Source organism: Phacochoerus africanus, chromosome 8 (genome assembly GCF_016906955.1).
Source record: "Phacochoerus africanus isolate WHEZ1 chromosome 8, ROS_Pafr_v1, whole genome shotgun sequence".
Classification (NCBI taxonomy): Eukaryota; Metazoa; Chordata; class Mammalia; order Artiodactyla; family Suidae; genus Phacochoerus; species Phacochoerus africanus.
This window is the reverse complement of record NC_062551.1, coordinates 81,369,937-81,510,762: the sequence shown is the minus strand read 5'-3', so window position 1 is coordinate 81,510,762 and position 140,826 is coordinate 81,369,937. Positions and strand designations below refer to the sequence as shown.

The 140,826-nt window shown below is 51.0% G+C and overlaps 3 protein-coding genes across 4 annotated transcripts; all 3 read left to right on the top strand.

Annotated features, from left to right (window-relative positions):
- Nucleotides 1–24,749: 24,749 nt before the first annotated feature.
- IFNLR1 (interferon lambda receptor 1) lies at nucleotides 24,750–42,771 on the top strand. Of its 2 annotated transcripts, XM_047792554.1 has the most exons (7): nucleotides 24,750–24,854; nucleotides 29,078–29,201; nucleotides 34,565–34,749; nucleotides 36,122–36,264; nucleotides 38,397–38,556; nucleotides 38,858–38,991; nucleotides 40,303–42,771. In XM_047792554.1, exons 1-7 carry the CDS (start codon nucleotides 24,797–24,799, stop codon nucleotides 41,074–41,076), a joined length of 1,578 nt encoding a protein of 525 aa, XP_047648510.1. In that variant the 5' UTR covers nucleotides 24,750–24,796; the 3' UTR covers nucleotides 41,077–42,771. The 2 variants fall into 2 exon arrangements, with proteins under 2 accessions (XP_047648510.1, XP_047648511.1); XM_047792555.1 differs by lacking the exon at nucleotides 24,750–24,854 and having other exon boundaries at nucleotides 29,139–29,201; nucleotides 34,442–34,749.
- Nucleotides 42,772–53,557: 10,786 nt separating this feature from the next.
- Nucleotides 53,558–70,293, top strand: IL22RA1 (interleukin 22 receptor subunit alpha 1). The gene is made up of 7 exons (XM_047790814.1): nucleotides 53,558–53,641; nucleotides 58,772–58,904; nucleotides 60,021–60,199; nucleotides 61,916–62,091; nucleotides 64,775–64,913; nucleotides 67,053–67,174; nucleotides 68,352–70,293. The coding sequence occupies exons 1-7, from the start codon at nucleotides 53,575–53,577 to the stop codon at nucleotides 69,300–69,302; spliced, it is 1,767 nt and encodes a 588-aa protein (XP_047646770.1). The 5' UTR covers nucleotides 53,558–53,574; the 3' UTR covers nucleotides 69,303–70,293.
- A 9,039-nt stretch (nucleotides 70,294–79,332) lies between these two features.
- MYOM3 (myomesin 3) lies at nucleotides 79,333–133,413 on the top strand. The gene is made up of 37 exons (XM_047792552.1): nucleotides 79,333–79,482; nucleotides 81,779–81,957; nucleotides 82,174–82,254; nucleotides 82,968–83,127; nucleotides 83,800–83,957; nucleotides 88,165–88,260; nucleotides 90,874–90,962; nucleotides 92,900–92,944; nucleotides 93,420–93,560; nucleotides 94,963–95,124; nucleotides 96,798–96,939; nucleotides 98,051–98,250; nucleotides 98,938–98,991; nucleotides 99,337–99,464; nucleotides 101,444–101,627; nucleotides 104,316–104,490; nucleotides 107,132–107,253; nucleotides 107,641–107,828; nucleotides 108,028–108,154; nucleotides 109,493–109,671; nucleotides 114,385–114,499; nucleotides 115,448–115,604; nucleotides 116,443–116,552; nucleotides 118,343–118,387; nucleotides 119,131–119,267; nucleotides 121,225–121,369; nucleotides 121,558–121,617; nucleotides 122,021–122,088; nucleotides 123,073–123,183; nucleotides 125,108–125,195; nucleotides 125,712–125,750; nucleotides 126,023–126,131; nucleotides 127,230–127,393; nucleotides 127,621–127,657; nucleotides 127,830–127,852; nucleotides 129,638–129,693; nucleotides 131,920–133,413. The coding sequence occupies exons 2-37, from the start codon at nucleotides 81,797–81,799 to the stop codon at nucleotides 132,178–132,180; spliced, it is 4,317 nt and encodes a 1,438-aa protein (XP_047648508.1). The 5' UTR covers nucleotides 79,333–79,482; nucleotides 81,779–81,796; the 3' UTR covers nucleotides 132,181–133,413.
- The last annotated feature ends 7,413 nt before the right edge of the window (nucleotides 133,414–140,826 follow it).

Below are 140,826 nucleotides of genomic sequence, written 5' to 3'. Positions count from 1 at the left end.
TGGGGTGGGGGAAGGTGCTATGGGTGGGGAGTCAGGCAAGGCCTCCAGAGGGCCTTGGAGGGGAGGGGGTGGGATTGGCGGGAAGGTACCAGCCAGGTGAGTGCCGAGGCCCCCATCCCAGGCAGGGTGACCAAGGCCGTGGGGAGACAGCAGTGGTCACAATTCTGTCTGAGGAACAGGAACGGGCCAGTGAGGATGGTGCCGGCTGGGCGAGGCAGAGAGAAGCTGGGCCAAGGCAGCGAGGGTTTGTTGTAGGAAGAACCCCTGCCATGTGGACAGTGGATTCGATGGCGTGAAATCAGGAGCCCGGTGGGAGCTGCTGTGATGCACACCTGGAGAGTTGGGGTGAGAGGGGTGGAAGTCTGGAGAAGGGCTGGCTCGGGGCTGGGTTTGGAGGGGCCAGAAGCATTTGCTGGCGGAGGGATGTGGGCTGTAGAAATCAGGAAAGACTCCAGAGTTTGGGGCCTGGCTCTGCTGGGCAGAGGGAGAAGGGTGGCACTTCCTGAAATGAGGAAACAGGGAGGACAAATTTAGTCTGAGCAGATGGCATTGTTGTCACATGAATTTTAGCTGCGGTTTTTCAAGCATCTATCACAGGAACCTTGCAACAACAATGGTTTTTAAATGTTATCTGGAGTTCCCTGGTGGCCTAGTGGTTAAAGGATCCAGGCATGGTCGCTGCTGTGGCTGGGGTTGCTGCTGTGGTGTGGGTTGGATCCCTGGCCTGGGGACTTCTGTATGGCATTAGTGTAGCCAAAAGAGAAATGTTTGTGAGACAGGCTTTCCGGGGCCACTTTGCAGCCAAGCAAACCAAGGCTGGGGTAGGTCCTGCCCAGTCCCCCTCATAGCAGGAGCAAAGCAGGGCGTGAACACAAGGTCTAGCCAACGCCAAGCCCCTTGCTGTATGTTATACACCAGTGGGTCTCAGCCCACCTGGCCCAGGGGACACTGGGCAATGTCTGGAGACGTGATGGGCTGTCACACCGGAAGAGTGGCAATGGTCTGCTAGTGGGTAGGATCCAGGGGGCTGCACGTCACAGGACATATCCTGCACATCGTAGGATCGTCTCCCCAACCAAGAATTATCCTGTCCCAAGTGTCGGCAGTGCTGAGGCTCAGAAACCGTCACAGAGACCATTTAAGAGGAGCAAAGAACAATGTGAGGGGTGGGAATGGGAAGATGGGGCTGGGATTTGAGGGATAGGACTCGAATGAGCAAAGACACAGGGGCCTGAAGGCCCAAGTTGTGGATGAGAAGCCATCCAGGTTGGCCAAGGGGTCGTGTGGGACATGCAGAGTGAGCGGTGGATGGGGAACAGATCCTGACAGAGCTTGCGGGTGAAGTCCAGGAACTCCCTTTAGGGACAACAGGAGGGCCTGAGGGCCAAGCCCAGGGGAGGGGCATGATGGGAGAGCATGCTTTTTCTTCCCGTATCCCTCTCAGGAAAAGGGCTAATAAATATCCTCACACTAAGGAATAAATGACTGAAAACTGAACTGGTGACCCTTTTCTGGGCTATCTGTATTTTAATGATGGCAAAGTGTTAAGCCAAAGAAATGAAGCAGTAATGGTGGAATTTCAGGCATCATGAGGATGAGTCTGGGCAGAAGAGCCTGCCAGTGAGTGATTCTCAGCCTGGGCTAAAAAGGTCAAAGGCCTGAGCCACATTTAGGAAGCCCAGGTAAGGAAGTGCACTGATTTCTCCATCAAGTCAACATCCACAGGGCACTCAGGGCTCCGTGTCAGGCATTGGTAAGAGCTCCAACCTGCATCACTTGTACAAGCCCCCCGCACCCTATGAGGGTGTTTTTGTTCTAGATAAGACCTGAGGCACTCGGGTTAAGCGATAAGTCATGGAGCTGTGTCCCTCTGGGACTTGTGTTCTTTTTTTTTTTTTTTTGTCTGTCTTTTTAGGACTGCACCCACAGCATATGGAAGTTCCCAGGCTAGGGGTTGAATCTGAGTTGTAGATGCTGGCCCACACCACAGCCACCACGATACCATATCTGAGCCACATCTGCGAGTTACACCACAGCTCATGGCAACAGCAGATCCTTAACCCACTGAGTGAGGCCAGGGATCGAACCTACATCCTCATGGATGCTCAGTTTCTGCTGAGCCCAAGGGGAACTCCTGGGGCTTGTGTTCTTTATCTTGACATAGCGCAGAGACATCATAATCATCACCGTTTACATATATTAACTCATGCCTCACGACCAACCTACCCACGTAGTACAGTTATCCCCATCTTATGGATTAGAGGTCTGAGGCACAGAGAGGAAAGTACCTTGCTGAAGGTCACACAGCTGCTATGTAAGACTGAAATCCAGGCAGTCCCGCTCCAGAGCCCACACTCCTTCCCACCATTCTGCTGGCAGCCCAGGGCTTTGTGGGAGGGAAGAGGAGGGCCCAGGCCAGCTGTGTACCTCCGAGCCATCTCTGAGAATTCCCACCCTTGCGATGAGAGATTAACACTCTGGGAACTGCAGACACCAAGGGATGGGGTGGGCGGTGGGAAGGGACCAAAGAAGAAAAAACAGGACACATTCTTGGCTTGAGGCCAGTGGAGAACGTGAAAGAAAAGACCAAGAAAACTCTCCTTTGGGGGCCTGGTGCTATTTTGCAAGGTCTTGCCTTTCTCCTCGGCTCTATTTGCTTTGCCAAACTGGAACGCTTTTCTGAAATACAGCAGCCTAGGAGGCCCAGGGCTGTTTGCCAAAGGAACGGGGCCAGGGAAGGTGGGGAAAACGGAGGGCAGGGCTCTGCATCGCCCCGGAGGCCCCCCTCGCCCACCTGTTTCTAGGAGGCTCTGCCAGAGACCTGAGAGAGCAAGAAAGGGCCAGACAGCGAGAGAAACGGGGGAAAGAGCACTGGGCCAAGAGGCAGGTGACCTCCCTGGTCCCGTCGCGAAGCTGATGATTCCCAAGTGTATTCCTCCTCAGGCCCCCGCCCCAGGCTGAATTCAGATCCACCTGCCCCCCTCTGCTGGGCCCCTGGGATGTCCCCTTAACATCTCAAACTTTACACATCCCTGAACCAAACTCTGATCACCACCCCGTCCTTGCTCATTCTCCAGGCTCTGCAGCCCAGGAAAAGATGATCAGGGTGCGAGAGAGCTGGAGGAGGCCCCCACTCAGATTAGGGAGAGGGTAAGCAAGGATGGCTTCCTAGAGGAGGTGGTCTGACTACTTCTGGCCATCCCCACCACCCCAGTCTGTACTGTCAGTAGTTTCTGATGTGCTGTCCTATCTGCCCTTGCCCCTCCACAGTCCATTGGCACGTGGTGGCCAGAGTGGTATTTTAAGACTCTAAATCAGATTATCTGACTCGGCTGCTCAGAACTTCCCACTGGCTTCCCATCGCACTAGGAATAAAAGTCACTCTTGTCACCATGACCTCAAGATCCTGTTCTGACCTGGTCCCTGCTCACCTCTCCTTCCCGTCACCCTGCTTCACAGGGCGCTGAGCCTGTACGACAGCTGTCTGCATTGTCTCCTCTCCCTGGAATGCTCTCCCCCTAGAACTTCCCGTGGCTCCCGCCTTCCCATCATTTATGACTCATCGCCTCAGTGAGACCCTCAGCAACCCCTGTGGACAATCACTCCCTGTCCCCTACCCTTTTTTTTTTTCTGTAAAAAATTTTTTTATAAAACATCATATTCTGAAGTTATCAGGTTTCCTTCTTGTCTTTCCCCTGCCGAGTGTCAGTAACCTGAGATCAATGACAGAGCCTCTCCTACTCCCTGCTGTGTCCTCAGCATGGATGCCCAGCATGGGCTCAGTGTGTTTGTTCACTGGGTGAAGGAAGAAGCGCTGCAGGGGTCCCTGCAAACCTGTCGCAGGTACCGTCTGTACCCTGCTTCTGCTGTCAGTAAAATGAGGCACCGAGCCTCACCCACAAGGCCCCTTCACCTCTTACATGGGCTCTGACTCTCTTATGGCTCCGAACCAAAGAAGGCCAGATGAAAGATTAGCCGCAGGTGCAAAAGGAAAAAAATAATAATAAAGAGGTAATTTTCTGCAGATAGTAAAGGAAGGGTTGGAAGTCCCAGAAGAGTCGAAGAGTGAGGCGTGTCAGTAGGAAACCTGGGTTCGAGTCCTGCTCCCGAGCCCTTTACCTACTAAGGAATCTTAGCCAAAGCAGCTTGCTCTTCAAAGCCTCAGTTTCCTCCTCCGTCAAATGGTTACAATACTCCAAACCCTGCTGACTTTGCAAGGTCACGGGGAGTGTCAGACAAGAACACATCGTACAGGTTAGGGTTTATGCACAACAACAAAAAATCCAACAAGCCTTTACTGAATGACTCGGAGCCAGACATTGTGCTGGGGTTTGGGGAGCGGCTCTGGCCTTCAAGGAGGATAATCACATAGACAGATGTGTGCTCCCCAGTAGCAAGGGGTGTGCTAAGTCGGGGGTGGAATGTCCCCGGTCTGGGGGTGCATCAAGGAGGGCTTCCATGAGGAAGCACCATTTGGGCTGAGAGATGAAAGATGAGCAGGAGTAAAAGAGGTGAAGGGGTGGAATGAGGGCTGGAAAGGCTGTTCCAGGCAGAGGATACAGCCTGTGCAAAGGCCCTGGGGTGGGAAAGACACAGGATTCAGGGCACTCAAAGAGAAGCCGTGTGGCTGCAGAGATTGAGGGGACCGTGCCTCACAAAGAGCTGGTGAGGTGAGTAGGGGGCAGATCCCGCAGGGCCTTGTATGGCTGGGGAAGGATTCTGTCTTTTTTTTTTTTTTTTTCTTTTTTGGTTTTGTCTTTTTAGGGCCACACCCACAGCATATGGAGGTTCCCAGGCTAGGGGTCGAATGGGAGCTGTAGCTGCCAACCTATACCACAGCCACAGCAACGCAGGATCCGAGCTGGGTCTTCGACCTACACCACAGCTCACAGCAATGTCTGATCCTTAGCCCACTGAGCAAGCCAGGGATTGAACTTGCGTCCTCATGGATGCTAGTCAGATTCGTTTCCACTAAGGCACGATGGGAATTCCCAGGATTCTGTCTTTAACCTGAGGGCAATGTGACCTCAAACAGGCTTTGGGGGGGCAGGTGATGGTTAATGACAAGGTCAGATTTGTATTTTCTCTCTCTCTCTCTCTTTTTCGGCTGCCCTGCAGCATATGGTGTTCCTGGGCCCAGGACTGAACCTTTGTCCTGGCGCTACAGAGATGCTGCCCACCCCACTGCACCACAGTGGGAACTCCCAGATTTGTATTTTGAAAAGGCAGCTCTGGCCATTGTGAGGAGAAAAACTAGAGGGGAGCAGGGTGGATGTGGAAAGACCTTGAGAGGCCAGTACACACATATCCTTGCCCCAGCCGATGAAGCTAAGATGGGGGCAGGGACTTGCATGTACCATGTTCTGGAGGGTAGTTTCTGAGGGGCCAACTGGCAATCTGAGGCAAAATAGTCAAGTAGCTCTGCTTTGGAGTTCCTGTCGTGGTGCAGAGAAAACGAATCCAACTAGGAACCATGAGGTCGCAGGTTCGATTCCTGGCCTCACTCCATGGGTTAAGGATCTGGTGTTGCCATGAGCTATGGTGTAGGTCGCAGACGCAGCTCGGATCTTGTGTTGCTGTGGCTGTGATGTAGGCCTGCAGCTGTAGCTCCGATTGGACCCCCAGCCTGGAAACTTCCACATGCCACCGAAGTTCAGGAACTCCTGAACACAGACTTTAGAACCATCCTGTCCGATAGAAATATAAGCCACATAATTTAAAATTTTCTGTTAGTCAAGAGGTAACAAGAAAGAGTGAAATTAATTTTAATAATCTATTTTAAACTACTACATCTAAAATATCATTTCACCACGTAATCAAGGCAAAAAAACATGTTATCAAGATCTTTTACTTCCTTTACATCATCCTGTGCCTTCAAAACCTGCTGTGCATTGATGCTTACAGCGCGTCTCAGTTCAGACCCAACAGATTTCCAGGCCTCGATAGCTACCTACGGCTGGAGGCCCCACATTAGTCGGCACAGGCTGACAGCCACACTACCTAGGTATGTATCCAAGCTGCAACACACCCTGTCTGCTTGTCTGTGGGCAGGTTACTTAACCACTCTGGACTCACTTTCCCCATCTGTGAATTGGGAATAAGAGCAGAGGTGTTGTTGTGAGGTTGTTTGTTTGTTTTTGTTTTTTGTTTTGTTTTGTTTTGTCTTTTTAGGGCTGCACCCGAGGCATGTGGAAGTTCCAGGCTAGGGGTCTAATCAGAGCTACAGCTGCCAGCCTACACCACAACCACAGCAACACAGAATCCGAGCCACATCCCCAACCTACATCACAGCTCACAGCAATGCTGGATCCTTAACCCATTGAGCCAGGCCAGGGCTTGAACCCGCAACCCCATGGTTCCCAGTCAGAGTCACTTCCACTGCGCCACAATGGGAACTGCTGTTGTGAGGATTAAAGGCGTGAACATCCAAACAAGGTTTACTCTGGTGCCTGGCACATAGGCCGTGCTATAGCTGTAGCTAATCTTCCAGAAACCTGGAGAAAGCTCAGAGACTCTGGCTCCACATATGGGGACCAGATGCATAAGGGCTGATGTAACCAGAGGGGCTTTAGACTCCATGGAGAAAGCAATTTAGTCGGACCTTGCAGCTTGGGTGTCATTTGCTCAGGAGAAGGGACGTGGAGAGGGCTTTGCGGAGAGAAGGGAGAAGGGTCATGGCGGACACAGGCCAGAGTCCGGTTAAGAGAGAGGGTGTTGGTTGAGGGGCAGAGGAAGGATCTGGGCAGAGCCTGACAATGAGGGCAGAACCCAAAAGCAGGCTGAGGGACCCTGGCAATCTCGTCTCCAGCCTCCTCATCAGACAGATGGGAACACTGAGGCTAATCTTCCAGAAACTTCCAAGAAAAGTGACTTATCCAGGGAGGCCTGCAGGCCCAGCTGGGGCTCAGTTACATGTGTTGCACATCGTGCACTTCCCTGCGCACCCTGTCCATCCACACCTCTGCCTCTGAAGCGGAATCACACCTCAAGCCAGCTGAGATGGGCAGGTGCTGCTTCTCTTCTCAATGTGCCAAGGACACCAAAATACGGTTGGGCAGTGACCAATGTTCTCCTTTTTCTGAGTGGGCAGGAAGGATGTTTGTTGTGGATCAGACTGGGCCTACACTCAGTGTGGGCGAGTCCACAAAGTTGTCAAAATAGTGAAACACTTCCAAACTCATTGGTAAACAGCTGCTGTCCCAAGCCCCCCAAGGGGCTCCCACCACCCTCAACACTGCAGAGATCCTAGCTCCTACCCTCGAATCTTCCAGGTCTGCCCACAATCCTATGAGTAAAGGACTCATGCCAGTCTACCCGGGGGCCTCAATATATATGTTGGAATCTCCAATATATTGGCCAGTGCCATGTGGGTTGGTAAATATTTTGAATATCACTGCAGATAATGCAGAATCCATGGCTTGGGAGATCGTCATGAATTAACCCACCAAACGACCTAGATACCCCTCCTTCCAGAATAATACTCATCTCACCAGTTGTTTTGACAATTTGCTGAGACCTATCAGATAAAGTCTTAGCATAGAGTAAGCCCTCAGTTCATGGAAGTATGTAGTGTTGTTGATAAAAGCTGTCACTCAGCTGGGTCTGCCCTTTCTAGAACATACTATATTGCAGCCTTTCCCAAAGGGTGCTTACTAGCACTCTAGGCCCAGGAGATGCTCCACTCTAAAAGAAATTCTGAGGTCAAGTAAATTTAGAAAACTGTAGATACTTGGAAATTCACAAAGTGCACCACTTATTAAAGGATCTGAGAAGGCCTGCAGTACAGAAATTGGATTAGCATTGTTGGGGGGGGGTTGTTTATTTTTTAATTGTAATCTATTCTTATTTCCCCAATACATTTTTTTCCTACTGTACAGCATGGTGACCCAGTTACACATACACGTATACATTCTTTCTTCTCACATTATCAGGCTCCATCGCAAGTGACTAGACAGAGTTCCCAGAGCTGCACAGCAGGATCTCATTGCTAGGATTCGCATTGTTTAACCCCTAAATCTCAAAGTTCCAAATCTGGAAGTTCCCTTGTGGTTCAGCAGGTTAAGGATCTGGGGTTGCCTCAGATATGGCACAGGCTGCAACTGCAGCATGAGTTCCATCCCTGTTGCAGGTGCAGCAAAAAAAAAAAAAAGGTAAAAACCAAAGCACCAAATCCATCTGACCATAGGACTCCCTAGTTCTGCTGGGGGAGTCTGGTGGGTGGGTAACAACATTGATGGGCATCCTGTAGAGTTTGCTTTGGAAAGGTTTGCTGTTCCTGGCCAAAAAATCAGATAGAACAATCAAGGAATGATAACACGATAGATGTGTTTGTGTGTGTGCATGCATGTGTCTGTAGGTGTGTGCATGCGTGCATGCGTGTTTCATCTACTCACTGGTTCTGAGGGCCATTTTCAAAGAGGGACCCAACATTTGTGCTTGAGATGGAGGGTGGGCCAAGCCTCTTGAGACATATAAGCTCCCGGTTGGAGTATGAGTTTACAACCACTCTGGGTCCCAGTCTCACTTCCTTCCCTCACAGAGGATGCAAAGCGATGCCAGGTAGTGTGAGGCAGGGCCAACCCAGGAAGGCTTCCTGGAGGAAGGGAGTGTTGAGTCAGCTCTTTAGGAGGGGTGGGGCCCAGATGGGCAGGGAGGAGGGTGGAGGTGAAAATGGCACTCTCCTTGAATGCTTGGCACCTTCCACACCGTGCAGAACCCTGTCAAAGCCCATTGTTGGCACTCCACCCTGGCTTCCAGCCCTCCTTCCTTCTCCTCCTCTCCTCCCAGGTCTAGAACCATCTCCTGAGTCAGCTCTGGGCTTCCTGCTTGGGGGGCGGAGGGGGGGATGTAGTCAGACCCTTTCCTGCTCCAGGAAGAGAGGGCAGCTTTAGGACTCCTGGGGCACCCTCCCCTCCTCTGGGGCAGGGACAATGCACAGCCCGAGAGGAACAGAGAGTGCGAGGCTCCTCCGAGTCTGTTCCCTCCACCAAGGGAAGTATGACCTCAGCCTTAGGCTCAACCCTTCGCCCCAAGCTCTCTTCCAAGGGCAAGTGCAGGATTGAGGGAGGGAGCCCTGGGAGCGGGACCCAGGCTGGAGGTAGGACCAGAGGGCTTGGGCCCCACCAGAGGCCCCAGAGCCAGGCCTGGGAGTGAGAGGCGAGCCGGGAGCGGCAGGAGTGGGAGAGGCCCAGTGAGCATAGGCGCCGGCAGGGCTCCTCCACCCCAAGCCCAGGGGAGCGGTCTGGATCCCTCCCTCGCTCTCAGCTGACAGGGCAGGGCCAGCGAGCGTGCAGGGACCTGGCACCCGAAACTCAGCAGGGAGTACTCACCCCAGGGACCCTCGCCCAGGCAGAACCCCAGGAAGCCCTGAACTACCCTGAGCTGGCTCTGCCTGGGGTCATGCTTCCCAGAAAGTGGGCTGATGGGGGAATCACATAGCTCGGGCAGAGGCAGAGGCTCGGGGGCAGCCAGAGAGACATGTTCTTAGAGAATCATTTAGTTTTTAGTCCCTGAGCTCTATTCCAGGAATACAGTGGGAACCTAAACCAGACCTGGCTTCTTACAGACTGTGTGGCCTTGGCCAAGTCACTCAACCTCTCTGAGCCTCAGTTGCCTCTTCTGTAACAAGGGGTTCCTAACCCACCCCCTACCCCGGCTGCCTTAGCTGCTGAGATTAACTCACTTAAACCTTGTGCTGTGAGGTTCAGGACACCCTGCAAAGAGTAGGTGCTCAAAAAAGGGGCTGTATTGACCAGCCCGAGCCTGCCCTCCAACTGTCTCTAGATCAGAAGCCCAGTGCTCTCCGCATGCCCTCACCCCCACCCCACCCCAGCAGGACCCGCCTTACACTTCTCTGGTCCTCAGTTCCTTCCCCTCTGAAATGGGGTCACAGCATATGTGCTGGCTTCTTCCTAGGATCAAACGAGAAAAGATCCTGAACCCATTAAAAAGTCCTTCCCTGGGGCAGAGAAGGAACGGTCTATAAGCCATGATTTTCAAACTACAGATCATGACCCATTATGAGCCTTGAATGCAATGTAGTGGCTGCAGCCAGGAGTTTGCACCTAATGGACTAGAAGAAACAATATTGGGAGCATCTCACGTAGGACAGGCAGACTTTTAGCTCCTGAAATTTGTATTCCAGTTAAATATCGATATACATGTTTACTGAGTCACGATGTAAATTCTATGTCTTGCAGTGGGTAAGGAGACACTGGAAAGCTACTGGGAATAGTTGAGAACACAGGCTCTGGGACCGAAGGGATCTGGGTTTGTATCTCGACTCCACAGCTGACTCGGGATGACATCGGGAAAGTTCCTCTGGCTCTCCTCGCCTGTCAGCGGGAGAGAAATAACCCGGACCTTGTTAGGACTGTTGAGCGGATTAAATGCAGGGCTTAGAATGACCTGGCATGTGGCGCAGTGAATATGAGGGATTGTCGTCGGCCTCAGAACAAGGAGGAAGCGTGGCCTCTGTAAATGGAGGAAGGTCCTTGGGGGCCCACTCCCCCTTTCTCACGTGAACCAGGGAAAAGATGAGCTGAACCTGGCCTCCCGCCTCCCAGGCCAGGCCTCTGCCTGTCTCTTAACTGCCTCTTCGGGTCAAAAGAGCCCTTGACTCTGGCTTCCTCATCTGTAAAATGGGGACAGTGAATAATCAACCTTGGAACTCTGCGTGCGAAGCGCTTCCACGGTGCCCAACCCCAAGTCAGTCTCCATAAGCGTGCTTGATATTTGAAAAAGGCAGGTTCTAAAATAATATATACGGTAAGAGTTCATTGTGTAAAGGAGAGAAGGAAAAAAGAAAGGCGTGTGGCCTGTGTGCAGGGCCCAGGGGTGGCTGGTTTCTACATGGTGGGTGACCCACATGCCTCGGCTTTTTGTCTGTTGCATCTAAAAGGTCTACTTCCTAATTTTTCTAACTAGTGTGTATCTCTTTTTGTGAAGAAATAAAGAGATTATTTTTATTACTCTATATAAGAACTGCTATGCACCCCAACTGATTGACGTGGCGTCCCCACCCAGCACGTGGGCTGACCCCATGCTGCCTACCACCAAAAGCCACCAGCTGTGTCATTATGGTCTGGGGCACCAGAACTCCAAGAAACTGCCCACTTTTTGGTTTCCTTTTTTCATTTGTTCATCAAGACAGATGATGACCTCCTGGTGGCATTCTGTGTAATAAGCACATGCCAGAGACTGCAGATTTCCTGTACGGGAGGGAGGACGGGTGGGCGGGCGGCAGAGGCACGCTGTAGTTCATCAGGTCATAAGTCCTGGCATCTCCTGTGGACGAACGGGGGTTGCCAGGGGAGAGGGAAAAGGGTGGGGACAGGTGCTCTCCAGGCCTTGGATGCCACACCCTGGAGGGGACCCATGGATGGGGGTGCTGGGCAGTGAAGCAGGAGGGGTGAGGGACAAAGGAGGAGGTTCAGAAGCCGCCTCCCAGTGGGCTGGCCCTCTTCCAGGGCCTTCCCATGAGGTCATCTTACTCTAAGCAGCTGTGTGTGTGTGTGTGTGTGTGTGTGTTGGGGATGCTGGGGGTGCTGAGGGCAGCAGGGAAGAGGTGATGTTTGGCCAGGAAAGGGATATGGAGAGCGAGGAGGAGTCCATTTCGGCTGCTGAGTGTGGACCTTTTAAAATAGGAGGTCCTATTGCGGCTCAGCAGGTTACAAACCCGACTAGCATCCATGAGGCCTCGATCAGTGGGTTAAGGACCTTGGCATTGCCGTGGGCTGTGGTGTAGGTCACAGACGCAGCTCAGCTCCCAAGTTGTAGTGGCTGCGGTTGAGGCCGGCAGCTGTAGCTCCAATTTGACCCCTAGCCTGGGAACTTCCATGTGCTGCAGGTGCGGCCATAAAAAAGCAAAATAAATAAATAAATAAATAGGTAAGTAAGTAAGTAAATAAAAATAAAATAAAATAGACGCACACTTCAGTGAGGCTGTGGTTTGGAGGGTTACCACAGGCATCCAGAAATTACCCCCTGACCAGCACCCTGGTGGCCCATCCTTCCATTAGAGCACATTTGCTCTGCACTCTCATTGCCCACTGGAGCGCTGTGCACCCCACCTGCCCCCAGAGCTGGGACAGGGTCTTCCTCCATCTCCGTCTGGTCCAGTGCCGGGCACCGGGCTTGGCAAATCAAGCACAGTGCATGAGAGCCTGAAGATGAATGCGGCCTGAGTGGCGAGTGACTCACTCAGGCCTGAGGCTGGGGAGACCCGGGTTCTGGTTTCTCCTTGCGCTCACCCGTGACCCGAGACTGGGCGGTTCATGGACCATGTGCCTGGCTCCTGCCTGTCTGCACAGTGGGGTGGGTAGATCCTACCTCCATCTCTTTCCTGATCAGAAGAGGAGGAATTGGGGAAAGGGCTCCTAAGGAGCTGAGGGGAAGAGAGAAGATGCGAGACGCATTCCAGAGGGACACAACACGTAAAGGGAAGGCCACCGGCACATGACCAGTCACCTTGGGGAAATTAGCTAAAGCTGGGAGGCTGGACAGTGGGAGAAGCAGGCTGGGGCCTGAGATACGCGTGGCTTGAGTCCAGAAGCAGGAGGAGCCTGGGAAACATACATGAGAACACAGGACCAGACCTGGTGAAGACACTGTCGTTGGGGAGGAGCCAAGAGCTCGGTTTATTGCACCAGGAAAAAAGGGTCTAAGTGGCTACCAGGACAGGCAATGGGGGGACTATCCTCCAGAGAAAATTCCTCCCCACTTCCTGAATCTCCGTGGGCAACAGAGATGTAAATGTCAACAGCATCTCCTGCTGGAAAACCCCAGCATTGCACATCTCTATCCTGGAGGTCAGAGAGGAGGGGGGGTGTTCTAGAACATTCGAGTTGGAATAATGCCCTTCAACAACTATTCCTGCTGTTGCTGTCTTTGTGGATTAAGAGCTGACTGTATCCCAGGCACTGTGCTAAGTGTGCCTCTTATATTATCTCATTTAAATTTCACAGCAAATCGATGAGATAGAAATTACTATCAACCCCATCGTTCAAAAAAATTAACCCTTCATTTTTCAAATGTGGAAATCGAGGCAGAAAGGATATATATATATATATATTTTTTCCCCCCCTGAGGTCTCAGGTTAACTTGTAGCAAGAGTGTCTTACCAGACCAGGCTTCTCTGACTCAAAACCCCATGGTTTTAATTACATTCCTGGGCCTCCCATCAAGTCCAAAGATGATGGAGCGCTTTCCGCTTGGTTAGTAAAATTCGGCACTGAGAAGGATGGAGAGTGTGATGATGAGTTAATGATGGCTGCCGGGGTGCTGGAAGGGACCTGGCAGAGTGGATGGCAGGTATGTTTTCACCTCTGACCTAGTCTACCCTACTGTGTGGTGTGATTGTTTCCAGCACCCCAAGAAAGGGATTCAGCCTCAAGCTTCTGACCTCTGTCTTCCCTCATTCACTCAGTGACCGGCATCTCAAATGTATCATGTCCAAATACGAACTCTTGACGTGCACCTCCAAAGCCATCCTCTCACCACCTTCCCCATCTAAGGATTAGGGACCACTGGTCTCTGTTCACTCAACCCAAAAGATTTGGGATCACCCTTGACCCCTCTTCTTCTCACATCCCATATCCAATCTCTCAGCAAACTCATTGCTTCTACCTCTGAAGTATGTATAGAAGCCAGCTGCTGCTCATCACCTCCTCAGCTCCCAGCAGCACATCTTCCCTGGACCAGTGCAGCAGCCAGCTCAGCAGTCCTGCTACCTGCACCCTTACCATCTACACTCTAGTCTGCACCACAGACAGAATCTGTAGGCCTTCTTGGTTTTCCAGTTATATTTTTCCCCTGGGAGAGCTTGACTTAATCAAGGAGGCTTTTTTCTTTGATTTTTTTTAATGGCATATGAAAGTTCCTAGGCCAGGGATTGAATCTGAGCCATAGCTGTGGCAATGCTAGATCCTTTAACACACTGCACCGGGCTGAGGCTCAAAGCCACACATTCACAGCAACCCAAGGCACTACCTTTGGATTCTTAACATACTGCACCACAGAGGGTACTTAAAATTAATTTTTAATTGAATTATAGTTGATTTACAAGGTTGTATGAGTTTCAGATGTACAGAAAAGTGATTCGGTTAAAAATAGATATATATTCAGTTAAACATATATATTTTTTCAGATTCTTTTTCCCTTATAGGTTATCACAAAATATTTAGTCCCCTGTGCTATACAGTGGGTTCTTGTTAGTTATTACAAAGTACCTTTTCCTAAGCTATACACACACACAGTGAAAAAGGGCAGGGAATTGTCACTCTCAATTTTTTTTTTTTTTAAGGACCGCTCCTGCAGCATATGGAAGGTCCTGGGCTATGGGTCTAATCAGAGTTGCAGCTGCCACCCTACACCACAGCCACAACCATGCTGGATCCAAGCCTCATCTGCGACCTACACCACAGCTTGCAGCAACACCGAATCCTTAACCCACTGAGCGAGGCTAAGGATCAAACCTGCATCCTCATGGATACTAGTCGGCTTCATTACCTCTGATCCACAATGGGAACTCCCTGAAAGCTTTTAAGGAAAGGCATTTTGGGGGGATTCTGATGTCTGCCCATCTTTCCTGACCTAGTTCAAGTCTCACCTCCTCAAATAAAATTTAAAAAAAACCTCCTGAGCCACCACAGGAACTCTTCTCACTCTCATTTGACAGATGAGAAAAACCGAGGCTCAGAACAGTAGTGTCATTGGCCCAAAGACATACAACGGAGAAGCTACAGGCCAAGGCTCTTAGCAGGATCCTGTACACCGCCTTGGGGCTCACCAACATGCCACTCCAACTCCCAGGGCTTCCTATGGGCACAGCTGAGAGTAACCCTTTCCAGAGGCTGCAGGAGGTCCAGTAAGGAGGATGTCAAGGGAGTCGGGAGAGGTGGCCTTCCTTCTGCCTTGGAGCGTCCCCAGAAAGCTCTTGGTCCAATACAACCTCGCGCAATCAAGGTCACTTTCCTTTGGTGTGTGGTGCCCCCTGGTGCTCACTCTTGTGAAATGCAGCTGATTTTCCAAGAAAGCTTTTGGAGGACAGCGTGAGCTTGAAGGATGGAGTCGTACCTGGGTTCCTCTGAGCACCCTCTCAGAGAAGCTCTCTCCCAGGTAGAGTCTTCCATTCCTTAGAAACCAGACAGAGTGTTCAGGTGGGTGAAGGCCATGCTGCTCCTTTCAAAGCGTATCTGTCCCACACCTCCTCATGGGAACCCAAATTGGTACAACTTTTCTGAAACTAGTTATTTAAAAAAAAAAGGATTTCAAAAAAAAAGTTGAAATTACACACTCATCACATCATGCTAAGTAAAAAATTCGTGCCGAAATGTGTATAAAAATACAATCTGTGTACGCATCAATCAAAGACAGACGTACAAATGGCATCAATGTGTCTCTTTGGGGAAGAAGGTTACGTTCTTTACTTTTTCCTTATAAATTTTTACTCTGAGCACATTTAAATTTTCTAAAGTAAATTTTAAAAAGGAAACATTAATAAAGCCCTTTCTATCTCGAGTCCTGCCCCTGATGCCTGTTGTAGGCTGATCAGCGTTCAGTGGGTAAGTTTCCCACCAGTCCACTGGTGGGAACATGGGCGCATTGCAAGGGGAGCTTCTAGACACCATGTCTGTCTGTGCATTTCTGAGTCCTGGCAGGGAGGGGAGGGGAAGAAAGGGGCTCCCTAAGTACCAAGAAGCATTAGAAACCAGAGACAAAGAGATAGGAAACCCAAAAGAAACCTGATGACCAAGATTCTCAGGCAGGCAGAGAAATTCAGGTTTGCAGAGAGATCAGAGGTCGGGTATATGATCATGCCCTGGACCAGAGAGGTTACTGGTTATGCCCAAGGTCACACAGAGTCTGGATGGCGACAGAGCGGGCTAGTATTCAGGCTGCCTAACCCCAGTTCTTGAATTCTCCCCCGCCCCATTAGCAGCCCGGAACTTTCAGAAAACGCCTGTGGAAATGCAAATTAGTGCAATATTAAGATAAAAACTATTAGCACAAAAAAAAAACAAAAAACAAAAAAAAAAACCACTGTGTGATGAGATCAAAGGTTGAAAAGATGTTGGGGAAGGGATGAGCACGTGTATACTGCCGGTAGGAAGTGGATTGGTTCAGCCGCTGTGACGAGCAAGTTGCACCATCTGTTAAATTTTAAAATGCACACACCCTTCGATCTTCATCTGTGTGTTATCTACCCCAGAGAACACCTGCCCAAGCACACATGGTGTACAAAGGTGACCATCCTGGCCTCTTGCCATAGTGAAAAATTAACAACAGTCTTTATATCTATCAACTGGAGAATGGTTAGATAAAATATGGCACATCCAAACAGTGAAATACTTTGAGCAGTGAGAAAAAAAATGGTCTCTATATACCGATGTGGAAAGTTCCCCATGAAATTGTGTTGAGTGAAAGAGGCCAGAAACAGGAGTTCCCGCTTTGGGCAGTGGATTAAGAACCTGACGGCAGCAGCTGAGGTGGCTGTGGAGGCCTGGGTTTGTCCTGCCCCCCTCCCCACCGGGGCAGTAAGTTAAAGGACCCAGCCCTGGGAACTTCCATATGCCATGGGTGAAACCATTAAAAAAAAAAAAACAGAAATAGGTTGCAAAATAATAGAGAATGACTGTTTGTATAAAACAGTTTATGTAAAAACCACACACAGAGGCACATAACATATATTTTCTGTGGGTTCATGAAAAACCATCCCCAAACTGATAAGAGCAGTTACTCTGGGTGTGTGGCCATGGGGTGGGGAGGAGCAACGACAGAGGATTACATATGAAAAAGAAAACATATCCATCTATTGTGTGAAATTCATTATTGAAAACAAAGAGAGGTAGTTGTGCTTGTGGCTCAGCAGCTTAAGAACACAACTAGTCTCCTTGAGGATGCAGGTGGGTTTGATTCCCCAGCCTCACTGCTCAGAGGTTGCAAATGCAGCTGGGATTCAGTGTGGCTGTGGCTGTGGTATAGCCCGGCAGCTGCAGCTTCACCCCTAGCCCAGGAAATTCCACATCCTGCAGGAGAGAGAGAGAGGGAAAATAAAAGGAAAGGAGGGATGGAGGAATTAAGGAAGAGGGGGAAGGAGTAGTCCCCCAGGAGAATGTACACACAGTAGGGCCACAAGGACAGGTGACCAGGGAGGAGGCCCACAGGAATGGAAGCAGTTGTGGGAGCAGAGGCTGCGGCAGACGCACAAATGCTCAGACCCCAGCAGCAGGTGCCTGCCTGGCCTGGCCGCCTCCACTTTCCCAGAAGTAACGGGCGGGCCTCTGAGTCTCAGCAGGCACAGCCCAGGTCCCTGCACGCCCAGTGGCCAGCACACCTGGGAACCACTGTCGAGCGCCTGGGGGCCTTCTCAGGTCTGGAAGGAGCAGATAAAGGCAGGTTTGGAACAAGCCTAGCCGTTCTTACGGGAAAGGGAAGAGAGAGGGGGTTCTCAGAAGAGAGCAGCCCCCCTGCACTCCATCCCACCCCCTCTGCGCCCCCTGCCCCAGAGCCCAACCCATCGGGTGGCACCACACCTGGAGTCCTCTCACCTAGCACCTGGAGGAGTCCCACCCCCTCAACCCAGGGGAGGTTGAAGTCAGAAGGGAAGAAGGAAAGGCCTTACCTACAATCAAGGGTTGAGCCAAGATGGGTAACCATGGGCTCTTTCCAGGCTTTCGTATGCTCCTGAGTTCAAATCCCAGCTCCACTTTTCTTCACTGTGTACCCTTAGGAACCCTGTCTGCCTCTTTGAGATATAATTTACCTACACAAAATTCACCCGTTTAAAGTGCACAAAGTTTTAATATACTCACAAAGCCATTGCAACCCTCACCACTAATTCCAGAACGTTTTTCACCACCTGAAAAAGAAACTCCATACCCAAGAACAAAGTCATTCCTCCATGTTCCTCCCTTCCCCAGCCCCTGGCAACCACGAGCGTACTTAATGCCTCTATAGATTTGTCTATTCTGGCCATTTCATGTCAGTGAAATATACATGTGGAACCACATGCAAACTCTCCTGTTGAGCTTCTTCACTTAGCATAACTGTTCCAAAACTCCACTCATGGAGTATGTATCTGTACCTAATTCCTTTTCTTACTGGATAGTATTCCATGATATGGATATATCATGTTTTGTTTACCCGTTCCTCAGCTGATTGAAAGCTGGACTGCTTCCACTTTGGGGCTACTACAAATAATGCTGTTATAAACATTCACGTACAGTTTTCGAGTGGACAGGGTTTCAGTTCTCTTAGGTACATACCTTAAAGTGGCATTGCTGAGTCATATCATAACTCTGTATGTGACTTTCTGAGGAACAACCAGAATGTGTCCTCCAGCAGCTGTACCTATGACATTCCTGTAAACTCAGCTTCTTAACCTCCCTGAACCTCAGTTTCCCAATGGCAAAGCATCAGTACTGATACTCACCTTATAGACTGGCTATAGAGTTCCTGTCGTGGCGCGGTGGTTAACAAATCCGACTAGGAATCATGAGGCTCAGATCTGGCTTTGCTGTGGCTCTGGCGTAGGCTGGCGGCTACAGCTCCAATTCGACCCCTAGCCTGGGAACCTCCATATGCAGCGGGTGCGGCCCTAGAAAAGACAAAAAAGACCAAAAAAAAAAAAAAGAATTAGGTAAGATAGGCCTTCCCATTGTGGCTCTGAGGTAACGGATCCAACTAGTATCCATCAGGACACAGGTTCAATTCCGGGCCTCAGTGGGTTAAGGATCAGGTGTTACTGTGAGCTATGGTGTAGTTCTCAGACACAGCTCAGATCTGGTGTTGCTGTAGCTGTGGTGTAGGCCAGCAGTTACAACTCTGATTAGACCCCCTAGCCTGGGAACTACCATATGCTGCAGGTGTGGCCCTAAAAAAAAAAAAAAATAGAAGAGGAAGAATTAGATGAGATAAAGTAGCAAAAGCAGTTAGCACATAGTAGGTGTTCAATTATGTGGAATTATTGTAATTAGAAAATTTATAAGATTCTGAGCCTGTTCCTTTTGATTCCCTCTAAATCTGACACTGGGCAGCTACTCCGAATTATTCCCATTTGTTTACCCACATTTTTTTTTTTTTTTGGTCTTTTAAGGGCCCCACCTGTGGCATATGGAAGTTCCCAGGCTAGGGGTCTAACTGGAGCTTCAGCTGCCAGCCTGCAGCACAGCCACAGCAAAGCCAGATCCAAGCTGTGTCTGCAACCTACACCGTAGCTTATATGGATCCTTAAGCTGCTGAGCAAGGCCAGGGATCGAACCTGTGTCCTCATGGATACTAGTTGGTTTCTTTACTGCTGAGCCATAACAGGAATGCCCAACACAATGAATTTTGGGTCTAATCATCTGTAAAATGGGAACAGTGAGCCCCTGCTCTCAGGGTGGCCACTATTCTCAGTAAAGGCAGAATGAGGGGTTGGAGTTCAGGCCTCCTGATCTCCAGGGTGGTGCTTTTGCTCCCAGGAAACTGGCCATCACCCCGACACCACCGATAAGAAGGATCCAGAGGCCTTAACATTTGAAAGGCTGACATGGAGAGAAGGGCTTTGTTTTATTTTGAGAGGTCTGGAAAGGAAGAGCTAGATGACTGGGGAAAAGTAAAAGAAGGTAGATAAATTTAAGGGAGAAGTTCCTAACTGGAAATGTTCAGAAACAGAACTGGCAGCCCTAAAGTGTACTGAGAATTCATCTTGTAGGATTCCAAGCACTATCCGGATGCCTGTCCGTCCAGAGTGTGAAGTTGGTATGGATGATCTCTGAGGTCTCCTCATATGTAACCCTCTGCAGTATCCGGATATGTGCTGTTTGTCTCCTCCACATCTATTCTATAGGGAGCAGACTTTCTTCCACTCCAGTGGTTGGAGGGGATGTCAATCAGGGTCCTCCATTCACCCCCCACCCCAGAGGAGGGCACACTACCCAGACTAGCCAATTACACTCTCATCCTCCCTGCCCACACTGATTGGCTGAGGAAATGGCATGTGGCCCAAGCCAAGCCAATCAGAATCTTTTTCTGCCAGAGCCTTCCTAAACTCCATCCATTCTTCAGTTTCCCAATCTAGTGAGACGGCAGAATTCCTTTCTGGCTTAAGCCAATTTGAGGTTTCTGTCCCTACCGCTGATAAAGTCTTAAGTAATACTACCATATAAAAATGGGCTTTTTTGTTCTTGTACTGGGCCTACTTCCCCCTTGCATTGCATTAAAATAAGGACAGCAAGAAAAACAACAGTCAAAACAACAATAGTTTCAAGCCATTTAAAATCTTTAGTCTGGGGAGGAGGGGACAGGGAGCCAAAAAGGATTCCAGTCCTAGCACAGAACCAAAAGTTTTAAAATCCATTTTCTCCACCTCTTGCTTTAACTCACAGTCACAGCAGCCAGCTCCTCAACTTGCTTCCTTCTTCCCCGAATACCCAAGCCCCAGTTGGCTCTTAACTATTTCCTCCTCACCCGCCTTTTCCTCACACGCCTTAACCTTGCTGGACCCTTTGCTGACACAGGAAGGAGAGGGGGAAGCTGCAGCCCCTCATTCAGATATGTGGGTTTTTCTTTTTCTTTTTTAGGGCCACACTTGTGGCAAACGAAAGTTCCCAGGCTAAGGGTCAAATCAGAGCTGCAGCTACTGGCCTACACTGCAGCCACAGCAATGCCAGATCCTTAACCCACTAAGCAAGGCCAAGAATCGAACTCACATCTTCGTGGATACTGGTCAGGTTCTTAACCCATTGAGCCACAGTGGGAACTCCCAGTAATGTGGTTTTTATACACTTTATTCTAGAGGTCAGCAGAATAGGTATGATCGTAAAACCCCATCGATGGAGGGAGACATGATTGTGAAGTCATACTTTCAGGAGAGATATCGAAGTCTTTCGAGGATGAGTCATATGCCAAGTTAAGCTCAGTAAACTTTCAGTGAGTGCCTACCATGTGCCAGCTAAAAGCTGGGAGTGGGGCTGAGTGGTCTTGGGCATCTGGAAATATGCTGATTGAGTCCCAGACATTTTGCAAGTCTGTTACTCACTCTTCATTGAACACCTACTATGCGCCAGGCCCTGAGGATATATCCAGGAGGAGAGACAATAAAGGCAAGAAATGATTTCTAAGGGCATTCCTACTGTGGCACAGCAGGTTGAAAATCCAACTGCAGTGGCTTGGGTCGCTACAGAGGTGCAGGTTCAATCTCCAGCCCACTGCAGTGGGTTGAAGGATCCGGCATTAACACAGCTGTGGCATAGATGGCAGCTGTGGCTCAGATGCAATCCCTGGCCAGGTAACTTCCATATGCTATGGGTTCGGCCATTAAAAAAAGATAAGAAATGATTTCCACAGAATGATGATTAAGTACTGCCAAAGGGGACATATATGGGGATTGGGAACGAATTAAAGTCAGGAGTTAAGGAATGTTCCCTGAGAAAGTGACTCATGAGCTGAGACGGGAAGCAAGCATAGGAGCTGGCAAAAAGACTAGAAGACTTGGGGGAAGATAAGCCTGGGAAAGGAATTTTGGACAGGGTGTTTGAAAAATGAGAGAGAGACAAAGAGCGGGAGAGAGGGGAACCAGGAGGACTCTCCAGAGAGCTGAAGGGAGCTTCAAGAGGTAGGTGGAGGCCCTGTTGTAAAAGCCTTTGACCCTCATGTACGAGATTATGAACCTCAGAGACTTCCATATATCCCATATGCCACTTAGGGCTTAGGATGTGATTTGTTCTAAATGTGGAAACACTCCGTTTTGGTTCCTCCACGCTATGCTGTGCTGAAGCAGGCTCATGCATACTCAGGAGGGCCAATCAGTACGTACTTCTTCCCAACTCTGTGTTCAGTGACCTCAAATTGAAGTTGACCATGGCGGAGGTATTTATACCACAGAAATTGGTTTTTCCCCTGCCCCATAAGACCCAATCATTAAGCACTGCTTCCACCAAAGAGGAAGCTGGAACACCAGCACTGGTGAGAGTTTAATGCTATGATCTTTGCAAATCGGGAAGTATTCTAGACGAGAACATTTTATTTTGTCTGCCCTTCACCGTCTGGAGGCTGAGTAGCAGAAGTTTTAAACCCGCAGGCTTTGAGGCCAGCTAGTCTGAAGTCCAAATTCCAGCCCTGACATTAACCAGCTGTGTGACCTTGGGCAAGCAATGTAACCGCTTGGAGTTTCATCTCTTAAAAGAGATATTAATACCCACCTCATTGGGGTCTTGTGTGTGTTAAATACTATATGTAAAAAAATACATACATACATACTCTATGTAAACTATAGTGCCTGTGCATAACAAGGACTTAAATAAACATTAATGCTATTGAATGCTGTTTTAAGGAGATCTCAGTAGAGAGATACCCATTTTATTCCTGAATGGCCTTATCATCAGTATTTGAGACACCAGAAAGAAACCAAAGCCACACACTGAAGACCTGTGTAGAGGCTGGGTTGTGACAACTGGCTGAGATTTTTCTGACTTGAGTCCGTGATAACATCTTTTAACATTTTGAGAGATGCAATTTACCCAACCTTTGTGGGCACAAAATGTCTTTGCATACGGCTTCAGAAGGCATCTAGACACAAACTTTCCTAACTTGAAATAACAGGGTGGAAGGAAAGGGAGCAAGAGAGAGAAAACATGTGGCAGGTTTTGCCAAAAAGAACAAGGGCCAGATTCAAAGGAGCCAAGAGTGTCGAGCCAGTGGCAAAGGAAGACACTTCCATGCCCCCTGCCAAACTGCTTCCAGTTCAGTGAGATTCCGGGTCTGAAAGAGCTGCAGTTGGCAGATGACATCAGGGTCAGAGGAGATTCAAAGATACTTAAGTGTGTCTCCACCTGAGACACACCTCCTCCTTGCGTCTGAGGTCTAAACATGGCCTCTTGTGAGCCCCTGTTCAGAAGTACGGATTGAACTGAGAGCATGATGCAAAGCCCAAAATCATCCTGACATTTCTGAATGTCTGCACCCACAGCCAAACACAGGGCAACCGAGTCCTGTGAAAGTGCATTCTCTCCCAAGAACTGCTAGGACCCAAACTGAGAGCCAGCATCCAACCAGAGATCACCCCCAGGAGTCTCTCTGCCATGTGTCTTGTTCATGGGCTTGGTCGCCCCTGACCAACCATCACCCGGCCTGTCACTGAGACCAGGAGAGTGAACAAAGCAGCGAACCCAAAGGCCATGGGGTGCGACAGGCCTGGGACTGAATCCAGAATCCAGCACCTGCACAAGCTCTCTGGGTTTTCAGAATGACAGTTTCCTCATCTGAAAAGAGGAAGCAATACCTCCTTTGAGAGCTGTGGAAGGACAGAAAATAGTATATGTTAATAAAGGAGAGGGATGATTATTTTTAGAGTAAAAGTGACTTTTCGTGTTGGAAAAGCAGTACATATTAATTAGAAGTTAATTCAGGATTAATGTAATTAAGTAGCAATTCAAGTACTTAAATTTAGAAATTAAACATAAACAGAAAGAAGAGAACTTAAAATCCTCACCAGAGAAAGAAGCCCCACTAACATATTGGCATACATCCTTCTGAAGCTGTCCAGGTCGATAGGCACACATTTTTGGTTTAATCAGACTGTTTCGGTACTTGCTTTTCTGCTACTGAGTATATTAGAAATATCCCTTAGTCACTACATGCGCCTCGGCAATATCTTTTTTATTTTATTTATTTTTTTAAGTTTTTTTGTCTTTTTAGGGCCGCACCTGCCTCATACAGAGGTTCCCAGGCTAGGGGTCCAGTCGGAACTGTAGCTGCCAGTCTACACCACAGCCACAGCAACTTGGGATCTGAGCCTTGTCTGGGACCTACACCACGGCTCATGGCAACACCAGATCCTTAACCCACTGAGCAAGCCAAGGATGGAACCCTTGTCCTCATGGATGTTAGTCCAGTTGGTTAACCGCTGAGCCACGACGGGAACTCCCGGCAATATCTGTTTTAATGACTGTAGATGGTTCTGAGGTGAGGCTGGTTGCATTATTTGAAAGCGGTTACTGTTCAGGTGACCAGTAACACACTGGCATCAGAGGGACCAGTTATACCTGGAACAAGCCCACTAAGTTCTGGAGGCTGCCACGCCCCGCGTGAAGGATATAGAGAATAACAAGACAGACCCACCGGATTCTCCAGGAAATTAATGTCGATAATGTGGGAAAGTGCATGGCTTGGAACCTGGCACTTAGAAGAGGCTCGGATAGAGCCAGTGGTGTCTGAGACTCAGTTCATAAACTGGCCCTGAACTCCTCTGCCCTCTTAAAAGTCCCTTATTGGAATTCCTAGCCATGATTATTAATAATGAACAGTTTTCGGGAGTTCCCGTCGTGGCTCAGCGGTTAACCAACCCGACTAGCATCCACGAGAACTCGGGTTCAATCCCTGGCCTCACTCAGTGGGTTAAGTTTCTGGCATTGCGGTGAGCTGTGGTGTAAGTTGCAGACGCGGCTCAGATCCCGCGTTGCTGTGGCTCTGGTGTAGGCCTGCAGCTACGATCGACCCCTAGCCTGAGAACCTCCATATCCCGCGGGTGCGGCCAAAAAAAAAAAAAAAAAAAAAAAAACAGTTTTCTTCCACTCGCCTCACTCTGTACACGCATTCACCCCCACCCCTATCCCTCAGAACGAAACGAAGTAGAGGCAGAACGAACTGCTGAGGACTTAGGGGCGGCCCCAGGGGAAGCCCGGGTGGAGTCCCGTCCCGGAGGGGCGGGTCCGCGGCTTGGCCTCTCATTGGCTGCCATTCGCGTCACCTGCAGTCGGTGGGAAGGGAGGCGGGAGGTGGCAACCGGTCCCACCCTGGCCGCGGGACGGCCGGCATGTCGGGGGCTGGCCGGTGGGCCTCTCTACTCCTATGCCTGCTGCAGTCCGCTCCAGGTAAGGGCGCGGGGTGGGCGCGGGGCCGTGGGGCGGGCGCGGGGCCGCGGGGAGCGCCATCCGGGCGGCATCCGCCTTCGGACCCAAAGCTCGGGAGACAGTGCCTTAGGCAGGGGTCTGTGCGCAGCAACCTGAGTCGTGCGGATCGGCAGAGGCCACCTCCCACCCGCGTTCTTCCGAGGACTAAGCAGACTCTTGTCTAGTCTTTTCCGGGAAAAAACTGATCAAGTTTCCTAATGCCAGCTCAGCTTCAGGTAATCAGGAAACAAGACGATGGTTCTAAAGTCAGCTGTATTTATTTATAAAGTGTTTTTTTAAGGTTTCCTAAAGGCTCTGATCCCTTCATTAATACCGTACTTGGAGTTCCCGTTGTGGCGCAGCGGAACCAATCCGACTAGGAACCATAAGGTTGCGGGTTCGATCCCTGGCCTTGCTCAGTGGGTTAAGGATCTGGTGTTGCTGTGGCTGTGGTGTAGGCTGGCAGCTGTAGCTCTGATTAGCCCCCTAGCCTGGAACCTCCATAGGTGTGGCCCTAAAAAGACAAAAAGACCAAAAATAAAAATAAAAAATACCGCACTTGACCCTTGCTAGTAGGGAAATTCAAACAGAAGTGCCCTGCCCTCGCAGGGTGTGCATTAGTGTGTGTGTGTGTGTGTGTGTGTGTGTGTGTGTGTGTCCCCTTTCTCCCGGCTGGGTGTAGGAAGTTCCATCCAGCCCCCACCCCCCTTTTTTTTCTGAGCTGCCACCGGTAAGTTTACAGGGTACAAAATACCTTGGAATAGGACACAACTGCCAAACCCCAGCAAAATTGTTCCCAGGATATCTCCCTAGTCTTAGCCTAATAATTTAAAAACACGAAGAGTTCTTGTACATAATCTAATACTAATGTTAAAAGCCAACATTTTGGAGTTCCCATTGTGGCTCAGCTTTAACGAACCCAACCAGTATCCATGAGAACCCGGGTTCAATCCCTGGCCTTGCTCAGTGGGTTAAGGATCCAGTGTTGCCCTGAACTGCGGTGTAGGTCACAGTTTTGGCTTGGATCTGGCTTTGCTGTGGCTTGACATAGGTGGGCAACTGCAGCTCCATTTGGACCCCTAGCCTGGGAACTTCCATATGCTTCAGGTGCAGCGAAAGGAAGGAAGGAAGGAAGGAAGGAAGGAAGGAAGGAAGGAAGGAAGGAAGGAAGGAAGGTAGGAAGGAAGGAAGAAAGAAAGGAAGAAAGAAAGAAAGAAAGAAAGAAAGAAAGAAAGAAAGAAAGAAAGAAAGAAAGAAAGAAAGAAAGAAAGAAAGAAGGAAAGAAAGAAGGAAAGAAAGAAAGAGCGAGCCAGCATTTATTTGAGCAACTTCTTTGTACTGGGCACCACACAGTTCTAGTTAAGCATCAACGCAATCGTCCTGCGAAGTAGGTATTATTTTCTCCCTTTTCAGATGGAGAAACTCAGATGGAGACTTTGCGCAATTAAGGGAATTACCTAAGAAGGAAGGCATGGGTGAGGCACCCAGAACAGAGAAGACTGAGGCTGAAGCGAGCATGGCCAGCTTTGGCCTTGGGGTGGGCAGCTGGCACAGGATGGTCCATCCACCCAGGTCAGCTCAGGGATGCGCCAGCCCCTGGTACCTTCACAGCAGTATTACTACAGCCATTGAGGAACAGCATATACCTGCGTGGGTTACCGTCTTTTCAAACTCAATAGTTTTCCTGTCTGGACCTAGCTATACTTGCAGCTGAGGAATATATGATGTATATAATACAAACTGTGGTGCAAAAGTTTAGGCTGAAGCACAGGTGGATCCTGGTGTCTATACTTACTGGCTGTGTAGCCTCAGGCAAGTTATTTACCATCTCTCTCTGAGCCTAGTGCCACCATGGAAGGGGAATGACGCCTCTCCCAGGGTGGTTTGTTCTGAGGATTGAATGGGGTTTTGTGTATAAAGTGCCATGCCGGTGCTTGGCACCCTTCAAAGGCTCAATAGGGGGTAACTATGCTAGTTGCTATTTCTCCACTGTGGCCAAGCTCAGATTTATGCCCATAAGCCACTTGTAGACAGATGTTTGGCTTCCTGCCGGCCACCTGCTAGAAAGTCCAGAAGCTGGGAGCACTGTCAGCATCTGCATCCTAGTGACCTGGGTCCTGCTAGAGGACACAGGATGAGGTGGAAGCAGGCACCCATATTTGGGTCTCAGAGGCCAGGGATGTGGAGCCAAACTGAGAGCCATCAGCAGAACTGGCCCCTCCCTCTCTGATACCGCTCTGTAACCTGTATGGGTTTCCACTGTGGCCCATGTGACACTTCAGGGCACTGATTTCTCCATGGGAACTTGAGCTCCTAAAGGGCAGGAGCGGAGTTGTGGTCCTTTTTGAAACCTCTGGCACACAGTGATCAGTAGATGTCCTTCGCCAATAGTGATCTATAGATATTGGAAGAATAGGGATGAACAGGCCCCATGAGAACCCGGGGAAGGAAGTGTGATCGAGAGCTCTGACAGTGGGGTTGCCAGAGCCTGGATTTTCTGACTCTACAAGTGATTAGCTGGGAGGGCCTCAGTTTCCTCATCAGTAATGTGATGATCATATTTAGTACCTACCTCCTAGTGATGCGGGAAGGATTGAAAGAGAAAATGCGGAGTTCCCGTCATGGCTCAGCGGTTAACGAACCCACCTAGTATCCATGAGGACACAGGTTCAATCCCTGGCCGTGCTCAGTGGATTAAGGGTCCGGTGTTGCCACGAGCTGTGGTGTAGGTTGTACAGACACGGCTCGGATCCCATGTTGCCGTGGCTGTGGTGTAGGCCGGCAGCTCCAGCTCCGTCTGGACCCCTAGCCTGGGAACCTCCATATGTCAAGGGTGCAGCCCTAAAAAAAAAAAAGAGAGAGAGAGAGAAAATGCAGGTAATGACAGTGACACACAAAGGAATGCAGTTGTTTGAAAGGAAGATAAGCTGCAGCCTGGAATCCAGTCGGGGAGCTGTAAGGAAGAGGTCGACCAGATGACCCAGTCAAGCCAAGCAGGGCAGGACCTCACATACCGTGATAAGGCGCACGGACTTTATTCTGAGGACAAGGGAAGGGTGGAAACCGGGTAGCTGTGTAATCAGATGCATATTCCAGAAGACGAGGGTTAGCAGTGAGAAGGAGGAGGTGCTAAGAAGTAGGAGGGGAAGTAGGAGTCATTTTGAGGTGGCCAGGGTAAGTGTCACTGGGACCGTGACAACGGAACAGAGATGTGAAGGAAGCAGAGGAGTGAGGCAGACAGAGATCCCAGGGAGAGCTACGCAGAGGGAACGGGAAAGGGCCAGTGTGGCTGGAGAGGACCGAGCAAGCAGAGTCGGGGGTTGGATTCCGTAGTCTTATGGGTGTGTGTAAAGATTCTGGATTTTATCTTCAGCGAAATGGGTTTAAAGCAAAAGAACCACGTCATCTGACTTTCATTTTAACCCTTGCTGCCGTGTGGAGAATGGATTGAGGAAGACCAGTTAGGAAGCCTTTGGAACAATCCTGGTTATCACAATATTCATTCATTCACTCAACACTTTTTTTTTTTTTTTTCACCCACAGCATATGGAGGTTCCCAGGCTAGGGGTCGAATTGGAGCTGTAGCCACCAGCCTGCACCAGAGCCACAGCAATGCAGGATCCGAGCCGGGTCTGTGACCTACCCCACAGCTCACGGCAACACCGGATCCTTAAGCCACTGAGAGAGGCCAGGGATCGAACCCACAACCTCATGGTTCCTAGTCAGATTCGTTAACCGCTGAGCCACGACAGGAACTCCCATCAACACATTTTGGTTGTGCACCTGCCGTATGCCAGGGACCACTGCAGGCAGGCTCTGGGGACACGGCTGAGAACAAGACAGAGTCTCTGCTCCTTGAGACCCTCGGGGCCCTTCCCTCCTGGAGCCCAGGAATCCATTAGATGGTCCTGTTCCATGGTGTTCTACTGGAAACCTCAGGTGTCAGTGGACTTCCTCTCGTGGCACAGATGGGCCGCTGAGGTCTAAGGAAGGGGGAGGGGCTGCAGGACAGCCAGCCAGGGTCATGGCTGTGACTGGAATCCTGATCCCCCGGGTCCCCAGCCTACATCATGTCCCCTGTGCTTCAGCCACCCGAAGTAACTCCTGGTTCTCAAACTCAGCCAGCACCTGCTCTTCAGCTCAGACTGGCCCATGTCAAGACCTGCCAGGAGCTCCAGGCCTCATGATCTCTTTCTCCCCCACAGGGAGGCTCCACCTGGCCCCTCCCCAGAACGTGACGCTGCTCTCCAGGGACTTCGGTGTGTACCTGACGTGGCTCCCAGGGCCTGGCAACCCCCAGAATGTGACCTATTTTGTGGCCTATCAAAGGTGAAGGGGCAGCTCCCAGGCTCGTGGGTGGGGAGACAGAGGAGGTGGGCAGGGGCTGGAGAGGCTTCTCTGGAATAGTTCAGCATGGGCAGCGCTCGCTGGTCCCCTGTGTCCCTCAGGGGACGGCGTGCGGCAGGTACTGGGAGAGGGCGTTTGACCAAAGACTGGAGGCGGGGCTGATGTTGAATGGAGAACAGTCCACTGGTGATGGGCCTGTGGGGGTTGGATCTTTGAGAAAAGTCGGAGCAGGGTTCAGATGGAGCCATGAGGACCCAGGGATGGAAATCTTAAGGGCCTGGATGCGGTGCTTGGCATTCCAGCCGGTAAGGGAGGCAGGGGCACCTCTTGTAAAGCTGGGTTGGCATCACCAGATCATCACCCTTTTCCCTGTGGGGCCTGCCCAGAGCCTTGGGGTCCTTCTCAGCTTGGCAGCCCAGGCCGCCACTGCAGATCCAGAGGAATCCGAAAATGAAAGCAGAATTGCCGTCTTTGCATATAGGTGGGCCTCATTTGAAGTTCTTTTGTAAGAGAGTCAGCTGAAAAAAATCAGAGACTTAGAGAGTTGCTGAGAAGGCAAGGCGTTCCCTCAACGGGAGGGACCTGCCATGTACTCAGGACCCACTGTGCCAGGCTAGGGTCCCGGGAGCCTTGCATGAGTAGTAGTTCGCTCCTTTCTCCCAGTACCACCAGGCAGGCCCTGCATTTCCCCCATTTGAGAGGTGAGGACACAACTCAGCAGGTCCGTGACTTGCCCGAGGAAGCCAGTGATGGAACCAGAAGAAAAACCCCAATCTGTCTGGCCGCAGAGCTTGTGCTCTTCCTGTTCTGTCACTGTCTCCCCATCGGTAGCATCCAGATGTTAATGATGGGGGCCTGGCTTGGGAAAGGAGAGTCTGTTAAAGAGCTTTCATTTTAGTTCTTTATTTATTTTGTATTTTTTTCAATGGCCACACCTGCGGCATCTGGAAGTTCCCGGGCCGGGGTCAAATCTGAGCCGCAGCTGCAGGCCTACACCACAGCCAGACCAACACCAAATCCGAAACACATCTTGGGCCTACATCTTCTGGCAACTGCCAGATCCTTAACCCACTGAGCGAGGCCAGGCATTGAACCTGCATCCTCAAGGACACTATGTCGGGTTCTTAACTCTCTGAGACAGAATGGGAACTCCTAAAATGTCTTTTATCACCCATTTTGAAGTAGTAGTTTACAGTTTTGACTGTTCATGGATATGTTTTTAGCATGCATTTTCTGACTCCTTCCATTGATTGCTTAGCATATTAATTCCTATCCTTATTTTCTGTTTTAAGTATTTAAAAGCTCTGTTTCCCTCTAAGTATTATTCAGCTGCATATCATAAATTTTTATTTATACTATTTTTATGATCATTGAGTTTTAGAGATTTACTTTCATCATAATTCTTTCTTTGATCCATGAGTCATTTTATTTTATTTTCCAGTGTGTGATTTTTGAGTCTCCTGCCTTTTTTTTTAAATTGAGGTATAGTTGATGTACAATGATGCATTATTTTCAGGTACATAGAAAATTGATTCAGTCACACACACACACATTCTTTTTTAGATTCTTTTCCATTATAGGTTATTACAATATATTGAATATAGTTCCCTGTATTATATAGTAGGACTTTGTTGTTATACAATAGTGTGTATCTGTTAATTCCAAACTTCTAATTTATCCCTCCCCTCTCCCCTTCCCCTTTTGCTAACCATAAGTTTGTTTTGTCTGTGAGTGTTTTGTAAATAAGTTCATGTGTATCATTTTTTTAAGACTCCACACATATGTGATATATTTGTGTTTCTTCTCTCTCTCACTTAGCATGATAATCTCTAGGTCCATCCTTGTTGCTACAAATGGCATTATTTTATTCTTCTATTATTTAATTATTTTAAATTTCATCATCCTTAATATCTGAGTGATATTCCATTGTATATATTTATCACATTTTCTCTCTCTCTCTCTCTCTTTTTTTTTTTTTTGGTCTTTTGTCTTTTTAGGGCTGTACCTGTGGCATATGGAGATTCTCAGGCTAGGGGTCGAATTGGATCTGTAGCTGCTAGCCTACACCACAGTCACAGCAACACCAGATCCTTAACCCACTGAGCAAGGCCAGGGATTGAACCCATGTCCTCATGGGTACTAGTCAGGTTAGTTACCCATTGAGCTATGATGGGAATGCCTGTCCCACATCTTCTTTATCCATTCATCTCCTTGATGGACATTTAGGGTGCTTCCATGTTTTGGCTATTGTAACTAGTGCTGCTATGAACATTGGGGTGCATGTATCTTTTGAGATTAAAGTTTTCATCCTATCCGGATATATGCCAAGGATTAGAATTGTACAATTATATGATAAATCTCTTTTTAGATTTTAAAAGAATCTCCATACTGTTTAGTTGGAGATTCATTCAACCAACAGTGCAGGAAGGATCCCTTTTCTCCACAACCTCTCTGGCATTTAATATTTGTAGACTTTTTGATGATGGCCATTCTGACTGGTATCAGGCGATACCTTATAGTTTTGATTTGCGTTTCTCTAATAATTAATGATGTTGAGCATCTTTCCTTGTGCCATTGGCCATTCTGTATGTCTTCTTTGGAGAAGTGTCTATTTAGGTCTTCTGCCCATTTTTTTTTTTTATCAGGTTGTTTGTTTTTTGATGTTGAGCTGTATGAGCCGTTTATGTATTTTGGAAATTAATCCCTTATCAGTCACATAGTTTGCAAATATTTGATCCATGAGTCATTTTAAAACATTTTAAAATGTTCAAAATTTCTTTAGTTCTCTTTGTGTTAATAATTTTAAACTGGAGGAGTTCCCGTCATGGTGCAGTGGAAACAAATCCAACTAGGAACCATGAGGCTGCAGGTTTGATCCCTGGCCTCACTCAATGGGTTAAGGATCCGGTGCTGCAGTGAACTGTGGTGTAGGTTGTAGACGTGGCTCAGATCTGGTGTTGCTGTGGCTGTGGCATAGACTGGCAGCTACAGCTCCGATTAGACCCCTAGGCTGGGAACCTCCATATGCTGCAGCTGCAGCCCTAAAAAGACAAAAGGCAAAAAACATAAAATCTTAAAAAATAATAGTAATAATAATTTTAAACTGGATTATTTGTGGTCAGAGGAAATAGTTTGAGAGATACATGTTCTCTGAAGTTTCTTGAGAGTTGCTTTACTTTTATTAATATTTCCTAATATTTTTGTTAATATTTTGTTTATGGTTCATGCATGACTCACCCACTTGTTTGTTCTTAAACCAACTTTCATAATTATGACGTTTATTTTTCAACATCATGAAAAATATTTACTGGAGTTCCCATCGTGGCTCAGTGGTTAATGAATCTGACTAGGAACCATGAGGTTTCAGGTTGGATCCCTGGCTTCGATCAATGGGTTAAGGATCTGGCATTGCCGTGAACTGTGGTGTGGGTTGCAGACACGGCTCGGATCCCCAGTTGCTGTGGCTCTGGCGAAGGCTGGCAGCTACAGCTCCAATTCGACTCCTAGCCTGGGAACCTCCATATGCCACAGGTGCTGCCCTAGAAAAAACAAAAAGACAAAAAAAGAAAAAGAAAAAGAAAAAATGTATTTACTAATTATTTTTCTTTGTTCAATTGTCAATTACTGAGTGAGTTGTATTACAGATTTCTCATTGTAATTGTGGATCTTCTATTTCTTCCTGTAGTTTTGTCTATTTATGCTGAATAGAGTTTGAAGCTATTTAGTAGACACATGCAGGTTAGAATTTTATCTCTTCCTGGTCAATGGAATCGTTAACTATTGTGTAGTGATTCTTGTCATCTTTAGTAATGCTTTCATCTTTGAAGTCTCTATTTTGTCTCATATTAATGTACCTACCCCAGTTCCTTTTCTGTTCATGTTTACGTAGTATAACTTTATCCGGAAACAAAACTTGGTGAATTCTTTTCTCTTTACTTACCTTCATATCAGCCTTTTCCATTCACCCATCGCTCAGTCTTAAGACCCAGGAAGAGTCCTCAATTCTCCTTTTCCTCACATTCCACATCCAATCCAGGAGCAAGTCTTGCCCTCCAAAATGCTTCCTACATCCCGCCTCTTCTTGCCGTCTCCACCACCATTCTCTCTTGGGCCACCGCTGCAGCCTCCCAGCTGGTTTATCACAGTGATATTTTAAAAGCATAAATTAGATAACCTCAGTCCCCCTATTCAGAGCCTTCTGGTGGGCAGTTCCTGTCGTGACTCAGTGGTAATGAACCCAACGTGTATCCATGAGGATGCGGGTTCGATCCCTGGCCTTGCTCAGTGAGTTAAGGATCCAGCGTTGCCATGAGCTGCAGTGTAGGTCGCAGATGCAGCTCAGATCTGGCATTGCTGTGTGTGTGGTGCAAGCTAGCAACTGCAGCTCTGATTTGACCCCTAGCCTGGGAACTTCCACATGCTGTAGGTGTGACCCTAAAAAGCAAAAAAGAAAAAAAAGAAAAGAAAAAGAAAAGAAACTTCTGGTGGCTTCCTAACACACCATCCCTCTCCACCCTCATCTCTGGCCTATCCATCCTCTCTGCTGGGCTTCGGCCACCCTGGCCTTGCTTTTTTGTGGACAGGTCAAGCCCCTTCCCATCACAAGGCTTTTGCTTTTGCTGTTCCTTCTCCCACGCCTTCTCCTGGCTCCCTTCTCTTCCTCCCGGCCTCGGTGTCAGCATTCTCTCCCTGGCCTTTCCTGAGCTGCCTTTGAAAAGCAGTTGCCCCCACCTTGCCCTGTGATCACTGCACTTGCCCTGCTCCTAGGTTCACCTCATTGATACAGGGATGGTCTCTCATGCCCTCCCGCCAGCGTGTAAATTCCCGAGGGCAGGACCTTGTCTGTTGTGAACTGCCGATTCCCCAAGAGTAAGGCCCAGCAAGCAGGTCCCTTCTTTGGACCTCCCATTCTCAGGAGTTTGGACTCACAGAGCTGTGTGTCCCCTCTGACAGCCGCACAGCACCCCGCACGGTGCCTGGTATACCGCAGGTGGCCATAAGTGCCCGAAGGAATACACAGGTAGAAAGGGAGCACTAGTAGTAATGATAGCAGCTGTCATGAAGGCCCTGAGAGGGAGACGTGACAAATGAAGAGACTGAGGCTTGGGGGCGGTGACATGCGTAAGGTCCCAGAGCAGGTCAGAGGCAAAACCGGGAGTCCCGCCCTCGTCTGTCATTCCAGAGCCTGAGCTCCTACCTTGACTGTTCTCATTTTGTCTCAGCCAATGGCTGGCTGGGTGGACAGATGGACGGATGAACAATCAGATGGGACAGAGGGACGAGCCATCACCTGTTCTCCGGCGTTTCCTCACCCCAAGAGGCTGAATCCATGTCTCCTTCTTCAGCTCAGCAACCCCTAAACGGTGGCAAAGAGTGAAAATGTGTGCGAGAACCAAAGAACTGGTGTGTTCTCTGATGTGCCTGGAGAAACAAGACCTGTGCAACAAGTTCAAGGGGCGCGTGCAAGCAGTTTCTCCCAGCGCCAGGTCCCCCTGGGTGGAGTCCAAGTCCATGGATTACCTTTTTGAAGGTATGCAAGGGACCTGCGGGAGGGAGGCTGTCTGCCCAGGAGCCTGGCTCAGTGGCACTGCTGTCCTCGCCATGTGCCTCGCCCTTCCCCAGAGCAGCTGTCTGGGGCCACCTGCCGTGGTGTGACTTTGTGGTAGGAAGTTAGGGGAGCCCACTAGCAGTTCAGTTTGTTGCTCCTTTGGATGAGGTTCATTATCTTTTTTTTTTTTTTTTTTAGCAAGTGGTCAGCACCTGCGGCATATGGAAGTTCCCGAGCCAGGGGTCAAGCCATAGCCACTGCAGAAGCAACGCCAAGTAGTTATGCTGCGAGCCACATGGGAAGTCCGAGGTTCATTATCTTCTATTGAGCACAACCTTGGTCATGAACTACACAAGACACTTTATATACTTATTCCTATATTTTTTATGTTCAATCTCTAGCTTTAAGAAACAATTTTTTTTAATTTTTTTAAATTTTTTTTTTAAATTGCACATGTAATTTCTGCACACGGTAGAAATTTGGGGGGAAAGGAAAATAGAAATAGAGAGGAAAACATTCCTCATGCTTATAGCCTTCAGAAACCACCAGTGTTCACACTGAACGAGCAGAACATTTTTCCCCCCAATATATTTTATTTTTTTATTTATTTTTATTTTTTTGTCTTTTTGCCATTTCTTGGGCCGCTCCCATGGCATATGGAGGTTCCCAGGCTAGGGGTCGAATCGGAGCTGTAGCTGCCAGCCTATGCCAGAGCCACAGCAACTGGGGATCCGAGCTGTGTCTGCAACCTACACCATAGCTCACGGCAACGCCGGATCGTTAACCCACTGAGCAAGGGCAGGGACCGAACCCGCAACCTCATGGTTCCTAGTCAGATTTGTTAACCACTGCACCACAATGGGAACTCCTCCCCAATATATTTTAATTCTTACTTCCTTTCTTTCTTTTCTTTTTTCTATTTTTAATTTTTTTTTTTTTTTTTTTTTTTTTTTTTGCTTTTTAGGGCCGCTCCCATGTGGCATATGGAGGTTCCCAGGCTAGGGGTCGAATCGGAACTGCAGCTGCTGCCTATACCACAGCCGCAGCAACACAGGATCCTTAACCCCCTGAGCGAGGCCAGGGATCGAACCTGCATCCCCATAGATACTAGTTGGGTTTGTAACCACTGAGCCATATCAGGAACTCCATATATTTTGTCTCTAATCCTCACCACAAACTTATGAGGTTTGCTTTTCTCAACCCATTTTTAAAAAAGAAATAAAGCAAGACCCACAGGAATTAAGGAACTTGCCAGCAAATAAACTGGGTGAGGAGCAGGCCTGCCGGGAGGCAGGGGCATGGATGCTCTGTGGCCCCCAGGGAGTACTGACAGGTCCTATTCTGTTTCTTTCAGTGGAGCCGGCCCCACCAGTTCTGGTATTCAACAGGACAGAGGAGATCCTCAGTGTCAATGCCACATACCAGCTACCCCACTGTGTGCCCCAGCCCGATCTGAACTATGAGGTGGATTTCTGGAAGGAGGGGACCAGGAACAAGGTGAGAAGCCCCTTTTATGCCCCCAGGCTGAGTCCCCTTCCTCACTCTCCCACTAAATCCCAGTACTCCTCCCCCATGGAGGCTACTACTCCATGAATGCCTCCTCCAGGAAGCCTTCCCTGCATACCCCTCACTCCTGGCAGCCACCCCCTGACTCTGCACAGTGTGATTGGCCTGTGGTCCACCTCCTGCCCCTCTTTTACCTAAGAGGCCAAGTTCAAGACATCCTACTCCTGCACATTACAGACAGTAAGAGCACAGCAGGTTTCTACCTAATTTTTTTTTCATTACGAAACCCTTTTTTTTTTTAGGGTCACACCCACAGCATATGGAAGTTCCCAGACTGGATGTCCAATCAGAGCTGCAGCTGCCACCCTGCACCACAGCCACAGCAACACCAGATCTGAGCTGGATCTGCAACCTATGCCATAGTTCACAGCAATGCCGGATCCTTAATCCACTGAGGGGGACCAGGGATCGAACCTGCATCATCATAGATACTGGTTGGGTTCATTACAGCTGAGCCACAGTGAGACCTCCCCTTTTATTTTTTAATAAAATCTGATTGAAGTATGATGGGCTACAGGAGGCCTATTTGCCAAGCCATGAGATCTATTAGGAAAAAACTGGAGAGTACAGATAAGTGCTGGGAAGTAGACCAAAAGTACCCAGAGGTGATTGCAAAGAATTCTTTGGTATAGAGCCAATTTCAGACTTGGTTCTGTGCATGCATGTGCATATGCCTATGTGTCCTTATTTATGTCAGGCATTGGCAAACTTTTTCTGTAATTGGCCAGAAAGTAAATATTTTTGGCTTTGCAGGCCATGTGGCCTGTCTGTTCAACTCCATCTGTAACACAAAGGGAGCTGTAGGTAAATAGATAAATGAACAGGCATAGCCGGGTTCCAGTAAACTTCTATTTGGGAAAAAAAAGGTGGAGCTGTAGTTTACTGACCCCTGTTCTTATTCATTCTTTCTTTTACCGAACCAATATTCACACGCTTGACCTCCTGCACATTCTGGATCCCAGGGATGTAAGTCTTCATTCCATGTGGTCCCTGCCTTCAAGGCCCTCACAGAGGGAGTTCCCGTGTGGCTCAGTGGGTTAAGAACCCAACACAGTGTGCATGAGGATGTGGGTTCGATCCCTGGCCTCGCTCAGTGGGTTAAGGATCTGGCGTTGCCATGAGCTGTGGTGTAGGTCGCAGACACAGCTCGGATCTGGTGTGGCTGTGGCTGTGGCATAGGTCAGCAGCTGTAGCTCCAATTAGACCCCTAGCCTAGGAACCTCCATATGTCACGGGTTTGGCCCTAAAAAGCAAAAAAAAAAAAAAAAAGAGTGAATTTACTTTTCATAATAGATTTTATTTCATCCAATAGAATGTTATCATCTCAACATGTAACTAATATAAAAATTATTGAGATGTTTCACATTCTTTTCTTACGTGGTCTTCAAGCGCCGATGTGAGAGCCCATCTAGTTTGGTACCAGCCACACATCAAGGGCTCAGTACCCACATGTGGCCAGTGGCTACTGTGTTGGGCAGGCAGCCCTGGCGTTTTCAGTGACTGTGATAGCTGAAGAAGCACCCCTCCCCCTTCCCAAATTGATTGACAGGCCCTGAGGGTAGGAAGCCTGTGGAACCTGTGCCTGAAAGTGAGGAGGTGGTGAGGTGTAGCTTGCGTGACGCAGAATGGCCGGGCTGCTTTTGAACCCAAACTATCTCTACCTTGAGACTCAGCAGAAGAGAAATGAGATAGAGTTGGGAAGTGCTCCCCTCATGCTTAAACTGCTTTGGTTTTGTTTTGGTTTTGTCTTTTTTTCTTCTTTAGGGCCGCACCCGTGGCATATGGAAGTTCCCAGGCTAGGGGTCGATTGGAACTGTAACTGCCAGCCTACAGCACAGCCACGGCAACACCAGATCCTTAACCCCCTGAGCAAGGCCAGGGATCGAACCCACATCTTCATGGATAACAGTCGGGTTCATTAACCACTGAGCCACTTTGGGAACTCCCCATGCTTCACCTTTAATGCAAGAAAAGAAGATGGGAGACTCACAGCTGTGTCCTGGCTGCCAGCCCCACCCTGTCCCCCTAGTAGCTCAGCCCACTCTGCTTCTCTCTCCAAACAGACCCGATTTCCAGCCACTCCCCATGGCCAGCCAGTCCAGATTCCCCTCCAGCCAGCCACCCGCGGACCCCACTGTCTCAGCGGCAGAACCATCTACACCTTCGGTGACCCTAAATACAGCAAGTTCTCCAAGCCTACCTGCTTCTTCCTGGAGGGCCCAGGTGGGTGAAAAGGGGTCCAGAAGTGGGGACTTTCTCCCTGGGCCTCAGAGTCCTCATAATATGATAATTAAGAGCACAAGTCTAGAGACAGACTCACATCAATTAAAATCCCGGCTCCCCCCCCGACTTGCTGTGCATCTTTGGGCAGCTTACATACCTCTCTGAACCTTGGCTTCCACAGTCTGTAGGATGGATTTATTCTTATGAGGATTAAATAGGATCATCTATGTGAAGCCCTCGGCACCTATGCAGTTGATAGAAGCCCCTGTTTCTCTAGTTGTTATTATTTTTTTCTTTCTAGGCCCCAGCTGGGCATTCCTGGTTCTCCTACCATTTCTGCTGCCGCTGCTGTTGGTCATTGCCGCAGGGCATGTGATCTGGAAGAGCGTCACAGGAAACTACTGGTTTCAGCAGGCAAAGATGCCACAGGCCCTGGTATGGCACACCTGGGGGTGCGTGACAGAGAGGGAGGGTTGTTAAAGAGTGAGCAAGTGGAGCTCGACTTAAAGGTGGTTCAGATAGAATATCAAAATGATCCAGACTGCAAAACATCTATCACGCCGTCTAAATTTTCACCATTAGTAATTCATTCCTTTGGCACCAAAGTAAAATAGCAAATATGCCCTGGGCCGGGATGGGGGGAGGACAAGTGCCCTAAGTCTCTTTTAAAAATAATCTCCTCTCTGCTTAAGATTTGTCAGGTGCCAAGAGCAGAGCCCCCAGCCTTGGGACAAAGGAGAGATGCCCAGAGGGGAAACGGGGAGGGTGGCAGCTAAAGGGAACCCAACACTTAGTTTGCACTCTCACCAAGGCCAAGTCTTGCCCAGGTGGACCCTGGGAATTTCCTCTACTGTCTGGTAGCTCACTCGCTTAGATCCTGGGGGCCAGCTGGGGCAGGGGAAGCCCGGAGGGGTCAGAGGGGTCAGACTTGTGGAGAGGAAGGCCCAGAAAGGGAGGCTGAGCCATTGGTGAGGCTCCGTGAGCCCTCAGGTGGAGCGGGGGCTTTGAGGATGGATGCTGAGCGTCCCAGCCACATGGGAGTGTTTCAGCATTCCCGGCTCTGGGACCTGCAGGGAACTCCCACTAACTGAAGGACAGCCTCTGTGAGACGTGTTAGACGTGTCTGCACCTTGCCCCATCCCTCCACCTTCCCATCATTTGGGAACTCTCCAGCTTGACCTCCTGCAGCCACACCTGCAACCTAGGGGCGCTCTCTGGCTCATGGCATCCACTCTGCCTGGGCACATCGCAGGCTGCATGTGCCAGGGAGTTCACGCCGCCACCGCCCCCTCCATCCCCCACCCAGTGGTACTCTGAGGTCCACGTGCTGCCATGATTCCCTGAGTCTCCACAGAGCTAAGCTCCAGCTGCCCTTGGGGTAACTTGCCTCATCACGCCCTGCCTGTTGGCTGCTGTGCCTTGCTGGTACTTCCTGGAACATATCCCAAAGAAACTATTTATTTTTTTTATTTTTCTACCTATTATTCTTTTTTACAGTTGATTTACAAGTTCTGTCAATTTCTGCTGTACAGCAAAGTGATGCAGATAGGTATATATACACACACACGTGTGTGTTTGTGTGTGTGTATGCACACATTCTTTTTCTCATATTATCTTGTATCACCAAGGAAACTATTTACATTGGAGTCCTTGTGTCAGGGTCTGTTTCCAGGGGAACCCAAATTAGAACAGTCATGCTTTTGCAAAGGCTGAATTTCCTGCTCTTCTCTCCCCTCCCCACATCAGGACTTCCCAGGACACAGACCCCCTGGGGCAACCTTTCGGCCCAGTGGCCCAGAGTGCCTGGATGACTTGAGCCTCTGTCCCCAGAAGGAACTGGCTATAAGGGTCAGGCTGATGCCTAGAGTCAGGGCCCCAGCCACCATCCAGGCAAGATCAGAGAAGAACAGGGCTGAGGAGGAGAAGAATGAGGAGGGGGACACAGACGAGGACACAGACGACCATGTCATCTTCCAGCCCTACATGGAGCCACCCCCCTTCCTGGGGCTGGAGCACCAGACCCCGTGCCATGCTGAGGCAGGAGGGCCCCAGTCACCTCTGGTCCAGGTCGAAGGCTCCTCTGTTTGCGATTCTTCAGACAGAAGCTGGGCCAGCACTGCGGGCTCCTCCCCCTGGGATGAGGCTGAGTCCTCCGGCTATTTGGCCAAGAAGGGGCCAGGCCGAGGGCCGGATGGGGAGGAGTGCCAGAAGCCTCTGCCACCACCGGAATTCTCCGAGGACTTGAGTTCCCTGGAAGAGCCCCCCAAAGACAACCTCTCCTGGGCCAGCTGGGGCTTCTTATCACCACGGCTGAACTTGGTCCCCAGGGAGCCCCCAGTTTCTCTGCGGACTCTGACCCTCTGCTGGGACAGCAGCCCTGAGGAGGACGAGGAGGAGGAGGAAGAAGAGGGTGGGAGCGAATCGGAAAGCGAGGACAGCGGTGCTGGCACCTGGGAGACTAAGAGCCTCGAGAGCACCGAGGTCAGAGGTAGGACACTGGGGCATTACCTGGCCAGGTGAGCCATCCCCTGGCTTCCAGTCAAGTCTGGTGCTACCACGTTTCCTGGGGACCTAACTCACCACAAAGACTTGAAATCCCTGGAGCATCATCGCCGGGGTGACAGAGGGTTCTTGCAGCACTTCGGGGAGCCCCAGCTGGAGGCTGTCTGCCAGGCTGAGCCATCAGAAGCCACCTGTCCTATGACCTACCAGCTTTGTGCTGAGCACCAGGAGGGGTAGAGACGCGGATGGGCTGGGGTCAGATCATCCCACTGTCCCCGGGGTGACAGGCCGGTGGGAAGAGTCATCCCTGGATGACACAGCACAGGTGAGGTCAGATCACAGTGGACATGGACGGCTGATGGCACAAGGGCCATGTGGATATGGGAAGGGAGGAAATTTGGAGGCACAGCTGGTGTAGCAGAGACTCACTCCTCCCTCCTGCGCCTGCATGGTTCCCTCCTCTCCGAGGCTCCCGTGTCCTGATTTAGGAGTCCCCTAGGGTGGGTCAGTGAAAAAAAAATCCAGGCTGAGGGTGTCGGGGAGGAAGGGGAAGGGCGTGGTCATGCAGATCCCAGTCTCTGAGTGACGGATCCCAGTTCTTCACAACACACAGAGCTGGGTCCCGATCCAGCTCTGCTCTTTACTGGCTGTGTGGCCTTGGAGGAAACACATTCCTTCTCTGTGCCTGAGTTTCCTCTCTGCAGCCACCTGGGGCGTGGCCAGGGTTCCGAGAGACGTGAGTGTGATGCGCTGCCTGCCATGCCTTTGGCACTGGCCACATGGTGGCTGGTAGGCTCCCCCCTTTACCCAGGCTCTGAGGGGACTACCTGTGACCCTAAGCTCAGAGGGTCTAGAAGCATCCATCTGTCAGCTCCCCACCACCAGTCTACCTCCTGCCTCCCGCCCTCACTGTCCCCGCCTTCTGGTCAGGAAACTGAGCTCTCAGAAGCAGGAGCCCAGCCAAGGGGGACCCTGGTCTCTCTCTCCCTGTTCCCAGCCAAGAACGAACCAAATAGTCCATTTTCCAGGGAGTCTGATGATTGGTGGTGGGGTAGCAACCCAGCAGGGCGTTGGACCCCCCGGCCTGCAATCGCCATCTCAGCACTTTAGACCCTTTGGTTGACCATTGCGTTCATAAAGAGGCCTATCTCCCCTTCTGGTTTTGAGAAACCACTGCCTTCTAGGAACAGGTGACTGTTCTTCCCTGGAGGTAGTGATGGATGTTCTCCAACAGCTCCCTTGTTCACCGACAGGCACCAGTATATGGATGAGCATAGCTGGGTCTCTGCCCATTAGGCCAAGCTTCTTGTCAGTTTTGTGGTCCAGCAGGGATGGGACTAATCCTTGGCTCCGTGCCCTGGGGTCTGCCATGGCACCTGCCAGGAGCTAGGTGTCTCTGCAGATGTAAAAAGCATCTGCATAGCCGTTTTATCCACAGGGCTATATTGTTTGGAAGCCAACATGAGGGTACCGCCTTAAGTGAGAATTGTGGGAAAGCTTCCCCAAGGGCATCTGGTCCAGGGATTCCCAAGCTGTGTTCTCAAAAGTCTCGGGCTTCATAGGAGGCGCCTCAATTTCAGGGAGAGCCATGGTCTATAAGATCCCCCCAAGTTCAACCAGAGTGACCTCCCTGTAAAGCTGAGCTTAGGAGTTTCCACTGATAAAGAAAAGGTCAGCAACACCACCCCCCTGCTTTTTTTTTTTTTTTTTTCTTTTTTGGCTGCCACACAGCATATGGAGTTCCCGGACCAAGGATCAGATCCTATACTGCAGCTGTGGCAATGCCGGATCCTCTAACCCACTCTGCCAGGCCAGGGATCAAACCTGCATCCTTGGTTCTGCAGACACCACTGATCCCCTTGCACCACAGAGGAAACTCCAGCAAATCCGTTTTTAACTTGAACATCTATCTTTTGTTTCCAAAGAAGAAGCTGAAATGACTTGTGTATGTACCTAAGGGTAAGATCTTTGGTCCTAGGTCCACTGGGCCAACCCCTCTCCCCTCGGTCATATCAACACAGTGCCAAGGTCTCAGCAATGGTGTCCAAAGGGCATTAAGCTGGCAGGAAGCCTGCGCCACTGCTGGGACTCACACGCATACCCATGCACAAGCCCAGGAGGCACACGTGCATTTCTGCAGGGGTTTCCCTGCCATGAGGCTTGTCCACATCCACCATTGAGTGCAGAGGAGGAAGAACTCACAGACGCCAGGGAGCTGGGGAAGGCTGTGGCTCGGGGCCAGTTCCCAGGAAGATAACCAGACCAAACCCGATGTCCTTTCTAGAACCAGCTGAACTGCTGTGTGCAGGTAATTCAAATACCTCAAAGCCCTCATGATTGCCGTCTAGGCCTGTGTGAAGGAACGACTTTCTTTCTTGTGTTTTTCTTAAGCAGTTTTTCCAAATCTTCGTTTCTGACGTCGGCTATTTCTATTCAAAGTTCCAGCTCCTTTCTCGCCAGGCAGTCATAAACACATAAGCTGTGAGAACCACTAGGAAAGAGCATGCTAATCAGTCTATTCATTTGTCAAGTGTGCTCTGCACTGAACTGTTTACAGAGGCCTTTCATGTGCCCAGCAGCCAGGAACTGCATGGCTCAAGTTCCAGGGCCACCGTGAAGGACATCAGGTGAATGGCCGGTGATGCCCTGGATGAAAGCCACGTTACCGTTCGTGAGGGTACCGAGAAGATTATATATTGTTCTTAGATACTTGTATTTATTTCTAATTTTATGTGTATATCATATTTAAATAATTGCCTATTGCTTGTTGGGACCTACCCTAAATTTTTAAATAAAGAGCTCTATTTTTCAAGAAAAAAAAATGGCAGAATCCAATGGATCCTGTGAAAAAGGATCTTTTCCAATCTTAGGTTTCAAAAGCGCCTCACCGCTCATCTGGCTGTTAAGACTACAAACGTCCTGGATTGTGTCCCCAGCAGCAGACCCAGAAACAAAGACTGGGGGCATAAAGCAGGGCAGCCGAGGTAGGAGGTCGATGGGCCCCTGGGCCAAGAACAGCTGGGACCTGTCAGACGGAGTAAACTGGAGCTCGTTTCTCTTTGACACATTCAGGGAGAAAGTTGCTGGAGGGAGCTGAGCTCTGCTGGAGGAGAAAGATAAGATGACCACTTCAATCCCTCGTGAGGTCAAGGAGACCTCCCCAGCTACACATGTGCAGAAAGGCTCCTCAGGGGTCAAAATGGGAGGGGATGCCAGACCATAATAAGCTTTTGTAACCTCCCATAAACACACACACACCACACACCACCACCACTACCCCCCGCCACGTTGGAATCCATGGTGGCCGGAGGATGCACATGCATATGCGGGAGGGCACATCAGGTGTGGGAAACAAAACAAAGCAAGATGATTGGCCAGAGGAAGACAAAGACCCAGAAGAACAGCCCCTAGATGAGTGATTTATATCACCCCTTTGAGGCCGCTCCCCACCAGCAGGGACCTCCACATGCCTCTCTGAGTGGGCTGTTTTGCTTCTAAACAGATTTTCTGCATGCTCGCCCACATATGCTATGTGTGTATATATATATCTTTTTAGGGCCACGCCTGCAGCATATGGAGGTTCCCTGGCTAGGGGTCCAAGTGGAGCTACAGCTGCCGGCCTACGCCACAGCCACAGCAACGCCAGATCCCAGCCGTGTCTGCAACCTACACCACAGCTCATGGCAACACCAGATCCTTAACCCATGGAGTGAGGCCAGGGCTCCAACCTGCGTCCTCACGGATACTAGTCAGATTCGATTCCCCTGAGCCACGACAGGAACTCCCTGCTGTGCTTATAGGAAACTCTGTGTCTGCTTTATAGTCTCCGTCTCTTTGTAAAATTCTTGTTTACAATGCAGACGTGATCCAGGGCCTCTGCTTCCAGCCACTAGCCTCTGACGGTCTAGTGGTTTTCACCCAGGCTGTGCAGGTTCAATTCCTGAGCAAGAACGAAGAGCTCACTTCAAGCAGTGCTTGCTGCTGTCCTTCCAAGATCACAGCGATTCCAGAAAGAACCTATAGAGGAGTGGGACGACAGGGAGGGGAGGCAGCCAGTCCAGGCTCACAACCAAACAAGTCACTGCTCTGGGCAACCAGGACACCATCTTCGTAGGGTGTTCAGTGTTGGACTCTCCAGATTTGAGCCCCTGCCAGGGAGGGGAGCTGGGAAATTTATCCACCCCTTCCCATCAGTCCTGTGTAGAGGGACACTCCCCCCCACCCGCCCCCGCGCCAGGGAGTTGCAGGTACTTGCACTTGGAACCATCAAGCTGAGTGCATGAGAAACGTGCTACAGTGAAGCCAGAGCTGTGCCCAGCACCTTGGCAGCTCCCCCTAATGCAACCATGGTCCTTGAAAGTATACAGAATAGCCTATGTGGCTGCCTTGCAAACCCAGACTCATTCCAGAAGATCTCCACTGGGAAAGGTCTCACAGCTCCCACCGATTCTCCCACAGGGTAACTGCTGTTGACCTAAAAATCAAAACAGAAGTTCCCGTCATGGCTCAGCAGAAACAAATCTGACTAGTATACAGGTTCAATCCCTGGCCTTGCTCAGTGGGTTAAGGATCCAGCGTTGCCGTGCGCTGTGGTGTAGGTCACAGACGCGGCTTGGATCCCAAGTTGCTGTGGCTGTGGCGTAGGCCCGCAGCTGCAGCTCAGATTCAACCCCTAGCCTAGGAACCTCCATGTGCTGTGGGGTGGCCCTAAAAAGACAAAACAACAACAACAACAGCCAGTTATTTTACCAGCAAAATAGGTTTATTCAGGAACAGCAAAGCATTGCAATCTGTGATGAACCACAGGCAAATCCAGAAAACAAGAGGGATGTTCTTTTACAATGGAAAAGAGTTTATTTGGGAGAAGCGGTTATAAACAAAGAGGGAGTTCCCATCATGGTCCCGTGGGTTAAGAACCCAACATTGTCTCTGTGAAGATTTAGGTTCAATCCCTGGCCTCCCTCAGTGGGTTAAGGATCCAGCATTACCAGAAGCTGTGGCGTAGATCACAGATGCGCCTCGGATCCCGTGTTGCCGTGGCTGTGGCATAGACCGCAACTCCGATTCGACTCTACCCTGGGAATTTCCAAATGCCTTGGGTGCAACTATAAAAAGAAAAATAAAGACTAATTTTTTTTAAATAAACGATTTATTGGAGGAAACTGGGCATTCAAAGTGTAGTGGCTTTTCTTTGGCTGAGTTATGACACTCTCTCTCTGACAGCCCAGACGGATATGACTGGGTCCCTCATTGACTAGGCTGTTGTCAGGCAAGGAGACAGTCTTTCCTCCTCCTGGCTAGTAAAGTAGTAACCCTCTCCTGTTGGAGATGCAAAGATAGGTCTTTTCCTATTCTGTCTGCAATCCATGGTGAGTGATGGGGCATGAGATTGCCCCCTTCTGGCCTCCTGGCTCCATCTTTTTTTTTTTTTTCTTTTTTGGCCATCCGAAGCATATGGATTTCCCAGGCCAGGGATCAGATCTGAGCGCCAACCCACTGTGGCGGGGCTGGGGATAAAACCTGTGTCCTGGCACTGCAGAGACACCCCCAGTCTTGTTGCGCCACAGCAGGAACTTCCCGACTCCACCTTAAATGAGGTTTCTGCTTATTAATTTTCACACCGCCCAGTGATACGCTTGCAGATTGTCGTCAATACGGATGCCAAGGCAGGGCTCTAGACCCTGTACGAGCTGATCTAACAAGTTCCTTTCCCTGGAATTCGGAAGTCTTCCTGGCTGGCTGGGCCCAGAATAAATAAGTTCCGACTTGCTATGGTGCTATATCCAAGGAACAAGAAAGCCCAGAAAGAAGAGTAGGGCCCATCGCATGAGCTGCTGGAATGAAACATGGTAAACTCTGGTTCTGCTCCACCCCTGAGACCCAGGTGCAGCCCTGTCAACTTCCCTACATCCTGCCTTTTCTTTTCTTTCTTTCTTTCTTTTTTTTTTTTTTTGTCTTTTTAGGGCCACACTCTTGGCATATGGAAGTTCCCAGGCTAGGGCTTGAACCGGAGCTGCAGGTACTGGCCTACACCACAGCCACAACAGGAGATCTGAGCCTCGTCTGTGACCTACACCACAGCTCATGGCAATGCGGGATCCTTAACCCACTGAGCGAGGCCAGGGATCAAACCACACAGATAATAGTGGGGTTCGTTAAGGCCGAGTTACATCCTAGTTTTAAGCCAACTTCCAGGGCCTTCTGTTCGATCCTTGCCAATTCATATCGCATGTGTATTACAGCTTGTGGTCAGGTTAGGACTTCTGCCACTTGAACCGACTTGCCAGGAAACAGGGCAGAGCTTCCCTCCTCACCACTGGAGCGCCTCTTGGCCTGTTTGCTGCCACCCTCTGGACAGTGGTGGTATGGCATGGCTGCCAAGTGCACAGGTTCTTACTAGAACAGAGCTCAGGGCAGCTGAGAGTGGGCAGCATGGGGTGATGGAGAGCTCCTTTGAGAAGAGATTATTTTCCTTCCAGTACCAGTATCTGGCACAGAGTGGAAGCGTGGTATTAAACAGATGGATGAAGGAATGGATGGATGGATGAGTGAATTGATAAATGAACTAGAGCCAGTAAGGGACTGGCTGTCCCTGACTTAACATACGAAGTGGCCAGAAACCTTGTATTAGATTCCTTCCCAGATCCTGTCGCCTGTGGATGATTGTCCTTCCTCAACCCAGCGTCTGCTCTGAGGGGGAATCAGTGCTGCTCAGTGAGCAAAATGTTGAGGGGAGGGGCAGAAGGGGGAGACACAACTAAAGCTTAATTCCCTAGCTCTAAGGTAGTATTTCCAGTATCACTCAGCACCTGAGCAATGGCTCCTTGCTTACAGCTTCCTTGAGTTCATTCCTGTGTGTACAAAGTGGGGCTACACTGATGAGAGTTTGGGGGGGGGGTGTTAAAAAAACATACCAGAAGTTACAGTTCTACCTAAATAAGTGAGTCATTTCCGTGAGTCAGTTACTCAAGAGATACTGATTGGCACCAAGACCTGTTCCAGTGCAGGGAGCCCCACCCCTTGGCATGCGATGATATGGGATGCAGAGGTGTGACTGCCATAAACTGTCAACAGTCTGTTTTCCCCCTACTGTCTCTTTAAGCGGTTTAGGAGGAGAAGGCAGAAATCCCAAGGGAAAGGCCTCAGTGTACACTGTCCAGGAGCAAAAAGCCTTCAGCAGGTGGCAGGAGGCCCCTGTCCAGGAGTCCTCCAGGGAGAGTCCCATTCATTCTTGCACATTACATGGCATAGCCAACTCCACTCCAATCCTTGGCTTCTCTGGGCACGATAGGGATGTCTTGAAGCCAGGTTGTCACAGGGGCTCAGAATCCCCCACTCCAACTCCCATCGCTGAGTTCCAGCCCCTTTCATGGAATGCCTCTCCTCTGAACACCTCTAACCCAGCCTCAGAGTCTAAACTTCAGGACGCAGTGCCCTTACCTTCCCCATGCCTGGAATGTGGCCTCGGCAACTACCACCAACTCAAACTTCCAAGGGGACACTTATCACTCCTCATTGCTGCCTCCTGCCATCTCCACATCCACACACCCAAAAGGCTGGGGTTTTGCAACGGTTTTTAACTTGGTCCTTGGTTCTGCACTTTGTAACAGAGGAAACTCACACAGAAGGTCTTCTCTGAAAAAGTTCAGAGACATCAGCTTATCTAATCCTCCCAGCATTGTTGTAAATCAACTATACTTCAATCGAAAAAATAAATTAAGGTGTTCCTGTTGTGGCTGAGCAGGTTAAGAACCCAACTAGTACCCATGAGGATTTAGTTTCAATCCCTGACCTCGCTCAGCAGGTTAAGGATCCAGGCTGCTGCAAGCTGTGGCCTAGGTTGCAGACACGGCTCGGATCTGGCATTGCTGTGGCTGTGGCTTGGGTCAGTAGCTGCAGCTCCAGTTTGACTCCTAGCCTGGGAACTTCCATGTGCCGCAGGTGCAACCATAAAAAGAAATTAATTAATTAAAATAATAATAATCCCCCCAGCATCACTGAAAGTCAAGACTGTTAGTCCCATATGTAGACAAGAAAGCTGAGGGTGAGAGATGAATCCACCTGCACAATGCAGGTGAGTGGCAGAGCCAGGATTCAAAGCCAAGTCTGTCTGCCCAAAGCCCACATTCTGTTCACTTCTGGGCTCCCAGGGTACAAATTGTTCCCCCAATCCTGGCATGAGATGGAGGGTCTTAATCATTTTATGAGGAAGCATGATCTTATACGCATGTAATAAGCTTCTGGAACACCTTCCCTGAGAGAGAGCTGAAATTCTAAGCAGAGTCAATGAATGCTGAGCTGAATTTGCCTTATGTCACTGACAACAACCATGTAGGGAATTCCGGGATGTCGCGAGAGGTTCCAACCCCAAAGTGACATAGAAGCAGGGGCCATTCAAGCTCCAAAGGCCCTCAGAGGACTTCTAGACCCAGCCTCCTTTACAGACAGAGAAACCGAGGCTCAGAGAGGGACCAAGGCCTATTCAAGGCGACCTGGAGTCACATGCAGGGACTGGACCCAGCCTTCTGACCTTGGAACACTTAAACCAAGGTCCCTGACTGACACAGCCAGGCTTAGAGTCCGATGCCCTCCAAAGCAAATCTGACAACTCTCAGGCTTTTCTTTAAGAAGAGCCTCTGGGGGAGTTCCCTGGTGGCCCAGCGGGTTAAGGACCTGGCATTGTCAATGCAGAGGCTTGGGTCGCTGCTCCGACACAGGTTCATTCAATCCCTGACCCAGGAACTTCCATATGCCACAAGTGTGGCCAAAAAAATTTTTTAAAAAGGAAGAAAGAAAAGGCTCTGGAGTGAGTTGTCAAGGCTTTATCCCTGGCTTCTCCCATCCACGCATGATCAGGGACCCCTTCAGACTCTCTCACAGCCGAGTCACCAGCCATGGAAACGGCATTCCCTTCCCCCAAAGCACACCCTACTGTGGCCTTCGGAATGTTCTCACTGCTCTAGAACAGATTCCGGCATCTCTGGGTATTCAGAGAAAGGACAGGAGCAGGTCACATTCCTGAATATTTGTCATTTTAGGAAATGCTTTTTCTACAGCTTAGGGGTGTTCCCCAGCCAATACTGAAGCCCTGGCCGGTTCCCCCCAGCCCACTCATTCATTCAGCAAGTATCCCCGGGTATCTGCTCTGTGCCAGCTCCTCCTGAATGCAAGTTACATGCTTCGTCCCCTAAAGAGGGAAACGAATAATGTGGTGAGAGGCACGCTAGGGTGGGGCCGCGGAGATCAGAGCTGTGGCTCTTAACTCACCAAGGAGAGCTGCTCATGAATGAATGGAAGGCTTCCTGGCGGAAGAGAGTTGGAGACGTGGTCTGAAGATGAGGGAAAGGGGTGGAAATGGCGCTCTGGGCAGCGGGTACAGTTTGTACAAAGGCTCAGAGGCAAGACAAGGCAAGGGGCATAGGAAAAATTTATCAGAGAGGAAACACGCACGTTTTTCTGGCAATCTGAGCCAGAGAATTAGCAAGGTCAATCAAGGTTGATCTGCTGCCTAAAGGTCAGTTCTGTAAGTCAATGTTGGGCAGCTGGTCTGTGTTCAACCACGTGGAGGGTAGAGAGAAATACAAGGGGTGCTCTTTGCACTCAGAACATTTTCTCCCTCGCTGGGGAGACAAAAAATCATTGAATTTTAGAGACCTGGAGACAGACATTATCTAGGGATCATCTGCCAGTGGTCACAGTCTCCCACGGAATCCCCCCAGCAACAGCGGGCAGCCCACCCTAAAGTCAGCCACACCTTCGCAGGGAGCGCTCTTTCCTTAAATCAAAAGAAATTTGCCTCCTTAATATGTCCTCTGACTGTCCCCCTGGTTCTCCTGTTCAGAGGGAGTTACACAAAAAGGGGCTTGACCCTCCTCTGTGCCACAGCCCCTCCTCTGATATTTGCAAACGACGCTAGCACCTCACCTGGCCCCCACCTCCATCTGGATAATATTGGACAACACTAAGTGCACAGCAGACCAGAGCTCTAGAAGGACTTTTTAAAGTGAAACCCTGGTGGGCTGCTGTTGTCATGAGCACCTTGCTGGAGGGGACACCATCCCAACCAGCTTCGAAGAAGGGGGACTTCGGGGAAGGGAGAAGGAATGGCCTTCCCAGAAATAGGTCCAGCCCCGACAAAGGCATTTCTTCCGCGTCTTCTTGTTTTGGGCAATGACTTTACTCTTCCTAAATATAAAGCAATACATTTTCTATAAGAATTTCAGAAAACTCCAATGAGCAAAGGAAGGAATATTAAAATATCTGTGAGTCTCTACCACCCAGAAACAACTCCATGAATATTTGCACATGTATCTGTCCAAGACTTTTTTTCTCTTCCTGTGTATGTGTTTTAATGAGGCTGGTACAGCACATAGTTTGCGCCATGCTATTTTCATTTGACAAATTATGGTGAATTTTTCCCAAGCCACAAAATCGTTTTCTCCAGTGTTATTTTGAAGGCTGTGTTCACCTTGCATTGGGTGGACATACCACCATGCATTTAACCAAACCCCTATTGCCAGACATGGATGCTGTCCTCGTTTTAATTTTTTTCTTTCTTTCTTTTTTTTTTTTTTTTTTTGCTATTAGTAATGATGTCTGGCTGTTCCCAAGTTCTTTAACGATCTAGGTGTCTTCCTTCTCATTAATAATCCCACAGTCGTAGTCCATCATAACCATGAGGGGCCTAATCCTTTCATAGGTTCCTTCCAGATGCTTCTGAGATTCCCCAGGAAGAATTCACGTTCCACAGATTGTGGGGTTGCTGTGTGTCCTCTTGGACCGCCAGCCAAGATCACTCTCCTTATGGGTCTTTCTTGGCGTTTGTAACCTGTTTCTTTTGCCGTGATCTCCCCACACCCCCTTGTCCCTAAAGTCATCTAAGGCCCCACATCCAGAAACTTCTTGCATCTTTCACACTAAGGTACTTTAGTACAAGAGGGTTGTTTACCCAAGTGATGGAAGAGCTGAGAGTCCAATCAGGGACTGGGAAGCAGCCCCAAGATTCACTACAGCAGGAAACTGCTCCCTCCTTTGAGCCAAAGGGGAAACGTGAGATGCTGTTATCAGAAGCCAGACCACCCATCAGAAAGATGGCGGCAGCTGCCTGGCTGGAAGCAGCTGAAGCTCTGGAAGAGACCCAGTTGATGTGTGGGATGCCAATCAAAGTAGAGGAAGAGGAGGGCAATACCCTGACTTTTCTCCACCAGCTGGACAGTCTTCCTCCAGTGTCTCCCATTGGCTGAGCCTATCAGGAAGCCTTGACAAAGGATTCTGGGAAATGTAGTTTCCTGCAATTAACAAGAAAGGTCTGGCACAAACCATACTTTAATTTCCCCAAAGCACAGCTCAAATTTGGCTGTCTCATCAAAGTTTACCAGATGCGCAGAGCAAACTGATAACAGTTTACAACAGAGAAAAGAAAAACTTAAATATAAATCCCTCGATATCACAACTTACTACCTCCTAAAGCCAAGGCCTCTCTAGCCCCGCTTCACAGAGCCAGGTCTCCGCTTGCTGTTGTGTGACTGGGGCCAGCCACCTCTCCCAGGAGGCAGAGATCTCTGATCCTGTCCACCCTAACCAGAGTCCAGGCCCCTTCAACTTTCTCTTGAGGCTCAGAGAGAAGGGGGAAAATCATTCCCTAAACACCCATCCCGGTGGAGTTCATGCTATCCCTGTAGATACAGCTCTACATGTCAGGACAGCGTGAGTGGGCAGTTCAAATCTTCATTGTTCCAAACTAGAGTCCCATTCCTGAATGTTCCCCCATCTCTAGCACAGTAGGAGGAGTCACTAAAGTTTGAGATCTTTTCTTTTTCTAATGGACTGAAGGTCCCAGACCCCAAAGGCTCGAGGTAGGAGTGCCTGGGCTTCTCACCTTCAGCAGCCTCTCTAGGAGGAAGTCTGTCCCCAGGCTCACCAACCAGCATGGCAGACCTGCTTCAGGACAGGAGGAAGGGCAGCAGACCCCCCCACCCCCCGTATCTCCTCTTGCCAGAACAAAGCCAAGGGGTCCAGCTTTCCCTCTGCCACCAGGAACATTCTAGAACATATTTTCTGCTCCTTATTTGCTCCAGTTGTTTTCCCTAAGGTGAATCCCTGAGAATGGAACTCCCAGAATGCGGCAAAAGGAATTAGTGGGTTGTAGGCTTTTGATACCAAAGTGCCAAATTGCTCTCTGATAAGGCCATACATCACGGATTATTTTTGCCTGTTCTGCCTCTCAGCTCCCTAATAAAGCATTAAAGAGTCTTGGGATGAATCAGCCACCAGACCAGATAAACAAGCCGACCTGTCACTGATGCTGTTCTCTACAACTAAGAAGGGAACTCCCTTGGATCCCGCCCAGGACCTGGAATTCCGAAGCACCCAGGCCAGGTACCTTTGTACCCAGCTCCGCACCACTCAGGTTCCACCTTCTCTCCTTTCCCCGCCCCTGTGCCTGGGTGGAGCCAGCTGCCAAGGCGCCAAAGCTTCCCAACCCTCCCTCTGTGCTCAGTCCAGAGTGGAGACCATATGAGGGCTCTGTGCCCGGCCCTCATGAGGACGCTACTGACCTTCCTGGCGGTGGGATCCCTGGTCGGTGAGTGTCCATCGCCCTGTGCTCAGACCTGCCCCCTACCTGTGAGCCAGTGATCTGGGGTCGTCTCCCCTGAAACCCCATCCAGCTCCAGCATAACCAGTTTCAGTTTCTTCTCTGCTGGGCTGAACTGGGTGCCAAGTTTCTCTGGAGAGGTAGATACGAACTTAGCTTGCTGGGGAGGATGAGAAGGTCCCTCAGACCCCAGGTTCTCCCAGAAACTCAAGTGGCCCTCAAGACTTTGGGGATGTAACCACCTGTCTGACCTGGGGGTATGGATCCCCTTACCCCAGTGGATGGAGAAGTAGCTTGAGGGAAATGGACATCCTTGAACCCCTCAAATCTTTCTGATAGATGCTGTACCTCTGTGCCTCTGCTTCTGGCTGGCACTTGCCTGTCATGGGGAGGGACAAGATGGACAGAGCTTGAGTCCAGCCCTTGCCTCCTTCCATGTCCCTATGACAACCTCCTCCAGCCCCTCATGCTGGACCTAAAAGAGCGCTTTCTCCCAGAGTGGCCAGGTCTGTTGCATCAATAGATCTTAAAACCCCCAGAGCTCCTTTGAAAACAGGACTAAAGGACGTAGTTTTCTAATCCAATAAAGTAGGTTTTGGATGTATCCTTATGGAGAAGTTCCAGATCAAGCCATGAGATTCTAGACAGTCTATGTGCTCCCTGGGGTGTTTAATAAATTTCAAGGAACTTTCTTGGGAAGGGAAAGCATAGTCCTGACTGAAGAAGGGGGCGGGCTGACCTCTGCAAGGCCCCTTCTTGCTCAAGTGCAGGATGGAGGCTGTAGAGGCCCGGAGCTTCCTGGCCCCCTCCACTGCTGTGCCCCATGAGTGCTGACTGGATCCTTGGGCTTCCAGCCTCTCCTCCACTTGCCAGCAAACGGGGCATTCTCACCACACTGGACTTGTGATGAGCTAGGGGGACTTGATGCATCCCCCGAGAGACCCCAAGTCATGTCCCTTCAGACCCCCCACCCATTCTGGTTGGAGATTTAGAGGTTCTCAGCCCTTTACCATGGGGGACTCAGGGAAACAGCCCTCAGGAGATTGTTAATATCAGTAAGATTGCTGCAGAGACCCAGGTCCTTTCAGCCCCAGCATCGTTGGGCTGATTCTTGAGCATGTCAAGTTATTTTTGCTTGTTGGTTTGTGTGTCCTTAGCTCCCCATCTCATTGACATAGAATTGTTTTTCCAAACAAATGAGAAAAACCTCTTTTGATCAAGTCCCCCAGGCTGTCTGTCTCTAGGCAATACGTGTCTCTCCAGGATTTCACAATGTAGACTTTCACCCAGGAAGTGCAGAGGCAACGCAGGCTGAGGAACTGGTGATGGATTAGAGGAAGAGGAATGAGTGGGTAGGAGGAGAGGGGAAATCTTGTTAGCTGTCAACACCCCCGAAAAGAGGGGGGCCAGCCACTGTCTACCCACCCACCTTCAGGGAGCCAGCTTCAAATACCTCTTGAAGAATGGGGCCAACCTCCACCCAGCCTGGGTCCTTTACCTCTCGAGCCTGTCCCAGCCTCGGCCACCTGCCTCCTCCAAACCCACATAGCCCACCCAGGATACTGACCCCAACCAGGAACCCTCCCGCTGCAGAGCCTAACCAAGCCTACCCCCAGACACACCTGGCCTTCTCTCAAATCCCACCCTCTCCCCTGCCCTTAACCTCACCCCCTCACTCAAAGCTGCCACTGAATTCTGACCTCAACTGGACTCCCTCCCTCAACTTAAGACTCAGCCCTGAATCCAGTACCCCTCCCTCCAGAAAGGTCCCCACTCTGCCCAGACTCAGATGCAAACAAGATACCACCACTTGGAGCGCAGCAGCATATCCATCACATTGGCTAGAAGCAGTAAGAGCTCCCCCTTCTTCCCTTCCCCACACCCCAGGCTCCATCCTGGGGCCCCCAAGAAGCCTGGGACACAAAGGTTTCTGCAGCCTCTGGGTCTGACCAACCCAGAATTAAAGAGGAGCGTGGCCATAGATTTAGCCAGTGGGTGCACTGCAGGGTCGGGCTGTCTTGATATACTTCCCTCCCCGACAAATGCCTCCCAGGCCCATGGACCCCTTTTGCAAAAGCGCAGTCTGTGGACTCAGAGCAGAGAAGTAAATAACTCTTCACTCCCTCACTTTCTAGACCTGCTGGAAGTCACGGTCATGGGATGGGTGGGGAGGGGGGTACCCAACACATCAAAGACACCTGTACACACACAGCCTGAAGGCCTTGACTCAACTGGGTCTGCACCTGTTGGCTTCCCACCCCAGCCTGCCAGGCCCTCTGAGCTCACTCGGTGCCAGCCCTCTCTTCCTTTCCTCAGACCAAGCTTGGAGGCTGACAGAAGAGATTTGCAAGTCAAGGGCTCTCGTTTCCAGTGACATTTGCTTTAGGGGCAGTGCTCTCCCCCGGGTCCTCTTCTTGGGGCTCTGGCCTTTGCTGCCTTTTCCTGGCCCCATTGCATCCACCCCACATGCAGTCTAGCGCTGTGCTGCATATTGCAAGCTGCCTCTCTGAGCCTCAGTTTTTCTCCTCTATAAAATGGGGGTCATGATAGCACCTGCCTCATCAGGTGGTCAGGAGGACTTGACGAGGAGATTTAGTCCAGTGCCAGCACTTGGCATCCATCACATGCATGTCAGCTGCTGTGGTCATTATTGCTTATCTTTAGATAAGTCCAATGATTCTTATTTCAGAGATGAAGATATTGAAGTTCGAGTTGCTTCAACAGCTTCTGCAAGGTCACATGTGCCCACATGTGTCCTCACGTATTACTCTCCCCCAATGTGACTGCAGAAGGTGCCTTTGCCCTTCTCAGAAGGCATGTGGTGGCTGGGCAGGGATTGGTTCGACCAGCAGAGAGGCAGGAATTCACCAACATCTTCTCCATCTTTGTTTGAAACTACTGACTCTGGACTAGTTACTTTTTTCTTTTCTTTTCTTTTTTAATCAATGCCATTTATAGTCATTTATTCAATTTGCCATTGGATAATTTGTGGCTTTTTTTTTTTTTTTTTGTCTTTTTAGGGCCTCACCTGCAGCACATGGAAGTTCCCGGGCTAGGGGTCGAATCGGAACTGCATCTGCCCACCTTCACCACAGCCACAGCAATGCCAGATCCGAACTGCATCTGGGATCTACACCACAGCTCACAGCAATGCTGGATCCTTAACCCACTGAGCAAGGCCAGTGATAGAATCAGCATCCTCATGGATACTATTCAGGTTCCTTAGCACTGAGCCACAACAGGAACTCAGCGTTTCCTCTTTTTTTTTTTTCATTTTTTAATTAAAGTGTAGTTGATTTACAATATTCTGTCCATATTTGCTATACAGCTAAGTGACCTAGTCATATATATACATATATATATACATGTATATGTAAATATATTCCCTTTCTTATATTATCTTCCATCATTGTCTATCCCAAGAGACTGAATATAGTTCCCTGTGCTTTACAGTAAGACCTCATTGCTTACCTATTTTAAAAGTAATAGTTTGCATCTACTAACCCCAAACTTCCAGGCCATCCTACTCCCTCATCCTCCCCCTTGCCAACCACAAGTCTGTTTTCTATGTCTGTGAGTCTGTTTCTGTTTTGTATATAGGTTCATTTGTGCCATATTTTAGATTCCACATATAAGTGATATCATACGGTATGTCTTTCTCTTCACTTATTATGAGAAACTCTAGTTGCATCCATGTTGCTGCAAATGGCATTACTTCATTCTTTTTTATGGCCAAGTATATTCCATTGTGCATATGTACCACATCTTCTTAATCCATTCATCTGTTGACAGACATTTGGGTTGTTTCCATGTCTTGGCTATTGTGAGTAGTGCTGCTCTGAACAGAGGGGTGCATGCATATTTTTGAACTGTAGTTGGGCAAGTTACTTCTTAGACTTTCAACATTTAGTTGAAGATCTCTAAAATATTCCATTGATGGGGACACTAACTTCAGAGGGTGTTGGGACACGAATGAGAAAACAATAGCAGGTGTTGACAAGGAAATGGAATAATTGCACAAACATCGCTGGTGGGTACGTGTGATGGTGCAGCTGCTTTGGAGAACAGTTTGGCAAACAATTTGGCGGTCTTCAAAAAGTTCAGCATAGAATCACCATCTGACCCAGCAGTCCCACTCCTAGCTGAATACCAAGAGAACTGAAAATATATGTCCATTTATATGGGTACAGGTGTTCCCATTGTGGCTCAGCATGTCATGATGTCGTCTCTGAGGATGTGTGTTCAATCCCTGGTGCTCAGTGGGTTAAGGATCCAGTGCTGCCTCAAGCTGTGGTGTAGGTCACAGATGCAACTCGGATCTGGTGTTGCTGTGGCTTTGGCATAGTCCTTAGCTGCAGCTCCAATTCAACCCCTAGCCCGGAAATTCCATATGCCACAGGTACAGCCCTAAAAAAAAAAAAAAAAAAAAGTACACAAATGTTCACAGCAGCCTTATTCAAAATAGCCAAAAAGTGGAAACAACCCAAATGTCCATCAACTGAAGAGAGAATAAACCGTGTGTTCTATCCACATGATGGAATAGTATTCAGCCATAGGAAGGCAATGAGCACAGATTCGTGCTCTGAAATGGATGAGCCTTGAAAACATGAAGCTGAGTGAAAGAAGCAAACACAAAAGGCCACGTATTAGAAGACGCTCTTATAGGAAATGTCCAAATAGGCAAATCCATAGAGACAGAGAGCAGATTATTGGTTGCCTGGGGTGGAGGAGTGGAGCAAGGGGGAGTGACCGCTCATGGATCCAAGGATTCTTTAGGGGTGAGGAAAACGTTCTGGAGCCAGATGGTGATAACAGTTACACAACTTTGTGAATGTATTAGGAAACCCCTGAATTGTGTGTTTTCAAATGGTGAATCTTATGGAATTTGTGAATGTATTAGGAAACCCCTGAATTGTGTGTTTTCAAATGGTGAATCTTAGGGAATGCAAGTCAGAGCTCAATAAACAAAGGGAGGGGGAGAAGCGAAGGGGAGCAGGGCTGGTCAGTCTGCAGTCTCTGGGGAGTGGGTGCTAGCTGTTCCTTCAGTGGGCAGCTTGTTAGAGGGCTGGGGGAGGGGTCTCTGCACCCGCCTGCTCAGCCTGTTCTCACTTCTCACAGCTCACGTCCCCGAGGACACCTCAGATCTTCTCCAACACGTGAAATTCCAGTCCAGCAACTTCGAAAACATCCTGACGTGGGACAGCCGGCCAGACAGCTCCCCAGACACCATCTACAGTGTCCAGTATAAGACGTAGGCTTCCCGCCAACACTGCCTCTTTCTTTCTTTTTTTTGACTTTTACCGCCACATCTTCGGCATATGGAAGTTCCCGGGCCAGGGATGGAATCCGAGCCACAGTTGTGACTTACGCCACAGCTGCAGCGCAGCAAGATCCTTCTCCCCACTGTGCCAGGCCAGGGATTGAACCCGCACCTCCGCAGCAACCCAAGCCACTGCAGTCAGATTCTTAACCCACTGAGCCACAGGGGCAACTCCAGTACAACCTCTTTCAACCCTGCTCTGAAACGCACCCCTCCAAAAATGACCCACCTTCTTCCATATATGTCCCCCCGTGCCACACTTGGACTGGTGGTGTCACAGAGAAGCCCTCCGCCAGATGCCACTTTGCTCCTTTATGTTTCTTCTGCAGAGGGAGGTTCACGTCCTGGCTAACGAGTACAGACTCTGGGGGCAGACCCCCCAGGCCTGCACACCAGCTCTCACCCCGTGACCCTGGACAGTTGGGTAGCCTCACCAAGCCTCCATCTCTCCATCCGTAAAATGACCATAGCAATAGCACTTTCCTCATAGAGTTGTTTGGCTATTAGCACTTGTGCCTGGCAAAGAACAAGCACCCAATCACTGCTGTATAACTTTGGTGAGACTAGGTCAACAAAGAGCCATGCCCGACCCTTGCAGCCCCTGCCCCTCCTCGCTCCTGCTCGTTGCCCTTCCCAGCAGGGGACGAGGGTGGCATGAGTTCAGGAGTCTGCAAACCTGGGTTCCATTCCTGCTGTCCCTTCATCCTGTGGCAAGTCACTTGGCCTCTTGGAGCCCCAAGCCCCTCATTTGTAAATGGGGCCACCAGAGTGGGAACTCCGAAAGGCCGGGTTCAAATCCTGGCTCCTCGCACCCAGGTTTCAAACACCTGGGCTACCTTTACTTCCTTAAGCCTCAGCTCCATTACTTGAAAAGGAGGGAGGATAATGCAGGACTCCCTTTGTGAGGACTAACAGACCGGCCACATAAAGGGCCTGGGACACAAGTGCTAAGTAAATAGTCAACATCCTTATCACTATTAATAAACCCCAGGCCTGGTGCCAAGTCTGTTCATTAAAGCTGTGCTCCGGCCCCTCCCTCGCCCACAGGTACGGAGAGAGAGAGTGGTTGGCGAAGGAGGGCTGCCAGCGGATCACACGGAAATCCTGCAACCTGACCTTGGAGACGGGGAACCTCACCGAGCTCTACTACGCCCGGGTCACCGCCATCGACCCAGGAGGCCGGTCAGCCACCAAGATGACAGACCGGTTCAGCTCACTGCAGCACAGTGAGTGGGAGCCCCTCATTGCTCGGGGGTGGGAGGAGAATGGCCTCTTCACCTCTGCAGTGGGTGGAGGCCCCAGAAGCGCTCTGCTTCCCTGGGCCCATTAGGGCTGTGGCTTTTAGGGAAGGTGCCCTGACTAGACAGCCTCCCTGGTGAGGCTGTTCATCTTTCTCCATCTCCATCCCGACCTCCCTCGTTCAGGCCACCTTCATCTTGCTTCTCCCCCGTACCCACCTGTATCTTGCCTCCTAACTCAAACCCCACCCCCACTTTGACGCTTTTGCAATCCGTAGTCTTGTCTCATCTTCAGCATCACCTCCCAAGCGATCCTCCTCCCCCCAGCCGCAACAACCCCATCGCCCTAGGTCCCCGCCTGCTAGTCTCTGTCCCAATGAATTCTTCGCTGTCTTCAGAGCTCAGATCACAATCTGCAGTCACTGTGTTTGCTTGCACATGGATCATCCACCTGCCCCACTGAAAGGCGAGGGCATGCGTGGGCGTGGAATCCATTGTATTCCCAACCCTTATCATAGCATCTGGCCAATAGGAGGTGCTCAATACGTAAGTGATGAAAGATGGATGGATGGATGGGTGGGTGGATGGGCTGCCAAACTCTCCAAGCAAGTTAAGCAGGGGATGATGTTCACTAACTGAACAGCCACATGATTATTTTTAAGAAAATAAATAATGAAGTTAAACAAGTTATGCTTTTTCTCAGCTTGTTCAGTTAAGGCATGTTTATTGTAGAAAATTTGGAAAATACAGAAATATGCAAAGGAAAATAAAAATAGGCCCAAATAATCTGAACACTGAAATTGCAATTACTGGCAACCGTATCTACTCGTTTGTGGTCTGGTTGGCTGGTTGCTTTCCATGTAATGGTATCACGAACATTCGCCCATGTCATTAAATATTTTTCCACAGTGTGATATTTTTCAGCTGCAAAAACGATCCATTCCATGGAAGTATCCTGACTGACTTCCCTAATTCCCTTTTGGAAGACATTTAACTCAGTTTTTCAATTTTATAAACAACACTGACATGAACATTCTTCCAGCTCAGATTTTTTTTGTTTATCTTTGAGGTCAATGGATCCTTGAGGACTTTTTATAAATTAGCTTATAGGGGAGTGAGGTTCATGAATCCCTGAAATTGAGTGCAAGGTTTTTGTGAATGTACATTTGGGGGGAGAGAAGAGCCATGGCGTTCTTCCATGAACACCCCCTTCCATTCCCAAAGGGGCCTGTAAACCAGTAAAGGTCATTGGGCTATTTGGAAAATTCCGTCTTGAGAGAGATTAAGTCTTGGGGCTGACTTTGAGGCTAAGTCGAGGAGGTTGGGCACCTCACACATCGTTTAGGATATGTAGCCCAATCATCCAGTCCCAAAGTTGTCATTGCCAATAGACGAGAGGGCAAGGTGCTCTAGGAAGACTCAAGGTGGGAATGTATGGAGGCCGGGGCAGCGCGTGACCAACGTAGGGGACCAGGCCCCTCTCCCTGGGCTCTCCCCATTCACTCTTGGTCACCCTTTTTGCCAGTCTTACACCCAAACACCAGTCGCTTGCAGAATTTTTCTCTTCTCACCCATTTAATTAGCTAGTGCTTTCAGAAGCACAGCTGGGGCTGGGGCTGGGCTGGGAAGAGGGGAAGCCATGGTCCAAGGCAGCTTCAAGACACTCCTGGCTGATTCCAACTTTTTATCTCTCCCTTTTCCAAGCTATCATCAAACCACCTGATGTGACCTGCATCCCCAAGGTGAGATCCATCCAGATGATAGTCCATCCCATCTACACGCCCATACGCGCAGGGAATGGCCACCAGCTAACCCTGGAAGACATCTTTCAGGACCTGTTCTACCGCATCGAGCTGCACATCAATGACACCTACCAAATGGTAAATATACATGCCACCTTGGTCCTTCCCTGCCTTGAAAACCCATTTCCCTCCCATATGACTCTAAGTAGAAAGGAGATGTATTATATAAATTAGCATTTCCCAAAATTCATCCACAGCATCCCTCTTATAGATTCACATATACAATCATGTGCTAAAGCTTCTGACAAGTCCTGCAAAGTCAAGACTCTCATTTTGATTCATTTAATACCACTTCTCTCACATTTATTTGTTCAGAGAAATGCCTTTTATCTTGCATTACATATGTGTTTTTCTTCCTTGCCTTAATGACTTCTAACATCCCGGGAACAATTAATTTCTATTAACATCCTCAGGTTTCCACTTTGGAAAATGCTGGAATCAACTGCTACTTCAGTGATTCTTTTTGCTGGGTCTCCACTTTTTAGGGAGTATCCACTTTTTGGACACAGGCAGTGTCTTAAGATCAATAATAATGAAAGGTGGAAGGTGAGGACATAAATTGTCAAATGATATGCAAGTTATTTCTTTTTATATTCAGAAAATAAAATAGGTAGTGTTTTCCCCTGTGCCACTAATCCATAATTCCTGCACTCAAGGATCTTATCATCTAATGGACGGAGAGAGAGTTAAAACAAGAATTCAAACAGCTCTCGGTAGAGGAAAATAAGAGAGTTGTGTGGGGTGGAGTGGAGGAGAGAGGAGCTGTCAGCTCCGAGGTTTGGACAGGAGGGTGGGTGGAGGAATCTTTATTTCAGTAGTCGGGGGAGAGGGAGTGGTTAGAGATTACCGAGCAGGGAGAGTCCTTATCACAACTAATTTTTGGTAAATATTTGTGGTTTTACTGAATATTTTATTATTATGGATTTACAGTTTAAGTCAGTTTGTGGTCAGAGGACATATTCTGTATGATTTCAGTCCTTTAAGGGGACTTGTTTGATGGCCCGACATATGGCCTATCTTGGTGAAGGCTCCATGTGCACCTGAAAAGAATATGGTGCAGGTGTGTGGTGGAGTGCTTTATAAATATTCATTAGATAAAGGTGGATAATAGAGCTATTCAGATCTTCTGTGTCTTTCCTGATTTGGGGGAGGCCTATTGTTCTTTTAATTGCTGAGAGGATTACAATCTCCAGCTTTGATTGTGGGTTTGTCTATTTTCCCCTTTAAGTCTGTGCATATTGGAAAATCTATGATCACATTTATGACTGTTGTGTCTCCATTTATCATTATGAAATGTCCCTTTTTATCTCCAGGAACTGTTTTTATGGAACTCTACCTTATCTGCTGTTAATAAACTCCAGCCTTCTTATAACTGGCATGGCATATCTTTTCACTTCCATTTGTGTTCACCCTATCTGTGCCTTTATATTTCAAGCGTACCTCTGGCAGACAACATTCTGACAGTTTTTCCCTTTTTAAAAATTGAGATGTGGAGTTCCCGTCGTGGCGCAGTGGTTAACGAATCTGACTAGGAACCATGAGGTTGCGGGTTCGGTCCCTGCCCTTGCTCAGTGGGTTGACGATCCGGCGTTGCCGTGAGCTGTGGTGTAGGTTGCAGACGCGGCTCGGATCCCGCGTTGCTGTGGCTCTGGCGTAGGCCGGTGGCTACAGCTCCGATTCAACCCCTAGCCTGGGAACCTCCATATGCCGCAGGAGCGGCCCAAGAAATAGCAACAACCACAACAACAAAAAAAAAGACAAAAGACAAAAAAAAATTGAGATGTAATTCATACATCATACAATTCGAAAGTGTAGGATTCAGTGGTTTTTGGTATATTCAGAGAGTTGCCCAACCATCACCACGTTCTAATTATCTCTCTTCTACTGATCTGTTTTCATGTTCTCTGGCTGTTCGGTCCTCTCCAATCTGATGTTTAGACCATTCAGTGGGGATTTTTTTTTAAATTATTTTTCAGTTCTAAAGTTTCTAATTTTTAGCTTCTCTATGCTACGGAGAATTCCTAGGCATTCATTCATTATGAGCACATTTTATTTATCTTCCTTGAGCGTAGTTATACCAGCAGTTATAAAATCATCGTCTACCGACATTTTGGTCACCTTGGGGCAGGTCACCATTGACTGTTTCTCTTCCTGAATATGGATTATATTTTTTTTTCTCGTTTTTATATATGTCTAAAAATTTTGGGATGCATCTTGGACATTGTGAATGATATGATGAGAGGAGAACGGTGAGGTGGTGGTGGTGATGGTGGTGGTGGTAGTGGTAGAAATGGTGGTGATGCTGGTGATGCTGGTGGTGGTGATGGTGATGGTATGGTGGTAGTGGTGGTAATGGTGACAGTATGGTGATGATGGTAGTGGTATGGTGGTGGTGGTGATGATGGCATGGTGGTGGTGGTGGTGATGACGATGGTATGGTGGTGATGCTGGTGATAGTGATGGTGGTGATGGCGGTGATAAAAACAGCAACTAATATTTATAGAGTGCTTACTATGTACCAGACAGTGTTCCGAGTGAAAGCACACAGAGGTTGCAACTGACTGGGCTTGGGGAGAAAGCGGAAGGTAGGGGAATGGAAATGGAGGACTGGAGACTGACTTCTACCAGTTTGTGGTTTGGGCAGCTGGTGGTACCATTTGACTCAGTGCAATAACCCAGGCAGAGGTTAAGGGGGTGCGCTTGGGCTCCATACGGAGCTGGTGTGTAAAAGATGTTACTCTGGGTTCTCTGTCAAATTCAGCACCTTGGAGGGAAGCAGAGAGAATTCGAGTTCATTGGCCTGACCCCTGACACGGAGTTCCTTGGGACCATTGTGATTTTTGTCCCCACCTGGTCCAAGGAGAGCGCCCCCTACATGTGCCGGGTGAAGACCCTGCCAGGTAAGTTCAGCCGAAGCCGGAGGGAAGTGGGACTCCTGAATTCCAACCTTGACTCTGTGCTTTCCCCCCTGTAACCAAGGTGAGGCTTGACAGTGCTCTGAAAAACTACAGAAGGGTTATTAGTATATTATTAAAGTCAATCTTTGCTTATCCCATAAATGAGTTAGCTGGTAGGTTATCCCAGCAAATGTTTAACCTCCACCCTCCAGCCTATGTCTGAATTTCCTCTCTCTGGCAAGCTGTGTATCCTGGCAAAGCAAATTCACCTTAATATTAACTCAGATGCAGATGGAGAGCAGAAACAATAAAAAAGATCCCTCAATACCTTCCGTAGTCAAATAAAAATAACAGTGTTTATAACAGCATTTCTGAAGTGTCGACCAGGGACCAGACACATGAACAACCCATGAAGCATCTTCAATCCACTGGGAAAACTGAAGTTCAAAGTGGTTAAGTAACTTTCCCAAGATTGCACAGATGGTGAGGGATAGAACTAGACCTGATGGCAGAGAACACCTTCTCACCACTGCGCTACTATAGAAATCGTTTTGAGTCATTGGCTTGGTAAGATGGTGTCCCGTGCTCCCTTCCCATAGCACACTGAAACTCGACTCTCTTCGTAAGCGTCATGATGTTTTTATTAGCGTTTATTTTCATAGAGATAGAAATGTTGTAATGCTGTAAGTTTAGAGGATGAAATGGAGAGCACTGGATTGGATGGATTTGGAAACTCAGTCTGCCCCTTAGTCATCGTGTTTAGATTAATGACGTCAGTAGGTGACTTCCGTTGTGATGAGCAGTAGCGAGGCGGCTGCTAGAGGGTGAGCCCGAGGGTATAACCGCAGCTTGGCGAAAGCACCATCGGGTAGGTTCAGGTCCTCAGCTTTGTTTGGAAACACAATTCATCAGTTTCCCCAAGAGCCCGCAAGAGACGGGCTTCTCCACCCGGGTCTCTGTGTGTTGGTTTTCATAGGAAGATATGCCTGGTGGAACAGCCAGCCCTGGCCACTTGCATGGGGCATGTCCTTGCTGGGGAAAGAGCCACATAAAGACCAGAATAGAACTTGGCAACAGGAGAGCTAGAAAAAGGAAACCAACTTCACAGGCACTGAGCTGGGAGTGTATCTATGATTTGCGACCCTCTCAAGATAAATCTTGTCCATTACTTCTTTCTTACCAAGCCCCTCTCCAGTCCCACTTGGGTTGGTGACAGGAAGTGTGACATGCCCAGAATTGGCTGCACCCATGCACCCCAAATATGCAGGACCACAGGGAGGAGGCACGGCACTGAAGCCCTTGGCTGTCCTCTCCTTCTGTTTTAAAAAGCATGGTGCCTCCCCAGGCTCCCTCTTGAGAGAGGTCTTCCTGGTACCCAGCTCATACCTGGGTGGAGAGGTGGGGAGGACAGGCCCCTCCCACTGTCAGCTCTCCCCTCCCTTTGCTTCTCCCCCCACCCCCAACCAGGACCGACCTTAGACCCAGGCAAGAGGGGCCCTTGTCTGAGCCCTGCTCTGGCCATGGCCCGCCCGACAAGATGAAGAATCCTTAGGTCCAAGAGGGCAGATACCTCTGGAACCTGTGACCCCTGAAATTCCCTATACCAATGACCAGAGCCTGTGTCCAGTCTAAGTAGATCTCTTCTGTGGGTCTTTCCCGAAGTCAGACTCTCTGTTGGTGTGCAGGCCCTCGGCCCACAGGGCGGCCAGCGGCCAAGGGGTGGATATTTGTAGTGGACATGGATAAACTTGGCCATGAGCCCATATCCTTGTGTGGGAGGCCCCTATGGGCCCGCGGACACCCTCCCTGCCCCTCTAGCTCTCAGCACAGTACCCTAAGGAGGCCAAGAATCAAAGCTCAAACCTGGCCTTCGAGCTAGTTATGAAAAGTGCTTTTATCAAGGTGACAGCACAGAACTTCTTTTGCTTAATGTAAAACCGTGATTTACAGATTCTGACTATCTAGACGCAGGGTGTGTGGCCCTCCCTTTATGCCCTCGTCCCGGCCCTGCAAGCATTGGGGCTAGGAGAGGCCTTCCCAGGCCTGGCCCGAGAGGTGGGGTGGGGGTCGGGGGGAGGCCTGAGTTTGCAGCCCCCACGCTTGCAACCTCATGCTCCCTGCTCTGGCCTCTTGCTCACCCAGATCGCACGTGGACCTACTCCTTCTCCGGCGCCGTCCTGTTCTCTATGGGCTTCCTCGTCGCTGGGCTCTGCTACCTGGGCTACAGATACATCACCAAGCCGCCGCCGCCTCCCAACTCCCTGGTGAGCAGGGACCCCCGGGGCCAGAGGGGGAGGCCTGGGGGAGGGCAGGCCCAGGGACCCCGCCTCTCCCTCATTTCTCCCGCCAACCTAAAGACATGGCTGGTAGCTCCTGGGGTGATCCTAAAGAGCGCTAGGTGATCTGGAAGAGAGGTGTGGAGTAGAAAACCCATGTGGCTTTCATGGGGGCGGCGGTAAGCACACCCCGTCTGAACCAGCAGCTCAGGTACTACCAGCCCAGTGTTGCCACATTTTCACCTTTTTTCAAGAGAGGTCAGAATTTCAGACTGGAACGTGCATCCTCCCACTTTTCAAATCATGGCAACTAATTTTTAAAGACTTAGCCCTGAGTTCCCACTGTGGCTCAGTGGGTTAAGAACCCAACTAGCATCCATAAGGACGGGAGTTTGATCCCTGGTCTCGCTCAGTGGGTTAAGGATCTGACATTGCTGCAAGTGCAGCATAGGTCATAGATGCAGCTCCCATCTGGATCTTGCCTTGCTGCGTCTGTGGCGTATGCCCGCAGCTGCAGCTCCAATTCAACCCGTAGCCTGGGAACTTCCATAGGGCAGGTGCGGCCCTAAAAAGCAAAAAATAAATTAAAAATAAATAAAAATAAAAATTCAGCCCTAGCAAACCATACAAGTCCCATCAGCAGCCTGAGTCTGGCCACTGGTACCACGTCTTTGCTGAAGCAGCAGTGCTGGATAGTCTGGGGCTGGAGGAGTCAACGCAGCCCATCCACCCGTCCCAGTCAAAAGCCAGATGAGCCATTTCCTGTAGAACTATCTAGGCCTCCCCCATCCCCCATTCTTTTCCATTTTTCTCTCTACATTAGGCCCCTGGGGCCCAAGGAGCTGAGGAACAGCTGACCACCCTGAAGGCATCCCCCAGGGTGACCCCAAATCCAAGGCCGCCATCCTCATAGAGAAGCCACAGCCTCACCTCTCTCCCTCCATAACTCAGACATTAGACGTGGCCATCAGCCAACAGGCTGGGAGCCCTGTCCCTTCACGGAGGCCCCAGCACTTAGGGGCTTACTCATCTAAAAGCCCCTGGTGGTCTGCCCCTTCCCCTCCGCCCCCGCCCCGGGGAGGACCGCACAGAGGACCGAGGCACCTGCCACAGCCTCAGGAAGCTCCGAACACACACTAACACGTGGGCTCTTCTCCCTACACAGAACATCCAGCACGTACTGACCTTCCAGCCTCTGCGGTTCATCCAGGAGCACGTCCTGATCCCCGTCTTTGACCTCAGCGGCCCCAGCAGCCTGGCCCAGCCTGTCCAGTACTCCCAAGTCAAGGTCCCTGGGCCCAGGGAGCCCCCAAGAGCCCCACCGCTGCACAGCCTGTCTGAGATGGCCTACCTCGGGCAGCCGGACCTCTCCATCCTCCGGCCCTCTGGAGGGCCACCTCACCAGACACTCCCTCCAGTGTCCTATGCCCCCCAGGCTGCCCCTGAGGGCAGACCCCTGTCCTATGCACCTCAGGTAACCCCAGAAGCTAAAGCCCCCTTCTACACTCCACAGGCCGTCCCTGAGGTCCAGCCTCTTTCCTACACCCCTCAGGCCGCGCCGGACAGCTGCCCTCCTTCCTATGGGCTATGCCTGGAAGGTTCTGGCACAGACTCTCCACCTCTGACACTGCCTGGTCCCAAACACCTCAGAACTGAAGGTCAGCTCCAGAAAGAGGCACCAGCTGGAGGCTGCGTCCCAGGTGGCCTTTCTCTGCAGGGGGTGACCTCCTTGGCGATGGAGGACCCCCAAGAAGAAAAATCCTTCTGCCAGCATCTGGAGGTTCACACGGACAGAGCACCTGACTCTAAGGTTAAATGCAAGGGAGAACCAGGGACCCCAGTCTACCTCAAGGGCCGGCTGCCTCTCCTCTCCTCTGTCCAGATCGAGGGCCACCCTGTGTCCCTCCCTTTGCAAACTCCTTCCCTCCCATGTTCCCCCATGGATGAGGGTCCCAGGTGGGGCCTGCTGGAGTCCCTCGTGTGTCCCAGTGAGGAGGGTCCAGTGTCGGAGATGGAGGGCAAGACCCCAGGCCCTCAGGCCCTGGAACTGGAGTCACCCACGGAACTGGACTCTCTTTTCAGAGGCCTGGCCCTGACCGTGCAGTGGGAGTCCTGAGCAGAGAACAGGGCGGGCCTGGGGCTTCCTCCTGCCCCTGTCCCCACCTCGTATCTTCAGCCATCACTCCCACAGCCAGCAGCGTTACGCACCCTGTAGCCCAGCCCCAGGCGGGTACCCTGGAGGAACCAGCAGAAGGAGGAGGCTGGGCCCCTGCTGGGACTGAGCTCCCATCGGAGCACCAAGGCATGAGAAGCACTCCAGCAGAGGAGTTACAGAAGTGCATCGTGTGCAAACAAGCATGTGCACGCCGAGTTCTGCATGTGCAGGATGCACTGTTGGAGTTAATGCAGGGAACCGCCCGGCTCCCAGCACGCTGGACGCCAAGTTCTCCAGGAGCCAGTTTCATAATTTCGTTCAGCCGAGTGAGGTCTCTGGCCCCTCTGTGATTCCCCAAAGTTGAGAAAAGGAGCCTGAAAAAGGATGGGCAGAACCAGAACAACCCACACCTCTGCCAAGTCCAGGGACAGCTTGATGGCAAGACAACAGGGAGGGGTGTGGCCTGCAGCTCCTTCCCAACCAGGGCCCTTTCTGAAACTGCACCATTTTAGCTTCGTGCCTCTGTGAGAGGCTTTACCCCAAGTGAAATGCAGGCCCAACAGGGAAGGAGAACACAAACCTTTTCTGTGGGCAGGAGTTTCAGACCCTATGCCGGGAGCAGGGGCGGGGGGGGGCGGGGGGGGGGCGGTTGTTGAAAGGAACAGGGGGCCATGAGGCACCTGAAGGAGACATAACAACAAACTGTACTTACTTCACAACGTTGCAAACTCAGCCTTGGGTTCAGCCCATCTCAAATTCCACCCTTACTACTTGCGAGCTGGGTGACTCCAAGCAAATGAATCACTGCTCAAAACCTCAGTTTCCTCATCTGTATAATGGGGATACTAACACCTACCTCACAGGGTTGTGGTAAGGATGACATTAAATAATATCTGTAAAATATCTCAGAGTGCCTGGCACGTGGGCGTTGCCCAATAAACAGTAGCTCTTTCCTGTTGTGATCTGTTTTTTTTTTTTAATTGGACAATACAAGAGTGACCCACTCCCCCTGTTCAGGTTGATTTTGGATCTCATGGGTTCAAATTACCCTGAATTCCTCAGCATGACCCCAGGCCAAGCTGAAGGGGCCGGACCGTCTAGGAGCGGGCGAGCGAAAGGATTGCTAGAAACGTATGGAACCTTCTCCCTGAGCTCAGAGGCGGAAGCTATTTTAGGGATGACTGTAGCATTCTCATCCGGCCTTGAAAGGATCCCCTAGGCCTGCCTCCCTGACACCCCACTAAAGGCAGCTCAAGGCTACCTGGCCTTGCAGCCCCTACACCTGCTCCTCTGTAAAGGCAAGGCCCTCATCTGAGCTTTCAGTCTGCCTCGCATCCTCTGTATCATTGCATCTCACACGACCCTTGCTGTTAGGCCAAGTCCACGTGCCCCATGCACAGTGAAACCAAACAAACCGAAATGTTGGCGTTTAGAGCAGAGCAAGTTTTATGGCATGAACCTGTAAGGAGACAGGTGGCTCATGCCCTCCAAATACCCCCAGCTCCCGGAACCAAAATTGTAAAGTTCTTTTTTTATTGTTTTTTGTTTTTTCCTTTTTAGGGCCACTCCCACAGTATATGGAAATCCCCAGGCTAGGGGCTGAATGGGAGCTGCAGCCGTAACAACGTCAGATCCAAGCCACATCTGGAACTGACACCGCAGCTCATGGCCACGCTGGATCCTTAACCCACTGAGCGGGGCCAGGGATGGCACCCGCATCCTGGTGGGTACTAGTCAGGTTGGTTACGGCTGAGCCATAATGGGAACTCCCCTGTACAGCATGTTTAAAGGCAAGGTGAGGGAGGGGCGTGGTTGGTTGTTGCAAACTCTCGGTGCGGAAATCCTTTGGTCTTGTAGCTGTCCGCAGGGGTCAGGTCATGATGTTCCTAGAAACCGCCCACAAGATACATGCCATTCCTCAGAGAGGACCTAAAACAGAGGCTATGGGGGGAGGGCCTGCCCCGAGAAGGCGCTGTAGAGTCCTGCTCAGTTACACTCTGATGAGGAAACTGAAGCCCAGAGAGGAGAAGGGACTCCCCCACGGGCTCCCCCTGGGGCCGTGACGCAGTCGGAGCTCAGACCAGGTGCTTTTTGTCTTCATCAGGAGAAGGAGCTTCCCACGCGGGCTTGGATTCTTGGAAGATGAGCTTCCTGGGGCAGAAGGATGGGAGGAGGGTCCCCGTGGGGTCCCAGAGGGGCCAAGGCCCCCATCCCCCTTCAGAACCAAAGCCCTATCTGCACATTTCAGAGAAACAGGATCAAAGTCCAGCGGCCCCGGGGTGACCCTTTCCACAGTGTGCACTGGCCTCCCATCTCTGTACCCGGTACGTCTCCCCTCCCCTCCCTCACCCCTTCCCTTCCTGCGACACAGCACCAGGCAGTGCTGTCCTTATCTGTTTGTCATTAATATTTAACACCGCTTCAGGGTCACTAGTTTAGATGCAATAGCTCTGTAGCCAAGGAGTGGGCCGCCCTCTCAAGCATCCCCGGCCCATTCTCCTCCCAGCCGCGGCTAAACTGGTGCATGCTTGCTCCCTTCCCCCACACTGCAAACAGGTCCACTTCCTGTCATTCGGGACGGGACGAACGTGGCCAAAGGTTGACCGTCTCACCTTGTTTAGTGATGAAAAACTGCTTAACAGCTGGACTGTTCTCACCCAGTGAGCAGGGCAGGGTGTCACAGAGGTTTTTTATTAAAAGCCATAAACAGCTTTTTCAACACACAAGGCCACAAAGCTCTCTAAGCAGATGTTCCTACCAGCCCATGACTCCCTGAGTCTTGTGACCCTCCTCAGGCTGGCCCTGTCCCCACTGCAGGGCAGGAACTAGGTTGCTTCCCCACCTCTAGTCGGCCTGGCAGGCAGCCCCAGCTGCAGATGCAGCTGGAACCCACTAGAGGGCAGAGTGTCGGAGGTTCCAAGGCTGCATTGGGGCCCAGGCTTTCCTGAGTGTCTTAGGCCTTGACCTGGCAGCCCAGGCCCCACCCAGTCTAGAGGAAGGTGAGTCTGTGAAAAGTCACCTGCCTCCAAGTCACCCAGAGCCCAGCCCAGGAGTAAACGAATGGCAGTGGCCGAAAGAAGATCTCAACCATGCTGCTGGGAAGTTCCTGCATGCTGCTCATTCTTCCAATAACCTTCCATAATGGCTGCATTGCTGATATTTTGCAAAGAGGAAAATGTGACTCAGACGGGTTACTCTCCCAAGTTTTAATAAACCTGCCTTACCATAAGAATCCCCTAAGGAGCTCAATAAAAATACAGCTTCCTTAGCTGCTGAATCCACAGCTCCTGGGGAATCCAGAATTTTAATAAACTCCTATAGTGATTCCTCTCAGACAAGCAGAGGAAACTGCTTTTTTTTTTTTTTTTTTTGTTCACGCCTGCAGAGGTTCCTGGACCAGGGATTGATCCTTCACATCAACAATGACAATTCTCAATCCTTAACCACTAGGCCACCAGGGAACTCCAGAACTGTGCCCTTTTACTGATAAATTTTCCTATTCATTGTCCTCACATCATCCACCTAGAGCCACCCCCATCTCGCTCCCTGGATGGGAGTTGGGTATTTCAATCCTTGAGGCCTGCAGACCCCAGGCCTCCCACACCTCCAGCCCCAGAGATATACAGGGGTTGCCTGAGTTTCCAACCAGAGAATAGGGCCATCTGGAACCAGGGCTCCTCCAAGGTCCCAAAAGGTCAGATAATTCTGTGCCCCTCCCAGTCTGACTGTCAGCCTGGACAGAGGGACACAGCTTTGAGACCTCAGCCCCCCACCCCATCCCCCCGGCCCCTTGGCTGCTTCAGACCAATTTCCCTTCCTACTCTAAGGAGTAAAGAGATTAGTCAGCCATAAAAAAGAACAAAATAATGGCATTTGCAGCCACATGGATGGAACTAGAGACTCTCATACTAAGTGATGTAAGACAGAAAGAGAAAGACAGATATCATATGATATCTCTTATATCTGGAATATAATATATAGCACAAATGAAACTTTCCACAGAAAAGAAAATCATGGACATGGAGAACAGACTTGTGGTGGCCAAGGGGGAGGGGGAGGGACTGGGAGGGACTGGGAATTTGGGGGTAATAGATGCAAACTGCTGCCTTTGGAATGGATAAGCAATGAGGTCCGACTGAATAGCACTGGGAATTATGTCTAGTCACTTATGGTGGAGCATGATAATGTGAGAAAAAAAAGAATGTATATGTGTATATGTGACTGGGTGACCTTGCTGTACAGTAGAAAATTGACAGAACTCTGTAAATCTGCTATAATGGGGAAAAATAGAAATCATTAAGTTAAAAAAGAAGTAAAGAGCATAAGGAATATGCATTTTGATCTATATAGTATGATAAGAACAGTAACTGGAATTAATTGACGTGTAAGAGCAATAGAGGGAGTGAAGGGAGACTGAAGCAGGGAGAAAGATAGCAGGATAAAGCATTGGACCAGACAGTTCTCCACTTGGCCGCCAGGTGGAGCCATCAGACAAAGACAGTTTGGTTGCTGTCTGACAAAATTGTGGTAGATTCAGGGTGGTTGGCAGGTGAAATAGTGTTCAAGAGACTGTTGTTAACAATCATAAGTCCAGGAAGGGAAGTAAAAGGAGAAAAGAAAGAGGAAAAATAATGAAATATTTAAGGCATACTGGCCATGAGGCAAGTACTATACCAGGCATTCCATGCATTTTATCCTCATTTTTGAATCATACAAATATTCTGCAAAGATAAGTATTCCTTCATTCATTTTATTTCTTTTTATGGTTACACTTGTGGCATGTGGAATTCCTGGGCTAGGGGTCGAATCAGAGCTGCAGCTGCAGACGTACATCACAACCACAGCAACACAGGATCCGAGATGCATCTGTGACCTATACCATAGTTTGAGACAATGCTGGATCCTTGACCCACTGAGTGAGGCCGGAGATCAAACCTGTATCCTCATGGATGATAGTTTGATTTTTAACCCACTGAGCCACAATGGGAACTCCCATTCATTTTTTTTTTCTTTTTTGCTATTTTGGGGCCGCACTTGTGGCATATGGAAGTTCCCAGGCTAGGGGTCAAATCGGAGCTATAGCCCCTGGCCTACACCACTGCTCACGGCAATGCCGGATCCTTAACCCACTGAGTGAGGCCAGGAATCGAACCCACACCCTCATGGATTCTAGTCAGGTTTGTTAACCGCTGAGCCACTAAGGGAACTCCCCATTCATTCATTTTTAAGCACACATATATCAAGGACCCAGCTGCATGCCAGCCACTGTTCTTGGGGCTAGGGGTACAGTGAACTAGAGAGGCAGGCAAGTTCCCTGTTGTCTTAGAGCTTATATACGATTTACAGATAAGGAAACTGAGCCCAGGAAGGAGGCCAAGGTCCCCCCACTAGTGAGTACAAGTGCCAAAGGTTGGGATTTAAGCCAAAGTTCCTGTAGCCCCAAGTCTGCCCTCTGCCCATCCTCGTGCTCACATTAAGGTACATCAGGAGGAGTGAGGGCATTTTTGGGGTTTGGTCAGCAGAGGGGTACATGAGAACCCCACACCTAGAAGGAGAGGGAGAGAGAGCTCTCAGTATTCCTAGAATCATGCAATTATTGCTGGAGCTCTCATTTAGCAAACATTTATTGGATGCCAGGCACTGTGCCACAGGCTTCACATTTGCTGATCTTTTCAATCAGACTCCAAGGCAGGCATCATGATCCCACTGTACAGGTGATAAAATCAAAATGGCTAAATGACTTGTCCAAGGTCATAGAGCTAGTAAGCTGTGGCACCTCCACCAGGCTGCTTTGGGGGGAAGGGGTTGTAGAATCAGCTTAAATGTCTGTCTCCTGCTGGACTGAAAGCCCACACCTCTTGGCTGTAGTAAGACGGTCACACCCCTCACAGTGAAGGTATGAATGTGCATCTTGGGAATCCTTCCTTAGTTGGGTCAATATAAGATGGGAGAGGACCACAAAACAGCCAGAATTGCCAAAGCAATTCTGAGAAACAAAAACCCAGCAGGAGGCATAACTCTCCCAGACTTCAGGCAATATTACAAAGCCACAGTCATCAAGACACTGTGGTACTGGTACCAAAACAGACATACAGACCAATGGAACAGAATAGAGAACCCAGAAATAAACCCAGTCACCTATGGTCAATTAATCTTTGACAAAGGAGGCAAGAACATAAAATGGGAAAAAGACAGTCTTTTCAGCAAGTCTTGCTGGGAAATCTGCACAGCTGCATGCAAATCAATGAAACTAGAACACACCCTCACACCATGCATGAAAATAAACTCAAAATGGCTGAAAGACTTAAATACAAGACAAGCTACTATCAAACTCCTGGAAGAGAACATAGGCAAAATATTCTCTGACATCAACCTTATAAATGTTTTCTCAGGCCAGTCTCCCAAAGCAACAGAAATAGAAGCAAAAATAAACCAATGGGACCTAATCAAACTGACAAGCTTTTGCACAGCAAAGGAAACCATTAAAAAAAAGACAACTTCCAGAATGGGAGAAAATAGTTTCAAATGATGCAACTGACAAAGGCTTAATCTCTAAAATATACAAACAACTTATACAACTAAACACCAAAAAAGCCAACAACCCAATGGAAAAATGGGCAAAAGACCTGAATAGACATTTCTCCAAGGAAAATATACAGATGACCAATAAGCACATGAAAAAATGCTCAATATCCCTGATTATTAGAGAAATGCAAATCAAAACTACCATGAGATACCACCTCACACCAGTAAGAATGGCCACCATTAATAAGTCCACAAATAACAAAGGCTGGAGGGGGTGTGGAGAAAAGGGAACCCTCTTGCACTGTTGGTGGGAATGCAAGCTGGTACAACCACTAGGGAGAACAGTATGGAGGTACCTTAGAAAACTATACATAAAACTGCTATATGACCCAGCAATCCCACTCTTGGGCATATATCCAGACAAAACTTTCCTTAAAAGAGACACATTCACCCACGTGTTCATTACAGCACTATTCACAATAGCCCAGACATGGAAACAACCCAAATGTCCATCAACAGATGATTGGATTAGGAAGATGTGGTGTATATACACAATGGATTACTACTCAGCCATAAAAAAGAATAAAATAATGGCACTTGCAGGAACATGGATGAAACTAGAGACTCTCATACTGAGTGACGTAAGTCAGAAAAAGACAATTACCAAATGACATCTCTTATATCTGGAATCTAATACATGGCATAAATGAACCTTTCCACAGAAAAGAAAATCATGGACTTGGAGAATAGACTCATGGTTGCCAAGGAGGAGGAGGGAGTGGGATGGACTGGGAATTTGGGGGTAATAGATGCAAACTATTGCCTTTGGAATGGATAAGCAATGAGATCCGACTGAATAGCACTGGGAACTATGTCTAGTTACTTATGATGGAGCATGATAATGTGAGAAAAAAGAATGTATATGTGTATGTGTAATCAGGTCACCATGCTGTACAATAGGAAAAAAAAATGTATTGGGGCAATAACAATTATTTACAGTTAAAAAAGAAAAAAAAAAGGAAAAAAAAGATGGAAGAGGGCGGCCAAGTGTTCTCCCCCAAAGATGCTCTTAACCCTGCAGCCAGGGAGGAAGGGAGGGTGCTTAGGAAGAGATCATATAGAGCAGGAGACTGAGTTTGTTTGTTTTTTGTCTTTTGTCTTTGTTGTTGTTGTTTTTGTTGTTGTTGTTGCTATTTCTTGGGCCGCTCCCGCGGCATATGGAGGTTCCCAGGCTAGGGGTTGAATCGGAGCTGTAGCCACCGGCCTACGCCAGAGCCACAGCAACTCGGGATCCGAGCTGCGTCTGCAACCTACACCACAGCTCACGGCAACGCCAGATCGTCAACCCACTGAGCAAGGGCAGGGACCAAACCCTTAACCTCATGGTTCCTAGTCGGATTCGTTAACCACTGCGCCACGACAGGAACTCCGAGTTTGTTTTTTTTGTTTTTTTGTTTTTCCTTTTCTAGGGCCACTTCCCCGAGGCATAGGGGTCCCAGGCTAGGGGTCGAATTGGAGCTGTAGACCCCAGCCTACCTCAGAGCCACAGCAACGCAGGATCTGAGCCGCATCTGTGACCTACACCACAGCTCATGGCAACACCGGATCCTTAACCCACTGAGAAAGGGCAGGGATCGAACCCACAACCTTATGATTCCTAGTCGGATTCGTTAACCACTGCGCCATGACGGGAACTCCAAGATTTTTTTTTAATTTTAATGTTTTTTATTGAGGTATACTTGACATAGAATAGTACATAAGTTTCAGGTGTACAACATAGTGATTCATAATTTTTAAAGGTTATATGCCATTTACAGTTACTATGAAATACTGTGTGTTCCCTGTGTTGCACAATATAGCCTTATAGCTTATTTGTTTTATATATAGTAGTTCATACCTCTTAATCCCCTACCCCTATCCTGCCCATTCCCCCTTCCCTTTTCCTACTGGTAACCACATGTTTGTTCTCAGTATCTAGGAGTTTGTTTCTTTTTTGTTATATTCTCTAGTTTGTGGTATTTTTTCAATTCCACATATAAGTGATATCATATGGTATTTGTCTTTCTCTGACGCATTTCCCTTAGCATAATACCCTCCAAATCCATCCATGTTGTTGCAAAAGCCAAAATTTCACTCTTTGTTATGACTGAGTAGTATTCCATTGTGTCTGTATGTGTGTATTGATCACATCTTCTTTATCCATCCATCTATTGATAGACACTTATGTTGCTCCCTTATTTTGGCAACTATAAATAATGCTGCTATGAACACTAGGATGCATGAATCTTTTTGATTTAATTTTCTCTCTCTCTCTCTCTCTTTTTTTTTTTTTTTTTTTTTTGCTATATACCCAGGAGTGGAATTGCTGGGTCATAGGGGAGTTCTAGTCCTAGCTTTTTGAGAAATCTCCATATTATGTGGCTGCACCAATTTACATTCCCACCAGCAGTGTACAAGGGATCCCTTTCAGGAGTCTGAGATTTGAACTGAAGAATTCATCTGTGTGTTCTCTCTCTTTCTCTCTCTCTCTCCTGAGGAGTCCCCAGAGCACTAAGAAGAATGATAGGCACAGTGGTCCTGGCCCCCTGAGGCCCCAGGAAGAGGCCAGGAGCTGTGTCTTTGGACTGGAGCTGGGACAGCCCCCCCACACACACACCTGCTCATCCTCTGAAACCTGGCTCAGGTGTACCTGCCTGATCACCCCTGGTTGTAAGAGCCTGTCTCCCCATCTAGATTAGGATTTCTCCTGTGTCAGAGGTCTTTTCCTCTCTGCATCTTCAGTGTCCACCAGGACGGGGTATGAATGAATGTGAAAGGAAGGAATTGAAACGGGAGACAAGGGCGGGGGCAAAGATCAGGATGAAAGTTCCCACAGGGGCCACTCCGGACGCCTGAGAACTTTGGACAATGAGGAAGGAAATGACTTCTCCTCTCCTGCCTGTGACACCCCCTCCACAGGGGCAGGGGCTGGTCAGTCGCTGCTGGACAGGGGTGTGCAGAGAGATGAGAAGAAACCTGCTTCCATTCTAGCCCGTGATGACTTATGAGCACTAAAGACCCATGTTTAGGTCATACCCCTTCCATGTCTCCATGAAGTCTGGGGGCCCAGCCTCACTGTCTCTATTTTCAGAAGGGGAATCAGATCAGAGAAGCTCAGTGTCTTCCCCGGAGCACCTGTCAGTTGGGGGAGAATTCAGATCAGAACTCCCAGCCACCAAGAAAACCACCCCGATCTGTTCTCCACACAGCCAGGCCTGAGCACCCACCTTCTTTCCACTGTAATTGGGGAGGGGGCTCGTTTCAGGCAGGAGGGGTGGAGCTGAGGGGAGGAGCTGTCTGCGGGAGGTGGGTGGGGTACGGGCAGCTCCACCTGTCGCTGCCGCCTGGGCAACGCTGGACCCAAGGAATGGCCCCTCCCCTCCGTCCCCCCCCCCCCCATAGTTCTCATCCATTGTCATCACACTGTCTCGGCACTGCTATATTTAAGGCCCGTGCAGGCTCCGGGATCACATTCTTCTTCCAGTCTCCGCCGAGCCCAGGGCAAGAGGAAACCCAGGACCCTCTCATCCTCTGAAAACTTCTCCCCAGAGACACCTAAGTAGACACAGCTGCTTCTGTGAGTCGCCTCCAGGGACGGGGTGGGAGGGGGTGCGGGGGGGGTGGGGGGGAGGGTAGGAAGGGGATCTCCAAAGAGTGAAGACCTCAACTTTCCACTGGGAAGTGTGTGTGTGTGTGTGTGTGTGTGTGTGTGTGTGTTGTGTGTGTGTTGGGAAAGGATCCTGGGAGATTTGGAAAGAAAAAAGTAGACATATTTGGGCATTACCCCAAGTGGAAATGGAGGGAAATTCTAGAAAAAACAAAATCTCTGCCCCATCTCCCTATTCGATGAGGCCCTAGATCTTCTGAGCTGAGCTTCTGTGATGTGAAAGTTACATTTAAAAAAAAAAAAAAAAAGCCATTGAGGGATGCCTTGGGAAGTGGAGGCTTTCCTGCAGGAGTTAGGAATCAGCAGGGACCAGAGTGGGCTGGCAGCTCCAGCAAACCTAGAGCACTGCTGGTGGAGACCAGCTTGGCCTGCCGGGCAGGCAGGGGATGGGAGCAAGCCCGCAGGGCCAGGAGGGCGCTCATCCAGCCTGGGCTCATGGGCAGGAAACCGAGGCCCGGCAGGAAAGGCGCTCCCTCACTTCCTCAGCGGCCTCAGAAGCTGGTGGAACCGCTAAGCACACGCCTCGGCCTGCCCGGACCCCTTGCATGGCTGTGTCCCAGCTCCCGCCCACAGCACCCAGTTCAGGGCTCTGAGTCACTCTGGCCCTGTGAGCTTCCCTTCCCCTCTGGAGGAGGAAGGAGGAGCAGGAGAGGCCTTCTGCCCCTTCTCACCGGGGGTGCTGTCAGGGGGCCAGTGGAAAACAGCCTGAAGCTTGGGAGGGGAGGGGAGCGGTGGGGAGTGCCCAGGGCCTTGCACTCTCAGGGGAAGGCCAGGCCAGGGGGGTGGTTCCCCTCCTGGCCCCCACACCGTCGAGCCCTCCCCGTTGGCCAGGCACACACAGTGTTCTGGAAAGAGGACAGGGAAGCTCCAATCTTCTCACTGCTTAATCCCAAGCCTCAGCCAGTGCTTTAAAAAGAATCGATGGCTCATCTGCTAAAGCCAGGGGTCTGGTTGCGGGCAGCGCAGGAGGTCAGGGATGAGCGCCAGGCCTGCCCCGCTGTGCTAATCAGGAACGGAGCATCCGGGGAAGGGAGCCAGCAGCTGGCGCCAGGGGACATTAGCCCTTAGCTGCCTCACCAGGGCCCCACGTCCCAGGAAAGCAGGGGCCTCTCCCACCCAAGGTGCTGGAAACTCTTTTCTTAGGCTGCAAGGATGAGGGGGCAGAGAGAGCAGACTGGTCATTCTCTGGGTGCAGGCAGCCCTTCTTCCTTGGGAGGGGCCAGATGGGAAGCCCAAGGGGTGACCGTCCCCTTATGTTCAGCCAAGGTCATTGCAGGAAGCCAAGGAAGCTTCTCAGGCAGCCCTTGATCCCTGCTGACACTCTGCAGTAACCCAGTCCCCCTTGGGGCTCCACAAAAAAGCACCCAAAGGGAGCAAATTTTTAGGAACCAGAAGGATCAAATTCCCACTAAGACTGACTCTTAGCAGCCTGAGCTCCCTCATGCCCCAGACAGGCCTTTTTAGGCCCCAGATCTCCAATGAGGCCCGCAGGCCCGCAGGCCCACCTCCACATCATGGACTTAGAGAGATGGTCCCCCATGTGCAAGCGCACACCCAGGTCAGAACATAATCTGCACACACAAACTCCGCCATCACCAGCAGGTGGGGACAGGGCGGAGCCGGACTTCGTAGAAGCAGATGGGATAGAGCTGAGGGGGTGGGCTCCACTTCTGCTTCCCTCTTCACACCCAGGGCCCACAGCAGGGCCAAGCCCGGCAAGGACCCTCCCACGTTTCTGCAATTCCCCCAAGCAGCCTAGAGCCCCAACAGCAGAGGTCCCCTCAGAGGCCTGGAGGTGACACCAAGCCCAGATCTGGGACAGAACTTAGTGCAAGGACCCAAACCAGCCAGCCCAGGGCTGCCACCCTCCTTGCCTGCGTCCCCATGTCCTGGACACCAGTGCCAGTCACCCAGCATCTGGGAAGCTGAGGCCGGAGAAGGGAAGTTGTGTGGAGGGCCAAGGGCAGGGTGTCGCTGGAAGCCAGGGCTGCTCTCCAGCATGGGGCTCTGCTTGTTCGCGGACAAGCCAGGCTGAGAGCTTGAAGCTCGCCTCTGTCACCTGGGGCAGGTCTCCCTCTCCCCATCGGGCCTGAGCTTCTGTCTGCCCCCTGGAGAGAGACCTCCTCACCAGCAAACCTCCCAGAGATGCTAGAGGGCCGCACGGGGAAGGGACAGGTGGAGTTGACTGTGCACCTTGGTTTGGCAGGTTGTCGCTCTCACAGCCATGACTCTGCCTCACAGCCCGGGAGGTGTGGGGGAGCCCCGGCCCACCCAGACCGTGCAGGTGCACAGGCTGGAGCACCGCCAGGAGGAAGAGCAGAAGGAGGAGCGGCAGCACAGCCTGCACATGGGCTCCTCAACGCGGAGACACACCTTCCGCAGCAGGTGGGGCCTCGGGACCCATCCCAGCCACTGCCCTACCCGGGGCCCACCCCCAGTCTGAGGGGGGAGGCACAGCCCCGCTTTCTGAGACCCCAGTTTGATGGGGGAGGCACAGCTGGTGTCCTGAGGTGGGTAGACATGGCCCTAACCTCCGGGAGCCCCCAGCGAGATCCCCAGCCACACCCACAGAAGCCATGAACTCTCTTTTCCTGGGGGCAGTGAGGAAGAGTATCAGTTCAGCGCTGCAGACTACGCCCTGGCAGCAGCCCTGGCTCTGACGGCCTCCTCAGAGACATCATGGTAAGTCAGGTGACCCTTCCAGAAAGCCTGGGCCGAGAAGGGGCCATCCTGCCCAGTCCCCTGCCTCTCCATTGGGTTCCCACACTTAAAGAACCCCCCTGCAGGTACCATCTAGAGTAAGTGGCTGGACAAAGGCTTAACCCCGAGGCTGTCTGAGCACAAGGCCCTCTGGACCACCCTAAGGATGAGTCCACAGGCAGGAGGGAGGGACCATCGCCAGGGGAGAGGATGAGAATCCACACTTCATCTGGCTTCACACGGTGGGGGAGGAGGAGCAAGTAAAGCAGCCCAAGTTTGGGACACGCATCCCGAGACGGGCGGGCCTCTGAGCCTGAGAGCATCAGGAGGCCACGGCCCAGGCGAGGAGGCCTGGGTCCTGGTCCCAGCAGGCCCCGAGCAAGCCTCCCGGCCCAGGCCCCTACCTTGTAAAGTGGGGAGACTAAGACCTGTCCACCTGGCTGTGGTGAAAACAAGAGGAACACGGGTTTAGAAAGCAGCCTCGTGGCCTGTATCAATAATATTGATTACGCATCTTCTCAATGCTGGAGCCATTCGCGGTATTTTGAAGGCAAGAGAAGATTAAATGCTGCTCTTATCCTCAAGAAGCTTAAAGTGTGGTCGGCAATGCAGGGGGTGGGGAAGGCACGGCTGGGATTCCCCCCCGCCAACACCACCCCCAGGCTCTCGGCCCCTGATGGCCTCTGTCACCACAGGGAGGCCCAGCTGAGGCGCCAGACCAGTACCGTGGAGCTGGAAGAGCGGGGCCAGAAGCGGGTGGGCTTCGACAATGAGTGGGAGAGGACAGAGGTCGCCTTCCTACGGACCCAGTGGCTGCTGCGCCAGCGACGAGACCGGAAGGCGCTGAGACGGCGGGTGAGGGGACTGGGCTGGGGCCCCGGGGCCCTGGGACCAGCGACCCATCCCATGCTGCCCACCTCACCCTACCCCCTTTTCAAGAAGAGCTGGACATCCCAGCGCCCCCACCCTCTAGCTGTGTGACCTTGGGCAAGTGGCTGATTCTAACGGAGCCTCAGTTTTCTCATCTGTAAAATGGACGGATGTGGTACCAATTCTTAGTAAATGAGACTGGGCTGTAAAGCCACTTTGCCGGCACCTCGAACACAGAAGACCCTCAGGAAATGCTATTCCTGACAAATGTCAGGGATCTGTAACCCCTTCCCTGGGCAGGACAGGAATAACTCTAATAATTACATAGGCATTATCGGTAACCATGTTTTTCACTTATTAACTCATTTAATCATCACTGTAGCCCCCCAGGAGGATAAGAATATTATTATATCCCCATTGCACAGATAAGGAAGTGGAGGACTGGCCTGTGGTCTCACAGCTAGTAAGTGGTGGAGTTTGACCTTGACCCCAGGCCAGTCGGTCCTGAAGCCCACGCCCTGCCCTCTGTGTGGTGAGGGGGGCTCCAGCCCACAGGGGTCTGACTCCAGAGCCTGGGTGGCAGGGGAAAGGTAACAGCAGAGATGGGGCAGTGGGGAGCCCTGGCTCATAGGAATCACAGAGCCCCTCCGCCTCCAGACAGAGGAGAAGGTCCAGAAGGCCAAGGAGCTGCGGGAGCTGTGTTCCGGCCGGGGGCCCTGGTTCTGGATCCCGCTGCGCTCCCATGCGGTCTGGGAGCACACCACGGTCCTGCTGACCTGCACGGTCCAGGCCTCGCCTCCACCCCAGGTCACCTGGTAAGCCCCTGGGGCAGGAGAGAAGGGGTCCTAGCCCTGCCTCCACGCTCTGGGCCCCCAGGGTTCCTTAAGTGTGAGTGTCTTACCACCCAGCAGCTCCCTTCCAGGGGCCCGGTCCCCTCACCTCGCAGAAGTCCCTGCTGTCTTGGAAAAGCTTCAGACCCACTGGACCCTGAGCTCTGCCCACCCCTGACAGAGCAGCAGCTGCTGGGGAGCATCGGAAGGGGTTATTCTTAGCTGCCTCCCAGCCAGCCTGGGGCTACAAGATGGGGCTGCTGCACTTGTAAAAATATGATTCCGGTGGCATGAGGAGGCAGCTGCTCCGAGCTGGGCATCTCCGGGGTTGCAGGATGGTGGAAGGAAGCTGGGGGGAGGCAGGGGGCAGGAGGGGAGGCAGGGGCCCTGCAGTGGGACCCCCGACTCCAGGCATGGCTCTCTCTCTGCTAACTCACCATGTGGTCTCAACTATGGCTCTTAACCTCTCGGGTCCTGCCTCGGTTTGCAGTTCTGTAAAATGGGTTGAAGACCTCCTGTCGGGTTTGCATGCAGCAAGGATTTAATGCCATCGTAACACGGAGGCCCTGCAAACTCAAAAAGTGCAGGGAAAGCGGGGAGTGTCCCTGAAACTGCAGAGTTGAGGCCTCGCTGGTGGAGGGGCGGGGAGGCAGGTGTGGTGGAGATGGGGGTGGCCCTGGCCAAGCCTGGGGTCTCACTTCTGCCACCAGGAGAGGTGTGTCATTTACACAGCTGAGCTCACGGTTTATTGAGCTCCCCTGGCTCTGAGGCCCATTGCCAGGCACACTGTCGGGAGACAAGGAAGAGATTTCAACAAATATTTACCAGGAGCATAAATCTGTCACAGGCCCTGACTCGGCTCTGAGACATAGAAATGACCCAGAGGCAGTCTCACCTCAGGGAACTCTCAGCCCAGAAGAGACATGTCAACAAAGAAAAGAACCTTCATGGGGGATATTTGAGATAAAAGAGTAGCGTGAAGAGGAGGCAGTGGCTGCCTCCACCTGGAGGACTCAGGAAGGCTTCTTGGAGGAGGTGACATATAAGCCAGATCTTGAGGGTGAGAGGAGATAAGCACAGAAATAACTGAGGCCACAAAGGAAACAAAACATCTTACACTTGAACCCCTTTATGTCAGCCTTGCCCTTCTCTCTCATTTGAGCCTTGGGGCCATGCATGAGCTATAGAGACTCTATCTCCACTTCACAGGTGAGGATAGCAAGGCTCAGAGAGGGAGTGCACCTTGTCAAAGGTCACACAGCTCGAGGATTTAAATTCTTGCCTTCCAGCCCAGAGCTCTTCTGGCCAAGAGAGCAGGAAAGTCATCATTAGAGTGTCTTTTTTTTTTTTTTTTTCCTCCCTTAAAGCGCACATGATGCCTCAGAAGTCAGAGAAAGAGCATTCAGAGGACCAGGAGCAATCGAGAAAAGTGTCCTGAGAGAGGTGGTATTGGGGCTAATCGTGGCCAGATGGCATTCATTCGAATTCCCTGGGGACTGAGGCAGTCCAGCAGGAGGACTGCTCCCAACAGCCAGCCCAGGCTAAGTAGGGGTCAGCCCCTCAGCTGTCCTGGCCTGGCAACCAAGCTGTCCTGCCCTGGCACTGAGGCCCATATCGAAGGCATTCCATGGGAGCTTCTTAGGAAGGAGGCTTGTTTCTCACCCCTGCCAGCGAGGTTGCCACAACAAGGAGCTGAGCATTCCTTGTAAGTGGTGGAGGCCAAGGCCAGGCCCACCTCCAGCTGGAGGGACCCAGGGGGCCCCTGGGGCTCTTGGCTTTGGGGATCTGGTTTCTCATCATCAGTTGCTCTGGCAGGGCCACATGTCATCCTGGGACTGGCCTCTAGAGCTCTGCCCAAGCCCTGGTAGGGACCCAGCCCCCGGTCAGGAGGAAGATCCTGGCTCGTCGGGCTTGTCAGGCGAGTCCACTCATTCGGCAATTATTGAGCACTTCCTGAATGCAGGAGCAACAACAGGGCAAGTTAGGCAAGGCTCAGACTGGCTAGGTTTAGCTGGCAGCAGTGGGCCCTGGTCACAATTCATTAGTTAATGAATCAACCTGCCAGGCCAATCAACCTTCCAAAGAAAAATCTAACACCAAAACACATTAAGGGAAAAATACATTTAGATAAATGACAAAAATCTCACTCTTTTACGTGGGCCTCTCGGAGCCAGGCCCTGGATGCCTCCGCTGTCTCAGCTCTTTTATGATTGGCTGCCAGGTAGCCGCCTCCACACAGCCATGCCTTCAAGGGCCTGCAGAAGGCGGGCAAGCTGAGAGCTGAGGTCCCTGCCTGTCCAGGTCGTGCCCAGAGCTGCAGCTGCTGCTTTTTCTGGGAACGGCAGAGGCTGGCCAGGCTGAGGTGTCTGGAATGTTCCTGACAGCTGAGGATGGGGGGAGCTGACCTTGGCCCCCAGGCCTGGGAGAGGCGAAAAGATTGGGCCCCCAGATTAGACACTACCCTCCCTATGGGAAAGTTAGTTGGGCTCCGTTCAGAAGAGGGCACAGCCTGGGGTGTGTGGTGGGGTGTGGGTACTGCACTGTTTGGTTGTCATGGAGACAAATGGAGAGGGTGGGGCAGGTCCTAGGAAGGCAATGTACCGAGGCTGGGGCGCCCTCTCTTGGCCAAGGGCTCCTCTTTGACCTCAAACCTCACTGGAGCTGACGCTTTCCTGCAAAGGCCTCACGGACAGAGGCCCAGAGAAGGGGACTGATTTGCCCAAGGTAACCCAGCAAGTTGTGTCAAGAACCCAGGCCTCCTAGCCTTCATTCCCTGATTCCTCAAGCCTCTAGAACCTACCCCAGTGGGCTGTGGACAGAGGCCAGGCCACCCCAGTGTCCGGTGCCCATGGCAGAGAGAACGAGACCAAGGCTCCCAGAAAACAAAAGGAAACATCCGGGTTTCAGCGGGGCGGGGCTATCTGCTGGGCCATCCTTAGGAACTTCCTGGGAAATTTTAAAATGACTGATACCCTGCTCCGGCGCCCAGAAAGTCTGATTTCATTGATCTGGGCCACAGCCTGAGCATGGAGATTTTTTTTAATGGCTTAAATAAGATAGATATTTTTTCTTTATGTAAATAGGTGTAGAACCCTACCCCACACACTCCTCAGGGACTCAGGCCTGTTCCCGCTCACAGCTTGAGGGCAGAGCCCAGGTCTTCCCAGTTCGAGATGGCAGCTGTCATGGCCATATTCTTGCCTCATGATGGAGCGAAAGATGGTGGACAAAGGGCCAAAGGGTGTCATCACAAGCAGCCACATGCCACGTGTGCTCACTTTCTGTTGATAAGTCTTGGTCGTGGTCACACGGCCACACCTAGCAGAGGGAGAGGCTGGGCAACAGGTGGATGTTGAGTGGCTCAGTGGTAAATTCTACACCTTCAGAATAAGAGAACAGCTATTGGAGAACAATGAACAGTTTCTGATGCAAATTCGCAAAGGCTTGTATTCAAAATCGGAACATAGGTATTCTTAGAGCTTCTTTGGGTGATTTTTACCAAAAACTAAGATCAAGAACCACTGACAAGGGGGGAGTTCCATTATGGCTCAGTGGTAAAGAACCTGACTAGTATCCATGAGGAGGTGGGTTCGATCCCTGGCCTCACTCAGTGGGTTAAGGATCTGGCATTACTGTGAGCAGCAGTGTAAGTCACAGACACAGGCCTGGATCCTACATTGCTGTGGCTGTGATGTAGGCCAGCAGCCACAGCTGTGATTCGACTCCTAGCCTGGGAACTTACACACATCATGGGTGTGGCCCTAAAAAAAAAAAAAAAAAAGAACCAATGACAAGGAGGTAGGGTGGGGGAACTTTCCTTGGAACCCCTTCAGAGAGGAAAGAAGACGGGCCTGGTTCTTGGGGTACTGCTGGTAGGGGAAGGAGCAGTTACCCCTAATTACTGGCTCCCTCTTCTTTGCCCCCCAAAAGGGAATGAAAGCTTGAGGATCTCTAGAATTCAGGATTTTACATATCTTATCCCATTTAATCATCACAACCACCCTATAAGGTCAGTGCAATTCTTACTCCCATTTCACAGATGAGGGAAACTGAGGTTGAGAGCAGTGAAAGTGCTGCCATGGGTCCCATAGGTAAGCAGCACAAAGCTGAGGTTGGAATCCAGGTCTGAGAGGCTCTGTACCCTTCCCACTGAGAACCGCACTCCCTGCCACAGACCGCTGTGTCTCCGCAGGTACAAAAACGACATACGAATTGATCCCCGCCTCTTTCCTGCTGGCAAGTACCGAATCACCAACAACTACGGGCTGCTGACACTGGAGATTAGAAGGTGAGCCCAGGAGCCCCACAGAGTGCCAGGCCCCCCCAGCCCAGCGCTCCGGAGACCAGAGCAGGAGTCCAAATGCTCCCTCGGAGCTGTTAAGCGTGTCAGCCTCATCTGCAGAAGTAGCTGGGGTGCTGCTTGCTAAAATACTGATTGGTGGAATGGACCCGCTTCTCAGCACCAAGCAGAGTCAGATTAAATAGGTCGGAGTGGGGCCCAGGAATTGGTATTTAACAGGTGCTTTGAAACACACGATGGGAAATTTGGACACAGAGGCTAGCAGCAAGGACCCTGGGAGAGAGAAAACACACACACACACACACACACACACACACACACACACACACACACACACGAGCAAGAGGAAGCAATCAGAAGGGAGAGCGTTAGGCCTTTCAGGAGATGGTGAGTCTCTTTTTTCCATCTCTTTTTAGAATTACAGTTGCTATGGAACATTGTGCCAATTTCTGCTGTACAGCAAAGTGACTCAGTCATTCATATACATACATTCTTTTTAAATTTTTATTTATTTAATTTGCTTTTTAGGGCCGAACACACGGCATTTGGAGTTTCCCAGGCTAGGGGTCAAATCGGAGCTACAGCTGCCGGCCTACACCACAGCCACGGCAACGCATGATCCAAACTGAGTCTGTGACCTATACCACAGCTCACGACAACACCAGATCCCCAATCCACTGTTTGAGGCCAGGGATCGAACCCACATCCTCATGGATACTAATTGGATACATTTCCACTGGGCCACAATGAGAACTCCTCTTTTTTTATATTATTTTCCATCATAGTTTATCCCAGGAGATTGGATATACAGTAGGACCTACTTACTTATCCATTCTAAATGTAATAATTTGCCTCTACTAACCCCAAACTCCCAGTCCATCGTACCCCGTTCCTCCCAACCTTGACAACCACAAGGCTATTCTTTATGTCCGTGAGCATGTTTCTACTTTGTATATAGTTTTATTTGTGCCATATTTTAGATTACACATATAAGTAATATCATATGGTATTTGTCTTTCCCTTTCTGACATATTTCACTTAGTATGATCATTTCTGATTGCCTCTATGCTGCCATGAATGTCACTCTCTCTTTCCTTTTTTATGGTTGCATAGTATTCCATTGTGTATGTGTACCACATCATTTTAACCCATTCATCTGTCAGTGGACATTTAGATTGTTTCCATGTCTTGGCTATTGTGAATAGTGCTGCAATGAATATGGGGGTACATATATCTTTTTGAATTTTAGTTTTGTCTGGATAGATGCCCAGGAGTGGGATTGCTAGATCAGGTGGTAGTTCTATTTTTAGTTTTCCAAGGAACCTCCATGCTGTTTTCCATAGTGGCTTTACCAATTTACATTCCCACCAGCAGCGTAGAAGGGTAATCTTTTCTCTACACCCTCTCTAGCGTTTGTTATGTGTAGACTTTTTGATGATGGCTTTTCTGGCCAGTGTGAGGTGGTACCTCACTTGCAGTTTGGATTTGCATTTCTCTAATAATTAGCAGTTTTGAGCATCTTTTCATGTGCCTGCAGGCCATGGGAGGTATGAGTCTTAAACATGGTTGGGAAGGAAGAGGCCTGCGTGGAGCTCTCCATCTGGATTCTTTCCAATACACCCAACCCTCCACCTCAACCAACTTGGCATCAGAGATACCAACACAAACATGACCTCCCTGACCAGACAATGTTACCAAGGGAGCTGGCCCGTGGGAGGGACAGACGGACCGGTGGGACTGGCCCTTGAAACAAGAGGGATTGCTGGGAGTTCCCTTCATGACTCAGAGGTTAATGAACCCAACTAGGATCCATGAGGATGCGGGTTTGATCCCTGGCCTCGCTCAGTGGGTTAAGGATCCAGCATTGCCATGAGCTGTGGTGTAGGTCGGCAGCTGCAGCTCTGATTCAACCCCTAGCCTGGGAACTTCCATATGCCTCAGGTGCAGCCTTAAAAAGCAAAAAAAAAGGGGGGGGGATTCCTACCTCGGGCAGCCAGGTGAGGAGGGGGGCAACAAGGGGCCCCCTGCTTCCTAAAGGGCCCAGATGTGCCACGTCCTATGATCTACCTCTTGGCCACAACGATGACCTGGGATGGAGCTGGCCCAAGCCTCCACTGGGAACAAGATGGTGGGGTTGGCCTGGCTGGTGGTGAGACCCAGGCCTGAGGTTGAGAGCGCCTGGGCATCTGGCCCAGGTCTGGTGCAGAGTGGCCGTGTTCCTTGGGCAACTCCGGCTCCAGAGGCCCTGCCTGGGAGAGGGCTTGTCACCTTGAAGCTGGGTTGACTTCCAGTTCGCTCTGTGACTCTGGACAAGTCACTTAAGCTCTCTGATGCTGCAGAAGCAGTAACAACAAGCATAATTCCACAGCCCTTTCACCTGAGGTGGCTTAAGTTGGTGCTATGTCCTGAGTTTTTCAGAGAAGGACCTGGAGGGGTGGAGAGGGACAGTGGCAGCCCAAGGACACCCAGCTTTCAGAGGCAGGCACTGACCTAGAGCCTAAGGGCCTTCCTGTTACTCCCCCACCCCCTACCTGCACACCGATACTTGAGTTCCCGTGCAGCCCAGTAGTTTCAGGGGGCGACTCCATCTCTCCTCTTCAGATGCACCGTTGAGGATGCAGCCACCTACACGGTGACGGTCAAGAATGCCTACGGCCAGGCCTCCTCCTTCGCCAAAGTCCTTGTCCGCAGTGAGTCCTCCCATCCCCCTGGACCTCACACAGCCAACTTCTCATGAGCAGCTGAGAACGTGGGTCTGCCATCAGATGCAGAGGGACCCCCCAGTCCAGGGGGATTCAGCCTGGGATCGGGTGACCAGGGCAGCCACGGAGATCCCCACTTCCCTGGGGCCCTCAAAGCCAGGGAGGGCCTCCGCTCTCAGACTGTACAACCTACACCCCTGTTCTGGGGACCCCCTCGTCCTTCAGGTTAGGTTAGATCCAAATCCAGCCAAGGCCTCAGAAAAGGCATCCTGGGAGTTCCCATTGTGGCTCAGCAATAATGAACCCAGTTAGTATCCATGAAGACTCAGGTTCAAGTCCTGGTGTTGCTCTGTGGGTTAAGGATCCGGCATTGCCATGAGCTGTAGTGTTGGTCCCAGACTCAGCTCAAATACCATGTTGCTGTGGCTGTGGTGTAGGCTGGCAGCTGTAGCTCTGCTTCAACTCCCAGCCTGGGAATTTCCATATGCTGTGGGCACGGCCCTAAAAAGCAAAAAACAAACAAACAAACAAACAAAAACACCAAAAAAAAAAAGGGCAGCCTGTCCACCAGGATTGCTCCGTGCAAGGGCTGAGTCCTACCAGCTCCCCTGCTGATCCTCACTGCCCCATTTGGCTTCCAGTCTATGTTTCATGGTTGGCTCAGGCCCTTCCTGGAGGTTCCCCAAGGGCATCTGAAATCCCAGCACAAAGCAGGGGAGACCCTCAGGAGTCAGCCAGACCCCAGGCCACCTGCTGGCCCTGCCGCTGACATGCGAGCCGGGGCATGGGCTCACCACCTCACTCCCCTGACTTCCCACCTGCACAGGGGGGACGTCTGCTACTGCCCTCAGACACTCCTGTGGATTAAATGAGGTGGTTTAGGTAAAGCTTGGCTGGAGCGGGCTCTTGGGGAAGAATAAGTCTCCCTCCCCGACCCCATGCCCAGGGGAGGGCCCAGCCCAGGGGGCCACACCTCTGAGCGAGCCCAGGAGAATGTGGGCTTTGCCCTCAGGCCCCAGAAAGAACACACACACACACACACACACACACCTGGCAGCGGTCAGGCTGGAATCCCGCTCTGCCCCCACCTCTCATCAAACCTCGTTAAGCTGTTGTTCACAGCCTCTCCACCCCTCTGCCCTGTTCCCCAAATAGCTCTTGGAGGCAGCTGTCCCCGCTGTCAGGTCAGGCTTTCTGCATGGAATCTGAGCTGTGCCTATTGGCAGTGCCCAGAGTCAAGTGCAAGGTCAGGGACCAGAGCCCTGCTTCCCTCTGTCTGCCCATCCTTCCCATCACCTCATCCCTCCCTCCGTCCAGGGACCAGTGTCAGGTCAGGGCTTCAGGCTGCTGGGGTGCTCGCTGGGTCTTTACGCCTCAGCTTCCTCATCTGTATGAGAGGATCTAACAACAACACCCATAGATGGGGCTGTTGTGAGGATTAAACGAGTTAATAAGCAGCACATGATAGGTGCTATGTGAACAAAGCCTTCTCGCTGTTCCCTGGCAATCTGCGTCCACACCACCTTGGATTTCACCCAAAGCCTCCGGAAGGCTCTCTTCTCACTGCCCCAGCTCCTCCAGAAATCCCAGTGTGACCAGGCTCCACCTCCAGGACTGTGTGGTCCTGGTAGTAGGTCTGGGTAAAGGAAGGAAGCCACCATTTATTGAGCACCGACGGTATGCCAGGCTCCAGCTGAGGGCTTTGTTTGTGTGAACTTGTGTATTCAGAACCCTCACCACCAAGTAGAAATCACTGTTCCCATTTCACTCATGAAGAAACTGAGGCACAGAGAATTTTCCCTGGGCCAAAGGGGAAGCCGCTACTAGATCAGGACTCGAACCCACACCCCAAGGCCATGCCTCCAAAATCTGGTAGGAACACGGGGTTGGAGCCTTCTCAAACTCCATTTGCTCTGGGTTTTCAGCTTACCTGGGGAAGGATGCTGGCTTCGATTCGGAGATCTTTAAAAGTAAGGAGGCTGGGGGAGGGGTGGGGCTTCAGGGAGGCGGGAGAGGAGGGAGTCTGGGACCCCTGATCAGGGTCCCCACAGCCCCCTTTACAATAGAGCCATCCATTGCCTGCAAAGGGATGTCCACTTGGGCTTTGCCTAGAAACTGTTAATACTTGTAGACTGGCTTCTGGGCACCCCAGAGCTGCCTCCACCTGCTCACCTGTCTTGCCACCAAAACTAAATGAGAAAAGGAAAAGCAAAAAAGACAAACGGATATTTGCTATTTCAACTCATCTGGTCCCACCTAGAAATTTCCCTTCCCCACCCCCAGGCCCCAGGAGCAGGCCCCTTTTCTCCTTAAGACCACCTGGAGAACTGCGACGCCTGGCCCAGAGGAGTAGGGACACCCCAGAAGGTCCTTTCTCCCATCTAGGCCCCAGGCTAGGCTGGTGGCCTCCGAAGGCTTCTGCCCTACATTTCTGTTCCCCCCCAGGACTGATGATGGGCCCCAGCGTGGAATTCACGTCGGTGCTGAAACCAGTCTTCGCCTGTGAGAAGGAATCCTTCTCCCTGTGCTGCCTGTTTTCAGAAGACGTGTTAGATGCAGAGCAGAACATCCAGTGGTTCCAAGATGGTGAGGACCCCCAGTCCCGCCCCCCAACCTGTCGAGGCAGAGGTGGAAGCCAGCGAGAGACTAGAGCCCAGCTCCTTCCCTAATCCTGGGACAGGTGGGCGGGGGAGGCCGGCGGGGGTGGGGGTGGGGGTGGGGGGTGGCGCTCGGCTGTGCCCCTCCCCCAACCAGCACAAGCTGAGCGATGGGTGCTGATGGAGCAGGGGGAAGCAGCGCTCAGTCGGGTGGGTTCAGATCAAGTCACCCTGCAAAGCGTCACCCCTGGTGCCAGGCCCTGTGCTGGGGCAGGGGTTGGCACAGACCTGCATGAGCTCAAGGGGCTCTGGGAGTGGGGAGGAAGCCAAAATACAATGGCAGCCGCTGCTTGTTGAGAGCCCGTGCTTGTTGATCCACCTCCGGGATCCCCATCAGCACCCTAGGGGGAAGTGAGGACATTGGAAGCCATAGGAACAACGACCAAGGCCGAGAGGCAGGTCACCTTGAGGAATGTCAGGGCAGATTGTGACAATTGCCTAGGGCTTTTCAGAGTCGAGGCTGTGGGGACAGGTAAAGAACTTCTATTCGTGAGCTGCAAGACCCCTGGGAGTCACAGGCCAGGGCTGGGGAAGCTGGTCAGCTAAGGCAGGAAGAGGTGGCCCAGCCAGGTAGGAGAAGGACTGCTGGACATCCTGCCTTATTTGTGACCAGGCCTGCAGCCAAAGGACAAGGAGCACAGCCCCACCTCACCCCCAGTGCCCCAAGCTTGATCCTAGGGAAGCTGCACCCAGCAGGGGCTGGGGAGGAGTGGGGAAGCCACGGGCCCGAAACAGGGTGAGGCCTAGACCCAGAGCCCCTTCACGAAGCCCCCCTCCCTCTCACTAAGGTCCCCCCTACTGAGTTCCCACTCTCCTCACTGACCCATCCCCCCTCTCCGACACCCCAACTCTCAGTGAGTCCCCCACCCCGTTCCTGGGCCCAAAGATCTTCCACAAGCCCCTACGCTCTTCGTTAAGCTCATAGTCTCCACTCACAAAGCCCCACCTTCTTCCTAGAGCCCCCAACCTCCCAAAGAGCCCCTGACCCCCACACAAGGCCCCCCATCTTTCCGGCTCCCACTTCCCCACAGAAGCTCCAACTCCTCACTGAGCCACTGAATCCTCATTTCTTGAACCCTCATTGCCTCATTGACCCCCAGCCCTGCCCCAACAACCCCCACCCAACTCTTCCAAGCTTTTTGCAGAGGAGAGTTCAAAGGCCACCTTGGCAGAATCCTGGAGGTCACCGCTCCCTCTCCAGCTCCCCAGCAGAGCCACACCAACCCCACCTCTGCCCACACCGCCCCCCCAGCATCACCAGGTTCCCAGATGAGGCCCCGACGCCCACACTCGCCCACACTCGAGTTTACACTGGACCCTTCCCTCTGCAGGGAGGCTACTGAGATCCTCCGGCCGCCGGCAGACACTCTACGGGGACCGTCAGGCGACCCTGAAGGTGTCCTGTGCCTACAAGGAGGACGAGGGGCTCTACACGATCCAGGTGCCATCACCCTTTGGGCCCCGCGAGCAGAGCGCCTACGTGTTTGTGAGAGGTGAGGGGGCTGGGGCGGGGGGCCCAGCTGAAGCCCTGAGACCAGGGCTCTGCCTGGACTGATTTGCTGTGGGATGTTCAGGCGAGTCCCCTGCCCTTTGGGGCCTCAGCTTCCCTGCTATAGCTCAGTGAGGGTGTTGGGGTAGAGGCTCCCTAAGAATCCCTGTGACATCCTATGACCCTCCAAAGGGACACAGCCTGAGAGTCTGACTCTGAGGGAGCTGGCAAGGAAGGACTGAGCCTGGGCGGGGATCATTCTAGGCCCTGGTTGATTTCTGCCTCCTGGCTTTGTCACTTCACTAGCTGGGTGACCTAGGGCAGCTGGCTTTTCCTCTGAACCCCTCTCCCTCTCACTAAGGGCCCCCCTACCGAGTTCCCACTCTCCTCACTGACCCTTCCCCCCTCACTGACACCCCAACTCTCTCAATGAGTCCCCCTTGAGACTCAGTTACCCCATCTGCAAAATGGAAGTTTACTCCAGAACTTAGAGATTAGGCCAGTTGTTCACGTGTGTGAATGGGCCCCTAAAAAATGGTACTCCCCCCCCCACCGCCGTTGCTGTTGTTTAAAAGAATGGAGGCTGGAATTCCCGTTGTGGTGCAGAAGAAACAAACCCAACCAGGAACCATGAGGTTGTGGGTTCGATCCCTGGCCTTGCTCAGTGGGTTAAGGATCTGGCATTGCCGTGAGCTGTGGTGTAGGTCACAGACACAGCTCAGATCCCACGTTGCTGTGGCTGTGGTGCAGGCTAACAGCTACAGCTCCAATTCAACCCCTCACCTGGGAACCTCCATATACCATGAGTGCAGCCCTAAAAAGAAAAAAAAAAAAAAAGAATGGAGGCTGTTATTCAGGTCTTGGCCCTCAAATGTGTATGTATTTATATTTATATGTATATATTTATATTTAATATATTTATAATATTCATAAATATTTATATTATGACTGATTCACTTTGCTGTAGACCTGAAACTAATACAGCGTTGTCAATCAACTACACTCTGATACAATTAAACTTAAAGAAAGCAAATGAAGAAATGAAGTCACAGATAATTTATTTACTGAGCAGAAGATTGCACGGCTAGGAAATGGCAATTCTGCATTCAATTCCATACTTTTCTAACTCCAAAGAACATATTAGCCTCTTTTACAAAATGACTCATTTCTTTTTTAAGTTGTCAACCTATAACCATTTTATTTATTTATTTATTTATTTTTGTCTTTTGAGGACCACACCGGCAGTATATGGAAGTTCCCAGACTAGGGGTCAAATCAGAGCTGCAGCTGCCAGCCTACGCCACAGCCACAGCAATGCCAGTTCCAAGCCGCATCTGCGACCTACACCACAGCTCAGGGCAACATTGGATCTTAACCCACTGAGCGAGACCAGGGATCAAACCACATCCTCATGGATACTAGTCGGGTTTGTTACCACTGAGCCACAATGGGAACTCCCCCATAGCCATTCTAATAAACCAAACAGATGAAGAGAAGAAAAAATAAACAATGAAGAGGCGGTCATTCAGGTCCTGGTCCTCAAGATCGAAGCTGAGCCCCCCGGAGGGTTAATGAGAAGAGGATGATGGGTGGGAACAGGAGGGGGTCGGTTGCCAAGCAGGTGTGAACCTGAACTGCCTCCCCTACTCTCTTCCCGCCCCCTACCCTGGGTTTCAGATGCTGCAGCCGAGAAGCCAGGCGCCCCAGGCTCCCCCCTGAATGTCCAATGCCTGAATGTGAACAGAGACTGCCTCATCCTGACCTGGACCCCACCCAGCGACACCCGGGGCAACCCCATCACCGGCTACTCCATTGAGCTGTGAGTGGCAGAGCCCCTGGGGGTAGATGGCTCTTGGAGGATGAGAGTGGGGGCCAGAGGATAAAGGGCCCCCATGCCTCTCCTCAGAACAGGATAGGAGGCAGACCTGCTGTGTTATTTAGGGGCCACAGAGGGGTGTCCACTGATACCTGCGACTCTGCCTCTGGGGTCAGCCGCTGCCCTCTGGACCCTTTACACCACAAGCTGACTCTGGGAGGGGCAACCAGTGCTTGAAACCTGAGCACATGTGCGTGTGCTGGCTACTTTCCTCCCTGAGTGACAGAGATGGCGTAGCTCTGACCCCGGAGGGAGGGAATAAGCCAGGAAAAAGGAGGGTCTGGGGCATCCCGCCTCCTGCACTCGCTGCCCGCTCTGAGGCCTCCCTGGAGGTATCACCTCATCCAGCCACTGACGGGGTTCAAAGACTGTACACCTGGAGCTGCATGCCTTACCTCACTGAATCCTTACGACAGTGCCTATCTAAGAGGGAAGGGGGCTCTTTTGTGCCCATTCTACAGATGAGGAAACTGAGGTATGCACCCAAAGTCATGGATGCAGGATTTGGACCCACATGTGGCCACTGCCCCATCCAATCAGTACTGTGCTGGGGTACCGCCTGAGGACAGAGGTACCCAAAGGGCACAGAGAGCCCTGGCTCTGAGGGTCACTCCAGAGCGCACAGCGGCAGGGAGTGGGCAGCCCTCTGGGGAATGCTAACTACCATTTATGAGCAGTGTGACCTCAGGCCAAGTACCATCTCACTCTCTGAATGCAAATGTCATTGGTAGAAGGAAGAAAATCATGGCTAATGACAAGGATGTCAGGATTAAAGGAGATTGATGGATGTGAAGGGCATGGCACAGCTCCAGGCACAAGGAAAGCTCCATGAGAGCCACTGGCTATTCTGATTAGCATCGTGGTTGGTGGAGGATGGTGACAAGGCCTCCTGGAGGCCCAAGGTCAGAGCCAGGCTTTTTAATGGAGACCAGGACTTCAACAGGCCAGCATGAGCTGAGCGGGCAGCCCGGGCTGGGGAATGGCCTGGCAGAGGCTCAGACTGGGAAGATGGGAGTCATGGGCAGGAGCTGAAGCCAAGGCTTCTCTCCCGCAGGTGCCAGGGTGAGTCTGAGCAATGGGTGCCCTGCCACCAGGCCCCCGGTGGGACCTGTCGGTGCCCAATCCAAGGCCTCATCGAAGGCCAGAGCTATCGGTTCCGGGTGAGAGCCATCAGCAAAGCGGGCAGCAGCGTCCCCTCCAAGGCTTCAGAACCTGTCATCATGGGTGACCGTGAGGAAGCCCTGAGGAAGACAGGTGGGTCCAGAGGCCTCAAAGGGGCATTCCAGGGCATCAATCAGGGCACACTCGGGACTACCTCACACAGGAGACAGGAGGCACAGCCCCCATTCCAAGCCCTGTTCCAAGAGGGGAGATACAGCCCAACCCTCAAGAACCCCTAGTCTGATGGAGGAGGCAGAGCCTTGGGAAACCCTAGTCCGATGGAGGAGGCAGTGCTGCCCTTAGCAACCCGTAGCCTGATGCGGAAGGTACAGCTCATCTGATGGAAGAAGCACAAACCTGTCCACACAAGATGCTAATCTGGGGTGAAACCACAGCGCCTTCTTTGGATGCCCTTAATCTGAAGGAGGAGAGCCGCCCTGCCCCAGGAGCGCCAAGCCCAGGGTGCAGGGGGGGAGCAGAGCCCTCTCAGCCCTGAGGGAGGCATCAGCTGACTTGGGTTTGCTGTGCCCTGGGGCTCCAACTCCATCACCTCTCTGGCCCCTTTGTCCCAAGAGGACAGAGCATCTCTGGGGTCTGAGAGCAACAGCGTAACCCTCTAGGCCTCTGAGCATGTCGGGGCCCAAATGGACTGGCCTGAGGACACACAGTGAGGGGCCAGAATTCAAGGACCAGGAGCGGGGGAGCATCGGCACCCAGAGCAAGGCAGGCCCTGTCCTGCACCCCTACTGCTCCCCCAACGTGCTCCCTTCTCCACCCTAGAGATCCCCTTTGACCTGGGAAAAACCATCACGGTCAGCACAGATGATTTCGAAGGTACGTATGAACCTCCTGACACTTGGCTTCAAGCCCCCTGTCCCCTTTGTGGTTCTGGAAGCCTTGGGAACAAAGTGGCCAAGAGGCAGAAGCTGTCCGTGTGTGGGGTGTGGGGAGGGAGGCCAGGCTCGCTCGTGGGTGGCGCGCCCCTCGTGGAGGAGGTAGATGCTGGAGAAGGTCCCCGGCAGGACTTGGGGAGACTTGGGTTCCAGCCCTGGCTCTGCCCGGCCTCGCTAGGTGAATGGAGCGAGTTCCCATCCTGCTCTGGACCCCAGTTCCCTCCTCCTTAGAGTGAGGGGCTGAGGTTTGGGGTCTCTGACGGCCCCTGGATGACTCTGATTCCAGACGCGGTGACCATCCCCTCACCTCCCACCGACGTCCACGCCAGCGAGATCCGTGATGCCTATGTGGTTCTGGCCTGGGAGGAGCCGAGGCCCCGGGGCAGAGCCCCGCTGACCTACTTCCTGGAGAAGGTACGGAGACCCCAAGGGCCCCAACCCCAGGTCGGCCTGAGAAATGGACATGCTGCGGGGCCAGGATGTGGGGGGGATCGGGGAGGCCGTGGGAGACCCCAGCAGTGTCCCCTGAGGAGGTCTTCAGAGAAGAGAAGAGCATTCGTGCCTGGAAGATCCTGAGCATAGCCCTGCACAGAGGCAGGGGGGTGGATTAAATGACCTTTTGAGATTCCCTTCAGCCCCAAGAGGCCAATTACTAATGGCAATTCCTGAAGCTGTTCATGGAAATACAGAAAATTAAGAGATATAGGCGAGGAGTTCCCATTGCGGTGCAATGGAAACGAATCCACCTAGTAACCATGAGGACGCGGGTTCGATCCCTGGCCTCACTCAGCAGGTTAAGGATCCAGTGTTGCCATAAGCTGTGGTGTAAGTCACAGACAGGCTCAGATCTGGCCTAGCTGCGCCTGAGGTGTAGGCCAGCAGCTGCAGCTCCGATTCAACCTCTAGTCTAGGAATCTCCATATGCCGCAGGTGTGGCCATAAAAACAAAAAAATAAAAATTAAAAAAAAATTTTAAAAGAAAGACAGAGACAGTAACAATACTAAGAGCCACCATCTCCTGGGTACACCCCCACCCCAACATCTGGTCACACATTAGATAAAACACCTCTCCTTGGCCAGGACCACGGTGGGAGGGAAGCTAGGCTGGTGCCCACCAGCCTGGGTCATTGACTAGCAGCACTTACAGGGCACTGGGAGGGGCAGGGGGGTGGGTGTTGGCACCAGGAGGCGGGAGTAGCGTGGATTCATTGTGGATTCACTAAACTTATACTATCCACCTGCCATGTGCCCGGCCCCGTGCTGCACCCAGTAAGTAATGGGAAGGTGAACCTTTCACTGGGACTAGAGCGGGGGCAGGAGTCTGAAGAGGGGACAGTGCGTGTCAAGTGGGCTTCACAGTAGAGGGGAGGCAGAGTGGAAAACAGCACGGTGTTAAGATCCATTCCAATCCTGAGTTGTGCTGTGTGAGCTGCTTTGCTAAGTTCTCTGAGCCTCAGTTTCCTCCACAGGGAGGTGCTCCCCTATGAGGATGAAAAAAGATGCAGCACACAGCCCGGGCCAGCCGCCTAGACTGTAAACCCTGGCCTCCGATCGCCCTAAAGGCAGAGGCCAGGTTTGCCTTCCCATTACTTGCTGGATCCAGTACGGTCCCAGGCACATAGCAGGTGCATAGTACAGGTTTCGTGAATCCACAAATAAGAAAGTTCCAGGGAGAAAGAAAAAAGAAAAAAAAAAGTTCCAGGGAGGAGTCTTGGCTCTTGTGATCCAAATGGGCCTCCATACACCTTTACAGGTGATCCTATTTCTCCGACGTAGAAAAGCTGTGCATAACTGAGGGTTTGTTTTGGGGTCAGACTGCCTGGGTTCTAATCTTGTCTCTGCTCCTCAGTAGCTGTGTGACTTTTTGCAAGATATTTAATCTCTCTGGGCCTCAGTATCTTCTTGCATAAAAGAGGCATAATCATTGTACATCTTATAGGGCTGATGTGAGGATCAAATTGACTGAAGCACATCAAGACTTAGAACGGAACTTGGCACACAGGGTGGCAGGGAGTAAGCCATGGGGTGGTACCATGAGAGGGATAAGCCATGGTTGGATTCTGGATAAACTCGAAGGTAGAGTCAACTGGGTTTGCCGGTGGAGCATATTTGAGGGGCAGGAAATGAGAGAAAGGTCCCAGGGCGGCTCCCAGGGCTTTGGCCTGAGCAGCTGCAAGGATGGGTGCTGCTAACTCGATGTGGGTGGCCCTGGCCTGGGGGCAAGGTCCAGGGTCAGTTCTGGACATGTTGACCATGAGGTGCTCAGTGGGCATCCGTCACGGCGACAGGTGGAGCCAGAACTCAGGGGCTGAGGGGCCCCCTGGGCCAGGGATAGAAGTTACCAAGGGGAAGACAAGCACTTCACCAACATGCGTTTCTCTCTTGTGTCACAGTCAGTCATAGGTAGTGGCACCTGGGAGGCCATCAGCTCAGAAACTCCTGTGAAATCCCGGAGATTCGCCCTTTTGGATCTGGAGAAAGGGAAGTCATATGTCTTCAGGGTGCGAGCAGTAAACCAGTACGGCATGAGCGATCCCTCGGAGCCCAGCGAGCCCATCGCCTTGAAGGGGAAGCCAGGTACCTGTGTGATGCAGGAGATGAGGCCAGGCCAGGCCAGGCTGTCACAGCCAGAATTCAGGAGCCCACCGCTGCAGGGTGGGCTCCTGGGCAGAGCCCTGCCCAGTCCTCTGTCCCCGACCACGTCTACCTATCATGAAGCTAAAAAGCAACATGATCTCAGGCCTGCAAAGTTTTAGAACATCAGGAATTACATTTCTGGAGGCCCCTGTAGCTCAGCAGGTTAAGGATCCGGTGTCATCACCACTGTGGCTGGGGTCGCTGCTGTGATGCAGGTTCAGTCCTTGGCCCGGCAACTTCCTCATGCTGCAGGCACGGCCAAAAAAATAAACAAAATAAAGGAATTATATTTCACTGGGTGGGAGGCTCTAGGAAGTACAGGCATTTTTTTCTAGATGAGCAATTCACAGGCTGCAGAAGCCAGCTGGGTCCAGCGGAGGAGGCGAGTGTGATCAAGCGGTCCCTCAGTTCTAAAGGGCTCCAACCAGAGCCTGATCCTCGCACTCAGCCAGGACTGAGCCCCTGAGCCGGCCTCCCGCCCTCTCCCTGGGGGGGGGGGGGGCTGGAGCTCTTCCACTCTGAGCGCTGCCTCGCCAGGCGGGACCCCTCTCCTCTGCAGCACCTCGTGGGTCTGGGCAGCTCATTTCCAAGCAGCTGACCTTCTCCTCCTCCCCCACCAAAGCCGCTGCTCCGAAGGCCTGGTTACTGCCCCCACCCCAGGCCCCTTCCCGCATCTCCCAGCGGCAGGTCCAGCCTGGTCCTGACTCCCCAGGGCTCCCTCTCTCCTCTGAGGCCTCTGGATTCTGGGGGGTCTTCCCTTTTTGATCAGATCAGATCAGACTAGAAAGTTCCCTGCCATGGCCATCACCAACTTGTCCTTTAAGGAACACAGCTGCAGCTGTGCCCGTCTGAGAAGAGCCTGATAAGCTGCAGGGCCCATCTGGGTAAAATTTAAAATCCTAGATTTACACTGCTACGATAACATAGAAAAAAGAAAAAAATATATATGTGTGTGTGTGTGTGTACACATATATATTCATAGTTGGGATAAGTAGGTTGGTGGACTAGTGAACTTTAATTCGGGTCTGGTTAACATTTAGGCTTGATTCAGGGGCCTGGCCAGTGCGTGGTTTGTGATTGGATGTGGGCAGTCTCTGGACCACGAGGCACACTGAGGGCAAGGTTCTGGTACAGTTCAGAAAAGGAAGGGTGAGGAAAAGAGAGGAGGGCAAGGGAGGAAAAAAGAAAAGGCATTTATTTGTATTATAAAAGTTATTATACAAAAATGGGAAAAAAGAAAAGCAAGAGAGAGATAGGGAGGAAGGGGGGAGGGAGGGGGGAGGGAGGGAAGAGAACACCCCCACCCCCAGGATTCCACTGCCCAGGGTAACACTATGAGCATCTAGGTGCCTGGTCTGGTGTTTTGACCACCTGCAAACCAAAGCATCTTTGGGAAAGTCCAATCAAACCACAGGTAGACCTTTGCATTCTACCTTCAAAATTGACATTATAGCGTGAACATATCATCAGGTCTTGAAATCCTCCTTGAAACCCTGATTTTAGTGCTGAGGGCCACTCCATGCCCTCAGCTTAAGTTCTTGCCTGTGGGTTGAATCAGGTCTCTCCGACACATGGGGTCCCAGAGTGGCTTCCTTCCAGCCTCTCCCCTCTGCCAAGCCTTCCTCTACTACTGCACTGCCTCCAACTGTGAGTGGATATGGGCAGTCTCTGGACCACAAGGACCTTCCTGAGCCCAGGACCCCAAGTCCATTTCTCAGTACTTCCCCTGGGCCAAGCCCAGAGCCTGGCTCAGAGTAGGCCTTCGATAAATACTGGATTTATGTTGGATGGTTGCTGAGTTTAGCCTTTGCCTGTTGACTCTGAGGCACCACCAGAACCCAAGGAGAGGTGTCCAGGAGAAAATGGAAGATGAAGCTCTAGAATTTAGGAGAGAGAGCAGGGCTGGAGGAAAAGCCTAGGGAGTCACCTGCGGAGGGGTGAGGGCTAAAGGATGGAAATAGGTGGACCCTCGAGACAAGAGGAGAGCAGAAAAATGGAGCAAGTCAAAGAATGGAAGCTTAACGTAGTCCCACATTTGGGGCCAAAAGAAAGATGGGGAGCCACTAAAAGATGTGTAGGGAATATGAGAAGTAAAAAAAGAACTAGGAAGATCCTATACCTGCCGTCCATCCATTCACCCATCCATCCACCTATCCATCCATTAGTCCATTGATCCATTCATTTATCTGTCCGTCCATCTATCCATCCATTCTACATCCAGATCTGTCCATCCAACAAATCATGGCAGCCTCTACCTCAAAGAGCATAGTCTTGGGGGGGGCCTTGAAAGTTAGTTTCAAATAAAAAGGGATGAAATTTCCTAGAAATTAAAAATAAAGGCTGAGGAAAATTGTCAGATTTGATGACTTTGGGGGGGGGGGATTGTAAGGATTAATGAACCGGGATTTAGAGAGGAAGCAGAGAAAAAGGGGAGAGGACTAGCAGAATGCAAGAATTGGGAGCACACCTCTGGGACCAGGGAAGAGCTGCCCGCAGCCCAGGGCATGTCTGGAATGCACTGCCCCACACACACACACTGCTGTGGGAGCTCTTCCCTGCCTCTCCTAACCACCCACCCTGGGTCATGTAACTCAGTATCTTCACTCAGCCCACATTTTTGTCTTTTAGCCACTCTCCCTCCTCCAGCTCAAGTTCAAGCTTTCCGAGACACACAGACCTCTGTCTCCCTGACCTGGGAGCCCGTGAAAGACAGCGCAGAGCTTCTGGGTTATTACATCTACTCCCGGGCGGCAGGATCATCCGAGTGGCAAACAGTTAACAACAAACCCATCCAGGGCAACAAGTGAGTTTGCTTCCCCCCTTCCATGTACCCCTTCCTGTACCCCAAGAGGCGGGGCCGTAATAATAATGAAGCCTATCTTTCACAATTCTTGAGCATGGGGCTCTTCAAAGCTCTTTTCTTATATTAGGTCATTTAGTTCTAGCAGAAATTCTATGAACTTAGGATGGTTTTTGGGTTTTGTTTGTTTGTTTTTTCTTTTTTTCTTTTTTTTTTTTTGGTCTTTTTAGGGCCAAAAGCATATGGAAGTGCCCAAACTAGGGGTCAAATAGGAGCTATAGTCACTGGTCCATGCCATAGCCACAGCAACACCAGATCCAAGTCGCGTCTGCAACCTACACCACAGCTCACTGCAACGCCAGATCTTTAACCCACTGAGAAAGACCAGGGATTGAACATGCTTCCTCATGGATACTAGCTGGGTTCGTTACCACTGAGCCACAGTGGGACCTCCAGGGTGATTATTTTTATTACCATGGTACAGATAAGGAAACAGAGGCACAGAATGGTTAGGTAGCTTGCCAAATCCTCCTTAGCTAGGAGGTGGAGGAGCCAGGACGGGTCCCAGATGGCCTCTTTAGCCAGCCCTTGCTCAGGGAGTGCTGTTTGCAGGCAGCGGTGACTGGCTAGGTCTGGTCCCTCCAAGAGCTTAGAGACAGAAGGAGGCAGAAGGTACAGGCAGGGAGGCTCAGGCTCCACACCCACCACCTTTCACTCGCCTGCTGCGCCTGCATAGAGACTCGCTCTGTCTGAGCCTCAGCTCCCACCCCTGAGCACCTGCCTTTCCAACTCCCCTCCCTTCTGGGGCTCTGCCCTCACTCGGGGGCCCTAGTCCTTGCAGGCAGGAGCCTCAAGGCTCTGGGCTCATGACTTTTCTCACGTTTGAGGTTCTGTGGGGTCAGGGGCTCGGGTAGGAACACCCCTCCTCTCTTTCCATCAGATGACTGCCCTGGCCCTGACCATACCTGTGGGCTCCTCTCACCCTGGACTGTGAGCCCCAAGTCCATCTTACCCAGAAAAGGGGACAGGACCTTGTGCCCCTCTGGCACACAGTGCCTCAAGGTCATTCATGCCTTGTCACTGCCAAAGGTCTCCAGTTGCAGAGTGATCAGGTTTTGGGCAAAGGAGCTCAGAGTCCAGGTTATCCCAACAACAACAACCACAATGAGTCAAATCTGCCCTGACTTGCCTTCAGATGTGCTTCCTGGAGGGCAGGGGTTGAGGGAGAGTCACATGAAGAGTGAGGTATGTCTGAAGAACGCATCCCACGTGGGGCGTGGCGTGGCATGGTCCCCTGCTCTGTCCAGAGGACGTGTCAGCTGTGTGCATGTCATTGGTCACATGTGGCAGGGCTGGAAAGAGGCTGAATACTGCTGCCCAGGAGTGTGGGCTGGGTCCATGGCATAGAGGGAGCTCAGCCACGCAGTGGGGTCTGGTTCACAATGATAACGAGCTCCACAGACCCTGGATCACAGGAGATGCTCAAAAGAGACCTGAATGAACAAATAAATGAATGAATGATGAATGGGTAGGCACTAGGTTCAGGAGAGCTGGGCTGCGCTCCGGGCTGGGGTCTTAGTTGGCCGTGGGCTCTGGGCTCACCTTATTCCTTCTAGGGCAGCCCTTCCCTATCTGTCAAATGAAGGCACGAGACAGTTTGATCCATAAGGGCCCCTCCAGCATTTCACAGTTCAACTCCTCAGGGTCAATTGGCCAAGAGAAACTCCCTGTAGCTTTTGCTCCAGGAAAATGTTGATGAGTGAAAAGGGGGGAAACGAGTTCACAATTGGGTGTTATCAAGAGGGACAGGATTGGAGTTCCCTGGTGGCACAACAAGTTGAGGATGTCCATTGTCACTGCTGTGCCTTGGGTCACTGTTGTGGTTATGGGTTTGATCCCTGGCCCGGGAACTTCCACATGTGCAGCAGGAAAAAAATAAAATAAAATGCTATTAAAGAAGGGACATTTTTCTCTTTATGTCTCTGGCTGACAGTTCTCTTTGAGGGTCTTTTAAAAGACTCTGTGTTTTAGGCGTTCCCATCATGGCTCAGTGGTAATGAGGCTCCCTGGCTCCACTCAGTAGGTTAAGGGGCTGACATTGCCGTGAGCTGTGGTGTAGGTCACAGACACAGCTTGGATCCCATGTTGCTGTGGCTGGGGTGCAGGCCGGCGGCTGTGGCTCTGTTTCAAACTCTAGCCTGGGAACTTCCATATGCCGTGGGTGTGGCCCTAAAAAGACAAAAAAAAATTTTTAATAAATAAATAAGAAATAAAAACTCTGTGTTTTAGACTCACAACATCTATGAAGATAAGAAGGGCCACTTGTTGTGTTTCCAGAACGAGGCCCATAGCCAGGCTGCTCAGTTCAGGGGTTGGCTACCTGGAGCTTCAATGTGTACCTTTCCCAGCATATTTGCATTTTAATAATGGGCTCTAGAAGCCACACCCTTTAAAAAACCTCATCCTCCGGAGTGGAGGCATCACTTTGATAGCAGGGGCTGGGTCTTTAGGTAAGAAAATGGCCCAGGGATTTCAAATCCTACCACGCTGGTGGCCGCTTATCCCCACAAGGTTGTTCGAGAAAGTTCAGAAAATGTCTCTGAGCTGTTTGGCCATCCCTGATGGCTGCATGTTTCTCTCAAAGGTTTACAGTTCCCGGGCTGAGGACAGGGAAGGAGTATGAGTTTTGTATCCGGTCGGTGAGCGAGGCTGGAGTGGGTGAGAGCTCAGCCCCCACCGAACCCATCAGGGTCAAGCAGGCTCTGGGTGAGTCCAAGGGGCAGGTGCAACCTGTAAGCCTCTGGGGGCAGCGGTGGGCTGCGCAGAGAGTCGGGGGCTTATAAACCACCACTTGGAGGGTCCAGTCCCAGAGGCCATGAGACAGAAGCCTTCTGGTGGCATCTGGCTCTGACCCTGACCACGCCTTCCTTTGGGGAGGAAGTAACAATGGCAGGGGGTGAAGTCTGACCAGCTCAGAGGCCCAGGTGCCCACCATAAAGCAGAGTCAGGGTTACCAGTGGAGGCTACCAAGTTAGCGCCCCTGGAGCAGGGTGGGTACCCACTGGGGGCTCCATTGCCTCCCTCAAGCCCCCCCCCTGCCCGGTCTGGCCACCCCTGGGGAGCAGTGGCTCTCACCTCCTTGCCTCCCCATAGCTACACCCTCCGCTCCATATGATTTCATCCTCCTGAACTGTGGGAAAAATGATATGGTCATTGGATGGAAACCCCCCAAGCGTCGTGGAGGTTGCAAGATCCTGGGCTACTTCCTGGACCAGCACGACTCGGAGGAGCTGGACTGGCACGCCATCAACCAGCAGCCAGTCCCCACCCAGTTTTGCAAGGTAAGGCTGGAATGTGGCCACTGGCCTGGTGGAGACCAGAGGTCATGGCGGGAGGTGCCGAGGCTGAGAGAGGCCTCAGGTTCCCTTGCCTAGATAATCCAGCTCATTGTCCAGGGCTGACCAATCTTGTTTAAAGCCCCATGGACCTCCTGCTGTGAACCTGGGGTGAGGGGTTCACAGTGTGTTTCTGCTCTTCAAGGTCAGCAGCCTTCAAGAAGGCCACTTCTATGAGTTCCGTGCCCGGGCAGCAAACTTGGCAGGTGTTGGCGAGCTATCAGCACCCAGCAGCCTGTTTGAGTGCAAAGAATGGACGATGCCCCAGCCAGGTGAGCGGCCGGGAGGGGCTGAGGCCCAACACCTGCCCCTTCCCTCCCTCCCCAATACGAACCAATGAAGTGAACACTGGGCTTGCAGTGTAGTCAGGCTTGTTCTATTGGTCCCAAACCCCAGACCCCTGGCCGCTTTCACCAGCTGGCCCTGTAATCCCTGGCACAGACAGCCTTAGGCCTGAGAAGTCGGGAGCCCTGACCTTGGTCATGGACTGGCCCTGTATCCGCATCCGAATTATCCTCTAGCTCAACACACCACCTGAGCTCTGCTTCTCTCCACAGACCATCCTCAAACCCCAAAGGCACACAAGTGACCAACTCATCCCAGTTTACTTGGGACTTTCCTTGAATTACCACTGAGAGTCCTGAGTCCCAGTCCTGGACAAACAGGACGGGTTGGTCACCCTACACGCCATACCCACAGCCCCATTAGTTTTCTTACAAACTAGCCCTTCGCCTCCCCCTTAGGAAGGAAGGACCACCACCATCCATCATCCTGTCCAGCTCAGGTGTTTCCTGCACAAAACCTTTACCTGAATGGCAGAGAATTGCTATATATGGTGCTTGACTTAACAGCACTTACAAACAACTGAGATTTATTGGGTACTTACTGTGTATTGACACTGCCATAAATCAGAACCATTATTATCCTCATTGTACAGATGAAGAAACAGGGGCATAGAGGCTAAGTAACTTGCTCAGAGTCCTCACAGCCTGAAAGGGTGGAGCTGGGACATGAACCCTGTGATGTGACTCGAGGTCACATCCTGACCCCTGCATTAAACACTGAAATGGCCAAGAGATTAGAAGGATGAGTGTGTCTGGGGAGGATCAAAGATGTTTCTGCGAGGAAGAGATGCTGTGCACGCTTTGAAGAATTAACTCAATTTTTTTTTTTGTCTTTTTGCCTTTCCCAGGGCCACTCCCGAGGCATACGGGGGTTCCCAGGCTAGGGGTCGAATCGGAGCTGTAGACCCCGGCCTACACCAGAGCCACAGCAACACGGGATCCAAGCCGCATCTGCCACCTACACCACACACAGCTCACGGCAACGCCAGATCCTTAGCCCATTGAGCAAAGCCAGGGATCGAACCTGCAACCTCATGGTTCCTTCTCAGGTTTGTTAACCACAGAGTCATGACAGGAACTCCAAATCAACTCGATTTTAGGCCCAGACCAAGCTTTGTCATGAAGCCAAACTAGCCAGGTCCCCTCCCTGCCCAGAGCAGGCACTTCCAGGCCTGGTTGGGACTGAAAGATTGACAAGCTTGCCGACTTGTCACCCGGCTCGCTGCCTGAGCTGCCCACCTCCTTCTCTACCCCATCTTCCCACAGGCCCCCCCTATGATGTGCAGGTGCTTGAGGTGCGGGCCACCTCCTTGATGCTGAAGTGGGAGCCCCCGCTGTACAAAGGGGCTGGACCGGTCACAGGCTACCTCGTCAGTTTCCAGGAGGAAGGCTCGGAGCAGTGGAAGCAAGTCACTCCACACCCCATCTCTGGCACCCACCTGAGGGTGAGTCCCTTCCCCTTCCTCCTCTGACTCGCCCTAAGCCTTCCCTGCCCCAGGATGTGGCAGGACGACAGAACATCCAAGCTGGAACGACCCCGAGAGATCACTGCCCTCACGTAATGGCAGCAGAGGACCAGAAAGGGAGAGTGGCTTAGCCAGGGTCACACAGCAAGTTGTAGTAGGTCTGGCTGGCTGGGGGTCTTAACCTGCTCTGTGCTGGACAGACGCCTCCCTAAAAATCACTTATAATCAGCAAGGCAGATCGGCGTTTAGATAAGCACATCCCTTGAGCTAGGAATTCTGCTTCCAGGATCCAACTGTAGAAAAATAATGAGTCGGGTGTGCAAAGACCTAAGAGAGTGAAGCTCATGGTAACATTGTTGACAAAGGCAAAAGCTAGAAACAACTGAAATGCCCATCGATGGGGGGGTTGCTTAAATAAATCATAGTGTAGCCTTAGTGTGGACTCGGTGCTAGGTGACATAAAGACCATGGTCATTTAAGGAGTGGCAATAGTGCAAAGAATGAGATAGAGCCACATGTATGTTTGGACATGAAAATATATCCATCATAAAGATGACGTGGTATATATATACAATGGAATATCATTCAGCCTTTAAAAAGAATGAAATAATGCCATTTTCAGCAACATGGATGGACCTAGAGATTATCATACTGAATGAAGTAAGTTGGAAAGAGAGAGACAAATACCATATGATATCACTTATATGTGGAATCTAAAATATGATACAAGTTACAACTCAGCAGTAACGAACCTGACTAGTATCCATGAAGATGAAGGTTCAATCCCAGGCCTCACTCTGTGGGTTACAGATCTGGTGTTGCCAAGAGCTGCAGTGTAGGTCACAGACACGTCTTGGATCTGGCATTACCATGACTGTGGCATAGGCTGGCAGCTGTAGCTCTGATTCGACCCCCTCTTGCCTGGGAACTTCCATAGGCCATGGGTGCAGCCCTAAAAAGACAAAAACAAAATATAATATGACACATGAACTTTTATGAAACAGAAACAGACTCAGAGACACAGAGAACAGACTCATGGTTAACAAAGGGGAGTGGGTTAGAGGAGGGAAAGATGGGGTGTTTGGGATTAGCAGAGGCAGGCTACTATGTACAGGGTGGATAAACAACGAGATCCTACTGTACAGCACAGGGAACTATATTCAATATCCTGCAATAAGCCACAATGGAAAAGAATATGAGGAGTTCCCCTCGAGGCGCAGTGGTTAACGAATCTGATTAGGAACCATCAGGTTGCCGGTTTGATCCCTGGCCTCGCTCAGTGAGTTAAGGATCCAGTGCTGCCGTGAGCTGTGGTGTAGGTTGCAGACACGGCTCGGATCCCGCGTTGCTGTGGCTCTGGCGTAGGCTGGCGCTACAGCTCCGATTAGACCCCTAGCCTGGGAACCTCCATATGCCTCAGGAGCAGCCCTAGAAAAGGCAAAAAGACAAAAAAAAAAAGAAAGAAAGAAAGAAAGAAAAGAACATGAAAAAGAATATATATACATGTATAACTGAGTCACTTTTCTGTACAGCAGAAATTAACGCAACATTGTAAATCAACTATACTTCAATAAAATTAAAATTAAAAATACATCCATCATATATGGCTAAGAAAAAAAGCACAATGCAGAGCAGGATATTTATATGTTAGATAACATTAAATATGTATATCATATTGTATATTAATGAACATATAGGCATATATATGTTTCTTAATTTCGATGAGAAGCAAGCTCTAAACTCTTTGGATACATAGGAAATCTAGCAGAAGCACTGGTTTAATTCACCTAGCGTGGTTGTTTTCATGTCACACACGAAGGAGAAGGAAAAGCACAAACAGTGCTCTCCTGGCACAACAAAGACAACTCACACCTATTTTCCATGTCAGAAAACAAAGGTGTCAGTTGAAGCATTCTAGCAGACACAGATCACTAACAGACAGTCCGTCAGGATCCCAGACTTCACAGACCGTGGTGTCCATCGCTGAAGCCAGCACGTCTCACAGGCCTCCTTTGTTTAAGGAAAGTGGGTAAGGAAAGTCCCGTGGTGTGTATTTGATTTTATTTTCTGCAGCTCTAGGGAAAGAGAGATTATGTTTTCCAGCTCGTTTTCCTGAGGCATCTTTCACCAGCAGGCAGGCAGGGGTGTGGCTTGCAAGACCACACGTTCACTCCATTAGCACCGAGAGGAAAGAAAGCAGGCTTGAGGGGCCCAAAACAATGCAGAACGAAGATATGAACAAACAGAACAGGTGCATGTCACATTCCTATGTGGTTAATGTGCATCTACACGTCTACACGGATTTTTGCAAAATTGCCAATTCTGATCATCTTTGGGAGTGGGACTGCCAGGAGGCCCTTACCCCATCATTTTATATTCTTCTCTATTGCTTTCATATTTCCTCCAACAAGCATGCATTTCTTTCATAATCAGAAAAAAAAAAAAAACTTTCTTCTTGAAACAATAACATCAGGGCTATAAAGACCGAATTGGGGAGGGGAAGCCTCAGCCGGTGGAATGCTCTGAGATTCTACAGTTTCTGCCTCCGTGGGGCCCGGCTCTCGGCAATAGAGGTGGCCAGTGCTGGACCGCTGGCCCGCAAGAGCCACAAGAGATGGATGGTCACTCTGCTCCCCAGGCAGGCTGGTCCAGGGTCAGGGAGCCTCGGTGACTTGACACCATTTCTGCGTGTGCGTGGTTGACTGACAGTCACTCACTCAGTCATTCACTCAACACTTCTCCACACCTGCTTGGTGCCAGATCTGGAACTAGGTCCTAGACATAAAAAGCTAAAGTCCCAGGCCTTGGGGAACAGGCAACGACAACACTGTGTCCCTATAATCGAGGAGGGTCCGAGGGCTTCTGGAAGCGCCAAGGAGGAAAGTAAGAGATCCTTCCTGGACTCCTCCCATCTGACCAGACTGAGTGGTCAGGGTGAGTCGGAGATGCTAGACCAAGGGGGGAAGGGCATTCCAGGCAAGAACTCAGAAAAGGCAAAGGCAGGCCGGCGTGAAAAGGCAGGGAGGATGCATGAGGGGACCCTGAGGGAGTTGGGGAATGAAGGAGGAAGAAGAGGACGGAGGCTAAGGCCAGCTTAGGAAGACTTTAGGTACCAAACCTCGAAATCTGACCTTTACCCTCAAGGCCCCTGAACGGGTTAAGGGTAATCAGACTAGCATCTTGGAAAGAGTCACAGAGGGAAAGATAGACGGGAAAGAAGGGTCTAGAGGCAGAGATTCCATTTAGGAAGCGGTTGGACTAATCCAGGGGAGGAGGACTAAAGCTCCATCAAAGCTGTGGCTGGGACACAGAGCGAAAGGCCGCATTCAAGAAACTTTAGGGAAGTTAAATGGGAACTTGGTGATCATGTTACCAAAACTGGGGTCTGAGTGCTCACTGCTCTAAAGCCAGTGAAGAGCCAAGGTTGGTGAAAGGATGGTTGGCTTTATTTCAGAGACAGGGACCTGGGTGGGAGGCTGGACTTCTGTCCAAAGGCCAACCCACCCCGCAACTGACAATCAATGGGCAAGAGCTTTTAAAAGAGAGTTTCAGGGGTGCATAGGCAGAGGGAGGGGGCTACGTGCAGGAACAGCACAGTCAGCTCTGGGGGTTATCTTGAAGCTGATCAGGTGGTGGTCTGACCAGCGTCATCCTGACTGTGTTAAGTACAGTTCATCTTCGGTTCCAGGGTCAGTTTGTTCCCATTTCTTTGAGGCCAGTCCTCAGAATTGTGGCCGCTTGTGTCATGGCTACATTGTGGTCTCCGTGTAGTTAACCTGGTGGGGGTTCACTATCTACACGATGCCTCATAGGGTATGGCTCAGAATATTATCTATAGCCCTTGAGAAGGAGCTAAAGATCCTTGACTTTGCTTAAAGACTAAACTGTTATTATTATTTGGTCTCTTTTGATGGTTTTTCTTTGCTAAAGCATGTTCTCACTTCTCTGTATTTTAGGTTGGGTTTTTTTGTTTGTTTATTTGTTTGCTTTGTCTTTTTAGGGCTGCACTTGGGGCACGTGGAAGTTCCCAGGCTAGGAGTTGCATTGGAGCTGCAGCTTGAGTCACAGCAATGCTAGTCCAAGCTGCATCTTCGATCCACACCACAGCTCACGGCAAGGTGTGATCCTTAACCCAGTGAGCTAGGTCAGGGGTCAAACCCACATCCATGGATACTAGTTGGGTTTGTTACCCCTAAGCCACAACGAGAACCCCTTCACTTCTCTGTTTAAACCTATTCTTTGAGTAAAGTTTGCCCACAGACAAAAGGCAGGCGGAGGACATGGGTGGGAAGGACCACAGGGCTTGACTCCGTTTCAATCAGGTGTGCAGGGCTCAAGAAAAAGATGTCGCAGATGATCCGCAAGCTTCTTTCTGGGGTGATGGCTGGAGGTGAGGTGTGGGCCCAGGAAGAGGGGCAAGAGGTTTCTTGGCTGAAGGCCGATAATGAGTTAAGCCCCGAGCAGGTGGCGTTCCAGGCCCCGCAGGTATGGGAGGTAATCTCACTGGAGAGGCTGGCCCAAAAGTGGAGCTCAGGAGAGCAGTGGGCCCCTGGCCTGTCCTCAGCCCATGGCAGCCTGGCCATCGCTGGGGTGGACGATGAGCAGTTCCCTGCAGCCTGTGACCGTGGCTGTGGAACTGGTGGGTCCTTGCCATCCTTGGTCTCACCCTGGCCCCTCCCCTCCACCCCCCAGATTTCTGACTTGCAGCCGGGGAAGACTTACATGTTCCAGGTCCAGGCTGTAAATTCAGCTGGTCCAGGGCAGCCATCTATGCCCACCGACCCCATACTCCTGGAGGACAGACCCGGTAAGGACGGCAGGGGAGGGAGGGATCTGGACCTGCAGGGCCCTCCTCCCACCCACCCCCAACACACACACACACACACACACACACACACACACACTCCCTCCTGCTCTTCCTGCCTGCCTCTCTCCCATCCCCCACTCTCATGGATTTTCATGGATTTTCCTGAGATATGAACATATGAACGTTTCCTTTTATTTGATAGGTCTTGCATTCTTTATATGCCACGTCCCTAAATTCATACAACTCTTTGCGAATCTTTAAAATAAAACCCAGCTTCTTTTCAGAGGCCCCAAGTGGTTGCCTGTCTTGCAGTCACAGCTCCCGAGGTCCCCTCCTATCACCCACATGCCAGATGCTGTGCTGGGTCCTTACACTGCCTGGCCCTCCCAACAAACCCCTGAGGGAGCCGTTCACCACTGTCCCCACTTTAGAGATGATTTTATTGTAGCTCAGGGAAGTTAAATGACCAGAACACACAGTTAATATATGATGGAATCTCTCAGCTCTTCTCACTATAAAATTATTCACTCATTCAGAGGGTATTTGATGACGCCCACACTCCACTGGGGACACATCAGTGATGAGAAAGCAAGATCCCTGCTCTGGCTGGTGGAGGGGGGGTGACAAATGGACAGTTAACCAAGTAACTGATAAGAAGGCGGTGATAAGTGCTGTAAAGGAAACGATGCAGGTGCCAGGATGGGGTGGGCATTACTTTAGCCAGAGTGGCCAGGGAGGAGGTGATATCTGAGCTGAGAAGAAGCCAGACCATGCAAGGCCCTGGAGGCCACAACAAGGTGTCTGGGATTTATGATCTTCTCAAGTGCAATGAGCAGCCACTGGAAGGTCTGAGCAAGGGAGGGGCAAGGGAGGGGCCCCACCCGGTTTATTATGTCTAAACATCCGGTGCCCTCGGTTGGTCTCACCCTCGGTTGGTCTCACCCTCAGATGCCCGGGAGATTGAGGTTGGGGTGGATGATGAAGGCTTTATCTACATGGCTTTCGAAGCCCCTGAGGCCCCCGACTCGGCAGAGTTTCAGTGGTCCAAGGACTACAAAGGCCCGCCAGACCCACAGAGGGTCAAGGTCGAGGAGGAAGTTAACAAGTAAGTGAGGAGAAGGTGCAGCACGGCCAGTCCACAGGTCCTAGACATTGTCAGATGAGTCCCCAGAAGTTCATGGGTGAGACTGCCTGGCAGGACCCCCAGATAATGAGCTTGAGAGGGCTGCTTGGTGTCTGATGAAGGATGCTGAGTGTCACCTTGGGGACAGGAGAGGGAGGGTGCACTGGAGGGGTTGAAATGGTGAGATCCCTTTTCTATAAGGAATGTGGGTGCCTCTATGTGGGTGCCTCCATGTGGGTGCCTCCAAGGAGATGCAGGACGTGGATTCTAGCCTGGATGCCCACGACTTGCTCTTGCAAGTCTCTGAGCTCAGCTTCCCCATCGGTAAAAGAGGGCTTAGGATGTGGGTGGCTGCCTCCTTACACCTCCTGGGGTCCCACATCTAGCCTGGATGCCCACGACTTGCTCTTGCAAGTCTCTGAGCTCAGCTTCCCCATCGGTAAAAGAGGGCTTAGGATGTCAAGTGCCCCCAGGTCTCACTCCTCCTTAGCTCTCCACTCCCCCCAACCCCACCCCTGCAGCTCTGGCCTTGGCCTTGCTAGCAGGAGATAAAGCTGATGACTTGAGCCCTGGAGAGAGAGGCAAGACAGTGTGGCCAGTGCGAAGGCGGTTCCCTAACAGGGGCCATTGAAGGTGGTAGGCCAGACGTGTCTGGGCAGGGGACCCCAGGAGGTGTAAGGAGGCAGCCACCCCTGCTTCCTGGCTTGGCTTGGGGCTGGGGCTGGGGGGCAGGGCTTCCAAAGATGACAGGGACCCCCAGTTCCCCGGCCTCCAGGGCATAAGGCCCCTCTCTGAGCCACTGCTCTCCTGTCTCTGCCAGATCCAAGATCATCCTGAAAGATCCTGGCCCCGAAGACTTGGGCACCTACTCAGTGGTGGTCACCGAAGCTGATGAAGAAATTTCAGCAAGCCACACGCTGACCCAGGAAGGTGATGCCCCTTTTCCGCTGTCACCTCCCCAGAGTGACAGACCCAGACCAGAGTCCCAAACACAAACACTCCTGAGGCCAGCAAGAGGCTGCAAAAATGAGGAAAGCAGATATTTCCAGGGAAGTAGGCCCTTACCCACCCATCCTGTCAGCCAGTCAATGAATAAGGATCTGTTGAGCACCTACCATGGGCCAGAGACTGTCCTGACACAGGGGGTTGCATCAGGGGCCTCAGCAGGCAGAAATCACTGCCAGACAGAGCTCACTTTTCTTGGCCCTCTCTTTCCTTTTTCTAATTTCGATAAAAGCAAAGGTGCCAGTGAATTACTTCATTTCCTTCCGTAGCCTAAGAAAAACAGCAGCATAGTGTAATGATAACTCACCAATGGCAGTTGATCTGAGGAATGAGCATGGCAATAGGGAGCAGTGGGAACTGTGGCAAACCCGAGAAGGGATGCCTGGTCGAAACAGTCATCCATGTTTGATGATTTAAGCCAAAGTGAAATCAGTGCTGAGGACTTTCAAGACTCACCCTCTGCTGTCTCCATAGCAACAGAAGGACAGCCCACTGTCCTCCCTGCTGGTTGCACATGAGGCCCTTTGATTTCCTTATGAAGCAGAGGCCAGACAGGTCCAGATTCCAGTCCCAGTTCCGCAATTTCCTGGCTGTTTGACCTTGGACAAGTCAGGACCCCTCTCTAGGCCTCTGGTTCCTCACCTGTAAAGAGAGATTATAATCCCTGCCGCCCCCACTGAAGCAAGGCTGTTATGCAGATACACATGGATGACTATGCAAACGAAGACCATCCACGAAATGAGGGGTTTGTTTTGTGGTTTGGGGCTGGCTACTTGCCATGCATTCCAACACATCATACTAAGGACTCTGGCTCTTACCATGGCAAGTGAGATACGGGCTCTGCTGCTGCCAATTCATCCATGCAACACCACATCGTTGAGCACCTACTGTGTGCTAGACACTCATGCAGGTGCAGAGCTCAGCTTAGCAGGAGAAACAAACCTAACACAGAGGAGCAGTTAGCGAGACAGCACGCTGCCCACCTGCCCTAGACACGTGAGACAGAAGTGCTCAGCGGGGGAGCAGACCCTCAGCACCAGGAGAGTGTGTCACCACAGGTTAACAAGGGTGCTCCAGGAGTTCCTGCTGTGGCACAGCAGACACGAATCCAACTAGGATCCATGAGGATGCGGGTTCCATCCCTGGCCTCGCTCAGTGGGTTGGGGATCCGGCATTGCTGTGAGCTGTGGCGTAGGTTGCAGACATGGCTTGGATCTGGCGTTGCTGTGGTTGTGGTGTAAGCCAGCAGCTGCAGATCTGATTCGACCCCTAGCCTGGGAATCTCCATATGCCGCGGGTGTGGCCCTAAAAAGCAAATAAATAAACAAACAAGTAAATAAATAATAAACAAGGGGGCTTGGGAACCAGTGGGCCCTGTACTCAGGAAGCAGCAATAATGCCTGCCCCTCAGCAGGACCTGCTAAGATCATGCAGAGCTGAGCACACAGTAGGTGCTCCTTGGGGGAGGTGGCATTTGACCAGGCCTTGAAGGACAAGGAGAATAAGCAATCTTGGGGTGGCCCACTGCCCCTCCCCCCTCGGTGCCCCAGAGCCAAGGCCCACCATGGTCGTCATCACCCCCTTGGTAGCCATGTGACCCCAAGCTGAGTCTCTCAGGACTTTCACCCAGTGTGGATGCCAAGAAGGCTCCCATGCTCCCACTGACACCAGTGTCTCATTCTCTTTGGTTTCTTCTTTGTTCCTCACTGTCCTAGAGCTGGACAAGCTGAAGAAGTTGAGCCATGAGATCAGAAACCCCGGTAAGCAGTCCCACCAGGCCCAGTCCCACCGGGCTGGGTCAGCCAAAAGCCAGAATCTAGCCTGGTGGGGTGTGGATGCAGAGGATGGGGGCGTCATGGGGCTGGAGAGTCAGAGACCCAGGGATTCAGCAGTCCATGAAAGGAAAAGAGGGGCCAGCAGAGAGCACATGGGGTGAAAGGGAGGGCAGAGTGGATGGTTTCTACTTGGGTCCTGGGTCATCTGAACCTCTGGGGCTGGAGCCAGACATTGGTGTTTTTGAACTCCCTTGGGAGAGTTCCCGCTGTGGCTCAGAGGGTTAAGAACCTGACAAAATGTCCATGAAGATGCTGGTTCAATCCCTGGCCTCATTGAGTGGATTTAAGATCTGGTGTTGCCACAAGCTGCAGCACAGGTCATAGAGGCAGCTCAGATCTGTGTTGCTGTGGCTGTGGTGTAGGCCGGCAGCTGCAGCTCCGATTCACCCCCTAGCCCGGGAACTTCCATATGCCACAGGTGTGGCCCTAAAAAGAATTTAAAAAATGAAAGCCCTTGGAGACCAGTGACCTGTCAAGGTCACTGGACACGGATGCAATGTGGGGTGACTGAATGAGAGAAAACGCTCCCCAGCCCCTCACCTGGTCACGTCTCCATCAGACTCTGAAGCATTGTGTACATTTGTTCATGGTGTGCTCAAGAGGGGCTGTTGGGGGTGGGGGCAGGAGAAAGGTACCCTGCCCACCCCTTCCTGTCCTCTGCCTCCCAGTGATCAAGCTGATCTCGGGCTGGAACGTCGACATCCTTGAGCGAGGAGAGGTGCGGCTTTGGCTAGAAGTAGAAAAGTTGTCTCCAGCCGCTGAGCTGCATCTAATCTTCAACGACAAGGAAATCTTCAGCTCACCGGTAATTAGGGGCTCAGAATTCCTAGGTGAGGTCCCCAGTGCAGAAGGTGGCCTCCCGGACACTGGTCTCCACTGGCCAGTGCCTCCCCCAGTGGACATTTTAGAAATGGCCACCTGCTCAGGCTGTCATAGTCATGAGGTGGGAGTGGGGACACATGGATTTTAGGGGCGGGGGGCAGGTGGCAGGCAAGTTAGACACTTGTCGATGCAAGGGACACTCCCACCAAGAATTTCATGCCAGACGCTCTTAAGATGAAAACCCTACTTTCGTGGTTATAATCATGCACGTTTGGACCCTAACCTTGAGATACAAACACAAAGAATTTTCACGGTTTTAGCATACACGGAATAGAGTCTTTATTCTATTAGCCAATTTACGTGTGTTCGTTCATTCATTTTCCTGTTCTTCTTGTACAGAATAGCTTTGCTTTTCTTCTCTTTAATTCAAACCAATTCATTATAAATCAGTGCAGCACGAGTGAGATTGTGTCTGAGCAGCTGCATATTGAAAAAATTATTGTTATTTCCTCTTTCTATTATAGCTGTGGTATTATATTTCTTTTTAAAAAATCATGTGTGTAGCTCAGTTGTATTAGTTGAACCACGTTAGTTGCCCACACGCAACTGTTTTTACTTACAAACATGCTTATTTCCGTCTCATGAGAGATTCAATCATAGGATGATATTATTTGTGAATTTCACCTCCAGATGGCCAAGTGGTCAACATTAAATATGTGTTATAAAGAGGGGCTCTGGTTCTGACAGAGGAGAAAGAGCTCAGAGCCAGATGTCAGAAGACTCCTATTCATTCCCCGTGGGTTGTGTGCCCTTGGGCAGGTCTCTGCACCTCTCTGTGCATCAGTTTCTGCATCTGTACAATGGGGCTCGTTGCTCCAAGATCAGGAGGAGTAATTGAGAAACTAGATTGGAAAGTTCTGCATAAAGATTAAGCATGGGGAGGAGTTCCCTTCCTGGGGCAGTAGTTAACGAATCCGACTAGGAACCGTGAGGTTTTGGTTCAATGGGTTAAGGATCCGGCATTGCCGTGAGCTGTAGGGTAGGTCACAGACCCGGCTCGGATCCCGCGTTGCTGTGGCTCTGGGGTAAGCCGCTGCTGCAGCTCTGATTGGACCCCTAGCCTGGGAACCTCCACATGCAGTGGGTGGGGCCCTAGAAAAGACCAAAACAAACAAACAAAAAAGATTAACAAGGGGAGTTCTCTGGTAGCCTGGAGGATTAAGGACCTGGTGTTGTCACTGCTGTGGCTTGGGTCACTGCCGTGGCACAGCTTGGATCCCTGGCCTGGAGCATCTCTGCATGCAGTAGGAGCAGAGGGAAAAACAAAGATTAATAAGCATGACCTTGGCTCTCGGTAGGAAGTATAGCAAAGCCTGGACTCAAAACGCAGCGCTAAGGCTATCAGATGCCCCATAGAAAAGTAAAATAAAACCAGATGGTTCCTTCAAATCACACATACAAATAAAGCCAGAGGGAGTAAGGTCTTCAATGTAGAAAAGAAAATGTTGCAAAAATGTTAGACTGTGACCGATGTAAATGAGTGTTAATTCTGGGTAGCACGTACACAGGCTTTTTCGCATTTTTCCTTTAAAGTTTTAGGGGGAATATTTTTTTCTATCAAATTGCAAAAGAAATGGAAAATAACTTCCTGTTGGCAGCGGACCAATAGGAAGTTGGGGGCTGATGGTTAATGGCAACTAAATCAAGGACCAGACTCTTTGCCTGCGGGGCCCCAGGGTGTTTGTTCTCAGGGGCCGGGTGTGGGGACAACCCAGTCTATATACAGGAGAAGGTTACTCAGGGGCCCCCCTCTCCAGTCTCTGAAGGCTTCTAATGCTGCATATATCACCCCCAAATCCCACTTCGGCCAGACTTCTGCCCCATAAATTCCCTGGGATTGGAAAAGGGCAGGAAAGACTCTACGGGTTTGTTCTCCCCAGAACCGCAAAATCAATTTTGTCCGAGAGAAGGGCCTGGTGGAAGTTATCATCCAGAACTTGACTGAGGACGACAAAGGGTCTTACACAGCCCAGCTCCAAGATGGAAAAGCCAAGAACCAGATCACTTTGGCTCTGGTGGATGATGGTCAGCTCTGCCCTGCACCTACCCTCGCCTCCTACCCCCCACCCCCGGCCCCACCCCTGCTCCGGTGCACCCCACGCACCTGGCCTCAGCTCCCAGCCCTGAGGTCTCTGTCCACCCTGATGCCCCCACTCTAGACCCTCCAAACCCGTGTTCCTCTTGATCACGCCAGTTCCCCTCTCTCTTCACAGAGTTTGACAAACTTCTGAGGAAGGCGGATGCCAAGAGAAGAGACTGGAAGAGAAAACAGGGTAAGAGCTGCCAGAGTGAAGTTCAAATGTCTCGGCCACCAGGCCAGCAGTCATTGCTGGGGAACCACTGGGCTAGTGGGTTAATAAATCCCTCCACCCTACTGCCCGCCCCCGCGAGGGAAGGTCACTACCATTGGATCCAGTGTTGTCCTCCTCGTGCCAGAACAAAAGAGCACTTGCTTAATCCCGAGAGTGAGCGCCGCCTTAAATTTTGCACCCTAAGGGCCTCCCTTACTTCATTCACCCCAGTCCCCGCCCTGGTGGGGACAGAAATCCCAAAATCCGAGTGGCCAGTGGTCACTAGATGCCCCTCTTCAGCTGTCTTCCCCTGTCTCGCCACCAGGTGGCGCCCGGGCTGAGCCTGGCGCTCTGACCGATGGTTGTGTGTGTTTGGCCCTCCCAGGTCCGTATTTCGAGGAACCTCTGCAGTGGAAGGTCACGGAGGACTGCCAAGTGCTGCTGACCTGCAAGGCAAATCCCCGCCCCCGCCTCCAGCCCTGCCCCCAGACCAGTGGGGCCAGACCTGTGGCTGTTCCCATGCCCCTTGCCCATCTTGCCCCACTCCTGGAAACACCATGCCCTGCACTAGTCTGATCCCCAGCAGAGGAAGTAGCCCTAAGAATTTTGTATTTAACCAGAAAACAAAATCCCAAGGAGCCGAGTTAGAGTAAGTTAGTGGGCAGGTGCTAGGTCAGCCTTGAGCTAGATCTACCAGCTGCTCTGGGAGGGGTTTGGGGGGTCAGGGGTCTGAGGGTCAGTCTTGCCAGACCCTGTGCTCAGCGCTTCAGGGCATTCTTTTATCTCAACTGCCTCACAGTCATCTGTAAGAGAGGCGTTATGATTCCACTTTACCCATGAGAAAATAAGCAGAGGAATAGCTCAAGACCACACAGTAAGAGAGAGCCTTGAGCTGGGGGAGTCAGAGGGTGTCTGACTCCAAAACATTTGCTCCTTCTCAGCACCCTGCAGCCTTTTAGATACAGGGGGAGGGCACACCCCATGAAGCGTAGCCGTTCAACCAATGCAGAGCACCTACTCTGCGTTAGACATTCTGCAAGCACTGGGCGTACAAAGATGAAACAGTGGTCTCCTTAGGCCTCTAGGATCCCATGGTCCAAAGCAAGATCATGGGAGAACAGCATGCCTCCTGCTGTGATGGAAGGGTGCAAGAAATTGATTACTCATGATAAGGGGCACTCTAGGGTACAGCAAGGAAGGCTTCCTGGAGGAGGTGACATAGGCATTTACAGGAAAAATGGAATAGGAAAAGGATTGGGAAGCAGAGGAAACATCATTAGCAAATGTCCAGTGTCTAGAAGCCATCAGAAGAGACATAGAGAAGTGGGGTGGGGGGGAAATGTGGGGGGTCACATTTATAACAAAAGTTCTGACGAACTAAGTCTTCACTTAAAAGCCAAAGCCTGAAGGGGTCTCTTGACTCGGCACCTTCCTTAGGTGACCAACACCAAGAAAGAAACCCGCTTCCAGTGGTTCTTCCAGAAGAGAGAGTTTCCAGCTGGCCAGTATGACCCGCAGACGGGAGCAGGACTTGTCTGCATTGAAGAGGTAAGGGTAGCTCTGACTTCAGGGCTCCGCCTCCAGGCAGTGCCCGGAGCACAGGGCGGGGAGTCAGGAGAGGGCAAGGCAAGCAGGCACTCAACTCATGCACAGACTTTAGGGGGCGCTAAAATCTCAGTGATCAAGATAAATAATTCATTTCATGCAATCATTTTAAAAATCAAAACGAATGCCAAACAAAGACTATAGAGAAAACAATGCCAAAAGTTTAAAGACAGGCTCGATAATACTGATTTTTCCTTTCATTTGGATTTCACTCCTGGCCCTGCCACTGACTGTGTAGCCTTGGGCTAGTCACTATCCCTTTCTGACCTCAATTTTCATCTATAACTTGAGCAAGTCAAAAGGGATGCTCTCTCATATATTCCTTCCTGCCCCTGCAGCCCGAGATGTGGGATAGGAAGGCTGTCTCTGTGAAACAGTCTGGACTAGAGCAGAGCAGGCCTGGAGGTTCCCAGGTTAGGGGTTGAATCAGAGCTGCAGCTGCCGGCCTAAGCCACAGCCACGGCAACACCAGATCCAAGCCAAGTCTGTGACCTACACAGCTCACGGCAACCCCGGATCCTTTAACCCACTGAGCAAGGCCAAGGATCAAACACATGTCCTCATGGGTGCTTAAACTGCTGAGCCATGACGGAAACTCCCTGGAGCTCACTTCTCCAACCCATGTCCACCTCATGGCCCTTGGAGGAGTGAGACCTGGTTAAGAGAGAAATACAAGCCTTATTCTTAAGCATTCAGTGTTTTTCTGCCCCACCACTGATTTCTGTGGCCTCCCTGTGTGCCAAGGACTGCGGTAAATGCAGGTTGCTGACGAGGAAGGAATCGTGGTTTCAGCCAAATCCCAAATCCCAGCCAAGATGATGCCAATTTGGCCTTTGTCATCACCGTGCAAACTCCTGGCACAGGGCTTGGCCTCAAGTGGGTGCTTAATAGCTACAGAGTCTTGTCATAATTATCTGGCGTATTGGTGGACAACTTTCTGGCTTTTGAAGTGTCCTCTCCCTCGATCCCCACAACGACCGCAGATAGTGCCTAAGCCAGGGCCAGGGCTGTGCCCCCAGAGGCCCAGAGGGTTTAAATACCAAGATTCAAGGCTAGAGAATCGGTCCAGAAATCTCTCCAGTCGCCCTCCCCAGGGTTTGGCTGGGACTTTGGAGCCTTCACTGAGGGTGGGGGGAAGGGACATAGGACAGGAATCTTGGGGTTTTCAGCCTTAGATCCCCATATTAAGAGATGCCTCTGCCTTGGATCCTGCTCAAAGCACCCTATGTGGAGATGGTCAGGGTGGAAAGGGTGTTTTGAGGGGACAGGGAGGCAGAATATCACCCCCACCCCAAGCCCCAAAGGAGATGCTGTATCATGAGAGGGCACCGTTAACCTCTGACCTTGCTCTCAAAGCACAGCCCAGCTTTGCCGAGTGTGGATCAAGGCTTTACTTGGGGTTGACAAGCATGTGCTAAGAAGGACCCCCTTGTCCTGAGCAGAAGAAAGCACTTTCCTTCTGAGAGAGACAGAAGGGTCCTTCCATCCGGGGGCCACAGGGAGCAGAGCAGCTCAGGGAGAGGATGTGCTCCGCTCAGCGCAGCTCTGCAAGGGGGGCTCGCTCTGCTCTACTCAAAGCAGCTCCCTGAAAATCCACCTGCAGGGCATCTGTTTCCAGCCGCAGACTCCCCTTCCTGCCCCCAGGCCCAGATAAGCCATGAGCTTGGGATCAAAGGCTCTGGAGCAGGAAGGAGCCTTACACATCACCCATTGCACGTGGGTAAACTGAGGCCCAGGGAAGAGAAGCCTCTTGCTTGAGGTCACACACAGAGTTGGGACAGGCCTGGAGCCCAGGCCTCCCGAACTGCTGCCCATCGCTCCTTCTGGAACCCAGGCCAGAAACACCTTCTCTCATCCTTCTTTCCAGCTGTCCAAGGAGGACAAGGGCATCTACAGAGCAGAGGTTTCTGACGATCGGGGGGAGGACGACACCATCCTGGACCTCACAGGTGAAGGTAGGAGCCATGAGGTTAGAGATGGGCTGAAAGGGCCTCACTGTGACCCATGGGGTAAACGTATGGGATCCATGTCCCCTGGGGCAGCTGAGGCTCAGGGAGGTTAAGTGACCTGCCCACGGCTACACAGCTGGCCAGTGGCCAGGGTCTGGTCTGTGTGATGCTGATGCCCATGTTTTCTGCACTATCCCACAACAAACCCAGGCTACTCAACCCAGAGCCTGAGTTCTCTGCTCTGCCCCACCATGGGGCCCAGACCCCTCACAGGGCTGGTTAGCTCAGCCTGCAGGAAAATCGTCAGGTTGACCCATCCATCTTCCATCCGTGTCACCCCAGCCCCACCCCCAGGCCTGCATCAGTTGAACGTGCCCCAGATCCCCTCCCCGCCCCCAAGCCTGCATCCTGGGAGCTGTTCATAAGCTCCACCAGCCTTGTCCAAGGACGTGCCCCCACCCCTGTCCCAAGCATCCGTGGGGAGCCTGCCATCTGCTGACCCTTCCCTCTGTCTCCCTTCAGCCCTGGACGACATCTTCAATGAGCTGGGCAGGATTGGTGGTAAGCAAGCCCCTTCTTTGCCCAGCCCTGCCCCGATACCACATAGCCTCCTGGGGTTGGGGGGCGGGGGGCTCCAGCCATCCTTGGCTGCCAGGGGTGTGGGTTTAGTTTCTAACCTCAAAGACTGGGGGAGAGGGAGACGTTCCTGCCTCCTCACCACACTGCATTCCCCCAGCACCACCACACCCCAGGGCAGGAGTGAGCTGACTGTCCCCCAGATGTGCTGCCAAAGGGCCTTGGGAATGACTCACCCTTCTTCTCTTCCTCCCCAGCCCTCTCTGCGACCCCACTGAAAATCCAAGGGACAGAGGAGGGGATCCGGATCTTCAGCAGGGTCAAGTACTACAATGTGAAGTATATGAAAACCACCTGGTTCCACAAGTAGGTTGGCCTTGCCCTGGAGCCCTCGCCCAGCACTTGCCCCAGAGCCCAGTCCCAAGGGCTTGGCAGAGACAGGGTCTCCCACTGGTCGTGCTGTCCACAGAGGGAGTCAGGGACAGGGAACAGTGGTGAGGCACTGAGGGGGGCTCCCTAGGGAAGGTGGTGCTGAGATCGTTTTCCCAGAATATCCATGGTCACAGAAGGATCATTGTCTTAAAGCAGCACCTGGGAACTGGGGGAGAGAAGGATGCAGGAACAAAGAAGAACCATATGGTCAAATGAGTCATGGTATCCTTGTGGGTGTTTGCAGCTGTAGCAAACTCAGGCAGCCAGGCTGAGGGGAGAGGTACAGGCAGAGGGACCCGTGGGGCTGACAGTTAACTGAGGGCCAGGGTTGAAAGCAGGATCAGGTATCAGAGACTCAGCCAGAAGCTAGGTGACCCCAGAGAGTCTGAGAACAGAATTTTCCCAGTGCTTCTTATTTGCATGCCTCTGCCTTGTGGAGCAGACATGACTGCACCCATTCTCTGGAGAAGGCCAGACTGACTTAGTCAAATTTGTCAAGCAAGTGAGCCCAATGCCATGTTGAATTTCAGAGCAATGAAGCTCCTTCTCTAGAGTTTTTGAGTCCCCGTGACTCAACCCAGAGGTGTCACTTCTGAAGCACAACACTGGGGTTGTGGGCCAGGTGTCTCCAGGAATGAAATTTAAGTAAAGAAGGAAAAAAGTTGAAATAGTTTCTAAGAGTTAAGGGAGAACGCTTGTGGGAAGAAATCCTAGGAGGTTTTAGGATGAGGTTAGAAAGTGATTCTCATAGGTGAGGTGGAGAGAGGTGGCCACTGACCCTGAAGTACCATTTCCTAATGTAGGACATGTCACAAATACAGATTCAGCACAGGCACAAGGTTTGATGAATGAATGAATGACGGATGAGTGGGTATTTATCGAGTGTCTCAGGGATGGTCACCACTTTCAGCCTACACATCTGGAAATAAAACCCCAGAAGAGGAGTTTGGGGCCAGGGTGCCTATAGATGCGCAGACAGCCAGCCTTTCCCAGGCTGAGCTGCGTTAACCATTTCTTTGCCCTCACGTTCAGAGAGAAACGCCTGGAGAGCGGTGACCGGGTGAGGGCTGGCACCACCCTGGATGAGATCTGGCTCCACATCCTGGACCCCAAAGACTCCGACAAGGGCAAATACACCTTAGAGATAGCGGCCGGGAAGGAAGTCCGACAGCTCTCAACTGATCTCTCAGGGCAAGGTGAGTTTTCCTTCTGTCTGACCTCAATGGACCCTGTTTAGAAAACCCCATGGTCTTTTAGGGAGACTCCCATCTCCCCACCCAATCCTGGCACTGCCCCAAGAGAATGCTGGAACGGAGAGACTGGAGGAACAGTCAGTACTGGGCCCTGAACCTGCAGCTCGCCAGGGTAGGGGGATGAGAAGGGGGCAGATGCCCTGACGCCCCTTTTCCCCTTCTTCTCGCAGCCTTTGAGGATGCCATGGCTGAGCACCAGAGACTGAAGTAAGTTCCCTTGGTGTTTCCCAGTGTGATCAAGGCCCCTGGGGCACCTGAGCATAGAACCGCTTACTGGGAGGCCAGCCCCCTCTACCTTTCCCCTGCCCCCCCGCCACCTGGGCAGGACTGTCCTTTAACAAATGGAACCACGACCCTTTTTCCCATTTCTGTTTTTCAGAGCCTTGGCCATCATCGAGAAGAGTAAGTCCAGCTGTATTTCAGTCATTTCCATTGCTGAGTTTGGGGCAGCTTCCTAGCCACTCATGCCTCCTGGCAGCTGGAGTCCCAGTTCCCTTTGGGGGGGTGTGTGGCTCTGAGCTGTCACAGAGCTGCCAGGAGACCTAGGCAGCGGCAGCACGAGGACAGGTGGATAAGGAGTCCTCAGGTACCTGAGATCATGGATGTGGATGCGCCTGGTGTGAGCCTGGTGCCGAGTGGGCACACAGGCAGTGTCAGTGGGACTCCAAGGCAGGGAACAGATGGGACCAAGGCTGGGCTGGCCTCTCAGCATGAGGCCTGGGAGGGATCTACTTTAAAGTTGAAGTTGATTCTGGCTGTTAGGGTCCTAGGGCCTCATCTAATCGTGGATACAGCCTCTGAGCTGCCCAGGGCCACCACCAAGTCCATGTACTGGACTTCACCGGATCTCCCTCAGCCAGATCTAAAGCCAAGAGTCTGGCTTTCTGGTCTTACTGGCCCAGCGGGTCAAGGTAGGACTTTCCATGATGGAAAAACTCCGGGCAACAGAGCAAAGCAGCCCCGGACAACCTGACAACAGGGCAGGAAACTGACTATTTGGAGCCATTTGTAGGAGGAAGGATTCGCCCTCCCTGTGTCCCAAAGCGTCCTTGCTTGGCAGGAAGTGCAGGCTGTTCATAGCTGAAATCTGGAAGGGGGAATCTGGGGTTTAAGGACACTGAGGAGCCGTGGCAGTGGTGGGGGAGGGGCACCTCTGCAGCCCAGAGACCCAACTCAGCCCATCACACCGCTGTCCAATCACGTGCCCTCCCACCCCGGAATGCCTGGACAGGACATCCCCTCCAGAACCCTAGGAGAGGAGAACTGAACTCCCCAACCGTCGTTGCTGGGGTTTGTGGAGTCAAGAGTCCATTGGGGAAGTGGACCATTGCACCCCACCATGACCGGCCTGGGGAACATTCCCGCCCACAATGGTGTCCACCTCTGAGGCCACCCTTTCCCCCCATTCAACTCCTGCTCCCCTCCATCCCCTGCACAGACACCAGCCACTGTGGGCTCTTTGCACATCCGATTGCGGTCTAGAGTCCATCCCCACAGCCTCGGTTGCCACATAAGGAGTTTGGTGGGTTTCTACTCAGTGATTTACGACCACATTTTCTTCCTGCTCAACGACCATGGCCGCCAGGTCCCCCCTCGACCAGAGTCCATGTCCCAAGAGCTTCCTTCCAGTGCACTCCTCCGCTGGTTCACCACAGCCACGTGTGCATTTTGCCCAGTCAGGCTCAGAGCCATCAGTTCAAGCTTCTTCACCTTCTCTCCCAGCTCTCGAGGGGAGGGGCAGCTCACCGTCCCCTCCAGGTACCACCAATCATGACGATACCTTCAGCTCAGTGACAGAAATACATTATGTCCCCGAGCTGCGGTTTGTGAAAACGAGGAAATACATAATACAAGTTTAAAGAGGCCCACCCCACATGATGAAAGTAGATAAAGGAACTCAGAGAGAGTTCCTATCGTGGCTCAGCGATAACAAACCCGACTGGTATCCATGAGGACATGGGTTTGGTCCCTGGCCTCGCTCAGTGGGTTGAGGATCCTGCATTGCTATGGCCGTGGTGTAGGCCAGCAGCTGTAACTCCGATTCGACCCCTAGCCTGGGAACCTCCATATGCCCTATGCATGGCCCTAAAAAAAAAGAAGGCAAATACGTAAATAAACCTCAACCCCCCATGGGAAGTAGCCGGCGGGAAAACATTCATCCCCAGGGGTCTTGTTTCTCCCTTCCAGATCGTGCCAAAGTGGTGAGGGGCCTGCCGGACGTGGCCACAATCATGGAAGATAAGGTACTGACCGTCCCCAGCCCCCAGCCAGTGTTCACACCCTGGCTTCCCTCCTCCATCCATCAAAGGGCACGAAACAGCAAAGCACTGAGTTGGAGTGCCCCTTGTGGGTCAGCAGGTTAAGAACCCAACCTTGTCTCTGTGCAGATTCAGGTGCCAGCCCTGGCCTCGCTCAGTGGGTTAAGGGTCTGGTATTGCCACAAGTTGTGGCGTAGGTCACAGATGCAGCTCAGATCTGGTGTGGCCGTGGCTATGGCATAGGCCTCAGCTACAGCTCTTTTGACCCCCTAGCCTAGGACGGTTCTCTATGCTGCAGGTACAACTGTAGAAAAAAAAAAAAAAAAAAAAAAAGGATTGTGGATTCCAGAGCCAAACAGGCCAGATCCTACCAAAGTCTGGTCAAGTGACTACACCTCACTGGTCCCAGGTGGTAGAAAGGGAAGACACTGAGGCTGGTGTTGGGCCCACGGGGGACTCGCCCCAGCTCTACCCTATCTCTCCAGGTTCCATAGGATTTAGTTCCACAGGAGCTCAACTAAATGACTCATAAAAGCTCTTTCAGGATGGAGTACTCATCGTGGCTCAGTGGTTCACGAATCCGACTAGGAGCCATGAGGTTGCAGGTTCGATCCCTGGCCTTGCTCAGTGGGTTAAGGATCTGGCGCTGCCATGAGCTGTGGTGTAGGTTGCAGACACGGCTCGGATCTGGCGTTGCTGTGGCTCTGGTGTAGGCTGGCAGCTATAGCTCCGATGAGACCCCTAGCCTGGGAACCTTCATATGCCATGGGAGCGGCCCTAGAAAAGGCAAAAGAAAGAAAGAAAAAAAAAATCTCTTTCAGGACTGAAATTATGAAGCCTAATATTCTAGGAAGTGATAGCTCACATTTTTATGTTGCTTACTTTGTCCCTGGCATGATTCCATTATTTAACCGTCAAGGCAGCCATATGAAAGCATGTGCTATCACTTGTCATGCTTCTTGGCTGAGGTAACAGACTCAGAGAGATTAAGGGACTTACCTAAGGTCACACAGCTTAAAGGAGCAGAGCTGAGATTCACACGCAGGCAGCCCAGCTCCAGACTCTGAGTATTTGACCATTACACTAGAGTGCTCTGAGCTGAGCTGGTTCAAGAATTTTCAAACTTGGAGTTCCCAACGTGGCTCAGCGGAAATGCATCTGACTAGAATCCATGAAGACGCAGGTTCAATCCCTGGCCTTGCTCAGTGGGTTAAGGACCTGGCGTTGAAGTGAGCTAAGGTGTAGGTCCAAGACACAGCTCAGATCTAGTGTTGCTGTGACTGTGGCATAGGCCAGCAGCTGCAGCTCCGATTCAACCTATAGACTGGGAACTTCCATGTACCGCAGGTGTGGCCCTAAAAAGACCAAAAAAAAAAAAAAAATTCAAACTCAGTTCATAAATCTTTATGTTAAAGCAACATAGCCTTATTTGCATGGTAAAAATCATGGTGAAACATGCAACAAAAAAAGTAATAATGGGAGTTCCCGTGATGGCTCAGCGGTAACGAATCCAACCAGTATCCATGAGGACTCAGGTTTGACCCCTGGCCTTGCTCAGTGGGTTAAGGATCTGGCACTGCTGTGGCTGTGGTGTAGGCCAGTGGCTACCGTTCTGATGGGACCCCTACCCCGGGGACCTCCACATGCCTGAGTGCAGCCCTAAAAGACAAAAAGACAAAAAAAAAAAAGCAATAACAGTTCAGGCCCTTCTGGGGTAGGTAATTGCTAGAGTAATAATTGTCTGGGTTCCCTTTGTGGCCCAGCAGAAGCGAACCTGACAAGGATCCATGAGGATTCAGGTTTGATCCCTGGCCTCGCTCAGCGGGTTAAGGATGCGGCATTGCCGTGAGCTGTGGTGAAGGTCGCACATGCGGCTCGGATCTGGCATTGCTGTGGCTGTGGGGAAAGCCGGCAGCTACAGCTCTGATTCAGCCCTTAGCCTGAAAACTTCCATGTTCCACAGGTGTGGCCCTAAAAAAAAGAAATTACAGTAATTGTCCAAAATTACTAGTGTTTCCATTGACATGTTGAGGATGGAGAGTGTGGAGTTGAAGTAAAATGTTGTTACTTTATGAGTTACCATAAAACACACAGGATAAATGTATCACAAGGAGCAACTTGCCCTGGGAGCTCCCTGGGAGAGTGAAGGTGAATGTCAAGGGTCATTGCGAGGGGAGAGACGGAACGTGCCCTTCCTGTCCTTTCACACAGACCCTGTGCTTGACCTGCGTTGTCTCAGGAGACCCTGCCCCTGAAATCTCTTGGCTGAAGAATGACCAGCCCGTCACCTTCCTTGACCGCTACCACATGGAGGTGAGGGGGTCGGAGGTCACAATCACCATCGAGAGGGTCAACAGTGAGGACAGCGGGCGCTACGGCGTCTTCGTCAAGAACAAGTATGGCTCCGAGACGGGCCAGGTCACCATCAGCGTGTTCAAGCATGGGGAGGAGGACAAGGTGCTGAAGATGTGACAGATGTTCAGGCAGAGCCTGAGGTCTGGTCTGCATGCATGAGTAGGGTCAACCAGAGGGTCCCAGCCTGGTACAGGCCATGGAGGGGGCGCAGAGGGAGAGGGGACAGGGTGGAACCTGGGACATGGGTCATACCACAGTGGAGAAGCAAAGACCCAGCTGGGGTCCTGGGAGGCCTCCAGGACAGTGGGGTCAGTGATGGCTTTGGAATGGGAGACCTGCCGTTTCAAATCTAAGCTCTCCGTGAGCCTCGATTTTCTCATCTATCAAATGGGAATGCCTCCTACTCCTAAGGATTGTTTATGAAAACCCTTTAAAACCATATACCAGGGATTCTCAACAAGAGACAGTGTCTTCCCCAAGACAGGGTCTTGGCAGTGCCCAAATTTTTGGCTGCCACAACTGGAGGGGTCCACCGGCGTCTAGAAGGTAGAGGCTGGGGATACTGTTAAACGGGACAGCTCCCTACCACCTAGAGCTCAACCCCAGATGACACCAGTGCCAAGGCTGACGAGCCCTGCCAGAAACGGATGTAACACACCATCCCTCTGTAAGGATGCTGTATTTTCAACTCATTTCAGTTCAACAAACATTCGTTTGATGTCTAGCGTGTCCCAGCCTGGGGATGGCATTGGGAGCACAAAGATGCATAATACGTAGGTCCCACCCCGGAGGAGGCTTCAGCCCAGGAGGAGAGACAGACGTGGGTACAAATGACACCAGGACACGTCAGATGATAAGGATTATAAAACAGGTCCAAATAAAGATCCCCTGGTGGTCAGAGGAGGGAGGCAGGTGTTTGTCCCAACTGGGGAGGGTGGGCTTTAAAACATCTCACGGCACTAGCGGAGTTGGTTGTTGGACCCTGAAACATGGGTCCAGTTTGGTGAGGGTCATGGGAGGAGATGTCCAGGGTAGGGGATGGGGAGAACGAAGGTGAAGAGGTGGGGTGACGCCGCCCAGCAGCCTCGGATGCCAAGCGGGGGAGTTGGATGACCTTCAGGACTTCTTCCAGCTCCCCGCTCTGCCTGGCAGGACAGATACGGGTTGGCCTTGCTTGCTGGACCTCAGGACAGAGCTGGGCGTTTCATCACTCTCTGGTTTCCTTTTTTTTTTTTCAAAGAATATTTAGAGGGGGTGGGGTTTTTAAAGTTTGTTGTAAAGTGTTGGAAAGTCTTGAAAATTATAAAGGAGAAAATAAAACTCATCTCTGCTCCCAACACCAGCACATAACCCCCACCTCTGATTTCTGAAATGATTTCTGAATTTAATGACACAATGAATCCCTCCTACATCCACCACCTACATGGCATTAGGGCGTGATAGCAATTTATACCCCCAGAGGCTTGTATTCCAGGCTACACGTGCAGTCGAGGCAGGTGTTCAATGAGGGGGGTTGGGGCAGGGAGCCAGGGACCCCACTATGCCCTGGCTGGGAATGAGGATGGGGGATCATGCAGGTCGAGGAGGTAGGCACACTTGGGCTTGAGCCATGCACACACTGAGTAATCTTGGGCATTTTTTTCCTTTCTCTGGGCCTTGACTTCCCATCTATAAAACAAGAAGGCTAAAAGACCGTTTTTGAGGCCCCTTTCAGCTGAGATTTTTTTTGTCTTTTTGCTATTTCTTTGGGCCGCTTCCTCTGCATATGGAGGTTCCCAGGCTAGGGGTCTCATCGGAGCTGTAGCCGCCAGCCTACGCCAGAGCCACAGCAACGCGGGATCCAAGCCGCGTCTGCAACCTACACCACAGCTCACGGCAACGCCGGATCGTTAACCCACTGAGCAAGGGCAGGGTTCGAACCCGCAACCTCATGGTTCCTAGTCGGATTCGTTAACCACTGCGCCACGACAGGAACTCCTCAGCTGAGATTTTTATGAATTCCCAAAATTAGATTCTCCTTTGCTGGAGTTCCTGTTGTGGCTCAGCGAGTTAAGAACACAATCTAGGAGTTCCCGTCGTGGCGCAGTGGTTAACGAATCCGACTAGGAACCATGAGGTTGAGGGTTCGAACCCTGCCCTTGCTCAGTGGGTTAACAATCCGGCGTTGCCGTGAGCTGTGGTGTAGGTTGCAGACGCGGCTCGGATCCCGCGTTGCTGTGGCTCTGGCGTAGGCCGGTGGCTACAGCTCCGATTTGACCCCTAGCCTGGGAACCTCCATATGCCGCGGGAGCGGCCCAAGAAATAGCAACAACAACAACAACAACAGCAACAGACAAAAGACAAAAGACAAAAAAAAAAAAAAAAAGAACACAATCTAGGGAGTTCCTGTTGTGGGTCAGCAGTAAGAACCTGATTAATATCCATGAGGACACGGGTTTGATCCCTGGCCCTGATGAGTGGGTTCAGGATCCAGCATTGCCACAAGCAGCAGTGTAGGTCGCAGATGTGCTTGGATCTGGTGTTGCTGTGGCTGTGGTGTAGGCCAGCAGCTACAGCTCCGATTGGACCCCTGGTCTAGGAATTATGCCTTAGGTAAGGCCCTAAAAAGAAAAAAAAAAAAAAAAAGGAATCTCCTTTGCTTTTCTCTTCTTAAGATGATGTGATGAGAAAAGTTCCATCCCCCACCCCACCTTCCCACCCTCACACGTGGAATCTCAGAGGAGAGACTTGGCTTCTTTTACGTGTCAATAAAAAATATATTTCAAAGAAATCGGGGAACCCAGTATTCATGTACTTTACCCTCAAAACCATAGCAGACTTGAAGTTCCCATCGTGGCACAGCAGAAACAAATCCAACTAGGAACCATGAGGTTGTGGGTTTGATCCCTGGCCTTGCTCAGTGGGTTAAGGATCCAGTATTGCTATGAGCTGTGGTATAGGCTGCAGACATAGCTCAGATCTGGTGTTGCTGTGGCTGTGGCATACGCCAGCAGCTGTAGCTCTGATCTGACCCCTAGCCTGGGAAACTCCTTATGCAGCAGATGTGACCCTAAAAAGCACACACACAAAAAAAACCCATAGCAGCCTTACCTATACTCAGATATGTAGTTCACCTCCACACCTAGCATCCAGCATCTCTTCTCCTTCACGTGATCATCACCCCAACACATGAAGGCAGGCAGAGGTTGTATGATGACAATAAACCATGTAGGCACGGCACTTACAAGGTTATGAAGCAGTCTTATAGCTCAGCGCTCAGCAGATCAAATGCAGCAGCACCCCTGGCCCCATTTTTACAGGTGTGACAGTTGAGAACCCAAGCGTTAAGTGGCAGTCAGGACAAGAACAAAAGTCCCCCAGTCCTGGTTCTGAGGATGATCTGCTCGGCCACAGTGCACAGGGGTACCCGGAGTCCAGATTCCAGAGGTAAACTATGCCTAATTTCTCAATAAACCCTTGAGAATCACCAAAGGGAGTGAGCAAATCAGTGTGTAGATAGGTAAATGGAGGTGGCTTCTTGGTCCCACTATCCAGAAGGGCAAAATTTTCTTCCTGGGGTAGGGGAGGTGTCAGGAGAGGGGAATGGTACACCGCAATTGTCAGGAGTTCTTCTTGAGGCATATGGATCCTGCCTGTTGGGCCCCATGGAGCATGGTGTGTGCGCCCCCTGTTGGTGGAGTTGGGGCTTGCACTCTAAGAAGAAGTTCAGAAACATCATGGGACTGGAGGTGCTGTGAGCTTCTTGGTTTGGTGACAAATCAGTTTGGGAAAGGGAGCTGGTCCCTGCTGTGCTGCATATATCCAGTCTCCGTGGTTAGAGTCCCCAGAGCAGCATCTTGGAGCATCCCTGCTGAAGACTGGGATCCCCACTTCCTTGCCTTCTCTGCTTTCTTTTCCCTTGCTCCCACCTCCCAGAGCTTAGCAGAGTCAATACGGACAGGGCGAGTCAAGGGTAGGGCAGTGGGGATGAAGGTCCCTGAGACCTTTCGTTATTCTCTCAGCTCTTCCACTTAATCCCAGTGAAACCTCATGGATTACTCAGGTTGGAGAAAGTGGTTATTGTGACATAATAAATGTAAGTAAATATTTGGTCTTTGTTCTTGGATTCCTGACACACAGCTCCCACAGCCTCTAGGGTGGTAAGAGCGTCTTTTGTATGCTAACGAGATGGCTGGTGTGGGGGCCCTTAGATACCTTCAGGATAGGGCTGGTCACCAGAATGACCCAGGCATGATTAGAGGGTAGGAACTTTTAGCCCCTTACCCACCTCCAAGCCAATCACCCCCCCACCACCACCCCTGGAGAGGGGAGAGGGGCTAGAGATTGAGTTAACACCAATGGCCAATGATTTAATTTCAGGATGGAGAAAAACAGGATACTGGCCCTAGATGTTCAGGTGCATATGAAAGGAAGGATTTCAATAAACCCAGACCCATACATAGAAAAGAGGTAAACCCTTTTTTGTTGTTGTTGTTGGCCACATGTGGAATTTCTCCGTCCAGGGATCAAACCCATGCCACAGCAGCCACTGCCATGACAATGCTGGATTCTTAACCCATTGTGCCACAAGGGAACTCTGAAAGTCCTAAACTTTTTTATGTATCTCATTAACTGAGATGTCTCATTTTCTTTTTCTTTTTTTCTTTTTTTCTTTTTTCTTTTTTTTTTTTTTTGTCTTTTTGACTTTTCTAAGGCTGCTCCTGCGGCACATGGAGATTCCCAGGCTAGGGGTCAGATCAGAGCTACAGCTGCTGGCGTATGCCACAGCCACAGCAGCACCAGATCTGAGCCGTGTCTGCAACCTACACCACAGCTCATAGCAATGCTGGATTCTTAACCCACTGAGCAAGGCCAGGGATCAAACCCACAACCTCATGGTTCCTAGTCGGATTCGTTAACCACTGTGCCACAATGGGAACTCCCCACAATTCTCAATTTTTATGTCCACTTTCGATCCTCAGAAAGTCCACGGAATAAAACAAAATTCTCAATTTTTAGGCTGTGCTTTCTTCTTTTCAGTCAGCAGTGCCTAAGTACTGAAGCGTCCACTAAAAAATCCCAAACAAGGGCATTCGCTGGTAGCGTAGTGATTAGGGCTCAGTGCTTTCACGGCGGCGGCCTAAATTCAATCCCTGGTCTGGGAACTGAGATCTCACATCAAGCCACCGATTGCTGCAGCCAAAAAGGAAGGAAGGAAGGAAGGAAAAAAAGAAAGGAAGGAAAGAAGGAAAAAAAGAAAGGAAGGAAGGAAGGAATGAAGAAAGGAAAGAGAAAAGAAAAGAGAGAGCGAGAAAGAGAAAGAAAAAGGAAGGAAGGAAGAAAGAAAGAGAGAGAGAGAGAGAGAAAGAAAGAAAGAAAGAAAGAAAAAGAAAGGGAGAAAGAAAACACCTTAACAACGAGATTTGGAAGCTTCTGGGTTTGTGGACATCTCGAGGTGCCAGGAGGGTGCTGGGAGGATGCGCCACATTCTCCCACTCCTCACCCCACTCACTTCTGCATCTGGTTTTTCGTTTGTATCCTTTAAAACAAACCAGAAATTGGAAGTAAAATGTTTCCCTGCGTTTTGCGAGCCTTTCCAGCAAATGACGGAATCTGAAGAGGGAATCATGGGAGCCCTCAGTTCACAGCCAGTCGGTCAGAGACACAGGGGGCAAGCCTGGCACTCGAGACTGGTCCAAGGTGAGGGCAGCCTTGTGGGACTGAGCCCTTACCTGTGGAATCTGGCTCTACCTCTGGGTGGTTAGTGTCAGGTTAAATGGAATTGCAGGACACGCCCTTGGCGTCTGGGGATTGGAAGTACTGGGTGCTGGTGTTGAAGACACCCACACATCTGGTGTCAGGAGTTTTGGAGCCAAAGCAGCTCGAGGTGACTCAACCCCCTCTGCTCAGGTCTTCTCCGTCTTCATCTACTTTGCATTTCCTAAGCCAGGGGCCGGGGTGGGGGTGGGGGGGTGGGGTAGGAATGGCAGGGCACACCATTATCCAATGACGCTAGGCTCCCCAGCTTCACCCCAGTCGCACTGCAGCCTGAACCACTGGCCTTGACCTTCTTCTCTCCTTGACCTGTTCCTGATGGCCTCTTGCCCCCGTCTGGGCTCCTTCCAGCATACCGCTTTCTGAACCACTCTGATTTTTCCGTAGCTACAATTGCCACTTGCTCCTTGTGCTATTCTTTTGCAGACTCATCCTGGGAAGCATCTCATCTGGTCCAGCCTGATCCTTGGTACCTTGTCTTTTATCTGGTGCAGCTCCTCCAGAAACACATGGTCCTAGCTTTCTCCGGGAACCCTCCGTGGATCTCGTGGCCTGCACGACTTCCGGGAGGGCAGGCTGAAAAAAATGCCAGCCAGCCAGTGGGTTCTGCCATTTATCACAGGGCAGGCCACCTCCCCCACACCCGCTCTGCAGCCTTTCACACATCAACCCCGGGTGCAATCCTTGGCCTAAAGAATTGCAAGCTGTAAACAGGAAGAGCATCTGAATGGAGAACCCTGGTGGGAAAGAATGGGCCTGTGGAATAATTAACCTTCACCCACTCGGCCTCAGCCACCGCTCATCAGATGCTCTCAATACCTTAAAACTTCCAAATCACTTCAAGCAACTTGGGTGACATTTTCACGCCAAAAATAGTTTCAGAAGCAACACTCCCCAGATGTCTCTAGCTAGAGGAAGCCAGCTCCTTTATCTGCAGCATTTGAGAAAAGTTTCAATTCTGAGGCAGGAGGAGTTTCAGCCAAGGAGTGCCCTGGGTTAGAGCAAAACAAATTGCACAGCCTGCGAGGAATGTGCCCTCCCCGCCCCCGCCGGTTTCCTGGGCCTCCCAGAGACCCAGGGGCCCCCGGCTGACTTTTAGATCACTGCTTTCTGTGCTAGCAGATCTAAAGAAAGAGAAGCACAGGGCCATGCAAAAACCTTTTCATTCCAATTATAGAAATGTTCATGGCGCAGTACAGCAGAAATTGATAGAACATCGTAAATCAACAATATAAAAAAAAAAAGAAAGAAATGTTCACAGTGAAGTGAGTCTTTGGTTTTGCTTTAAAATGCTCCAGTTTAGGAAGTTCCCGTTGTGGCTCGGCGGATTACAAACCCAACAAGTATCCATGAGGATGCAGGTTCGATCCCTGGCCTCACTCAGGTAAGGATCCGGCGTTGCCATGAGCTGTGGTGTAGGTTGCAAATGAGGCTTGGATCTGGTATTGCTGTGGCTGCGGTGTAGGCCTGTAGCTGCAGCTCTGATTTGACCCCTTGCCTGGGAACTTCCAAATGCCACAGGTGTGGCCCTAAAAGGCAATAAAATAAAATACTCCGGTTTGTTTTTTTTTAAAGGAGTTCCCTTGTGGCTCAGACAGTTAAGGATCTGGTGTTGTCACCACTGCAGCTCAGGTCGCTGCTATGGCATAGTTTCAGTCCCTGGCCTGGAAACTTCCACATGCCGCTGGCACAGCCAAAAAGAAAAAAAATAATAATAATTTTAAATTGTTTGAAGTAAGAGGGAGAGAAATAAAGGAAAAAGTTAGCAAAATACTGATGCTTCTTGAAGATGGGTGATGGGTACATGGAGGTTCACATGACCATCTCTCTGCTTTTGTATAGCTTTGGAATTTTTCATAATAAAAAAATTTAAAGACTTCTTGGGAAACAAACCCTTGGCTGTCTTTTCATCTGGAGTCACATGAGTTATTTATTCAGCAATTAGTCAAGGGCTTTAGATACAGGCGAGTAAGCACAGCATTCCTGTCTTGCAGCCAGTTTATGCAACCTGCTATTTTTCAATCACACTCATTAAAATGAATGGTAATGTAGATGTCCTCTAAGAAATAATTATCAAGTAGTGGCTGCAGTTTTGTTTGTTTTTTTTTAAACTGCATACTCAAATGATGCATCAACGCTGCATTCATTCAGCACCAACTTTACTGAGCTTCCTTTGTGGCAGGAATATACAAAATTAAAGCTTCGGGTTATAACCCAAGATCCTGCTTTGCCTTTCTTGATGGGTGTGACTTAAGTCATTTAAAGGTTCTGTATCTCATCTGTAAAGGAAAGCTGCTAGGAGAATGAGATGAGGGGATACTTGCCAAGTAACTGGCATGGTGCCTGAGAGGATAAAAAAAAAAACGACAGATTTCCCCACCCACCCACTCCCTGAAGTCCCAGTTGCTGGGGAAGATAAATGGGCTCATCCAGCTCCCACAGAATTCAACAGTTCCTTCTGCATTTCTTTGACTGATGACAGGACAGACCCTTCCAGAGACAGGCGCCCACAACCTTACAAGGGATTTTAAAGTGGCATCTGTTGTATTTTTTCAATGATAGAAGTGATAAATGGATGTTGTAGAAAAATTGGACAAGATAGAGAAGAACCAAGAAGAAAAGAAAAAATATCCTAAGCCCACCAACCAGAAATAAGTACAGGAGAAGACCCTGTTTATTAATGAACCTAACAGATATTCCCACCCCTTCCCCATTGCTGCCTCCACTCAAGAGATTGGGAAGCAAAATATTCACCTTCCCAGACTCCCTTGTAGCTGAGAGTAGCCATGGGACACAGTTCTGGTCAAAGACACCTAAACAGAAATCTGCTGGGTGGGCTCTTCATGTTCCTGATAGAAGGGACAGACACTGCAGGTACCAGATCATTCCTCTTCCTCCTTCCTGCTGCAGATGTGGATGTGACACCTGGAGCTGGGGCAGCCATCTTGTGCCCATCAAGAAAAAAGGATTGCAGAGATGCCAGCCCTGACATCACCAAGCTGCTGATGC

Coding starts and splice junctions, on each gene's coding strand:
- IFNLR1 (XM_047792554.1), top strand. CDS start 24,797: ATGTCGGGGGCTGGCCGGTGGGCCTCTCTACTCCTATGCCTGCTGCAG. Junction 29,202..34,564: donor TATTTTGTGGCCTATCAAAG/GTGAAGGGGCAG, acceptor CTCCTTCTTCAG/CTCAGCAACCCCTAAACGGT. Junction 38,557..38,857: donor CTTCTTCCTGGAGGGCCCAG/GTGGGTGAAAAG, acceptor TTTTCTTTCTAG/GCCCCAGCTGGGCATTCCTG.
- IL22RA1 (XM_047790814.1), top strand. CDS start 53,575: ATGAGGGCTCTGTGCCCGGCCCTCATGAGGACGCTACTGACCTTCCTG. Junction 58,905..60,020: donor TACAGTGTCCAGTATAAGAC/GTAGGCTTCCCG, acceptor CCTCGCCCACAG/GTACGGAGAGAGAGAGTGGT. Junction 64,914..67,052: donor CCGGGTGAAGACCCTGCCAG/GTAAGTTCAGCC, acceptor TTGCTCACCCAG/ATCGCACGTGGACCTACTCC.
- MYOM3 (XM_047792552.1), top strand. CDS start 81,797: ATGACTCTGCCTCACAGCCCGGGAGGTGTGGGGGAGCCCCGGCCCACC. Junction 83,958..88,164: donor CCTCCACCCCAGGTCACCTG/GTAAGCCCCTGG, acceptor GTGTCTCCGCAG/GTACAAAAACGACATACGAA. Junction 122,089..123,072: donor AAGTGCTGCTGACCTGCAAG/GCAAATCCCCGC, acceptor CACCTTCCTTAG/GTGACCAACACCAAGAAAGA.